The sequence below is a fragment of the Heptranchias perlo genome, unplaced genomic scaffold (assembly GCF_035084215.1).
Source record: "Heptranchias perlo isolate sHepPer1 unplaced genomic scaffold, sHepPer1.hap1 HAP1_SCAFFOLD_73, whole genome shotgun sequence".
Taxonomy (NCBI): Eukaryota; Metazoa; Chordata; class Chondrichthyes; order Hexanchiformes; family Hexanchidae; genus Heptranchias; species Heptranchias perlo.
Genome location: NW_027139761.1, coordinates 572,981 through 710,904, shown reverse-complemented (window position 1 = coordinate 710,904; position 137,924 = coordinate 572,981). Strand labels below are relative to the sequence as shown.

Here is a 137,924-nt window from a genome sequence, read left to right as displayed (position 1 = left end):
CCCGGGACAGTGGGTCCCGGTGACCAGTGTGTTGATGGGGAGGGAGTTAGAGGAGCTCCTAGGACCGCGGGTGTCGGTGATCAGTGTGTGAATGGGGCGGGAGACACATAGAAACATAGAAAATAGGAGCAGGAGTAGGCCTTTCGGGCCTTCGAGCCTGCTCCCCCATTCAATATGATCATGGCTGATCTGAATATCTATTTCAATACCATTTACCCGCTCTCTCTCCATACCCCTTGATGCATTTTCTGTCTAGAAATCTATTTAGCTCCTTCTTAAATCTATTCAGTGACTTGGCCTCAACAACCTTCTCTGGTAGATAATTCCACAGGTTCACCACCCTCACAGGGAATAAATTTCTCCTCATCTCAGTCCTAAATGTCCTACCTCGTATCCGGAGACTGTGACCCCTCGTTTTGGACCCACCAGCCAGGGGAAACATCCTCCCTGCATCCAGTCTGTCTAGCCCTGTCAGAATTTTATGTGTTTCAATGAGATCCCCTCTCATTCTTCTAAACTCGATTGAATACAGGCCGAGTCGACTCATTCTCTCCTCACATGACAATCCTGCCATCCCAGGTGTCAGTCTGGTGAACCTTCGCTGCATTCCCTCTATGGCAAGTATATCCTTTCTTAGGTAAGGAGACCAAAACTACACACTATACTCCAGGTGTGGTCTCACCAAGGCCGTGTATAACTGCATGAAGACATCCTCACTCCAAAACTCAAATCATTTTGCAATGAAGGCCAACATCCCATTTGCCTTCCTAACTGCTTGCTGCACCTGCATGTTTGCTCTCAGTGACTGTTGTACAAGGGCACCCAGGTCTCTTTGTACATCAACATTTCCCAATCTATCACTATTTAAATAATACTCTGCCTTTCTGTTTTTACTCCCTTCACATTTATCCACATTATACTGCACCTGCCATGTATTTGCCCACTCACTCAACTTGTCTAAATCGCCTTGAAGCCTCTTTGCATCCTCCTCACAACTCACGATCCCACCTAGTTTTGTGTCGTTAGCCAACTTGGAAATATTACATTTGGTTCCCTCATCCAAATCATTGATATATATTGTGACTAGCTGGGGTCCAAGCACTGATTCCTGCGGTACCCCACTAGTCACTGTCTGCCACCCCGAAAAGGACCCATATATTCATGCTCACTGTTTCCTGTCTGTGAACCAATTATCAATCCATGCCAATATATTACCACCAATCCCATGTGCTTTCATTTTGGACACTAATCTCTTGTTTCGGACTTTAACAATGGCCTTCTGAAAATCCAAATAAAGCACATCCACTGGTTCTCCCTTATCTGTTCTACCTGTTACATCCTCAAAAAACTCCAGTAGGTTTGTCAAATATGATTTCCCTTTCATAAATCCATGTTGACTTTGTCTAATCCCGTTGACATGTTTTAACTGTGCTGTTGTCACATCCTTTATAATAGAATGTAGCATTTTCCCTAATACTGACGTTAGACTAACTCTCTCCCCCCTTTTCTAAATAGTGGGCTTACATTTGCCACCCTCCAATCAGGAGGAACTGTTCCATAATCTATAAAATTTTGGAAGATGACAACTAATGCATCCATTATTTCCATGGTTACCTCTTTTGGTATTCTGGGATGTAGATTATCAGGCCCTGGAGAGTTATCGGCTTTCAGTCCCATTAATTTCTCCAGCGCTATTTTTTTTTACAAATACTAATTTCCTTTAATTCCTTCTTTTCTTTAGTCGCTTGGTTCCCTAGCATTTCGGGAAAATTATTGGTGTCCTCTTCCGTCAAGTCAGAACGAAAGTACATGTTTAATTACTCTGCCATTTCCTTGCTCCCCATTATAAATTCTCCTGTTTCTGACTGTAAGGGATCGACATTTGTCTTCACTAATCTTTTTATTTTTACATACTGTGATCAATGTGTTAATGAGGCGGGGTGGGGGGGAGGGGAGGTAGAGGAGATCCCAGGACTGTAGGTGTCAGTAATCAGGTTGTTAATGGAGCGGGAGGTAGAGCAGATCCCGGGAATGCAGATGTCAGTGATCAGTGTGTTAATGGACCGGGAGGTAGAGGAGATCCCTGGACTGTAGGTGTCGGTGATCAGTGTGTTAGTGGGTCATGAGTTGGAGGAGAACCCGGGACTGTCGGTGTCGGTGATCAGTGTGTTAATGGGGCGGGAGGTAGAGGAGATCCCGGGACTGTCGGTGACAGTGATCAGTGTGTTAATGGGACGGGAGATAGAGGAGATCATAGAATAATGAAATCTTAGATTCTAACAGCAGAGCTGTAGGCCATTCGGCGTCTTCGTGCCTGTGCCTGTTCATTGACAGAGCCGTCTAATTTAATCCCACAACCCAGCAATTTAGTTGACTTCGACTACATGTCCGATTGCCTTTTCATACATCCTCCACCACCAGTTTCCATCGCCCTTTCAGCTGGTGAAAAAATTCTCCTCTTTTCCCCTCTAGTTCTTTTGCCAATTATTTGAAATCTGTGACCTTTTGCACTGACCCACTTACCACAGGAAACAACTCCTACCGACTTGCTCTATCAAGACCCTTCATCATTTTGAATGCCTTTGTTTTGTCTCCCCTTTAATCTTCTCTGCTCTAGGGACAACAACCCCAGCTTCTCTAGTCTGCACTCCTCTGTACTCTCTCCAAGGCCTTGACATCCTTCCTAAAGTGAAGTGCCAAGAATTGGACACAATACTCCAACTGAGGCATAACCAGTGATTTATAAAGGTTTAGCTTGACTTCCTTGTTTTTTTCTGTATGCCTTTAGTTACAAAGCCAAAAATCCCATATGCTTTCTTAACTGCCTTATCAACTTGGCCTCCCACGTTCAAAGATTTGGAATATCCACCCCCCGGTCCCTTTGCTCTTGCTCCCCCCTCAAAATAGTCCCATTTAGATTATACTGCCTCGCCATGTTGTTACTCCCAAAGTGCATCACTTCACACTCATTAAATTGCATCTTCCATGTGTCTGCCCATTTCACCAGTCTGTCTGTGTCCTCATGATGTATGCTACTATCATCCTCACCATTTACTACGTTGCCAAGTTTTCTATTACCCGCAAACTTGGGAATTGTACGACCGAAACACAAGTGCAGGTTATTTCTATATAACAAGAAAATTAATTTTCCTAATACCGATGCTTGGGGAACCCCACTGCTTCTCTCCAGTCAGATCAATATCCGTTCACTGTTACTGTCTGCACCCTATCCCTTAGCCAATAATGTGCTCAAATAACCACGTCCCTTTAATCCAATGCACTTCTATTTTCCGAATCTGTTCAAAGATTGCAGAATACGAAACTCGGAAATGTCGTTAACAATGTCGAGGATAGTAACAGATTCAGGAGGACATCGACAGACTGGGGAAATGGGCAGACAGATGTCAGCTGAAATTTGACATAGAGAAGTGTGAGGTGATGCATTTTGGTGGGGGCAATGAGGAGAGGCAATATCAACTAATTGGGACAATTTTAAAGTGGGTGCAGGAACGGAGAGATCTGGAACAGTATGTCGGCTAATCTTTGAAGGTGCAAGGACAAGTTGGGAAGTCTGTTTTTAAAAAAACATATGGGACACTGGGCTTTATTAATACAAAATTAAGGAAGTTGCTCCAACACCTAATCTCAATGGTATTATTTTGAGGGGGAACACGAGGCCTGAAACTTTTTTCTTCAACCCCCAAACCTAAATTTCCCAGTACTTATTCTCGGCTTATATCTGCTTTAGACATCCTGCACCACCCTCTTTCCCTGAAATAACCCTTCTTTACCCTCGCAGTTCAGCGACCGCTCTATCCACACAGCAAACCATTCTGATTTCAAATACAGAAACCATCCCCATCAATCCCAGCTTGTTTATAAAGCTGCCAATGAGCTCATTGATTGCTCAGCTGAAGCAGCAATTAGGTAGAGATTGAATGCAATGTGGCCTTAAATGGATGGAACTGACACAAAAAAACAAGATTAAAGAGATAAATAGATAAATTAGAGAATATGGAAGAAAGCTGAGGGGGAGGCTAATTAATGTTTTAGAAATATATTTAAATCGATGAACTATATTCTATTAATATTACAGTCCTAAGGTAACTCCGAATTTCCCAGTACCATTTTTAATATTTAATATTTCAACATTCAGGTCTAGTTAATACAACAGCAACAACAACTTGTATAATACAACGCCGTAAATGTGGGAAAAAAACATCCTGAGGGGCTTCAGGGTGGGGCGAGGAAAAAGATAAGCCAAGGAAGGAGATATTAGTAGGGGTGAACGAAAGATCATTCAAAGAGATGGGTTGAAGGAGATCCACCTTTATGTTCTCAAGATTGGAGGAGAGGGGAGAGGGAAGTGAAAGGATGAAGGCAAACTACATCTACCTGGAAGGAGGGAGTTTGACTAACTCATTCTGATTCATCCCAACCTCGATTGCATGGGGGTGGTTGTATCTATCATCACATCACAGGAGGTGGAAGAAGAGGTCTGCGTTTGGGGCAATTTTCTGTATCTTTTCTTGGACTTTTTTGCTTAGCATTGAAAAGAAAAGATCTAGGAAGAGTTTGAAGAGGGGTAGGGGGAGGAAATAAGACACCACAAGACCTAAAAAGGGAGCGTGAATCATATTTAATCAAAACCCCCATTGCCTGGCCGAAGTTTTGCTGCAAAACCCATCCTGTGTAATACTGAGCCTAGGCTGTTCCAGCTGTCTGAGGTGACGAGATCTCCTCCACCTGTCCACTCCAAACAAGAAGTCGACATCGGCCAATGGAAAAGTGAACCCCACCGAACCCACCGTCCACTAATTCGTCAGCTATCCACCCTCCTTCCCTCATTTCCATAGAACCATATAAAAGATACAGCAGAGAAGGGGACCATTCGGCCCATCCTGTTCGCGCCGGCTCAAAGAAAAACCAGGTGCCCATTTTCATCCCACCTTCCAGCATCCTGTCCTGAGCCCTGCAGCTTACAGCACTTTAGGTCCAGGTCAAGGTACTTTTTAAAGAGTTGAGGGTCCCTGCCTCTCCCACAAATTCGGGCAGCGAATTCCATACGCCCACCACCCTCTGCGTAATTTTTTTTCCTCATGTCCCCTCGAATCCTTCCGCCAATCAGCTTAAATCGATATCCTCAAGTTCCTGAACTCTCCGCTGGGGGAACAGGTACTTCCTGTCCACACTATTTCGATCCTTCATAACTTTGTTCACCACAATCAAGGCTCCCCTCAGCCTCCTCTCCTCCAAGAAAAACAATCCCAGCCCATCCATTCTCTCCTCGTATCTGTAATTTTCAAGATCTGGCAACATTCTTATATTCTTCTCTGCACTCTCTCCAGAGCAATTACGTCCTTCCTGTAATGTGATGACCAGAACTGTGCACAATGCTCCAGCTGTGGCCTTACAGCGTTTATACAGTTCCATCATTATATCCCTGCTTTTGTATTCTATACCCCGGCTAATAACGGAAAGCATTCCGAATGCCTTCTTCACAACCTTATCTACCTGTCCTGCCACCTTCAGGGACCTGAGCACATTCTCTCCAAGGTTTCTCACTTCATCTACACCTCTCAATATATTCCCGTTTACTGCGTATTCCCTTTTACTGTTTGCCCTCCCTAAATGCATTACTTCACACTTCTCCGGGTTGAACTCCATTTGCCACTTTTCTGCCCACTCCACCAAACCATTGTTATCTTCTTGGAGTCTACAGCTATCCACTTCACTATCAACTGCACGGCCAATTATTGTGTCGTCTGCAAATTTGCCAATCATGCCCCCAACATTCAAGACCAAATCATTAATATATAAAACAAAGAGCCAGCGACTCAACACTGAGCCATATGGCACACCACTGGAAACGGATTTCCATTCGCAAAGACATCTATCGAATTTTAGCCGTTGTTTCCTGTTACTGAGCCAAATTGGGATCCAATTCGCCACATTTCCCTGTATCCCATGGGCTTTTATCTTTCTGACCAGTCTCCCACGTGATACCTTGTCAAATGCCTTACTAAAATCCATGTAGACAACATCCACTGCACTACCCTCATCAATCCTCCTTGTCACTTCCTCAAAGAATTCAATCAGTTTCATAAGGCATGACCTTCCCTGAAAAAATCCATGCTGGCTATCCCTGATGAAACCATGCCTTTCCAAGTGACAGTTTATCCTATCTCTCAGCATTGATTCTAATAGTTTGCACACCAGCGAGGTAAGACTGACCGGCCTGTAATTGTTCAGCCTTTCCCTCGTACCCTTTTTAAACAATGGTATTACGTTTGCAGTCTTCCAGTCCTCCAGTACCTCCCCTGTATCGAGTGAGGATTGGAAAATGATCCTCAGAGCATCCGCTATTTTCTCCCTGGCTTCCTTCAATAGCCTAAGAAACAATCCATCCGGCCCTGGTGACTTATCAACTTTCAAGGATTCAAGTCCCTCCAGTACTTCCTCTCTCGTTATGTTTACCTTATCCAATATTTCACACCACTCCTCTTCAACTACTACGTCTGGATCATCCCTTTCCTTTGTGAATACGGAGACTAAATATTCATTTAAAACCCTACCCACATCCTCTGCTTCTACACACAAGTTACCCTTATCATCCCTGATTGGTCCCACCTTTTCCTTAGCTATCCTCTTGTTCTTAATGTAGGGATAAAACATATTTGGGATTTCTTTAATCTTACCAGCTAATATTTTATCTTGCCCTCCCTTTGAGTTCCTTATTTCCTTTTGTACGTCATCCCGATACTTTCCCTACTCCCCTAGGCTTTCTGCATTATTTAGTTTTCTGTGACAGTCATAAGCTTTCTTTTTCTGCTTTATCTTGCCCCGTATACTTCTAGACAATAAGTGGCTCCAAATTTGGCAGTGTCACCCTTTTTCTTTGAGGGGACGTTTCTGAATTGTACCCGTAGAATTCCACTTTTTAGTGCCTCCCTTTGGCTTGCCACTGACTTCTACTCAAGTAGTTGTGTCCAGTCCACTTCTGCCAAATCACCCCTTAGTGATGTAAAATTTGCCTTCCCCCAATTTAAAACGTTTTTGCCTGATTTAACTCAGTCCTTTTCCATAATAATGCTAAAACTAACTGAATTCTGGTCACTATCCCCAATATAGTCACCCACTGTCACTTCACCCACTTGCCCATCTTCATTTCCCAGGATTAAATCTAGAATTGCATCCACTCTTGTTGAGCTTGTCACGTACTGGCTAAAAAAGTTGTCCTGACACCGATCAAGAATTTTGCGCCCTCTGTGCCCCTCACACTGTTTGAATCCCAGTTAATGTTCGGGGAGTTGAAGTCCCCTACTATTATTGCCCTCTTATTTTTGCACTCAGAAATTTGCTTACTTATTTGTTCTTCTATCTCCCTTTCGCTATTCGGGGGTCTATAGTCCGCTCCTAGTGGTGTGACTGCCCCTTTTTTATTTTTTTGCTCAACCCATATGGCCTCGATTAATGATCCATTTAGCATATCATCCCTTCCCACAACTGTAATTGATTTTTTAACCAATAATGCTACCCCCCTCCATTTTAACACCCACTCTATCCGACCTGAAAACTCTATATCCAGGGATACTGAGCTGCCAATTATCCCCCTCTTTAAGCCAGGTTTCCATTATAGCAATGATATCATGCTGCCATGTGTCTATCTGTGCCCTCAGTTCATAGATCCATAGAAAAGAAACAGCACAAAAGTGGGCCATTCGGCCCATTGTGTCCACGCTGGCTCGAAGAACAACGAGGTGCCCATTCTAATCCCAACTTCCAGCACCCAGTCCGTAGCCCTGCAGCTTATTGCACTTTAGGTGCAGGTCCAGGTACTTTAAAAAAGAGCTGAGGGTCCCTGCCTCTACCACCAATTCGGGCAGCGAATTCCATACACCCACCACCCTCTGGGTAAAAACGTTTTTCCTCATGTTCCCTCCAATCCTTCCGCCAATCAGCATAAATCTATGTCCTCCAGTTCTTGAACTCTCCGCTAGGGGAAACAGGTACTTCCTGTCTACTTTATCTCGGCCCCTCATAATTTTGTACACTATTTATATCACCCCATCTGCTTTGTTTGTAATACTCCTTGCATTGAAGTATATGCCCTTTAACCCCGTCAAATTCCTGTGCTGAACACTATTTAACCTTTGCTTCTTTTGCCTTTCTGCGTCGCTAACTACGTCACTAACTGCTTTTCTACTCCCCGTTTCCTGGTCTGAATTTGTCCTATCTGTACCTGCCCTTTGGTACCCAACCCCCTGCGATACTAGTTTAAACCCTCCCCAACAGAACTAGCAAATGCCCCTCGAGGATATTGGTCCCGGTTCTGCTTGGGTGCAACCCGTCTCAGAAGGTGGGATGAATGAGTGAATCCCTTCCCACACACGGAGCAGTTGAACAGTCTCTCCCCAGTGTGAGTGCGTTAGTGTTTCAGCAGATCATTTGTGCTTTTAAAGCCCTTCTCACGGTCAAAACAATTAAAGGTCCCTCCACAGTGTGAACTCGCTGGTGTGACAAAGGTGGGATGACTGAATAAATCTCTTACACATGGAGCAGGTGAACGTCCTCTCCGAAGTGCGAGTGCGTTGGTGTCTCAGCAGTTCGTTTCCACTTTTAAAGCTCTTCTCACAGTCAGAACATTTAATGGGTCTCTCATCAGAGTGAAATCGCTGGTGTGACAGAAGGTGGGATGACCGAGTGAATCTCTTCTTACACACCGAGCAGGAGAACGGCCTCTCCCCAGTTTGAGTGCGCTGATGTCTCCACAGTTTGTTTCTGCTTTTAAAGCTCTTCTCACAACCGGAACATCGAAATGGTCTCTCATCAGAGTGAACTCTCTGGTGTGTCAGCAGGTGGGATGACTGGGTGAATCTCTTCCCACACACGGAGCAGGTGGACAGATTCTCCCCCGTATGAACTCGCTGGTGTGACAGAAGGTGGGATGACCGAGTGAATCACGACTTACACACGGAACAGGTGAACAGTCTCTCCCCAGTGTGAGTGCGTTGCTGTCTCCACAGTTCGTTTCTGCTTTTAAAGCTCTTCTCAGTCAGAACATTTCAAAGGTCTCTCCACAGAGTGAACTAGCTGGTGCATCAGCAGTTCAGATAAAATAGTGAATCCCTTCCCGCACACAGAGCAGGTGAACGGCCTCTCCTCAGTGTAAACAATTTTACAACACCAAGTTATAGTCCAGAGGAGCAGGAGAATGGCCTATCCCCAGTGTGAGCGCGCTGGTGTATCAGGTGGCCGTATGACTGAGTGAATCCCTTCCCACACATGGAGCAGGTGAATGGCCTCACCCCAGTGTGAGTGCGTCGACGAATTTCCAGCTCAGACGGGTAATTGAATCCCTTCCCACAGTCCCCACATTTCCACGGTTTCTTCGTGGTGCGGGTGTCCTTGTGTCTCTCCAGGTTGGACGATCAGTTGAAGCCTCGTCCTCACACAGAACGCGTGTACCGTTTCTCCCCGCTGTGAATGGTGCGGTGATTTTTCAGGCTGTGTCACTGGTTAAAGCTCTTTCCACAGTCAGTGCACTGGAACACTCTCACTCGGGTGTTTGAAATCTTCTCCCAGAGACAGAACAGACGAACATTTCTCCTTCCACATTCAAAGGCCGATGATATTCAGGTCCTGATGAATCGAGTGACTCTGTCAGATCTTGACGTGGTCTTTGGTTTGAGTTTGCCGTCTGCACATCCTCCCCTTCTAATACACTGTAAAATGAATTTACAAAAGTCATCACTGTCAGTACAGGTTAGAAATTCAGTTCAGATCACTCTACTTTCTATGGAATATTCCTTCCTCTATTGTTCCCCCAAAGCTATAAATTCCCGTCCCACACACTCTGCCTCCTCCCTGTGCTGAAATCCAAACCCATTGCATCATCTTTCAGTGATCCTAAACCATAAGTGAAAGGTTGAGAGAGGAATGTGAGTGTGAGAGAGTGCATGTGAGAGAGTGAATGTGAGACAGTGCATGTGAGAGAGTGAATGTGAGAATGAATGTGAGAGAGTGAATGTGAGTACAGCAGTGGGCTCGGTGTGGAGAATGAAGTGGGGCAGGTGGAGCATGTTTCAGTGGGGCAGCAGTGATCATAATCTCATTAGGTTTGGAATATTTATGGAAAAGGAAAAGGAACAAACAAATGTGAAAATACTTAAATGGAGGAGGGCCAATTTCATTGAGTTAAAAAGGGATCTTGTCCAGGTGGATTAGAATCAAAAATTGGCAACAAAACAGTATTTGAACAATGGGAGGCCTTGAAGGAGGAGTTGCTTTGGGTACAGAGTAGACAGATCCCCACGGGGGAGAAAGGAAGGGCATCCAAAGCTAGAGCTCCCTGGATGGCTAAAGAGATAGAGATTAAAATGAAACAGAAAAAGGAGGCTTATGACGAATGTAAGGTTCATAATATAGTAGTGAACCAGGCTGAACAAAGAAAGTACAGAGGAGATCTACAAAAGGGAATAAGGGGTGCAAAGAGAGATCATGAGAATAGATTGGTGGTTAACATAAAAGGGAATCCAAATGTCTTTTATAAACATATAAACAGTAAAAGGGGAGTCAAAGGAAGGGTGGGGTCGATTAGGGACAAAAAAGGAGATCTTCTTGTGGAGGCAGAGGGCATGGCTGAGGCACTAAATGAATACTTTACATCCGTCTTCACCAGAGAAGAGGATGCTGCCATTTTACAGTAAAGGAGGAGGTAGTAGTGATATTGGAGACGATAAAAATAGAGAAAGAGGAGGTACTTAAAAGATTGGCAGTGCTCAAAGTAAAAAAGTCTTTCGGTCCAGATGGGATGCCTCCGAGATTACTGAGGGAAGTAAGGGTGTAGATAGTGGAGGCTCTGACCACAATCTTCCAATCCTCCTTGGATATGGGAGTGGTGTCTGAGGACTGGAGGATTGCAAGTGTTACACCCCTGTTCATAAATGTGGGAGAGGGATCAACCCGGCAATTACAGGCCAGTCAGCCTAACGTCGGTGGTGGGAAACTTCTGGAGACCAGAATCCGGGACAAAATTAATTCTCACTTGGAAGAACGTGAGTTAATAAATGACAGTCAATATAGATTTGTTAAAAGTAAAACCATGTCTGACTAATTTGATTGAGTTCTTCAATGAAATAACGGAGAGGGTTGATGAGGGTAATGACTCGATGTTGTGTACATGGACATTTAAAAGGCAATTGGTAAAATGGCACCGAATGGACCTGTTGGTAAAATTGAAGCCCATGGCAGCATGGATACAAAATTGGCGGAGAGACAGAATGTGGAGATCAGTGGTGATCCATTGTTTTACAGACTGGAAGGAAGTATACAGTGATGTTGAACAGGCGTTGGTATTAGGATCATGACTCTTTTTGAGATATATTAATCACCTCGACATGTAACCAGTGGGCTGCCGCAAGGATCAGTGCTTGGGCCTCAGCTATTTACAATATATATCAATGACTTAGATGACGGAACTGAGTGTAATGTATCCAAGTTTGCTGATGATATCAAGCAAGGTGGGAAAGTAAGCTGTGAGGAGAACACAAAGAGTCTGCAAAGGGATATAGACAGGTTAAGTGAATGGGAAAGTAGGTTGTAGATAGAGTATTATGTGGGGAAATGTGAGGTTATTCTATTTGGTAGGAAGAATAGAAAAACAGAATACTTTTTAAATGGTTAGAAAATATTAAATGTTAGTGTTCAGAGAAATTTGTGTGCCCTCACACAAAAAACACTGAAAGTTAACTTGTTGGTACAGCAAGCAACCAGGATGGCAAATAGAATGTTGGAATTTATTGCAAGGGGGTTGGAGTAGCTCCCTGACGGATCACTATTTGTCCTTTATTTACAGACGCTCTTTGACCGATCACCGTTTCACCTTCATTTACAGACGCTCCCTGAAAGATCAACATTTCTCCTTCATTTACAGACGCTCCCTGGCCCATCACCATTTCTCCTTCATTCAAAGATGCTCCCCGACCGATAATCAGTTTTCCTTCATTTACAGACGCTACCTGATCGATCACTGTTTCTCCTTCATTTACAGACGCTCCCTGACCGATCACATTTTCTCCTTCATTTACAGACACTCCCTGACCGATCACTATTTCTCCTTCATTTACAGACGCTCCCTGACCGAATACTATTTCTCCTTCATTTATAGACGCTCCCTGACCGATCACCATTTCTCCTTCATTTACAGACGCTCCCTGACCAATCACCATTTCTCCTTCATTTACAGACGCTCCCTGACCAATCAGCATTTCTCCTTCATTTACAGACGCTCCCTGACGCATCACCATTTCTCCTTTATGTGCATACGCTCCCTGACCGATCACCATTTCTACTTCATTTACAGACACTCCCTGACCGATCACCATTTCTCCTTCATGCACAGACGCTCGCTGACCGATCACCATTTCTCCTAAATTTACAGACGCTCCCTGACCGATCACAATTTCTCCTTCATTTACAGACACTCCCTGACCGATCACAATTTCTCCTTCATTTACAGACACTCCCTGACCGATCATCATTTCTCCTTCATTTGCAGGATCTCCCTGACCGATCACCATTTATCTTTCATTTACAGACGCTCCCTGACCGATCATCCTTTCTCCTTCATTTACAGACGCTCCCTGACCGATCACCATTTCTCCTTCATTTACAGACGCTCCCTGACCTATCACCATTTCTCCTTCATTTACAGACGCTCCCTGACCGATCACAATTTCTCCTTCATTTACAGACACTCCCTGACCGATCTCCATTGCTCCTTCATTTACAGACACTCCCAGACCGATCATCATTTCTCCTTCATTTGCAGACGCTCCCTGACCGATCACAATTTCTCCTTCATTTACAGACACTCCCTGACCGATCTCCATTTCTACTTTATTTACAGACACTCCCTGACCGATCATCATTTCTCCTTCATTTGCAGACGCTCCCTGACCGATCACCATTTCGCCTTCATTTACAGACGCTCCCTGACCGATCACCATTTCTCCTTCATTTGCAGACGCTCCCTGACCGATCACAATTTCTCCTTCATTTCCAGACGCTCCATGACCGATCATCATTCCTCCTTCATTTACAGACGCTCCCTGATTTGATGAGTCACGAGGTTTGACGTTGACACTGCGCATGCTCGGAGGCCGCGGGCCGTTTGTTGAGTTTCCGGCCTGATCTCAACCGGAGCCCCCGGAGTGTCGAGAGAGAGAGGAGAATGTTCACTGTTTGATATTCGGGCCCGGGGCCGCACTCGGGGTTTGTGAAGCCCCCGCCCCCGCCCCCGGGGTTTATTAACCCGCTCCCCCCGCCCATCTCTCACCTGTTGCGGACACGATCTCTGCCTCAATCCCCGCCCGCCGCGCATGCTCAGCTCACACTGCCCGGGTGATTGACGGTAGCTCCGGACCAATAGGAAGAGCGGAGACGGACTGGAGGACCGAGCGGGCGTTTGGTCCTCCAATCAATGGGAGTGTGTGAGGGGCGGGACTTGCGGCACCGAGTGGGCGGGGCTGAGCCTGGATCTCCCTCATTGGCTGAAACTCTGCCTCATTTTGAAAGCTGATTGGTGTGAAACTCTTGGGGAAAACTGGCCCTTTGTGTTGTGGCGAAAAACAGATGGAACCGGGTGGGTGGAGCAAAGATTTCAACATTGGGAATCAAATGGATTAATTCAGGACAGACAGCAGGGATTATTGGAGGAAATAACACAGTGTAGGGATAAAATGCAATGGATGTTGTGAAGATGGATTGTTAAAAAGTGTTTGATAAGATGCCGGACAGGAGGCTTGTTGATCAGATTAAAGCTCACGGTATTCAAGGGAGTGGGTCAGTGTGGATGGGAAGTTAGATAAAGGGGAGAGTAGTGGTTAATGGATGTTTTTCAGACTGTGGGGATGTAAACAGTGGTGTCCCCCAGGGGCAGTGTTGGGACCATTGCTCTTCTCAATACAGAGAAATGACCTGGGCTTGGGTAGGTCAACATTTCCTGACAACACCAAGATGGGGAGCATTAAGAACTGTGAAGAGGAATGTTAGCAACTTCAGTGTGACATTGGAACATTAGGAACAGGAATAGGCTGTTCAGCCCCTCGAGCCTGTTTCACCATTCAGTGAGATTGGTGTCAGTGACTGTGGGGTTGGATTATATCAGAGTGGGGTGAATTGATGACAGTGATGGTGGGACTGGTTTATATCAGGCAAGAGGAGATTGGTATCAGTGACTGTGGGGTTGGTTAATATCAGACAGGAGGATGTTGGCATCAGTGACTGTGGAGTTGGTTTATATCAGATCGGAGGAGATTTGTGTCAGTGACTGTCGGTTTGGTTTGTATCAGACAGGAGGAGATTGGTGTCAGTGACTGTGGGGTTGGATTATATCAGACAGGAGGATGTTGGCATCAGTGACTGTGGGGTTGATTTATATCAGACAGGAGGAGATTGGTGTCAGTGACTGTGGAATTGGTTTATATCAGACAGGAGGAGATTGGTGTCAGTGACTGTGGAATTGGTTTATATCAGACAGGAGGAGATTGGTGTCAGTGACTGTGGAATTGGTTTATATCAGACAGGGGGAGATTGGTATCAGTGACTGTGAGACTGGTTTATATCCGACAGGAGGAGATTGGTATCAGTGACTGTGCAGTTGGTTTATATCAGACAGGAGGAGATTGGTATCAGTGACTGTGGGGTTGGTTTATATCAGAGAGGGGGAGATTGGTGTCAGTGACTGTGGGGTTGGTATATATCAGACAGGAGGAGATTGGTGTCAGTGACTGTGCAGTTGGTTTATATCAGACAGGAGGAGATTGGTGTCAGTGACTGAGCGGTTGGTTTATATCAGACAGGAGGAGATTGCTATCAGTGACTGTGGAATTGGTATATATCAGACAGGAGGAGATTGCTATCAGTGACTGTGGAATTGGTTTACATCAGACAGGAGGAGATTGGTGTCAGTGACTGTGGAATTGGTTTGTATCAGTGTGGGGGAGATTGGTATCAGTGACTGTGGGATTGGTATACATCAGACAGGAGGAAATTGATGTCTGTGACTGTGTTTTTTTTATCAGACTGGAGGTGATTGGTGTCATTGACTGGGTTCAGGAACTGGAATTAGCCATTCAGCCCCTGAAGCCTACTCCGCCGTTCAATTGGATCAGGACTAATCTGTGTCACAACTCCATTTACTCGCCTTTGCTCCATATCCCTTGCAACCCTCATGCAACACAAATCTATCGATCTCAATATTGAAAATTTCAATCGAGCCCCAGCATCCACAGCCTTTCGGGGAAGTGAGTTTGTCATTTCCACTACCCTTTGTTTGAAAAATTGCCACCTTATTTTGCTCTCAAATGACCTAGCTCTAATTTTAAGATTATCAAGAAGGTGTCAGATGGAGTACAATGTGGGGAAATGTGGAAATTATTCACTTTGGTAGGAAGAATAGAAAAGCAGAATATTTTTTAAAAGTGAGAGTCTAAGAAATGTTGGTGTTCAGAGGGATTTGAGTGTCCTTGTACACAGATCACAGAAAGTTAATATGCAGGTGCAGCAAACAATTAGGAAAACAAATAATATGTTGGCCTTTATTTTAAGTGCTTTGGAGAATAAGAGTAAGGAAGTCTTGCTACAATTATATCGGGCTTTGGTGAGACCACACCTGGAGTACTGTGTACAGTTTTGGTCTCCTTACCCGAGCAATGATAGACTTGCCTTAGAGGGGGTGCAACAAAGGTTCACTGGATTGATTCCTGGGATAAGAGGGTTGTTGTATGAGGAGAGATTGAGTAGAATGGCCCTATATTCTCTGGAGTTTAGAAGAATGCGAGATGATCTCATTGGAACATCTAACATTCTTGGATGGCTTGACAGGGTCGATGCTGAGAGGTTGTTTCCCCTGGCTGTAGAGTCTAGAACTAGGGGGCATAGTCTCAGGATAAGTGATCGGCCAGTTAGGACTGAGATTAGCAAACATTTCTTTAATCAGAGGGTGGTGAATCTTTGGAATTCTCTACCGCAGAGGGCTGTGAATGCTCAGTCGTTGAATATAATCAAGAATGAGATCGAGAGATTTTTGTGCACCGAGGAATCAAGGAATCGGGCAGGAAAGTGTAGTTAAGATAGAAGATCAGCCATGTACTTACTGAATGGCAGAGCAGGCTCGAGGGGCCGTATGGCCCACTCCTGCTCCTATTTCTGATGCCCTCTTGTTGTGGATTCCCCCTCCAGAAGAAATCATTTCTCTGTATCTACCTTATTAAATCCCTTTATTATTTTAAACATCTCGGTGAGATCACATCTCAATGTTTGAAAATCAATGGAATAAAAACTAAGTTTATGCAAACTGTCCTCATAATTTAATCCTTTTAACCCCGGCATCATTCTGGTGAATCTGCACTGTATCTTTCCCAAGGCCGATTGATCTCTGTCTTGGTTCGGTGCCCAGTTCTCCAGGTGGGGTCTGACCAAGGTTCATTACAACTGAAGCAGCACTTCTGTATTCCAACCCCACTCAAGATAAAGGTCAACATTAAATTAGACTTGTTGATTATTGTCAAGATTTGTGAGGAATTTGCAAAGGATTCGAGGGGATCTTAGAGTTGGGATTTTTCTTTATTCTTTCCACTCAAGGAGTGTGATAACAGACTTACTCCTTTGAATTTAGTGCTGGATTATTGGGCCGTGATGTGTTTACTTGTTTGTATTTTGTTAAATACATTTGCAGAGTGGAATTAAATTTAAGCCGAGATTCCCAGGCCTGATGCTCTATTCACACATTGAAGGTGAGAGAGATGCTGTGGGACACACGATAAGTCCAGTTGCTGAAAGTGATTCACAGACTGGGTTTTGTGTTTAGTGATCCCGGGTACATTACTGATACCTTCCCTGGATCCCAAGGCTGGGAGAGACACTCGGGAAGGACCGGGGAACTGGGACCTGGTCATGAGAGTAATTGAAGGTATGAGAACTGAAATAATTTACAGTGAGAAAGGAGAAAAGGCATAATAATCGGTAATTAGAACATCAGTTCGTCTCTTATCTTGAATTCATCAAGTAATTGACCCATTCTGTTTGAAACAAAGTTGATTTATTTGACATTTATCCAGAATATTGAATTTCAGCCCAGTTATAGCGGTTATTAACCTCATCAGAAACAAATCCCAACTGCCAGAATGAAATTCTGCTGCTGAAACCCTCATCCGTGCCTTTGTTTGCTTCTAGACTCGACTATTCCAATGCTCTCCAGGCCCGGCCTTCCACTTTACACCCTCCATAAACTTGAACCCACAATCTCCAGATCAATAATCAGTCGCATTATTCATTGTGTCACTGGCCCTGGCTGTGGAGAACACGGAGCAGCTCAAACTCTCACAGCGCTGCGGTATGAGCAGGTACCGAGTCAGCCTCAGTCATGAGCACTGGAATCCACGAGTCCGGGTGTGTCAAAGGTGCACGGTGAACAATCACCAAAGTGAAACATTTTTGCCGCTTCCCTTCGATACCTCAGCTGGTCAAGTGACAAGACTGTTGCGGAAAATAAGATAAAGTCATCCTCACGTAATTTGTTCAATTCCGGCTCGAAGGAGTACGCATGATTTTGCAATAAGCAGCAATTAGTTCAAGGTCGCTCTCTTAACTTTGCAGGCACCTTACAGATTAACATGTCGCCATGAAAGCACATGACGCCTCTTTTCCTTTCACAAACTTCAGAACTTTCTGTGTCTGCCCAAACAAGGCTGTTTTGCCTCTGCTCGCCAGCAGGGAGTGCTGTTCAGCAGCAATACTTCAAAACACTCAGCTCTCGCTCTCAGGCAAAGGAAGTCTTCGAACAGCAGTGGTCTCCATGAGTCTGAACATCTCAACAGGCACACGGTGAACAATCACCAAAGACAAGAACTTTTATCGCTTCCCTTCGATAGCTCAGCTGGTAGAGCGGAGGACTGTAATGCATTAACCAAAGTAAAGTCATCCTTAGGTCGCTGGTTCAATTCCGGCTCGAAGGAGTGAGTGTGCTTTTGGAATAAGCAGCAATTACCTCAAGGTCGCTCTCTCAACTTTGCAGGCAGCTTGCAGATTAACATGTTGCCACTGAGTCACAGGACACCACTTTTCCTTTCTCGAACCGAAAAGCTTTCTGTTTCGGCCCGAGCATGGCTGTTTCATTCGAGCATTTGCCTCTGCTCACCAGCAGGGAGTGCCTTTGAGCAGCAACACTTCAAATCGCCCTCAATTTCAGGCAAAAAAGATCTTCGATCAGTCAGTCAGTCAGGGCTCACGCTGCTCCCTCAAGCTCGGGCGGCTGTTGCTTTCCGGTGATCTCGTCTTCCTTCCGCAGGCTCGGGCTCTTCTCAACATCATTCATGATTACTGTGGCTTCCCGTTCTGCTGTTCCTCACTTGCTGATGCTCGATACCGCCGATTGGAGCAAAGTACTTAATATATTCAGGGAGCGGCAACCCAAGGCAAGATTTCTCTGCTGGTCGTGGAGCAGCTTGGAGGCGAGTGCGAGGCAGGAACTGTGAAGGGCGATTTACAAACAGCAAACGAGGAATTAGCTCAACTGGTAGAGCGCTCACTTGGCATGTGAGAAGTAGTGGGATCGTTGATTATATTCTCCACTCACCGATTGTCTTGGTGCAATTATACAGAAAGAAGAGTGTTGTCAGTGAGTCCATAGCCCATGTACTTCCTAAACTTCACTGTGTGTTTGGGTACAGAGAGGTCAAGGGGCAGCAAATCTTTTGATGTGCTGCAGTAAGCAAAAGTTCTTGATTTTGCTATGCAGCAAAGATGGAAAGATGAGGTGAGAGATGGAAAAAAAAGTTTCGTAATCCTTGATGTCTTCTTTGAAGATTGAATTCAGGTCTTTCAGATTATGACACTGATGCACTGCTTGCTGCACTAAGAAGGAACTTACCAGGTATGCAGCCAGGCAGTACCAGCAATTACGACAGCTTGCAAGGTATTGAAAGCCATGAAATAATGCAGAGTTTGCAAAAAAAAATTCCAAGCCCGATAGGAGTCGAATTTATAATCTTGTGATTTTTAGTCAAATGCCTTATCCATTGCACCACTGGCCCCAGTTATAGTGAGTAAGTAGCAGTAGGAGACAGTGGGCATGGCAGAGGTACTAAATAAATACTTTGCATCTGTCTTTACCAAGGAAGAAAATGCTGCCAAAGTGTCAGTAAAGGAAGATGTAGTTGAGATACTGGATTGGCTAAAAATTCATAAAGAAGGGGTACTTCAAAGGCTGGCTGTACTTAAAGTAGAAACGTCACCTGGTCCGGATGGGATGCATCCTACGTTGCTGAGAGAAGTAACGGTGGAAATTCCAGAGGGACTGGCCATAATCTTCCAAACATCCCTAGGTATGGGTGTGATGCCAGAGGACTGGAGAATTGCAAATTTTACACCATTGTTCAAGAAGGGTGAAAGATAAAACCCAGCATCTACAGACCAGTCAGTTTAACCTCGGTAGTGGGGAAAGTTCTCGCAACGATAATCCGGGCACAATTAGCAGCCACTTGGACAAGGATTAGGGAAAGCCAGCACGGATTTGTTAACGGCAAATCGCGTTTAACTAACTTGATAGAGTTTTTTGAGAAGGTAACAGGGAGGGTCAATGAAGGCAATGGAGTTGATGTGGAGTGAATTGACTTCCAAAAGGCGTTAGTTAAAGTGCCGCATAATGGGCTTGTCATCAAGATTGAAGCCAATGGAATAAAATGGGCAGTAGCAGCATGGATACAGAATTGGCTAAATAACAGGAAACAGAGTGTAGTGGTGAACGGTTGTTTTTCGGAATGGAGGGAGGTGGGCAGTGGTGTTCCCCAGGGGTCGGTGCTGGGACCACTGCTTTTCTTGATATACATTAATGATTTGGACCTGGGTATACAGAGCACAATTTCCAAATTTGCAGATGATGCAAAACTTGAAAGTGTAGTGAACAGTGAGGATAATAAACTGTGAGGAGGATAGTGATTTACTTCAAGAGGTTCCCAATTCGATTCAGAAATGCAGTGGATCCGTGGCTCTAACGCAGGCGGACACCCTAAATGGGAAGATATGGAGGAAAAATTAAGATAAATTGGATGGTGGCCGGGTATGAGACGGGATATTAAAGATCTTGTGGTGGGATGTGTGATTTGTGCTCGATCTGACCCTGTAAGGAAACACAAACGGGCGGCTAGGAAGTGGCAACCAGCCTCGGGTCCATGGGATCGGATACAGATTGATTATATAGGGCCCTTACCGACTACCTCACCCGTTCAGCAAATCTCGTGGTTGGGGGAGATCCATTCTTAAGGCTCTTCCCACCCGCAATCAGACAGCTGAAACTACCGCTACTAAACTTGTTTATGATGTCTTTACTCAGTGTGGAATTCCTCGGATAGTGGATTCTGATAATGGATCCTCATTTGTCGGGGCTGTGGTAAAAGGTATCCTGGAAATACTCGAGATTGATCAGAAGTTACATGTTACTTATCACCCCAAGCAGCAGGACAAGTGGAAGGTATGAATGGCCCCATCAAAAAGGAATTGGTCAAATCTCTGAATCGGACCTGTTTCAATTGGGACTTGGTCCTTCCCCTTGTCTTGATGCAGATCCGTGCTAGGAATGTGCAAATCTACAGGGTTTGCACGAAGCACGGGCCGTCCAATGCAATTCTGGAAGAATCTTCTTTCACCATTTGCCCCTGATGATCAGACACAGGTGGAAGTGGAAGCAACGCTTTAAAGAGCATCTCCTCGCTGTACAAGTGAGTGTGGGAGCTACTGACGTAACGAACCGTGTCTGTCGGATTGTACGGTGTGATGATAGGTCAGATATTTCTGAAATGGAGCTTGGACAGAAGGTTATGGTCCTGAATCCAAGGCCCATGTTACCCTTTGGTTCCACAAAATGGAAAGGTCGGTTTACAGTCGTTGACAGCCTGGGCCCCTCTTTATATGCTGTCAACATGGGGTAATTGGGCGTCTCATGGAAGCATGTAACGCAAATTAAAACGTTCGGGACACAGAAGGGGAAGTGAGGAAAAAAACAGGAGCATGATTCTTTAGTCTATGGCAGAAGTTCTTTTGTTTTCAGTGTCCTGTCTCTGTAGGAAGTCGGTGTGATGCTGTCTTTTTATAAAAGCCGGTGTCAATGTTTCGATGTTATTGGCTGTCGCTACATTTTTCCCTCATGATTAAAGGATCAACTGCTGTCTCTGTGATAACAAACTGGTGAAATCTTGCAGATTGCTCTGCAGCATTGTTTCACAGAGTAGACCATTTTAAAAGAAATCCGGATTTAGTTGTATTAGGACTTTTGTGCATCTTTTGCAGGCACAAAGACTGAAAAAGTGGAAATATTTTTTCTTTTTCATTTGGCAAAGTTATTAAAAGAAAAGTGTAATTGAAAGCTGTGAGAAGCTGTGTGACACTGGTCAGTGATGTCTGGGTCCGTCTTCTTCCTGATAAGAAATTGACGCCTTCCACAAGCAGCTGTGTCTTTTTTTGGTTTCTGGTATGTGCTTGACTCGGGTTAAATCTGAGCAACATTCAGGAGAAGGACAAAATGTTGGAGTGAGCGCTGAAAACTTTGTTTCTCCTGCAGATGACCGCTGATAAAGAATCTCCGATAGTTAATCCAGCCACGATCCAAGGAGATGGAGAGAAAAGGGACCGTGGTCCAATTCTCTTGTCTGTGGTCTATTGTTGCTCATGGTGGGGACAATATTGTTGGTGTCGGTTGGCCCGCAAAAAGCTTTCATCTTTGAAACTTCTGTCTCTCTCCCATCGAGCCCTATTACGCATGGGGCTGACTGGGTGGAAGAAGTAAATGATCAATGTCGTATCTCTGCGACTGCTTTTACCGATGTGACCCGAAATGAGACTTTGTGTATAATGGCTCGGTGAAATGTTTGGAGAGTCAATGGATGAATTGTGGTCGCAGAATTAAGATCCTTCAGGAATGGAATGCGGGGACAATAATATGTTTACGCCAGGGTGCTTACTGTATAAATTAATCAATGATTCAGGCTTGATGCATTATGAAGGAGGAATGTGCGTCGCAGGTACAGTCTATTAAGCGGTGCAGTGACGATCGTAGGGGCCACTATGATCGGTTACAATATCCATTATGAAGTCGTTCACAAAAAGGCCTCCATGTGGAGTGACAACAGTGGTCTGAGGTAACTGTCTGATAAAGGAACCAGCCTCAGTGTCTTGCTCTCTGTGTGGTGGCATGATACTGAATCCTCTTACACGTAAACCTTTTCAATAAACACTAGAATATTGCCGTGAACATCTGTTTACATTCTTCACATACTCGCACAGGCAATATTGGGAGGTCACATGTAACGCTCCCACCGTCCTGACAGGCTTGTGTGGGACAGCAGGTGAAAGGATGTCGGTTTCTATAAGGGTGAACCCTTTGCCCTGCCTCAATGTGGATCCTAAACCACTCCTGTACCGGGAAGTGGCACAACAGTGTCACTGCATGATGTGAGCCCGCCCAGATCAGGGCAGGTCCTATTGTTCCGATGCTCCACCTGAATCTTACATTGTATCAGGTTATGAATTGAAAAATAGTGCACGTTTCAAATCCATTTTCTTTGCTTGATGTGTCGCGGAAGTAAAATAATTGTTCACAGTACGTGTCCAGTGTCCAAGTCAGGGTAAAACGTGAGCTTCTCGATACCCTAGCGACCGGAGTAGGGCTGGGTGCGGCATCTCTTAATATTATGATTAATGAAGTCCGAGTGAACAAATTACAAACACTGGGTAAAGATGTAAAAGTAAAGGCTCATCCCATTAAAGATGCGATCGGGGCTGAATTTATTTATTTTATTTAATTCGTTCATGGGATGTGGGCGTCGCTGGCGAGGCCGGCATTTATTGCCCATCCCGAATTGCACTTGAGAAGGTGGTGGTGAGCCGCCTTCTTGAACCGCTGCAGTCCGTGTGGTGAAGGTTCTCCCACAGTGCTGTTAGGAAGGGAGTTCCAGGATTTTGACCCAGCGACGATGAAGGAACTGCGATATATTTCCAAGTCGGGATGGTGTGTGACTTGGAGGGGAACGTGCAGGTGGTGTTGTTCCCATGTGCCAGCTGCCCTTGTCCTTCTAGGTGGTAGAGTTCGTGGGTTTGGGAGGTGCTGTCGAAGAAGCTTTGGCGAGTTGCTACAGTGCATCCTGTAGATGGTACACAGCTTGGCTACGTGGCACCGCTGGTGAAGGGAGTGAGTGTTTAGGGTGGTGGATGGGGTGCCAATCAAGCGGGCTGCTTCCTCCTGGATGGTATCGAGCCTCTTCAGCGTTGTTGGAGCTGCACTCATCCTGGCAAGTGGAGAGTATTCCATCACACTCCTGACTTGTTCCTTGTAGATGGTGGAAAGGCTTTGGGGAGTCAGGAGGTGAGTTCCTCGCCGCAGAATACCCATCCTCTGACCTGCTCTTGTAGCCACAGTATTTATCTGGCTGATCCAGTTATGTTTCTGGTCAATGGTGACCCCCAGGATGTTGATGGTGGGGGATTCGGCGATGGTAATGCCGTTAATGTCAAGGGGAGATGGAGATGTTGGAGATGGTCATTGCCTGTCACTTGTCCTGCGCAAATGTTACTTGCAACTTATCTGCCCAAGCCTGGATGTTGTCCAGTTCTTGCTGCATGCGGGCTTGGATTGCTTCATTATCTGAGGTGTTGCGAATGGAACTGAACACTGTGCAATCAGCAGCAAACATCCCCATTTCTGACCTTATGATGGAGGCAAGGTCATTGATGAAGCAGCTGAAGATGGTTGGGCCGAGGACACTGGCCTGAGGAACTCCTGAAGCAATGTCCTAGAGCTGAGATGATTGGACCCCAACAACCACTACCATCTTCCTTTGTGCTCGGTATGACTGCAGCCAGTGGAGGGTTTTCTCCCTGATTCCCATTGACTTCAATTTTACAAGGGCTCCTTTGTGCCACACTTGGTCAATTGCTGCCTTGATGTCAACGGCAGACACTCTCACCTCACCTCTGGAATTCAACTCTTTTGTCTGTCTCTGTTTGGATCAAGGCTGTAATGAGGTCTAGAGCCGAGTAGCACTGGCGGAACACAAACTGAGCATCGGTGAGCAGGTCATTGGTGAGTAAGTGATGCTTCAAAGCACTGTCGACGACACTTTCCAACACTTTGCTGATGATTGAGTGTGGACTGATGGGGCGGCAATTCGCCAGATTGGATTTGTCCTGCTAATTGTGGACAGGAAATAACTAGTTAATTTTCCAAACTGTCTAGTAGATTCCAGTGAAGCAGCTGTACTGTAACAGTTTGGCTAGAGGCGCGGCTCGTTCTGGAGCACAAGTCTTCAGCACTACAGCCGGGATGTTGTCGGGGCCTATGGCCTTTTTTGTCTCCAGTGCACTCAGCCGTTTCTTGATATCACGTGGAGTGAATCGAATTGGCTGAAGACTGGCTTCGGTGAAGGTGGGGATATCGGGAGGAGGCCGAGCTGGATCATCTGCTCCACAATTCTGGCTGCAGATGGTTGCAAACGCTTCAACCTTGTCTTTTGCACTCACATGCTGTTCTCTGCAATCATTGAGGATGGGGATGTTTACAGATCCTCCTCCCCACGGTTAGTTGCTTAATTGTCCACCACCATTCACGACTGGATGTGGCATCACTGCAGAGCATTGATCTGATCCGTTGGTTGTGGAATCGCTTAGCTCTGTCTGAAGCATGTTGTTTCCGCTGTTTAGCATGCATGTAGTCCTGAATTGTAGCTTCACCAGGTTGGCACCTTATTTTTAGGTACGACTGGTGATGTTCCTGGCATGCTCTTCTACACTCCTCATTGAACCAGGGTTGATCCCCTGGCTTGTTGGTAATGGTAGAGTGAGGAATATGCCGGGCCATGAGGTTACAGATTGTGCTGGAATACAATTCTGTTGCTGCTGATGGCCCACAGCGCCTCATTGATGCCCAGTTTTGAGCTGCTGTATCTGTTCTGAATCTATCCCATTTAGCACGGTGGTAGTGCCACACAACACGTTGGATGGTGTCCTCAGTGCGAAGACGGGACTTCACCTCCATGAGGACTGTGCGGTGGTCACTCCTACCAATACTGTCATGGACAGATGGATTTGCCACAGGTAGATTGGTGAGGACGAGGTCAAGTAAGTTTTTCCCTCGTGTTGGTTCGCTCACCACCTGCCACAGGCCCAGTCCGGCAGCTATGTCCTTTAGAACTCGGCCAGCTCAGTCAGTAGTGGTGCTACCGAGCCACTCTTGGTGATGGACATTGAAGTCCCCCAACCAGAGTACATTCTGTGCCCTTGCTACCCTCAGTGCTTCCTCCAAGTCGTGTTCAACATGGAGGAGGACTGATTCATCAGCTGAGGAAGGGCGGTAGGTGGTATTCAGCAGGAGGTTTCCTTGAATGAAGGGGAAATGGTGATGGGTCAGGGAGTTTCTGGAAATGAAGGAGAAATGGTGATCGGCCAGGGAGAATCTGCAAATGAAGCAGAAGTGGTGATAAGACACGGATAGTCTGTAAATGAAGGTGAAATGGTGACGGGTCAGGGAGCGTCCGTAAATGAAAGAGGTATGATGATCAGTCAGGGAGTGTCTGTAAATGAAGGTGAAATGGTGACGGGTCAGGGAGCGTCCGTAAATGAAAGAGGTATGATGATGTGTCAGGGAGTGTCTGTAATTGAAGGACAACTGGTGATGGTTCAGGGAGTGTCTGTAAATGAAGGAGAAATGGTGATCGGTAAGGAATCGTCTGTAAATGAAGAAGAAATGGTGAATGTCAGGACGAGTCTGTAAATGAGGAAGAAAATGTGACGGCTCATAAGAAAATAAGGAATAGGAGCAGGAATCCGCCATAAGCCCCATTGAGCCTGCGCTGCCATTCAATGAGATCAAGGCTGATCTTTGACCTCAACTCCACTTTACTGCCCAATCCCCATATCCCTTGATTCCCTTCGACTCCAAAAATCTATCAATCTCAGCCTTGCATATACTCAACGACTGTGCATTCACAGCCCTCTGAGGTAGAGAATTCCAAAGATTTACAACCCTCCCAGTGATGAAATTCCTCCTCATCTTAGTTTTAAATGGCCGACCCCTTATCCTGAGACAGTGCTAGTACTTCTACACTCTCCAGCCAGGGGAAACATCCTCTCAATATCTACCCTCTCAAGCCCTCTCAGAATCTTGCAAGTTTCAATGAAATCACCTCTCATTCTTCGAACCATAGAAAAGATACATTACAGAAGGGGGCCATTCGGCCCATCGTGTCCACACTGGCTCGAAGAACAACCAGGTGCCCATTCTAATCCAACCTTCCAGTACCCGGTCCGTAGCCCTGCAGCTTACAGCACTTTAGGTGCAGGTCCAGGTACTTTTTAAAAGAGTTGAGGGTCCCTGCCTCTACCACCAATTCAGGCAGCGGATTCCATACACCCACCACCTTCTGGGTAAAAAAAGTTTTTCCTCATGTCCCCTCTAATCCTTCCGCCAATCAGCTTAAATTTATGTCCTCCAGTTCTTGAACTCTCTGCCAGGGGAAACAAGTACTTCCTGTCTCCTCTATCTGGGCCCCTCATAATTTTGTACACGTCAATCAAGTCACCACTCAGCCTCATCTGCTCCAAGGAAAACAACCCCAAGCCATTCAATCTCTCCTCGTAGCTGCAATTTTCAAGCCCTGGCAACATTCTTGTAAATCTTCTCTGCACTCTCTCCAGAGCAATTATGTCCTTCCTGTAATGTGGTGACCAGAACTGCACACAATACTCCAGCTGTGGCCTTACCAGCGTTTTACGCAGTTCCATCATTACATCCCTGCTATTGTTTTCTTTACCTCGGCAAATAACGGAGAGCATTCCGTATGCCTTCTTCACAACCTTATCTACCTGTACTGCCACCTTCAGGGACCTGTGCACATGCACTCCATGGTCTCTCACTTCCTCACCACTCTCAATATATTCCCGTTAACTGCACATTCCCATTTTACTGTTTGCCCTCCCTAAGTGCATTGCCTCACACTTCTCCGAGTTGAACTCCATTTGCCACTTTTCCACCCACTCCACCAACCCATTGATATCTTCCTGGAGTCGACAGCTACCCTCTTAACTATCAATTACACAGCCAATTTTTGTGTGATCTGCAAATTTGCCAAACATGCCCCCAACATTCAAGTCCAAATCATTAAGATAGACCACAAAGAGCGGGGACCCAACACTGAGCCCTGTGGCACGGCATTGGAAACAGATTTCCATTCGCAAAGATATCCATCGACTTTTACCCTTTGTTTCCTGTTACTGAGCCAATTTTGGATCGAATTCGCCACATTTCCCTGTATCCCGTGGGCTTTTACCTTTCTGACCAGTCTGCCATGTGGGACCTTGTCAAATGCCTTACTAAAATCCGTGTAGCCAACACCCACTGCACTACTCTCATCAATCCTCCTTGTCACTTCCTCAAAGAATTTAATCAGATTTGCAAGGCATGACCTTCCCTGCTCAAATCCATGCTGACTATCCCTGATTAAACCATGCCTTTCCAAGTTACAGTTTATCCTATCTCTCAGTATTGAGTCTAATAGTTTGCCCACCACCGAGCTAAGACTGACCGGCCTATAATTATTCGCCCTTTCCCTCGGACCCTTTTTAAAAATGGTCTTACGTTTGCAGTCTTCCAGTCCTCCGGTACCTCCACTGTATCTAGTGAGGATTGGAAAATTATCCTCAGAGCATCCGCTGTTTCCTCCCTGGCTTCCTCCAATAGTCTAGGAAACAATCCATCCGGCCCTGGTGATTTATCAACTTTCAGGGATTCCAGTCCCTCTGGTACTTCCTCTCTTCTTATGTTGACCTTATCCAATATTTCACAACTCTCCTCTTTAACTAGTACATCCGGATCATCCCGTTCTTTGGGAAAACGGAGACAATATATTCATTTAAAACCCGACCCACATCCTCTGCATCTACACACAAGTTACCCTTATCATCCCTGATAGATCCCACCCTCTCATTAGCTATCCTCTTGTTCTCAATGTACTGATAAAATATCTACCATTCTTCTGAACTCCAGAGAGCATAGGCCCATTCTATTCAATCTCTCCTCATAGGACAACTGTCTCATCCCAGGAATCAATCGAGTGAACCTTCGCTGCATATACCCTTCCTTAGATAAGGAGAGCACAACTGTACACAGTACTCCAGATGTGGTCTCACCAAAGCCCTGTACAATTGCAACAAGACTTCCTTATTCTTCTACTCCAACCCCCTTGCAATAAATTCCAACATTCCATTTACCTTCCGAATTGCTTGCTGTACCTGCATGTTATCTTTCGGTGTTTCTTGTACGAGGACACCGAAATCTCTCTGAACACCAACATTTAATAGTTTCTCACCATTTAAAAAATTCTGTTTTTCTATTCTTCCTACCAAAGTGAGTAACCTCACATTTCCCCACATAATACTCTGTCTGTCACCTTCTTGCCCACTCACTTAACCTGTCTATATCCCTTTGCAGACTCTTTGTGTCCTTCTCACAGTTTACTTTCCCACCGAGCTTCATGTCGTCAGCAGACTTGGATACATTACACTCGGTCCCATCATCGAAATCATTGATATATATTGTAAATAGCTGAGGCCCAAGCACTGATCCTTGCAGCACCCCACTAGTTACATCTCTCTGTCATTAATATATATCAAAATACTCATGGTCCTAATACCAATCCCTGCGGAACACCACTGTATACTTCCTTCCAGTCTGTAAAACAATTGTTCACCACTGCTCTCTGCATTCTGTCTCTCCGCCAATTTTGTATCCATGCTGCCATGGGCTTCAATTTTGCCAACAGGTCCATTAGGTGGCACTTTACCAAACGCCTTTTAAATGTCCATATACACAACATCGAGTCACTACCCTCATCAACCCTCTCCGTTATTTCATTGAAGAACTCAATCAAATTAGTCAGACATGATTTTACTTTTAACAAATCTATATTGACTGTCCTTTATTAACCCACGTTCTTCCAAGTGAGAATTAATTTTGTCCCGGATTCTGGTCTCTAGAAGTTTCCCACCACCGACGTTAGGCTGATTGGCCTGTAATTGCCGGGTTTATCCCTCTCCCACATTTATGAACAAGAGTGTGACACTTGCAATCCTCCAGTCCTCGGACACCACTCCCATATCCAAGGAGGATTGGAAGATTGTGGTCAGAGCCTCCGCTATCTACACCCTGACTTCCCTCAGTAATCTAGGAGGCATCCCATCCGGACCGAAAGACTTTTTTACTTTGAGCACTGCCAATCTTTTAAGTACCTCCTCTTTATCTATTTTTATTGTCTCCAATATCACTACTGCCTCCTCCTTTACTGTACAATGGCAGAATCCTCTTCTCTGGTGAAGACGGATGTAAAGTATTCATTTATCGCCTCAGCCATGCCCCCTGCCTCCACAAGAAGATCTCCTTTTTTGTCCCTAATCAACCCCACCATTCCTTTGACTCCCCTTTTACTATTTGTATGTTTATAAAAGACTTTTGGATTCCCTTTTATGTTAACCACCAATCTATTCTCATACTCTCTCTTTGCACCTCTTATTCCCTTTTTTAGATCTCCTCTGTACTTTCTTTGTTCAGCCTGGTTCACTACGATATTATGAACCTTACATTCGTCATAAGCCTCCTTTTTCTGTTTCATTTTAATCTCTATCTCATTAGTCCTCGAGGGAGCTCTAGCTTTGGATGCCCTTCCTTTCTCCCCCGTAGGGATCTGTCTACTCTGTACCTGAACCAACTCTTCCTTCAAGGCCTCCCATTGTTCAATTACTGTTTTGTTGCCAATTTTTTATTCCAATCCACCTGGACAAGATCCATTTTTAACTCACTGGAATTAACCCTCCTCCAGTTAAGCCTTTTCACATTTGTTTGTTCCTTGTCCTTTTCCGTAACTATTCTAAACCGAATGAGATTATGATCACTGCTGCCCCACTGAAACAAGCTCCACCTGCCCCACTTCATTCTCCACACCGAGCCCACTGCTGTACTCACATTTGCTCTCCCGCATTCGCTCTCTCACATTCGCTCTCTCACATTCACTCTCTCACATTCACTCTCTCACATTCACTCTCTCACACTCACTCACATTCGCTCTCTCACATTCACTCTCTCACATTCACTCTCTCACATTCACTCTCTCACATTCACTCTCTCACATTCACTCTCTCACACTCACTCACATTCGCTCTCTCACATTCACTCTCTCACATTCACTCTCTCACATTCACTCTCTCACATTCACTCTCTCACATTCACTCTCTCACACTCACTCACATTCGCTCTCTCACATTCACCCTCTCACATTCACCCTCTCACATTCACCCTCTCACATTCCCTCTCTCACATTCACTCTCACATTCACCCTCTCACATTCACTCTCTCACATTCACCCTCTCACATTCACTCTCTCACATTCACTCTCTCACATTCGCTCTCTCACATTCACTCTCTCACATTCGCTCTCTCACATTCACTCTCTCATATTCACTCTCTCACATTCACTCTCTCACATTCACTCTCTCACATTCGCTCTCTCACATTCACTCTCTCACATTCACTCTCTCACATTCACTCTCTCACATTCACTCTCTCACACACTCTCACATTCACTCTCTCACATTCGCTCTCTCACATTCATTCTCTCACATTCACTCTCACATTCACCCTCTCACATTCACTCTCTCACACTCACTCACATTCGCTCTCTCACATTCACTCTCTCACATTCACTCTCTCACATTCACTCTCACATTCACTCTCTCACACTCACTCACATTCGCTCTCTCACATTCACTCTCTCACATTCACTCTCTCACATTCACTCTCTCACACTCACTCACATTCGCTCTCTCACATTCACTCTCTCACATTCACTCTCTCACATTAACTCTCTCACATTCACTCTCTCACATTCACTCTCTCACATTCATTCTCTCACTTTCACTCTCTCACATTCACTCTCACATTCACTCTCTCACATTCACTCTCTCACACTCACTCACATTCACTCTCTCACATTCACTCTCTCACGCTCTGCACATTCACTTTCTCACATTCACTCTCACACTCACTCTCTCACGCTCTTCATATTCACTCTCTCACGCTCTCTCTCCCTTTCACTCAGGGTTTAAGACCACTGAAAGATGATGCGATGGGTTTGGATTTCAGCACAGGGACGAGTGAGAGTGTGTGGGATGGGGATTTACAGCTTTGGGGGAACAAGAGAGGAAAGAATGTTCCATAGAAACTGGAATTGTCTGTTCCGAATTTTTATCCTGTATTTACAGTGATGACTTTTGTAAACTCCTTTTACAGGGTATGAGAAGGTGAGGATTTGCAGACAGGAAACTCAAACCAAAGATCATGTCAAGATCTGACAGAGTCACTCGATTCATCAGGACCTGAATATCATCGGCCTTTGAATGTGGAAGGAGAAATGTTTGTCTGTTCTGTCTCTGGGAGAAGATTTCAAACTCATTGTGAGTGGAAAAGCACCGAGACACACACACCCGAGTGAGAGTGTTCCAGTGCACTGACTGTGGAAAGAGCTTTAACCAGTTACACAGCCTGAAAAAACATCACATCATTCACAGCGGGGAGAAACTGTACACGTGTTCTGTGTGTGGACGAGGCTTCAACTGATCGTCCAACCTGGAGAGACACAAGGACACCCGGACCACGGAGAAACCGTGGAAATGTGGGGACTGTGGGAAGGGATTCAATTACCCGTCAAATCCTGAAACTCATCGACGCAGTCACACGGGGAAGAGGCCGTTCCCCTGCTCCGTGTGTGGGAAGGAATTCACTCAGTCATACGACCTCCTGATACACCAGCGAGTTCACACTGATAAGAAACCATTTAAATGTTCTGACTCTGAGGAGAGATTTGAAAGCAGAAACGAACTGCTGAGACACCAAAGCACTCACACTGGGGAGAGGCCGTTCATCTGCTCCGTGTGTAAGAAGAGATTCACTCGGTCATCCCACCTTCTGTCACACCAATGTTTTCACAGTGGGGAGAGACCTTTAAATGTTTTGACTGTGAGAGGGCTTTAAAAGCACAAATGATCTGTTGAGACAGCAACGCACTCACACTGGGGAGAGACTGTTCACCTGCTCCCTGTGCGGGAAGGGATTCACTAATTCATCCCACCTTCTGAGACGGGTTGCACTCAAGCAGAACCGGGACCAATATCCTCGCGGGGCTTTTGCTAGGGGCGGGGGGTTAAACTAGTATCGCAGAGGGATGGGTTCCAAAGGGCAGGTACAGATAGGACAAATTCTGACCAGGAAACAGGAAGTGGAAAAGCAGTTATTTATGTCGTTAGTCACTCAGAAAGGCAAAAGAAGCAAAGGTTAAATGGTGTTCAGCACAGGAATTTGACGGGGTTAAAGGGCATATACTTCAATGGAAGGAGTATTACGAACAAAGCGGATGGGGTGATATAAATAGAGTACAAAATTATGTGGGGCCTAAATAGAGTAGACAGGAAGTACCTGTTTCCCCGAGCGGAGAGTTCAAGAACGAGAGGACAGAGATTTCAGCTGATTCGCGGACGGATTAGAGGGGACATCAGGAAAATTCTTTTTTATCCAGAGGGTGGTGGGTGTATGGAATTCGCTACCCGAATTGGTGGTGGAGGCAAGGACCCTCAACTCATTTAAAAAGTACCTGGACCTGCACCTAAAGTGCTGTAAGCTGCAGGGCTATGGACTGGGTGCTGGAAGGTGGGATTAGAATGGGCACCTGGTTGTTCTTCGAGCCGGGATGGACACAATGGGCCGAATGGCCCCCTTATGTTCTGTATCTTTTCTATGGTTCTATTAGCTAAGGGCACAGATAGACACATGGCAGCATGATATCATTGCTATAACGGAAACCTGGCTTAAAGAGGGGGATAATTGACAGCTCTGTATTCCTGGATATAGAGTTTTCAGGCAGGATAGAGTGGGTGATAAAATGGAGGGGGGTAGCATTATTGGTTAAAGAATCAATTACAGTTGTGAGGAGGGATGATATGCTTAATGGATCATTAATCGATGCCATATGGGTTGAGCTAAGAAATAAAAAAGGGGCAGTCACACCACTAGGAGTGTACTATAGACCCCTGAATAAGGAAAGGGAGATAGAAGAACAAATAAGGAGGCGAATTTCTGAGTGCAAAAATAAGAAGGCAATAATAGTAGGGGATTTCAACTACCCTAACATCAACTGGGATTCAAACAGTGTGAGGGGCACAGAGGGCGCAAAATTCTTGATCGGTGTCCAGGAGAACTTATTAGCCAGTACGTGACAAGCCCAACAAGAGGGGATGCAATTCTAGATTTAGTCCTGGGAAATGAAGATGAGCAAGTGGGTGAAGTGACAGTGGGTGACTATATTGGGGATAGTGATCAATTCAGTTAGTTTTAGTATTATTATGGAAAAGGACAGAGTTAAATCAGGAATAAACGTTTTAAATTGGGGGAAGGAAAATTTTACAGCACTAAGAGGTGATTTGGCAGAAGTGGACTGGACACAACTGCTTGAGAAATCAGTTGCAAGCCAGTGGGAGGCACTAAAAAGTGAAATTCTACGGGTACAATGCAGACACGTCCCCTCAAAGAAAAAGGGTGTCACTGCCAAATTTCGAGCCCCCTGGTTGTCGAGAAGTATATGGGGCAAGATAAAGCAGAAAAGGAAAGCTTATGACTGTCACAGAAAACTAAATACCGCAGAAAGCCTAGGGGAGGATGGAAAGTACAGGGATGATGTAATAAAGGAAATAAGGAAAGCAATGGGAGGGCATGAAAAATACTAGCTAGTAAGATTAAAGAAAACCAAAGATGTTTTATCAGTACATTAAGAACAAGAGGATAGCTAAGGAAAAGATGGGACCTATCGGGGATGATAGCAGTAACTTGTGTGTAGAAGCAGAGGATGTGGGTCGGATTTTAAATGAATATTTTGTCTCCGTGTTCACAAAGGAAAGGGATGATCCAGATGTAGTAGTTAAAGAGGAGAGGTATGAAATATTGGATAAGGTAAACATAACGAGAGAGGAAGTACCAGAGGGACTGGAATCCTTGAAAGTTGATAAGTCACCATGGCCAGATGGATTGTTTCCTAGGCTATTGAAGGAAGCCAGGGAGGAAATAGCGGATGCTCTGAGGATCATTTTCCAATCCTCTCTAGATACAGGGGACGTACCGGAGGACTGGAAGACTGCAAACGTAGTACCATTGTTTAAAAAGGGTACGAGGGAAAGGTCAAAAAATTATAGGCCGGTCAGCCTTACCTTGGTGGTAGGCAAACTATTAGAATCAATACTGAGAGATAGGATGAACTGTCACTTGGAAAGGCATGGTTTAATCAGCGATAGTCAGCATGGATTTGTTCAGGGAAGGTCATGCCTTTCAAATCTGATTGAATTCTTTGAGGAAGTGACAAGGAGGATTGATGAGAGTAGTGCAGTGGAAGTTATCTACGTGGATTTTAGTAAGGCACTTGACAAGGTCCCACATGGCAGACTGGTCAGAAAGGTAAAAGCCCATGGGTGGTGTGTGTATGGAATTTGCTGCCCGAATCGGTGGTCGAGTCAGGGCCCCTCAACTCTTTTAAATAGTACCTGGACCTGCACCTAAAGTCCTGTAAGCTGCACGGCTACGGATCGGGTGCTGGAAGGTGGGATTAGAATGGTTGATCTTCGAGCCAGCACGGACATGATGGGCCGAATGGCCCCCTTCTTTGATGTATCTTTTCCATGGTTCTCTGGTTAACTTAAATCCAGTAATAGCAGGTTTTGGTTGTTGTCAGAAATAGTCCCTTCATGGTCGCCAATTGTAGGATTTAAACCACTATTTTCAGGATTATAATCTAATCCAATCTAAGGACTGGTTCCTGACAACAACAAGATCACCACTGGTACTGGTATTATGGTTAAAGGCATATCACAATTAGTACAAAAAAGGTGATACGTAACAAAGAGGAATAGTCACTGTGTTCCTTGAAACCTCGGAAGTCTCCCTCCAAGTGACTGCAGCACCGTGTCTCTCTCTTGCTGTGATCTGTTGAATGAAGAGTTCTCTTCTTCCTTGCCAGAATCTTGCGCGCCTTCCTCCGCTTTTGAGGTCTCTTCTAATCCCCTTTTTCAGTCTATCTGGCAGTTCACTCTCACATTCACATCTCTCACTTTACCATTATTCATGTCTCTCAACCTTCGGAAGTTACATTCCAAGCATAACTCCTGGTACCATCGGTGCCTTGTTGTGACAGACTTAACGGTACCTTATCTTAGAGCATTGCCAGCCTTCACAGAACCGTTTGTATAAACACACTTCTATTCACTACCTTGCGGTGGCTCGAGATAGAGAGGCCGGAGCCTGCGTGACTCCTTGATTTAATTAACCTTCAGTCCCAGTTATCTACATGTCTTTTAGACATTATGCTATTACAGCACATTCCTCCCTTAGTGCCTGTGATTTCCCCACAGTCTGTTACTTCCCACTTTCATGTTGTCAGCATCCTATTAGTTTTAACTGCAAACTTGACTATAATAACCATCATGCATCATTCTCGGCCCACCAGCACTTTCTTATTGAATACACGTTACATGGTTCATACTATATTAAAACACAGTAGTTTACATATATAAATACATAGATACATAATACCTTTCATTCTACTTCTATTGATTCTAATTATACTAAATTATATCTGTTAATGGGTTAATCCTTACACATTGTTCTTGTTCTTCCTGACTCTTAAACACCATTGTACAGGACCCTTCTGTTCCGTGCCGAGAAGCCCTGAAGCAAAGAAGAGAGCGGCTGGGACACATTTCTTACACGCCTCAAGATTAACCCGCATGGCGACTTTGCTGCCAGGGAAGAGAGACGACAAAGACCAAAGTGCCGTTTGTCCCTCTCAGTGTGGCCCTGAAGGACTGTGTCCAGGCTGAAGTTCTGTTCTACCGGACGATCCTCCCCCCAGATTGACCTTTCTGAACTCCAGTCAGGTGATGCTAAACACTCAGGTGGGAAAGACCAAAATCTACAACAAGGTGTTTAAAACAAAGCTGATTTATTTAACGTGTCCAGAATATTAAACTCTAGCCCAGTTATAGGGGTTATTAACATCAGCAGAAACAAACCCCAGCTGTCAGAATGAATATGGTTCAGTCCTGGATGTGATTAACAGCAGAATCCAACCCTGCAGTCATATGGGGAAAACTCTCCAGTGGCTGCAGTCATATCTAGCAAAAAGGAAGATGGTAGTGGTTGTTGGAGGCCAATCATCTCAGCCCCAGGACATTGCTGCAGGAGTTCCTCAGGGCAGTGTCCTAGGCCCAACCATCTTCAGCTGCTTCATCAATGACCTTCCCTCCATCATAAGGTCAGAAATGGGGATGTTCGCTGATGATTGCACGGTGTTCACTTCCATTCGCAACTCCTCAAATAATGAAGCAGTCCGAGCCCGCATGCAGCAAGACCAGGATTTTGACCCAGCGGCGATGAAGGAACGGCGATATATCTCCAAGTAGAGATGGTGTGTGACTTGCAGGGGAAAATGCAGGTGTTGTTGTTCCCATGTAGCTGTTGCTCTTGTCCAGGCTTGGGCTCATAAGTGGCAAGCAACATTCGTGCCAGACAAGTGCCAGGCAATGACCATCTCCAACAAGAGAGAGTCTAACCACCTCCCCTTGATATTCAACGGCATTACCATCGCCGAATCCCCCACCATCTACACATCCTGGGGGTCACCATTGACCAGAGGCTTAACTGGATCAGCCATTTAAATACTGTGGCTACAAGAGCAGGTGAGAGGCTGCGTATTCTGCGGTGAGTGACTCACCTCCTGACTCCCGAAAGCGTTTCCACCACCGACAAGTCACAAGTCAGGAGTGTGATGGAATACTCTCCACTTGCCTGGATGAATGCAGCTCCAACAACACTCAAGAAGCTCGACAGCATCCAGGACAAAGCAGCCCGCTTGATTGGCACCCCATCCACCACCCAAAACATTCACTCTCTTCATTGCAAGTGCACTGTGGCTGCAGTGTGTACCATCCACAGGATGCACTGCAGCAACTCGCCAAGGCTTCTTCGACATCACCACCCATACCCGCGACCTCTACCACCTAGAAGGCCAAGAGCAACAGCGACATGGGAACAACACCTGCACGTTCCCCTTCAAGTCACACACCATCCCGACTTGGAAGTATATCGCCGTTCCTTCATTGCCGCTGGGTCAAAATCCTGGAACTCCCTTCCTAACAGCACTGTGGGAGAACCTTCACCAAACTGCAGCGGTTCAAGAAGGCGGCTCACCACCACCTTCTCAGGGGCAATTAGGGATGGGCAATAAATGCCGACCTCGCCAGCGACGCCCACATTCCATGAACGAATTTTTTAAAATGTGAACTCGGTGGTGTCTCAGCACGTGTGGTGACTGAGTGAATCCCTTCCCACACACGGAGCAGGTGAACAGTCTCTCCACAATGTGCGCGAGTTGATGTGTCAGCAGTTCATTTCTGCTTTTAAAGCTCTTTTCACAGTCACTGCATTAAAAGGTCACTCAATAGTGTGAACAAGTTGATGTCTCAGAAGGTGGGATGAATTAGTGAATCCCTTCCCACACACGGAGCAGGTGAACAGTCTCTCCCCAGTGTGAGTGTTTTGGTGTTTCAGCAGATCATTTGTGCTTTTAAAGCCCTTCACAGTCAGAACATGTAAAATTCTCTCCCCAGGGTGACTACGTTGGTGTGTCAGCTGATTCCTGTTGCTTTTATATCTCTTCCCACAGTCAGAACATTTAAGAGGTCCCTTATCAGTGTGAACTCGTTGGTGTCTCAGAAGGTGGGATGACCGAGTAAATCTCTTACACACAGAGCAGGTGAACGGCCTCTCCCCAGGGTGACTACGTTGGTGTGTCAGCTGATTCCTGTTGCTTTTATATCTCTTCCCACAGTCAGAACATTTAAGAGGCCCCTTATCAGTCTGAACTCGTTGGTGTCTCAGAAGGTGGGATGACCGAGTAAATCTCTTACACACAGAGCAGGTGAACGGCCTCTCCCCTGTGTGAGTGCGTTGGTGTCTCCACAGTTCGTATTTGCTGTTCGAGCTCTTCTCACAGTCAGAATATGTAAAACGTCTCTCCCCAGAGTGAACAAGTTGGTGCATCAGCAGTTTGGATGAAAGAGCGATCCCCTTCCCTCACACAGAGCAGGTGAACGGCCTCTCCCCAGTGTGAGTACGTTGGTGTGTCAGCAGATTCCTTTTGCTTTTAAACCTCTTCCCACAGTCAGAACATTTAAAAGCTCTCTTATCAGAGTGAACTTGCTGGTGTCTCAGCAGATTGGATGACCGAGTAAATCTCTTCTTACACACAGAGCATGGAAATGGCCTCTCCCCAGTGTGAGTGCGTTGATGTGTCAGCAGATTAATTTTGCTTTTAAACCTCTTCTCACAGACAGAACATTTAAAAGGTTTCTCATCGGAGTGAACTCGCTGGTGTATCAGCAGGTTGGACGACTGAGTGAATCTCTTCCCACACACAGAGCAGGAGAACGGTCTCTCCCCAGTGTGAACTTGCTGGTGTCTCAGCACGTTGGATGACCGAGTGAATCCCTTCCCACACACAGAGCAGGTGAATGGCCTCTCCCCAGTGTGAGCGCTTTGATGTCTCAGCAGATTAATTTTACTTTTAAACCTCTTCTCACAGTCAGAACATTTAAAAGGTCTCTCATCGGAGTGAACTCGCTGGTGTATCAGCAGGTTGAATGACTGAGTGAATCTCTTCCCACACACACAGCAGGAGAACGGCCTCTTGCCAGTGTGAACTCGCTGGTGTTTCAGCAGGGTGGAGGACTGAGTGAATCTCTTCCCACACAGAGAGCAGGTGAACGGCCTCTCCCCAGTGTGACTGTTTCGATGAGTTTCCAGCTCTGAAGGGTAATTGAATCCCTTCCCACAGTCCCAACATTTCCACGGTTTCTCCGTGGTGAGGGTGAACTTGTGTCTCTCCAGGTTGGACGATTAATTGAAGCCTCGTCCACACACAGAACACGTGTACCGTTTCTCCACCCTGTCTGATGTTTTTGCAGACTGTGTAACTGGTTAAAGCTCTTTCCACAGTCAGTGCACTGGAACACTCTCACTCGGGTGTGTGTGTCTCGATGCTTTTCCACTCACACTGATGTTTGAAATCTTCTCTCACAGACAGAACAGACAAACATTTCTCCTTCCACATTCAAAGGCCGATGATATTCAGGTCCTGATGACTCGTGTGACTCTGTCAGATCTTGACGTGATCTTTGGTTTGAGTTTCCTTCTGCAAATCCTCCCCTTCAAATACCCTGTAAAAGGAGTTTATAAAAGTTATCACAGTAAGTACAGGATAGAAATTCAGAACAGACAATTCTAGTTTCTATGGAACATTCTTTCCTCTCTTGTTTCCCCAAAGCTGTAAATCCCCGTCCCACACACTCTCCCTCCTCCCTGTGCTGAAATCCAAACCCATTGCATCATCTTTCAATATCCCTAAACCAAGAGTAAAACGGTGGGAGAGCGTGAGAGAGTGAATGTGAGAGAGCGTGAGAGGGTGAATGTGAGAGAGTGAATGTGGGAGAGTGTGAGAAACTGAATGTGAGAGAGTGAATGTGAGAGAGTGAATGTGAGAGAGTGAATGTGAGAGAGTGAATGTGAGAGAGTGAATGTGATTACAGCAGTGGGCTCGGTGTGGAGAATGAAGTGGGGCAGGAGGAGCATGTTTCAGTGGGGCAGCATTAGGTTTAGAACAGTTATGGAAAAGGACAAGGGACAATCAAATGTGAAAATTCTTAACAGGAGGAGGGCTAATTCCAGTGAGTTAAAAAGGGATCTTGTCCAGGTGGATTGGAATCAAAAATTGGCAGGCAGAACATAATTGAATGGGAGGCCTTCAGGGAGGAGTTGGTTTGAGTACAGAGTCGACAGATTCTCACGAGGAGGAATGGAACAGTCTCCAAAGCTGGAACTCCCTGGATGACTAAAGGTATAGAGATCACTATTTCTCCTTCATTTACAAAACTTCCCTGCCCGATCATCAGCTAGCTCTCCTTCATTTACAGACGTTCTTTGACCAATTAGCATTTCTCCATCATTTGCAGACATTCCCTGACCGATCATCAATTCTCCTTCATTTACAGACGCTCCCTGACCGATCACCATTTCTCCTTCATTTACAGACGCTCCCTGACCGATCACCATTTCTCCTTCATTTACAGACACTCCCTGACCGATCACCATTTCTCCATCATTTACAGACGTTCACTGACCGATCACTATTTCTCCTTCATTTACAGATGCTCCGCGACCGATCACCATTTCTTCTTCATTTACAGACGCTCCTCACTCAATACTATTTTTACTTCATTGACAGATGGTCCCTAACCGATCACCATCTTGCCTTCATTTACAGATCCCCCCCTAAACGATCACCAGTTCAACTTCATTTACAGACGCTCCCTGACCGATCACTATTTCTCCTTCATTCAGACAGTCGCTGAACGATCACCAGTTCTACTTCATTTACAGACGCTCTCTGAACGATCACCATTTTTACTTCATTTACAGACAATCCCTGACCAACAACTATTTCTCCTTCATTTACAGACGCACCCTGACCGATCACCATTACTCTTTTATTTACAGACGCTCCCTGACCGATCACCATTTCTCCTTCATTTACAGACGCTCCCTGACCGATCACCATTTCTCCTCTATTTACAGACGCTCCCTGAGAAGTCCCAGTTTACACCGCGAATGCGCGGGCCCGCGGCCTTTTGTTGAGAGTTGGTCCGGAGTGAAACGGGAGAAACCGGAAACCGGCGGGTAGTGAGGGGGGATAATGTTCACTGTTTTATATTCGGGTCTGGGGCCGCACTCGGGGTTTGTGAAGCCTGAGCCTGGGCCTGAGCCCGGACCCGGGCCCCGGGGTTTATTGATCCTCTTGCTCCGATCCTCTCACCTGCACCGAACGCGCTCCTCCCGCAGCCTCCATTGACCGCGCATGCGCAGGACACACTGCCCGATATAAAGTGTCACTACTGCGCCTGCGCTCTGTGCTCCACTGATTCAGATAGGGCACAATCTATACCGCGCGGCATGCTGGGTGATGCAGCCGCCATTGATGATCTTAATATCTGGCCGAAAAGCGAAGACATTGGAAGCAGAGAGAGCGCGTTTGGACAAAGGACAATAAAATAAACTGAAACCGCAGCCCTTCGTGCCATTTAAACCGACAAAAACAAACAGCGTAGACGCCCCCAACTTTGTTGCACTCCAGAACATATTTTGTCGGGACTTTTAATTTCGTTTTATTAAATGTTGCAACTGACGGGTTCAATTAATGTTAATTTTCCAACTGCACCGCAGGACCGCCAGTCTCACCATTAACCCGGTCTTGGTGATTAAGGAGAGTACCGGACCAATTGGAGGAGCGGAAATTTATGGGAATTTCCTGCAACTGGTGGGGTGCCGCAGGGATCAATGCTGGGGGCCTCAACTATTTACAATATATATCAATAACTTTGATAAAGGAACAGAGTATCCTGTGGCCAAATTAGCTGATGATACAAAGATAGGTGGAAAAACAACTTGCGATGAGGATACAAAGTGTCAGCAAAGGGATGTTGACTGGTTAAGCGAATGGGCAAAAATTTGGCAGATGGAATCTTATATGGGAAAATGTGAAGTCATCCACATTGGGAGGAAAAATAAAAAAGCAAAACATTATTTGAATGGAGAAATACTAAAAAAATGCTGTAGAACAGAGGGATCTGGGTGTCCTCGTACATGAAACACCAAAAGTGAACATACAGTTGCAGCAGGTAGCCCGGAAGGCAAACGGAATATTGGCCTTTATTTCTAGGGGGATGAAGTGTAAAAGCAGGGAAGTCATGCTACAACTGTACAGGATGCTGGCGTGACCACATCTGGTGTACAGCATACAGTTCTGCTACCCTTATTTAAGGAATCACATACTTGCATCGGAGACAGTTCAGAGAAAGTTCTGTCTGTTGATTCCAGGTATGGAAGGTTTGTGTTATGTGGAAAGATTGAACAGGTTTGGTCTATACTCATTGGAATTTAGAAGAATGAGAGGAGATCTTATTGAAACATGCAAGATTCTGATGGGACTTGATAGGGTAGTTGCTGAGAGGATGTTACCCCTCATGGGGAAATCTAAAACTAGGGGGCATAGTATAAGAATAAGGGTTCGCCCGTTTTAGACGGAAATTAGGAGGAATTTCTTCTCCCAGAGGGCCGTGAATCTTTGGAATTCTTTACCCCAAAAAGCTGCAGAGGCTGAGTCATTGAATACATTCAAGGCTGAGTTAGACATATTTTTGATCAGCAAGGGAGCTAAAGGATATGGGGAAAGGGCGGGAAAGTGGAGTTGAGGTAAAAATCAGATCAGCCATGATCTCATTGAAAGGCTGAGCAGGCTCGAGGGGCCGAATGACCTATTCCTGCTCCTGTCTCTTATGATCTTATGGTAAATTGACTGGAGGGATGAGCGGACAGTTGATCCTCCAACCAATCGGAGTGTGTGAGGGGTGGGAGTTGCGGCACTGAATGGGCGGGTCTAAGCCCAGTTGTTCGTCATTGTCTGAAGCATCATTTTTAAAAATTAATTTATCTTAAGCTCCAGGAGAAAACTCGACTTTTCTTTTGTTGCTTGAAGTAAATGAACCCAGATGAGGTGGAGCAAACATTTCAACATTTGTTGGAAAAACACATCAATTAAGAACAACCAACATGGATTATTTGAGATAACTCAAGTCCACTGATAAAGGGAATGTAGCGGAGGTTGTGTAGTTGGATTGTGAAAAGGTGTTTGATAAGATGCCGGACTGGAGGCTTGTTGATAAAATTAATACCCACGGTATTAAAATGAATGGGGCAGTGTGGATAGGAAGTTGTGTAAAGGGCAGAAAACAGAGAGTAGTGGTTAATGGATGTTCTTCAGACAGGACAGATGTAAACAGTGGTATCCCCCAGGGTCAGTGTTGAGACCATTGCTCTTCTCATTATAGAGAATGATCTGAGCTTGGGTATGTGGGACACAAGGTGAAAATCTGTAGATGACGCCAAAATTGGCAGCGTGGGGAACTGTGAAGAGGAGTCAGTGACTTCATTGTGACGTCCACAGGTTCGTAAACAGGCAGGTGAAGTTTAATGGAGAGAAATGTGACGTGATACATTTTGAGAGGAAAAAAAATGAGATGAAATGTAAACTAAATGGTCAAAGTTTAAAAGTAGAGGAGCAGAGAGACTTAGGGGAGGAAGGTCCTAACTAATGCATTGTCTTATTAATTAACAAGTCTGAGAGTCAGCAACTTTAATACCTTATTAAGAAATATATGAGCAAATTCTCTTTCCTCTACCGCACCAGAGTAAACATGCAAGTCCCCCGTGCACGCGAGGTGATCCCTTTGGATAGAACCTCAGGCGCCCTGAGCTTGATCTCTGTGTCTCCAGTCACGACTGCCCCTTACATCAGTATCCCCTCACTTTTATACACTGTTGTGACCCATCCCTGTCAGTGGAGCTGGAACTTCCCCAGTCTGTGGTTTACAAGGACACATTGCTTGGTTCCTAGCAGTTATTTTTCTTCAGTAGCATTCTCATGACCCCTGAACTACCTTGCTTACTGTTAATTAGAATCATGGAATCAAAAGAATTTACGGCACAGAAAGAGACCGTTCGGCCCATCGTGTCTGTGCCAGCCGAAAAAGAAATATCCAGCTTAATCCCACTTTCCAGCTCTTGGTCTGTGGCCTTATAGTTGACAGCACTTCAAGTACATACCCACGTACTCTTTAAATGCGATGAGGGTGTCCGCCTCTACCATCCTTTCAGGCAGTGAGTTGCAGACCCCACAACCCTTGGGCGAAAGAATTTCTCCTCAGCTCCCCAATAATCCTCCGACCAATCACTTTAAATCTATGCCCCTGGTTACTATCCTCTCTGTGAAGGGATATGGGTCCTTTCAATCCACACTAGGCCCCTCATAATTTTGTTCACCTCAATTAAATCTCCATTCAGCCTCTTCTGTTCCAAAGAAAACATCCCCAGCCTATCCAATCTTTCCTCTTAGCTAAAATTCTACAGTCCAGGCAACATCCTTGTAAATCTTTCTTGCCTTGTATAAAATGTCTGCTATTTGAAAGTGGTAACATTGATCAAAGTCTGCGTTCCGTTTTCTTGCCATTTCTGTCAGGATTTGGAAAAGATCTGTGACCTGACTCTTTAAATGTTGCCGACCTTTAACTGTAGCTCACAGTGTCTGAAAAGTTACTGTTATCATTGGCCTTTTATATATCTTCTTGTGCTCCATCTCCGTAACAACACGAGCTGATCACAGCAATGTTTTCTTCAAATGGAATCGCAGTGTGAAAAAATGCACAATTTCAGAGCGAAGTAACATATGCAAGATTGGTGGGAGATGCGACTGGAGATAATGGGCCTGGGGCAGTGAGAACATCTCTTGAGCATTAAGATATTCAGTATCCGAAGATGCAGGGAGATGAGGTCGTTGTGTCTATTTATCCAGGTATCTGCAAAATCCATCGTCTCTCAATGCCCAGCATCATTCTTCCCCTCTCCTGCTTTCCAGTTAAGGTTTTTTTCTCGTTAAGTCTCTGTGTTTACTTTGAACATCTATTTCACCGGCATCTGGAGGAGCAGAAGAAGCTGGAGATAAAGTAGTGACAGAAACAGAAGGAGATGGCTCGTGATGGCAGAATCTTGTGTGTGTCAATTGCTACAAGTGAGACATGACAGTCCTGCGTTGCCTTGCACCTTTCCAAGGAGCTGCACTGATTCGGTGCGTGCGTTTTGGAAATGGAAACAGTTACACCAGCAGCTTGTGGTAATATTTCCCCTCACTGTCTATTTCATGTACCTGCCTACCCGCACTTGGTGCTGTCGTTGTCTGAACAAGTCTTTCATGTTCGAACAGTAAATTCCATTTTGTGCGAGCAACTTGTCTGGGGCGAAAGTGACGTGAGTTTCGTGGGGACAAGTCGGAAAGGCAGCGTTGGTCTGTTTGCTTGAATAAAAATTGCAGCAGATTCGCTGGTGGTCCAGTGCTGAGGATTCGGCGCTCTCGCCGCCGCGGCAGCATGTTTGATTCCCGATCAGGGAACTTGACTTTCCTGGTGTTGTTCAAAACAGCACCAACCAAATTCCCCCGACTGAGCATGAAGCTCGCTCCTGATCAACATGAGCAATTTCACCGCTCCTGCCTGAACAGCCAGCAGCCCATCATTCTTCAATTTTACAACCCATAAGAGCGATACACAATGTACTTTCTTGCCTTCTGTAAAATGTCTCCTGTTCGAAAGTCGTGTCGCTCCTCAAAGTCTGCGTGTGGTTTTCTTGCCATTTCTGTCATGATTTGGAAAAGATCTGCTGCCTGACACTTTAAATGTTACCAATCTTTAACTGTAGCTCACAGTGTCCGAACAGTCACTGTTATCATTAGCCTTTTTATGTATCTTACAGATTCTAGAAAGGTCCCTATGGAATGGAAGGTACCAAATGTAACTCCGCTATTCAAGAAAGGAGGGAGATAGAAAACAGGGAACTACAAGCGATTAGCCTGACAATAGTAGGATGGAAAATGCTAGAATCTATAACTCGGGACGTGGTAAAAGGGCACTTCGAAAATCATAATATGGTTAGGCACATGCAACACGGTTCTATGAAAGGGAAATCGTGTTTGACAACTCTATTAGAGGTTTTGAGGGTGTAGATTGCAGGGTAGATAAGGGAGAACCGGTGGATGTAGAATATGTGGATTTTCAAAAGGTAATCGATAAGGTGCCACACAAAAGTTTGTTTACCAAGATTAGGGCTCATGGGTTTGTGGGTAATATATTAACATGGATTGGGGATTTGTTGACGTACAGAAAACAGAAAGTCGGAATAAAGAGGTCATTTTCGGATTGGCAGGTTGTAACTATTGGGATGCCGTGAAGATCAGTGCTTAGGCCTCAGCTATTTACAATCTATATTGATGACTTAGATGAGGGGACCGAGTGTAATGTATCCAAGTTTGTTGACGATACAAAACCAGGTGGGAAAGTAAGCTGTGAGGAGGATGCAAAGAGGATGCAAAGTGATGCGGACAGGTTAAGTGAGTGGGCTAGAAGGTGGCAAATGAAGTATAAGTTGGGGAAATGTGAGGTTATTCACTTTGGTAGGAAGAATACAAAAGCAGAATATCTTTTCAAAGGTGAGAGACTACGAAGTGTTGATATTCAGAGGGATTTGTGTGTCCTTGTACACGGATCACAGAAAGTTAACCTGCAGGTGCGGCCAGCAATTCGGAAAGCAAATGGTATGTTGCCCTTTATTGCGAGGTGGTTTGACTACAAAGATAAGGAAGCCTTGCTGTAATTAGGTAGGGCTTTGGTGAGACCGCATCTGGAGTACTGTGTACAGTTTTGATCTCCTCACCTGCAGAACGATACACTTGCCTTCGAGTGGGTGCAACAAAGGTTCACTGGATTGATTCCTGGGATAAGATGGTTGTCCTGTGAGGAGAGATTGAGTAGAATGGAACTATATTCTCTGCAGTTTACAATAATGAGGTGATCTCATTGAGTCATATAAAATTCTTAGAGGGCTTGACAGGGTAGATGCTAGGACGCTGTTTCCCCTAGCTGGAGAGTCTCGAACTAATGGTCACAATCTCAAGATAAGGGACCGGCCATTTCGTACAGAGATGAGGAATAATTTCTTCACTGAGGGGGTTGTGAACCATTGGAATTCTCTACCCCAGAGGGCTGTGGATGCTGAGCCATTGAACAGATCCAAAACAGAGATGTATAGATTTTTGAACACGAAGGAACTCAAGGGTTATGGAGACAGGTGGAGTCGATGTCGAAGATCAGCAATGACCTGATCAAATTGGCGAAGCAGGCTCGAAGTACTGGATGGCCAACTCTTGCTCCTTTCGCTGATTTTGGTCCGCTGGAAAAGCAGAACTTGCCAGCTGTTTTAAAAGTTTTAGCCTGAACAGGGACTTAAACCTGGACCCTCAGATGACTAACCTAGTTTAACAGTCTGATGCTCTACCGACTGAGCTATCCAGGCTCGTTGTTGGATTAGTTTCCATCATACAGATTCATGGTCGGACTCTGAATTATCCCTGTCGCTGTCGAATTCGGGAGAGTGCCCCTTTTTTTACAATTTTCAGCAACGTGTTGAGGAGAATCCTTGTTTCTGTTGAACATGATGAAAGAAACATGGACAGCGAACTCGTGATTTTGCAATTCTTCTTGATTGTACAAAATGTCTTGTCATTCCTCAGCAGCAATAAAAATAAAACACTTTACCCAATGGCTCCAAAGCTAAACTTGTTCCACACGGGAGCTGGAAAAGGCCTCTCGACCTTTCAGCCGATCAACAATTGAAAGCTGAATAATTTCACCCGTTACACCGTGACACCAGGCAGCAGATTTGCCTCCCGAATTTTCCCGACACGACACTTCAAACCGATGAATACCTGCTACACGGAAAGAAGAATTGTGTTTTTGGTTCTTTCGATTTAAACATCTCGTGCCGGACGCTTTACCATTTCAGTTGTCGCCAATTGCCCCCTCTCCCTCCTATAAACAAATAAACTCTCGTCTGCTATTGCAAGACGGGAGGCCAGAGGAGCCTCAGTGCCCACATGGGGACATGAAGAAGTCGATGCGTTATGGAACCGGTTGTACCTTGAACTCCAGTCAAAATGTTTAGAAGTTTCAACTACTTTAGACGGCGCTGGAGCTCACAACTCCAGCATTTCTCGAGCGTATAATTATTGTAGAAATAACGCGCGCTGACCGATTGCGCCACTGGAGCCGCGCACGGTCTGTGTCACCAGTGCTCCCATCAAACAGCTTCATCCTCGGTCTCTCAATTATCGCTTCGTGATCTTTCCCACACAGAAGCCTCCAACCAAGAGGCGATTCGTTAAACATCCGCAGTGACCGTTAAAAGCCGTGGCATCGGAAGCAAAACCCCAGACGATAAGAACTTTTAATTATATTATTATTATTAACTTAAGGACAATTATTTTCATGCTACTTTGAGGAATTTGGGGAAATTGGGAGCTGAAACTAAGAAACTCTCTCTGGGCTGTCGGTGATTGAAGAGATGGGCGTTATTTCATTTGGAAACCGAGGTTCGGAACTTTCTCATGGAGAAGTGTGACAGAAGATTGTGGTTCGTGGCAGTTGCCGGGGAGATCGAGAGGAGAGGGAGAAAAGTCAAAGTCACAGCTGTGACAGCTCAAGTGCTCTGCTTATCTGTAATATTTAAAAAGTAATGTACAATACAGGACAAACCGATTTAGTATCGGTTATCAAAAATACTAAAAGACACGGGTTCAAAGACGGATTTGTGAAGAGGGAACGGATTTAACCGCCAGACCGAAATCATTCCATATGAATCTGAAGCGTCTTGCGGAAAACGGCAGTGCGAACTGTTGTGTTCGTGTCATGACTTGAAAGACCCTCCATATTACCGACAGTGTCTTTGAACGAGTTGTGCAGCAAAACCATGATTGAAGCCGCTTTGCATTCGTCAAACGTGTAGGTGACGATATTGGGGTTGATAAGGGTCGATTTCAATTATTTGAAATCTCCCCATCTGACCCGAAGATTGACCGCAGAATCGAGTTTTTACTGTAAGTTCTGAATTGAAGGGAAAGTCGCAACAAGCAGGTCGGAGAAATGAAGAGCAGAAAATGTGGATGAAACTTGCACGAGTGAAAATCCCTGCATGTTGGAAGACTCAGTCCCCAGTGGTGGAGAGGATTGGGATTTCAAACTGTCTCACAGCTCACACACACACCATTGGCTCATTTAATCACCTTCAACAACTCGATTACATCATCACTTAATCTTCTATGCACAAGGAAATCCAAACCTTGGCTACGCAACCTGTTCGCATAATTTAAATATTTTAGCCCAGGTGTCATTCTGGTCAATTCTGGTGAATCTGCACTGCACCCCCGCCAAAGCCAATATCTCCTCCCTCAGGCGTGGTGTCCAGAACTGAATGCAGTACTCTAAATGTGGTCTCAGCAGAGTTTATTTAACTGTAACATTTTTTTTATTCGTTCATGGGATGTGGGCGTCACTGGCAAGGCCAGCATTTATTGCCCATCCCTAATTGCCCTTGAGAAGGTGGTGGTGAGCCGCCTTCATGAATCGCTGCAGCCCGTGTGGTGAAGGTTATCCCACAGTGCTGTTAGGAAGGGAGTTCCAGGATTTTGACCTGGAGACGATGAAGGAACGGCGATATATTTCCAAGTCGAGATGGTGTGTGACTTGGAGGGGGACGTGCAGGTGGTGTTGTTCCCATGTGCCTGCTGCCCTTGTCCTTTTAGGAGGCAGAGGTTGCGGGTTTGTGAGGTGCTGTCGAAGAAGCCTTGGCGAGTTGCTGCAGTGCATCCTGTGGATGGTACACACTGCAGCCACAGTGCGCTGGTGGTGAAGGGAGTGAATGTTTAGGGTGGTGGATGGGGTGCCACTCAAGCGGGCTGCTTTGTCCTGGATGGTGTCAAGCTTCTTGAGTGTTGTTGGAGCTGCACTCATCCAGGCAAGTGGAGAGTATTCCATCACACTCCTGACTTGTGCCTTGTAGATGGTTTTGGTGAGTGAGGAGGTCATTCACTCGCCGAAGAATACCCAGCCTCTGACCTGCTCTTGTAGCCACAGTATTTATGTGGATGGTCCAGTTACGTTTCTGGTCAATGGTGACCCCCAGAATGTTGATTGTGTTGGATTCGGCAATGGTAATGCCGTTGAATGTCAAGGAGAGGTGGTTAGACTCTCTCTTGTTGGATATGGTCATTGCCTGGCACTTGTCTGGCGCGAATGTTACTTGCCATTATCAGCCCAAGCCTGCATATTGTTCAAGTCTTGCTGCATGCAGGCACTGACTGCTTCATTATCTGAGGGGTTGCGAATGGAACTGAACACTGTGCAATCATCAGCGAACATCCCCATTTCTCACCTTATGATGGAGGGAAGGTCATTGATGAAGCAGCTGAAGATGGTTGGGACTAGGACACTGCCCTGAGGAACTCCTGCAGCAATGTCCTTGGGCTGAGATTATTGGCCTCCAACAACCACCACCATCTTCCTTTGTGCTACGTATGACTCCAGCCACTGGAGAGTTTTCCCCCTAATTCCCATTGACTTCAATTTTACTTGGGCTCCTTGGTGCCACACTCGGTCAATTGCGAGCTTGATGTCAAAGACAGTCACTCTCACCTCACCTCTGGAATTCAGCTCTTTTGTCCATGTTTGGACCAAGGTTGTAATGTGGTCTAGAGCCGAGTGGTCCTGGCGGAACCCAAACTGAGCATCAGTGAGCAGGTTTTTGGTGAGTAAGTGCCCCTTGATAGCACTGTCGACGACACCTTCCATCACTTTGCTGATGATTGAGAGTAGACTGATGGGGCGGAAATTGGCCGGATTGGATTTGTCCTGCTTTTTGTGGACAGGACATACCTGGGCAATTTTCCACATTGTCGGGTAGATGCCAGTGTTGTAGCTGTACTGGAAGAGCTTGGCTAGAGGCGCGGCTAGTTCTGGAGCACAAGTCTTCAGCACTACAGCCGGGATGTTGTCGGGGCCCATAGCCTTTGCTGCATCCAGTGCACTCAGCCGTTTCTTCATATCACGTGGAGTGAATCGAACTGGCTGAAGACTGGCTTCTGTGATGGTGGGGATATCGGGAGGAGGCCGAGATGGATCATCCACTCGGCGTTTCTTGCTGAAGATGGTTGCAAACCCTTCAGCCTTGTCTTTTGCACTCACGTGCTGGACTCCGCTATCATTGAGGATGGAATTGTTTACAGAGCCTCCTCCTCCCGTTCGTTGTTTAATTGTCCACCACCATTCACGACTGGATGTGGCAGGACTGCACAGCTTGGATCTGTTCCATTGTTTGTGGAATCGCTTAGCTCTGTCTCTATCATGTTGCTTCTGCTGTTCAGCATGCAGATAACTTCCACCCTTTGTATTCCAGCTCCCTTGAGATAAAGGCCCACATTCCATTAGCCTTTTTATTTACTTTTGTACCTGTCCACTGATTTTTAGTGATTGATGTACTTGGACCCCTGAATATCTCTGCTTCCCCACATTTGCTCTTAATGATCTTGCTTAGGTCCAAAGTGGATGACGTCACACTTACCCATCTTGAAAGTTTGAACACGCTGGGTGTCTTATCTATAGAAACGAGAAGGCTGAGGGTGACCTAATATAGTACTTTAAGATTATGCAAGGGTTTGATAGGTCAGATGTAGATAAGGTGTTTGTACTTTGGGGGTAGGGACTCCAAAACCTGGGGCTAATAATATAAGATAGTGTTTAATAAATCCAAAATAACATTCAAGAGAACCATATTTACGCAGAGAGTCGTTAGAATGTGCAACTCGCTCGCACAAGGAGTAGTTAAGGCGAAAAGCATGGATGCATTTAAGGGGAAGCGAAATAATCACATGGAGGAGAAAGGAATATTCGGGTTTGCTCATAGGGTTAGATGAAGAGGGGTTGAAGGAGGCTCGTCTGCAGCATAAACACCAGCATAGTCTAGTTGGGCCGAATTGTCTGTTTCTGTGATGTACATTCTATGTAATTCTATGTAAGCTCCATCTGACACAGTTTTACCAACTCACTTAATCCATCAATTTCCTTTTGCAACTTTATGCTCCCATCTGCACTGCTCACTGTGCCACCAAACTTGGTGTCGTAGACAAACCTGGATATACAGCTCTCTATTCCTTCATCTACCTCATTTATACACATAGTAAAAAGCTGATGCCCTGGTACAGATCCCTGGGGGGACACCACGAATCACATCCTGTCAATTTGAGCGCAGATCCATTATCCCTGCTCTCTGTCTCCTACCTCCTAACCAACTCTCCAGCCATGTCAATAGGTTGCTTTAAATTCCATGCGCTCTCATTGTTGTTAACACTCTCTTATGTGGTACCTTATTGAATGCCACTTGAAGTCAATGTACTTATACCATCCATGGACACTGCATTATCTACCACGTTATTTACATCTTCAAAATGTTCAGCTTGTTTCGTTAGACTTGACTTACCCTTTACAAATCCATGCTGGCTCACTCTGATCAATTCATATTTATCCAAGTGCTCAGTCATTCTTTCCCTAATAACAGATACGGGTAACTTCCCCACAACAGGCATCAGACTAATAGGTTTATAATTTCCTACTTTATCTCTCCTCCCCTTCCTAAATAATGGAGTGACATTGGCATTTTTTCAATCCATGGAACAAATCCTGAATCATGACAGTATGAAAGACCATGACCAAAGCTTGTAAAATTTCCTCACTTACTCCTTTTAATCAATCCCCTGGGATGGTAACCATCGGATCCTAGAGATTTGACTATCTTTAGTCTCATTATTTTCTCCATTACCATTATTTTACTTACACTGAATCGCCTTGATTTATTTTCAGTTTTCCTCGTGTCTATGATATATTATCCTCATCCTTTTCTGCGAGTATTTCGCTGGTCTGCCATTTCCTGATTTTCAATTACAATATCACCGCCATTTGTCTTTAAGGGTTCCACATTACGCTTAGTCACCCTTCTTTCTCTTAATACACGTGTAAAAACCTTGAGACTTGTCCTTAATTTCCCTCACAAGTTTTTCTCGTTTACCCTTTTTTCACCTCTTATGATTTTTTTAGTTTCAGCATCACAATAAACAACACTTCGCTGTGAAATTTGCTGAATTAGTTCTTCAGTGTCAGAGCGAGAATTGTCTGATCCTCTAGTTTATTTAATGTAACAAACAAACACAAGCACAAGTATTCATCCGTGCACCAACGCACTGATGGACACACAAAGATAAACATAGCCAGAAACGCAACCAGTATCTGGATTCACAAGTAAACGGGCAAGCGAAATCGACAAAGATAAAACAGTCTGAACCCCCAACAGAATATGCCGTGTAGGTGAAAAGGATCTCAACTCCCTGCTTCTTTTCTGTACTGATAAATATAGACAAAAATCTCATCTCCGTGCTTTTTTCAGATAATGAATGTCTTAATGCTGAAGAGATCGCTGATCCAAGCCAATTATCCCCAGTCGCAATCTCCTTCCAATCTTTCACGTGTTGCTCAGCTTTGAAATTGTGCATTTTTTCACACTGGGATTTAATTTGAAGGAAACGATGCTGTGATCTGCTAATGTTGTTAAGGAGATGGAGCACAAGAAGATAGATAAAAGGCCAATGATAACAGTGACTGTTCAGACACTGTGAGCTTCAGTTAAAGGTCAGCAACATTTAAAGTGTCAGGTAGCAGATCTTTTCCAAATCTTGACAGAAATGGCAAGAAAACTTAACGCAGATTTTGATCAATATCACAACTTTCAAATAGCGGACATTTTATACAAGGCAAGAAAGATTTACAAGGATGTTGCCTGGGCTGTCGAATTTTAGCTAAGAGGAAAGATTGGACAGGCTGGGGTTGTTTTCTTTGGAACTAAGGAGGCTAAAGGCAGATTTAATTAACCTGTACAAAATTATGAGGGGAATTGATAGTGTAGATTGGAAGGACATATTTCCCTTAACAGAGAGGTTAATAACCAGGGGTATAGATTTAAAGTGATTGGTAGAATGATTCGTGGGGAGCTGAGGAGAAATACTTTCACCCAAGGGTTGTGGTGTCTGGAACACACTGCCTGAAAGGGTGGTGGAGGCGGACACCCTCATCGCATTTAAAGAGTACGTGGGTATATAATCAAAGTGCCATAACATACAAGGTTACAGACCAAGAGCTGGAAAGTGGGATTAAGCTGGATCGCTCTTTTTCGGCAGGAACAGACACGACGGGCCGAATGGCCTCTTTCTGTGCCGTAAATTTATTTGATTCTCTGATTCTAATTAACAGTAAGCAGGCTAGTTTAGGGGTCATAAAAATGCTACTGAAGAAAAGTAACTGATGGGAACCAAGCAATGTGCCCTTGTAAACCACAGATTTGGGAAGTTCCAGCTCCAGTGACAGAGATGGATCACAACAGGGTATAAGTGAGCGGATACTGATGTAAGGGGCAGTCGGGAGTGGAGACACTGGAGATCAAGCTCAGGGTGCCTGAGGTTCCATCCAGCGGGATCATCTCGTGTACACGGGGGATTTGCATGTTTACTCTGGTGCGGTAGAGGAAAGAGAATTTGCTCATATATTTCTTAATAACGTGTTAAAGTTGCGGACTCTCAGACTTGTGAATTAATAAGACAATGCATTAGTTAGAACCTTCCACCCCTAAGTCTCTCTGCTCCTCTACTTTAAAACTTTGACCATTTAGTTTACATTTCATCTCATTTTTCTTCCTCTCAAAATGTATGACGTCACATTTCTCTGCATTAAACTTCACCCGCCTGTTTCCGAACCTGTGGACGTCACAATGACGTCACTGACTCCTCTTCACAGTTCCCCACGCTGCCAATTTTGGCGTCATCTGGAGATTTTCACCTTGTGTCCCACACACCCAAGCTCAGATCATTCTCTATAATGAGAAGAGCAATGGTCCCAACACTGACGCTGGGGGACACCACTGTTTACATCAGTCCTGTCTGAAGAACATCCATTAACCACGACTCTCTGTTTTCTGCCCTTTACACAACTTCCTATCCACACTTCCCCATTCATTTTAATACCGTGAGTATTAATTTTATCAACAAGCCTCCTGTCCGACATCTTATCAAATGCCTTTTCACAATCCATCTATACAACATCCACTACATTCCCTTTAACGGTAGACTCGAGTTATCTCAAATAATCCATGTTGGCTATTCTTAATTAATGTGTTTATCCAACAAATGTTGAAATGTTTGCTCCACCTCATCTGGTTTCATCTGTTTCAAGCGACAACAGAAAGGTCGAGTTTGCTCCTGGAGCTTAAGATAAATTATTTTTTTAAATGATGCTTCAGACAATGGGGACATCTGGGCTTAGAGCCGCCCATTCGGTGCCGCAACTCACGCCATTCACACACTCCGATTGGTTGGAGGACAAACTGTTCTCTCATCCCTCCAGCCAATTTACCATAAGACCATAAGATCATAAGGGATAGGAGCAGGAGTAGGCCATTCGACCCCTCGAGCCTGCTCCGCCATTTAATGAGATCATGGCTGATCTGATGTTTACCTCAACTCCACTTACCCTACCCTTTCCCCATATCCTTTGATTCTCTTGCGAATCAAAAATTTGTCGAACTCAGCCTTGAATGTATTCAATGACTCAGCCTCCACAGCTTTTTGGGGTAAAGAATTCCAAAGATTCACAACCCTCTGGGAGAAGAAATTCCTCCTCATTTCCGTCTTAAACGGGCGACCACTTATTCTGAGACTATGCCTCCTCGTTTTAGATTTCCCCATGAGGGGTAACATCCTCTCAGTATCTACCCTGCCGAGTCCCCTCAGAATCTTGTATGTTTCAATAAGATCTTCTCTCATTCTTCTAAATTCCAATGAGTATAGACCCAACCTGTTCAATCTTTCCTCAAAAGACAGCCCTTCCATACCCGGAATCAACCGAGTGAACCTTCTCTGAACTGCCTCCAATGCAAGTATGCCCTTCCTTAAATAAGGTCACCAGAACTGTACGCAGTACTCCAGATGTGGTCTCACCAGCACCCTGTACAGTTGTAGCATGACTTCCCTGCTATAACACTCCAACCCCCTCGAAATAAAGGCCAATATTCCATTTGCCTTCCGGATTACCTGCTGCACTTGTATGTTGACTTTTTATGTTTCATGTACGAGGACACCCAGATTCCTCTGTACCGCAGCATTTTGTAGTATTTCTCCATTCAAATAATATTTTGCTTTTTTATTTTTCCTCCCAAAGTGCATGACTTCATATTTTCCCACATTATATTCCATCTACCAAATTTTTGCCCATCCGCTTAACCTGTCAATATCTCTTTACAGTCACTTTGTGTCCTTATCGCAACTTGCTTTTCCACCTATCTTTGTATCATCAACAAATTTGCCCACAAGACACTCTGTTCCTTCATCGAAGCCATTATTATACTGTAAAAAGTTGAGGCCCCAGCACTGATCGCTGTGGCACCCCACTCGTTACAGGAAATTCCGATAAATTCCTGCTGCTCCTTTTGGTCCGGATATCTCGTTAATCACCATGGCGGGATTAATGGAGAAACTGACGGTTCTGAGGTGCAGTTGGAAAATAAACATTAATTGAACCCGTCAGTTGCAACAATTAATAAAACGAAATTAATACAAGTTACCGAATAAAATATTTTCTGGAGTTCACCAAAGTGTTGGGGGGGCGGGGGGGGGGGGGGCTTCTATGCTGTGTGTTTGTGCCGGTTTAAATGGCACGAAGGGCTGGGCTTTCAGTTTATTTCATTATCTTTGATCCAAACGCGCTCTCCCTGCTTCAAATGTTTTTGCTTTTCGTACAGATATTAAGATAAGCAATGGCGGCTATATTCCCCGAAATTTAGTAGATTAAGGGCTGATTTGATCGAAGTTTTCAAGATATTAATGAGAACTGATGGGATTGATGGAGAGAAACCATTTCCGCTGGTTGGGGAGTCCAGGATGGGGGGACACGGCCGAAACATTCGAGTCAGGACTTTCAGGATTGAAGTTAGGAAATACTTCTATCAGCAAAAGGAGGTGGAAGTTTGAAAATCTTTTTCGCAAACGGCAGTTGATGCGAGCTCAATTGTTAATTTTAAAGCTGAGATTGAAAGATTTTTGTTTACCAAAGGTATTAAGAGATATGCGGCTAAGGCCCATATATGGAGTTACGTCACAGATCAGCCATGATCTCATTGAATTGTGGAACAGGCTCGAGGTGCCCAAATGGCCCACTCCTGTTCCCAAGTTCCGCATGGTCCAGAATGCAAAAACTTGCTGCATTGGCCGGGAATCGAACCCGGGTTTCCCGCGTGGCAGGCGAGAATTCTACCCCTGAACCACCAATGCTCATAAAGGATGCCTTGCTTGTTTCCATTTGAAATGATCTCTGAACGAACATGCCGTTTGCTGTTGGGATGGCCGAGTGATTGAAGCGTTGGTCTCAAAATTCCAATGGTGTTTTTCTCCCTCGATTTGAATTCTGCTCGCAGCGTCACTGTTTAAAGATCTCTTCAATGCTGAAATAGAAAAATTGGAGTTAGTTGACCGCATTTATTTCTCGCTCAGCATGACAGATATTTCAGCGTGGCCGGTGCTTTTGATTGGGTGCCCAAACTTCTCTTGAAAGAATTCAAGACCCGAGAAGGAATCTCTCCCAATCTGTAACTTAAATTCTGCTAGTTTACAAGAGAATGTTTGAGCGCCAGAGGACAGAATGCAAAGGGTTTGTCCACGCAACACACTGAGACGAAATGAAGACAAGTTTTCTAGAAGTTGTACTGACTGAAGCCGGCAAATTAATTTATCCCAACTCAGGCGATCTCACGGGTACAGAATACAAAAGGTAAAGGATGCTGAATTGGACTGGAACCAAATCCCTGATTTCCCACCGGCAGGCGAAGATACTAACACTGAAATACTAATGCACACACAACTGCAGGCTGCACGTGTAGCGTTGGGTACATGTCCAGAACATGCAGTCTGGCAGAGTTCCCGTGATGACCCTACGCAGTTTGCACTACTGCCGTGCAGTTCCTGTGGGTTACGTAAGGAGTGGGTCAAACATAGCCGTGTAATTCAATGGGGCTTGAAACCACCTCACATCGCCACTGTGAAATGCTCAAATAAATAAGAGCTGTAGTTACCAGGCAGTGTTTACTCCCTCAGAGCATAAAGGATAATCCAGCCCATTGTTCACCTAAAAGATTTCACGACATGAGACTGAATTTATTTTAACCTGTACTTTAAATTCTGCTCAATCACAGAATTTGGACATTTATACTATTTTTCTTTGCATGCATCTCTCTATCTCTGTCTGTGTTTCTTCTTTCTCTCTATTTCCCCTGATGGACTTATCAGGCTTCCTTGAACGGCCAGGTCTGGAAACCCGGGATGGGACAAGGCTGTCGGATCTTCATTCCAGTTGCTTTATTTCGACGGGATGAGCTTTGCTGTTTTTCGTCTCCGCTTTCGGAAAATATAAACCCAGATGGAAATTCCCCTCCTCGGGTCCGGTCACCTCCCGGTAATGGAAATGAACCCGATCTATCACTCGGTCTTAATATCTGTATTCTCATTGCTTAAGAATAAAATTACGGGGCTACAGCTATTCTCAGGACACATTTTAGAAATTAACACATAACAGACTTATTCGGAAACGTGGGATTAAAGGGCAGGTGATAACCTGGGCACATAATTGGCTAAAGGGAAGGAGGCAGAGAGCAGTGGTGAACGGATGTTTTTCTGACTGGAGAGAAATATGCAGTGTGATCCCCCAGGGGTCGGTATTAGGACTATTGCTTTTCTTGTTTTTATAAATGACTTGGATGTGGGAATAGGGAGTACGATTTCGAAGTTTGCGGATGATTCAAAACTTGGCAACGGAGCAAATAGTGAGGAAGATAGCAGCAGATTTCAGGAGGACATAGACAGACTAGTGAAACGAGAAGTCACGTGACAGATTTAACGCAGATCAGTTTGAAGTGATGCACTTTTGGAAGAAGAACAATTGATGGCTGGTTGCAAGAGCAGAGGGACCTGGGGTGCATATTCACAAAACAGGGCAAGTTGATAAGGCGGCTAAGCAAGCGAATGTGGTACTTCGCTTTGTAAATAGGACATTGAATATAGAAACAAGGAAGTCATACTAAACCATTACAAATCATTGGTTAGGCTCAGCTGGAATATATTGTACGGTTCTGGGCACCACACTTTAGAATGAAAAGGCATTGAAGAGGATTCAGAGCAGGTTGACCTGGATAATACCAGGGTTGAGGAACTTCAGTTATGTGGAGAGATTGGAGAAGCTGGAATTATTCCACTTACAGCAGAAAAGGTTAAGGAGTGAATCTAATGGATGTGTTCAAAGTAATGAGGGGTTTTGAAAGATCAAGTAGGTAGGAATTGCTTCCTCTGGCAGGTGGGTCAGTAACCAGAGGCCATAGATTTAAAATAATTGGCAAAAGAACTAGAGGGGAGTTGAGGAGAATTTTAACAGTGAAATTCGGCTTTTCTATTCCCTTATGAATATCGCAGATTATAATGTCCAGGCGGGGTGGGACTGAATGGGGGATAGAGTGCGGAGATTGGAATGGAAGCTCATCAGAATGAATTTGGTCTCATCAGTTTTCGTTATTTTTCCTACCAGTTGCCCGAAGCAGGCGGTGAACCTTCTTCTCGAGAGAGGATAGTCATTTCAGTTCAGAAGGAAAAAGGTATCAAGAAAATCGGGTGACACAGACACGGAATGATCCGAGACTGACAGCAATTCCCATTTAAACTGACACAGACACGGAATGATCCGGGACTTACAGCACATCCCTTTTAAACAGACACAGGTACGGAATGATCCGGACATAAATCATCATTATGGTACATAAGTTTTTCTTACGTTGACCATAAGATTTGCTCCTTTTACAATGACTCCGCTTTTCTCTTTGATCCTTCGCGACCATTCTCATTTCAACACGTTCGTGGAAGGAACTTTTGCTGATTTCAGCAAACAACGCAAAAACCTCTGCCCGCCGTTTCGAGAAGGATGGGACTTTAACCAGACCTGCTGGACATACTGAATGAGGGAAAGAAGACTTAAACACAATAACGACGAGGGTGGGATTCGAACCCACGCGTTCAGAGCACAATGGATTAGCAGTCCATTGCCTTAACCTCTCGGCCACCTCGTCACATGAGGAAACCTGCGAAATCCCTTTTATTCAAAATGAAAATACTGGTTATGTTGCCAATCTGAAATAAAAACAGTGAATGTGGATATCCTCAGCAGGTCAGGCAGAATCTTTAGATATAGAAACAGAGTTAAAGTTTCAGGTCGATGACCATCACATGAGTATTACATCACACTCCTGACTTGCGCCTTGCAGATCGTAGAACAGCTTTGGAGAGTCACGAGGTGAGTCACTCACCGCAGAACATCCAGCCTCTGACCTGCTCTTGCAGCCACAGTATTCGTGTGGCTGGCCCAGTTAAGTTTCTGGTCGATGGTGATCCTCAGGATGTTACTCGGGGGGATTCGGCGATGGTAATGCCATGGTAATGGTAATCTCCCACAGAAGAGATTTACTGGAAAGATTCCAGGGATGAGGGTCTTTAGTTACATGGATAGACTGGAGAAGATGAGGTTGTTCTCCTTCGAACAGAGACGGTTGCGAGCAGATTTGATAGAAGTATTCAAAATCATGAAGAGTGCAGATAGAGAGAAACTGATCCCGTTGGCGGAAGGGTCAAGGACCAGAGCACATAGATCTCAGGTCTTTGGCAAAAGAACCAAAGTTGAAGGATAAAATTTTTTTACACAGCGAGTGGTTATGATGTGGAATGCACCGCCCGAGGGGGTCTTGGAGGCAGATTCAATCATGGCCTTCAAAAGTATTTGAAAGGAAAAAATACAGGGCTACAGTGAAAGGGCGGGGGAGTGGGTCTTGCTGGATTGCTCTTGCAGAGAGACGGCAAGGACTCAATGTGCCGAATGGCCTCTTTCCGTGCTGTAACATTTCTATAATTCTATTCTATTTGTAGGAGGCGATGCAAAACGACCGGAGCGTGACGTCAATCGACCTGCTCATGTCCATTCCCTGATAATAAATCCTAGTGTGAGGGAAAGAAGAAATACATAATTATTGTACATCTTTTTTATCTTATGCTGACCACTAGAGATACTCGGTTTACCAGGGGGCCATTCTGCACTTTGATTGATAATTCACCGAGATCACACCTTACACTCCCAACACCTCCGTGCAAGAAACAGTTCGGGTGCTAATTTGACTTTGCTGATTTGAGCAAACAGATGTTCGCCAGCAATGCGGAAAGGCACTTCTGAGAAAAGAAGGATTTTTGGTGAAGAGAACAAACTGAACAGCACCAGCAAATTCTTACAGCGGTGGAATTCGAAACCTTGTAATTCAGAGATCAAATCTAACATTTTCGAAAACTAAGCCACTGTCCCACATGGCAATCGATTCGTTGCGGCTGAAAGATGTCATAGAGCTGAAACGTTACCTCTGGCTCTTTCTCCACAGGTTCTGCCTGACCTGCTGAGTGTTTTCAGCATTTTCTGGTTTCATTTTTGTGATTTCACAATGGCTGTTTTCCTGAATACACCCAATTTGACCAAAGGACGCAGCTCGCACTTTACTTTCCCCACGCGCTTTAAAGTCTGTCGTTTCCGAACAAAATCCCTTCCACGCCGGACATTCAAAGGACCTTTCGCTCACGGCCAACCTCCTGCAATCGACACTTTTTCGCCACTGCCGCTCTTTGCATTTCTCCTCATTCCTTTTCAATCATACATTTCCACAGACCTGTTAAAATGAAGTGGAACATTTCCGATCTTCCTGCACCGCCCAGATTGCCAAAAGTGCACATTTCAGCCGTCATTCGCAGCGATGTCGCGCCGCCCGTCTCTCCCGCACATCACCTGCTCGGGGAAAAGCGCCAACGACCATGGAAACAATACCCAGTTCTTCAGTTAACATCTCCCGTGTCACAAGATACCCCATGGAAATTTCACGAGAAGTATGCCTCTGTCCTTCCGATTGCCAGCCCTGCTTTCTTCGTTCTTGTCTTTGGAGCAGTCTCGCAGGTGGGAATGTTTCAAGGCACAAATGAACATTGGTGCGAACGGGACATGTGCCCCCGAGTAACAGCGGTCGATGTGGAGCAAACTTAAAGACATAAGAATGTGAAAGTGAGTGTTAGAGTCGGTAAGGCCGCAGTAAAGTCTCAATGAAATAGACCATGATTGTGGAAGGAAAAAAATCTGGAAGAAGCGGCGGGTCTGAATTTTGGATCTTTCAGCAGAGACACATGAGAGAACAAAGACAGGATACAGACAAAGGTGTTGGAGGCAGAAAGAAAAAGAACGAATTAAGAGGAATGAAAAGAGAGTGAAAGAAAGGATGGGATAGAAGGCGATGAAAGAAAGAAAGAAAGAAAGAAAGAAAGAAAGAAAGAAAGAAAGAAAGAAAGAAAGAAAGAAAGACGGGAGAGAGAAAGACAACCGTGCAATACTCACCCGGCAAACGGGCGCTGCTCCCAATCGGCTGCACTTCGCCCCACTGACCCTCGTCCCATTCACAACATCCTACAATATACTGTCAATGCTGTGCAGTGAAACAGAGAGTTTAAAGGTATATAGACACTCACACCGTCCTACAATACACTTTCAATACCTGTGCAGTGAGACAGCGAGTTTCAAGGTATAGAGACACTCACACACCGTCCTACGATACACTTTCAATACCTGTGCAGTGAGACAGCGAGTTTAAAGGTGTAGAGACACTCACACACCGTCCTACGATACACTTTCAATACCTGTGCAGAGAGACAAAGAGTTTAAAGGTACAGAGACATTCACACACCGTCCTACGATACACTTTCAATACATGTGCAGTGAGACAGCGAGTTTAAAGGTATAGAGACACTCACACACCGTCCAACGATACACTTTCAATACCTGTGCAGAGAGACAAAGAGTTTAAAGGTACAGAGACATTCACACACCGTCCTGCGATACACTTTCAATACATGTGCAGTGAGACAGCGAGTTTAAAGGTATGGAGACACTCACCTTTTTGTTCAAAAGTAGCACATCCCAGGAATATTGGAGACCGAGGATCAGTTTCCCTCTCCTGATGTAGCTGAGGCTTGTCAGTCAAGAGTCCCCTCCTCCCAGTATTGGCTGTGGAGGAAGTACAGTGTAGATTTAATGGAATACCTTCAGCCTGACCGAGGTTAGGCTGACTGGCCAGTAATTACACGATCTACCCCTTTCTCCCTTTTTAAACAACGGTACATCTTTAGCAGTCCTCCAATCCTCCGGCATCACATCTGTAACCAGAGATGATTGGAAAATGATGGTCAGAGCATCCGTTATTTCCTTTCTTGCTTCTATTAACAACCTGGGATATATTTCATCCGGGCCTGGGGATTCAGGTGGAATGATTTGGGTACTTTCTATTTTCTGTTTGCAAAAGTTTGCACCGCAGGTCAAGATCACAAGTCTCGGTCAAAATTAGGACCACTTCTGGGTTTAAACCTCAAATCGTGAATTATACCACAGCTCCAACGAGCCCAAAAACAAATAAATTAACGTGTTACAGACACATTCTATGAGAGGTCTGTCTGTACAATGAAAGGGCGTTTTTGATCAGTCATTCTGATATCCGTTTCCTCCTGAAGCTTGAACAAATACAAATTCCACACTCTTATTTTGTCGTTCAATTCCACAAATTATGTGAAAATAATAAATTACGGAAGGCACTGCTGGGAGTTAAACCCAGGATCTCCTATTTACAAGACAGATGCTTTAACCAACTAAGCCACAGCGCCACTTGATATCATTGCTCGCCCATCTCCTCTCACTAATATCTATCAGCGACACGTTACTGTCTGTTTGGGGTTCAGAACGTTTTATCTTTGTCTATTTCGCTTGTCCGTTTACCTGTGCATCCCAATTTCGCCTGCATTTCTCTCTGTGTTCAACTTTGTGTATCCCTCAGTGCGTTGATACACGGATGATAATGTGTGCTTGTGTTTGTTACATTAAATAAATTAGGGGTTCAGACAATTCTCGCTCTGACATTGGACAACTATTGACCCAAACTTTCCAGCGAAGTGTTGTTTATTATGGTGCCGAAACTAAAAAATCGTCAGAGGTCCAAAAAGGGAAAAGGAGATAAACTTGTGAGGGAAAATATTGACAACAATCAAGGTTTTTACACGTATATTAAGAGAAAGAAGGGTGACTAAGAGTAACGTGGGCCCCTTAAAGACAGATGGAGGTGATATTGTAATTGAAAATCAGGAAATGCCAGAGTTGCTAAATATTTACTTTTCATCGGTCTTCACAGAAATGGATGGAGCTAACATACCAGAGACACGAGGAAAACTGAAAATAAATCAAGGGGATTCGTATAAGTAAAATAATGGTAATGGAGAAAATAATGAGACGAAAGATAGACAAATCTCCAGGACCTGATGGTTACCATCCCAGGGGACTAAGAGGAATAGGCGAGGAAATTGTACATGTTTTAGTCATGATCGTTCAAAAGTCTCTTGATTCAGGAATTGTTCCTTTGATTGAAACATTGTCACTCTCACTCCATTATTTAGGATGGGTAGGAGAGATAAAGTTAGAAATTAAAGACCCATTAGTCTGAAGTCTGTTGTGGGGGAGTTACCAGTATCTGTTATTAGGGAAATAATGACTGAACACTTGGATAAATATGATGTCATCAGCGAGAGCCAGCATGGATTTGTAAAGGGTAAGTCAAGTCTAACAAAACTAGTTGAACTTTTTGAAGGTGTATCTAACGTGGTAGATAATGGAGTTTCCTTGGGTGTTATATAATATTCACTTCCAGATGCATTCGATAAGGTACCACATAAGAAGCTGTGAACAACAATGAGAGTGCGTAGAATTTAAGGCAACCTAATGAAATGGGTTCGGAGTTGGTTAGAAGGTGGGAGACAGAGAGCCAGAATAATAAGGTATGTACTCAAATTGGCAGGATGTGATCAGTGCTGGGGCATTAGCTTTTGACTGTATGTATAAATAACGTCGGTGAAGGAATAGGAAGCCGTATCGCCACGTTTGTCGCTAGCATCAAATTAGATATCACAGTGAGTAGCGTTTCTGGGTGTATAAGGTTGTGGTGCAATCGGTCAGCCTGCGGTAATTAGAGGACTCTAGAAATACCCAGGTTATGAATTCGAGTCGCACCTTGGATAGACAAACCTTCTAGTCCGAGCATTTTGACCGGAGTTCAAGGTGCAACTGGCATGTTCCATAAGGCATCTACTTCTTAGTGTTCCTATGTAGGCACTTGTGGGTACTTGAGTTCCTCTGGCCGACCGTCTTGCAATAGCAGGTGCGAGTTTACTTGTTTATAAGGGAAGAGGGGGCGATTAGCGACAGCTGATAAAGCAAAGCGGCCTACACGAAGTCCTTAAATCTGAAGAACCAAACACACAAATCTTCTTTTCGTTGACTGGATATTCGTCGATTGGAAGTTTCGTGTGAGGAAAATTTGGAAGGGAAATCTTCTGCCTTGTGTCACTGTGTAACGGGTGAAACTATTCAGTTTACAGATGTTAATACGCTGAAAGGTCGAGAGGCCTTTTCCAACTCCCGTGTGGGACAAGTTTAGCTTTTGAGCCACTGGGTAAAGTGTTATTTTAATTGGTGCTAACGATTAACAAGACATTTGGCACAAACAAACAGAATTGTAAACTCACGAGTTCACTGTCCATGTTTCTCACATCATGTTCAACAGAAACAAGGAATCCCCTCAACACGTCACTGAGAATTTTCAAAAAGGGATCCTCATCATGGTTCGACGTCAACGAGGGATAATTCCGAGCACAGGAATCTGCATAATGGAAACTTTTCTAATCGCGAGTCCGGGTAGCTCAATCGGAAGAACATCGGACTTTTAAACCCGATAATGATCTGAAGGTTCAAAGTCTGGTCCAGGCTGTAAATTTTGAAACAGCTGGCAAGTTCTGTCTTTGCAGCGGAGCAACAACTGCGGGACAGACGATGCCTGCGATGTGCTGTCAAAGCTTCGGTGGTATCCTGTTTCCCAGGGATGGACAGAAATGCGCTTTCTTCGGCGGCATTCGCTTCTTTCCGCCAGCAACGTGTGATTGGAGAGAGCGGGGTTGGATAGGCGGCCTGAATGTTGTTGCTGTCGTGGCTTCACTCAATCCAGGAGCTGGGGAACATCGAAATCGAAAAACTGATGGATGCAGTGCTGTTTAGAACTGCAGTTATTAACCGACGCAGCGCTGCAGGATTCTTTAATGATCTCTCACAAATCAACTGAAATCTGTCGCAATGTGCAGCTTTGAGAGGGGCTTTCTGCACCGTTAGGGCAGGAAACGGGAGTGAGGGAGAGACACTGTCGGTAACTCTGTAATGCTTGAGTTTTTGTAGAACTGGACAGAGCTTCGATGAGGTGTTGTGTTTTTTTCATATTTAACTACAGAGTGAATTCTTACTTCATTTATATTCACTAATTGTTGGTGGATAACGTTTTCAAAATGTTTCCGCTCGGTTTCGAACCGGAGTTATTGAGTGTGTTCGGCGTGCGTGATAATTACTGCACGACGAAAAGTTCACTGTGTAAATGCATATTGGCATAACTCAGATGATAGCTGCCGTCTACAAATGCTCTCAGTGCGAGAGCCGGGTCAGATTCCCGTTCAGGGAATTAAGTTTTACAAAATAGTTTATTGTATTAATTTCGCAAAACTCATTAAACTCTGTAAAAAAGACGAATACTCGTTCTAATCGCCATTAATCAACCAGCAACATTCTGTTTCAGACTGAAGGAAATCCTAACATTTTTTTAATCATTCATGGGATGTCAGCGTCGGTGGAAAGGCCAGCACTTATTGCCCAATCCTAATTGCCCTTGAGAAGATGGAGGTGATCCGTCTTCTTGAACCGCTGCAGTCCGTGTGGTGAAGGTTCTCCCACGGTGCTGCAATGTTGGGATTTCCAGGATTTTGACACAGCGACGATGAAGGAACGGCGATATATTTCCAAGTAACGATGGTGTGTGACGAGGAGGGGGCGTGCAGGTTGCGGTGTTCATATGTGCCTTCTGCCCTTGTCCTTCCAGGTGGTAGAGGTCGCGGGTTTGGGAGGTGCATCTTGTGGATGGTACACACTGCAGCCACGGTGCGCTGGTGGTGGAGGGAGTGAATGTTTAAGGTGGTGGATGAGGTGCCAATCAAGTGGGCTGCTTTTTCCTGGGTTGTGTCGAGCCTCCTGAGTGTTGTTGGAGCTGCACACATCCAGGCAAGTGGAGAGCATTCCATCACACTCCTGACTTATGCCTTGTAGATGTTAGAAAGGTTTCGGGGAGTCACGAGTCTCCAGTGCAATCACATCTTTCCTGTAATGTGATGACCACAACTGCACGCAGTACTCAAGTTGTGGCCTAACTAATGTTATGTACAGTTCAAGCATAACCTCACTGCTATTACAGTCTATGCCTCGGCTAATTAAGGAAAGTATCCGGTATGCCTTTTAACCACCTTATCTACCTGTCCATCTACCTTCAACGATCTGTGGACATGCACTTCAAACGTCCCTGTGTTCATCTACACCTCTGAGTATCCTCCCAAGCAAGGTAGTTTCAGAGCAACTAATTCTGAAACGTCTTACTTGATAATGCAGGTCGTACAGTCAAAACCATTTGGTAAAGGGAGACTAATATTAGTGACTGAAAATAGTAAGTGCACAAATTGATATTGCTGTACACCAGAATAGAAAACGAGATGGGATGGACAGAAACGGTCTGAAAGATGGCTGATCGGCTATGGGAGGCAGCGGACATTTATACTGGCTGTCCTGCAGCCAGTGGTTTGTTTTTCTCGGGGTATGATTCTCACTTGGGGGATTATATTGATTAATGATACGAGCGGTCCCGGGTTCGAATCCACGACGAACCTGACAACCACAAGGCTTTTTGTGAAAAGTCACCAATTGGCTTCTGATACCTTTTCAGCGTTGCTGTTGGTCGAATTGAATTATATCGAGAGCATTTTTAAGATCCAGAGGAGAGAGTGCGGAACTTTCCAAGGCGAAACGCATGTGAAGTAAATAAATGTCTCAAGCTGATGAGGAGATTGAAGCTCGATGTGAATTTACCTTCAGGCGGCCTCATTGACATTAGATGACAGGATAGAACGCCACATATCCAAGTTAGCCGATAACACCAAGATGGGCAGCATTGTACGTAGTGCAGATGGAAGAACAATATTACAGAGACATTAATATAATAAATGAATGGGCAAAACTGACAAATGGATTTCAATTTAGTCCAGTGTGAGGTCATCCACTTTGGACCTGAGGAGGATATTTCAGAATACTTTCTAAATGATGAAATGCTCGAAACTGTGGCGGTCAAAAGGGACTTGGGGTCCAGCTACATAGTCATTAGAATGTCATGGACAGGTGCAGAAAATAATCAAAAAGGTTAATGTAATGCTGGCCTTTATATTTAGAGGAATAGAATACCAGAGAATAGACATTATGCTACAGCTAATCAAAGCTCTGGTTTGACAACACCTGGAGTACTGTGTTCAGTTCTGGGCACCGCACCTGAGGAAGGATATATTGACTGTGGAGGGAGTGCAGTGTAGATTTACTACAAGGATACCTGGACTCCAAGGGTTAAATTCCAACGAGAGATTACACAAACTAGGGTTGTTTACCCTGGAATTTGGTACGTTAAGGGCTGATTTTATCGAAGTTTTCAAGATATTAAGGGGAATTGTTGTGGTAGTTCGAAAGAAACTATTTCTGCTCGTTGGGTGCCTGGGACGAGGGGACATCGCTTCAACATTACAGTCAGCAATTTCAGGAATGAAGTTGGGAAACACTTCCACAAGCAAAGGGAGGTAGAAGTTTGGAACTCTCTTTCGCAAACAGCAGTTGATGCGAGCTTAATAGTTAATTTTAAACCTGAGATTGATAGGTTTTTTTGAACCAAAGGAATTGAGGGATGTTGCTCAGGCGGTTTTCTGGAGGTCGGTCACAGAACAGCCATAATCTCATTGAATTGCGGAACAGTCTCGAGGTGCAAAATGGCCGACTCCAGTTCCCAAGTTGCTCATTGGTGCAGAATGCAAAACGATTCTGCATTGGCCGGGAATCGAACCCGAGTCCCTCGCTTGGGAGGCGAGAATTCTACCACTGAACCACCAATGCTGGTACATCTGCTATCTGCAAATGTCCACTTAGGTCTCTTCGCTCTCATAGTGAATGAAAGCAGCAATTTGAGTAAAGTTCACTGATGGTCGAGTGTGCGTTGTGACGATATCGAGACAGTCGACAATATTCAGCGCAGTTGATTCTGCAAATTGTTGCTTGATATTACAAGTCGTACATTCAAAACGATTTTGATAAAGACACTCTAATATTGTTGATTTGAAATAATTGGTGTAGAACCTGATATTGCTCGACATGGTATTTGGTACAAGAAAGAGAGATTGGATGGACACAGCGTTCTGAAAGGATGGCGGATCGGGTCGATGGGAGCGGAATTTTACTCCTGGCTGAACATCTCCGTTGCCTTTGGGTCTGATTTTTGCTCAGGGAGTTTCATTGGTTCAAACCGGATGAGCCCCGTTGTGTCCCCATTTTTAATCAAAAATCACCAATTGGTTTCTCACATCTTTTCAGCGGTGCAGAAGGCAGGCTTGACTTATCTCCAGCAGAGCATGTTTGAACACCAGAGGACAGAATGCAAAGGGTTTGTCCACTTAACACACGTAGACGAAATTAAGATAATCTTTCAAGAAGTTTTACAGATTGAAGCCGGCACGTGAATTTATCACAATTCAGGCGATCTTATGTGCGCAGAATGAAAAGGTAAAGAATGCTGCATTGGCCTGGAACCAAACCCCTGGCTTCCCACCGGCAGACGAGGGTTCCACCACTGAACCGCTAATGCACACACAGCTGCAGGTTTCACGTGTAGCGTTGGATGTATGTCTTGAATATGCAGTCTGCAAAGCTCCTGTGCAGCCTGCTTTTACAGCCGCGGGGTACCTGTTGGTTAACGAGCGAATAAGATAAGGCATAGACTTTGAAATTCACTGGGCTTTCGAAACCAACTGACAATCATGGTGCAAAATGCTCAAATAAATAAGAGCTGTAATTACCAGGCAGTGCTTCTCTCAGAGATAAAGAGATAATCCAGCCAAATGTTTACCTATAAGATTTCACGATATGGGATTTAATTTAAGTTGCACCTTAAATTCAGTTTGATCACCGAATGTGGAGATTTATACTATTATTTTCTTTGCGTGCTTCTCTCCATCTCTGTCTGCATTTCTTCTCTCTCTGTGTTTTCCCCTAATGGACTTATCAGGCTTCCTTGAACGGCCAGGTCTGGATAGGATATGGCTGTCGGATCTTCAGTCAAATGTTGTATTTCGATGGGATGATCTTTGCGATTTTCCGTCTCTGTTTTCGGAAAATATAAACCCAGATGGGATTTCCCCTCCTCAGGTCCCGTCACCTGCGGGTAATGGGAATGAGCCTGATCTATCGTTCGGTCTTAATATCTGTATTCTCATTGCTTAAGAATAAGATAACGGGGTTACAGTTATTTTCAGGTCACATTTTAGAAATTAACACATGACAGATTTATTCGAAAACTAGAAGCACGTGGGGTTAAAGGACCAGTGGTAATGCGGGCACGTAATTGGCTGAGGGATAGGAGACAGAGAGTCGTGGTGAACGAATGTTTTTCTGACTGGAGGGAAACATGCAGTGGGATCCCTCAGGGGTCGGTATTAGGACTATTGCTTTTCTAGTTACGTATAAATGACTTGGATGTGGCAATAGGGAGTACAATTTCGAAGTTTGCGGATGTTACAAAACTTGACAAAGTAGTAAATAGTGAGGAAGATAGCAGCAGACTTCAGGAGGACATGGACAGAATGGTGAAATGGGCAGTCACGTGACACATTTAATGCAGATCAGTGTGAAGTGATGCACTTTTGGAAGACGAACATGGAGAGGCAGTATAATCTAAATGGAACAATTTATGGGGGTGGGGGGTGGGGGGGTGGGGGGTGGGGGGGGGGGGGGTGGGGTGGGATGCAAGAACAGAGGGACCTGGGCGTGCATGTTTTGAAATCAGGGCAAGTTGATAAGGCGCTTTACAAAGCATAAAGGATACTTTGCTTTGCAAATAGGGGCATTGAATACAAAAAAAAGGAAGTCATACTAATCCTTACAAATTTGTGTTTAGGCCTCAGCTGGAGTATATTGTACGGTTCTGGGCACCACACTTTAGGATGAAAAGGCATTGAAGAGGATTCAGAGCAGGTTGGCCTGGATGATACCAGGGATGAGGGACTTCAGTTATTTGGAGAGATTGGAGAAGCTGGGATTATTCTCCTTACAGCAGAGATGGTTAACGGGAGACCTAATAGAGATATTCAAAATAATGAGGGGTTTTGAAAGTACAAGTAGGGAGAAACTGTTTCCTCTGGCAAGTGGGTCGGTAACCAATGGTCATAGATTTAAAATAATTGGGAAAAGAACTAGAGCGGAATTGAGGAGAATTTTTTCACACGGAGGGTTTGTTAAGATCAGGAACTCACTTCCTGAAAGGGTGGTGGAAGCAGATTCCACAGGATCATTCAAAAGGCAATTGGACATGTACATGACGAGAACTAATTTGCAGGGAAAAATCTGGGATGTGGGTCTAATTGGACAGTTCTTCGAAAGATCCAGCACAGGTACCACGGCGGAATGGCCTCCTTCTGTGCTGTAAGATTCTGTGATTCTATGATTACCTCCTGAATCATTACAATTGATGCTATTCAGTGTTGAGGAACCAAGAAATTTATTAACGTGATATTCGTCATCTCCATTCCCTTACCAATATCGCAGATTATAATGTCCAGGCGGGGGTGGGACTGAATGGGGGATAGAGTGCGGAGATTGGAATGGAAGCCCAGCAGAATGAACTTGGTCTCATCAGTTTTGTTAATTTTCCTACCAGTTGCCCGAAGCAGGCGGTGAATCTTCTTCTCGAGAGAGGATCGTCATTTCAGTTCAGAAGGAAAAAGGTATCAAGAAAATCGGGTGACACAGGCACGGAATGATCCGGGACTTACAGCACATCCCTTTTAAACAGACACAAACACGGAATAAACTGGGACTTACGGCACATCCCTTTTAAACAGACACAGACACGGAATGATCCGGGATATAAATCACAATTGTGGTCGATTAGTTTCTCTTCCGCTGATCATAAGATCAACTCTTTTTACCAGGACACCGCTGTCCGTTTGATACGTCGCGATCTCCCAATCTCTGCACCTTCGTGGAAGGAACTGTTGCTGATTGCAGCAAACAACCCAAAAAGTTCGGTCTGCCGTTTCGGGAAGCACGGGACTCACAACCACACCTTCTAGATGGAGTGAATGAGAAAAACAAGACTTGAACACAATAACGACGAGTATGGATTCGAACCCACGCGTGCAAAACACAATAGATTAATAATCCGTTGCCTTAACCTCTCGGCCACCGCATCACAAGAGTAGCACTCCGAAAGTCCTTTTATTCAAAATTAAAATACTGGCTAAGTTGCCAATCTGAAATAATAACAGTCGATGCTGGAAATCGTCAGCAGGTCAGACAGAATCTTTGGATACAGAAACAGAGTTAATGTTTCAGTTCGATGATCTTTCGTCTGAGCAGAGTCAGAATAAAAGCGCTTTCATTTTCTTTTTTTGAATGCAACGCCCTGGACTCTGAGGACAAGAAAGTCTGACCATACAATGTGACCTGCCCATGCACCCAAATCGAGAATGTTGAAAATACCCAGTCAGCAGAAAACTTCGGTTGAAGAACAGATTTTGTCACTGCATGCAGCATGCTGGAAGGACCAAAGACTAATGGTGAGAATGGGGAATTGCCAGGATGCCAAGCATTAGGATTCACTCGATATTTTGTCAGAGAGGCCGTTGATGAATTTCAGATGGAAAAGCAACATATTGAAATCCAGTCGGTGTGTGAAAGAAATCGAGTGCTGATGGAAGGGGCTGGGAGTTCAGCAGTGTGGGGCCGTGTGCCGAACCACAGCAGTTAAATCCGATTCTCAATGAGTGAACCCATCCAAAAGATCTGTTTGTTTGGTTGAGGTTTTTTCTTATTCGTTCATGGGATGTGACCGTCGCTGGCGAGGCCGGCATTTATTGCCTATCGCTAATTGCCCTTGAGAAGGTGGTGGTGAGCCGTCTTGTTGAACCGCTGCAGTCCGTGTGGTGAAGGTTCTCCCATAGTGCTGTTCGGTCGTGAGTTCAAGGATTTTGACCCAGTGACGATGAAGGAACGGCGATATAATGTCGATGAAAACATAAATGACAAAGGGAGATTGATAGATTAGGTGAATGGGCAAAATTGTGGCAAATGGAATTCAATGCAGACAAATGTGAGGTCATCCACTTTGGATCAAAAAAGGATAGAACAGGGTACTTTCAAAATGGGAAAATGTTAAAAACAGTGGATGTCCAAAGGGACTTAGGGGTTCAGTTTCATAGTTCATTGAAGTGTCATGAACAGGTGCAGAAAATAGTCAATAAGGCTAATGGAATGCTAGCCTTTATATCGAGAGGACTAGAGTACAAGGGGGCAGAAGCTATGCTGCAGCTATACAAAACCCTGGTTAGACCGCACCTGGAGTACAGTGAGCAGTTCTGGGCACCGCACCTTCGGAAGGACATATTGGCTTTGGAGGGAGTGCAGCGTAGGTTTACTAGAATGATACCCGGACTTCAAGGGTTAAGTTACGAGGAGAGATTACACAAATTGGGGTTGCATTCTCTTGAGTTTCGAAGGATAAGGGGTGATCTGATCGAAGTTTATAAGATATTAAGGGGAACGGATAGGGTGGAGAGAGAGAAATTATTTCCGCTGGTTTGGGATTCTAGGAGTAGGGGGCGCAGTCTAAAAATTAGAGCCAGACCTTTCATGAGCGAGATTAGAAAACATTTCTACACACAAAGGGCGGTAGAAGTTTGGCACTCTCTTCCGCAAACGGCAATTGATACGAGCTCAATTGCTAAATTTAAATGAGCGATCGATAGCTTTTTAGCAACCAAAGGTATTAAGGGATATGGGCCAAAGGCAGGTATATGGAGCTAGATCACAGATCAGCCATGATCTTATCAAATGGCGGAGCAGACACGAGGGGCTGAATGGCCTACTCCTGTTCCTTTGTCCTATGTTCCTATATTTCCAAGTCGGGATGGTGTGTGACTTGGAGGGGAATGTGCCGGTGGTATTGTTCCCATGTGCCTGCTGCCCTTGTCCTGCGAGCTGGTAGAGTTCGTGGGTTTGGGAGGTGCTGTCGAAGAAGCCTTGGCGAGTTGCTGCAGTGCATCCTGTGGATGGGACACACTGCAGCCACTGTGCGCCGGTGGTGAAGGGAGTGAATGTTTAGGGTGGTGGATGGAGTGCCAATCAAGCGGGCTGCTTTGTTCTGGATGGTGTCGAGCACTCATCCAGGCAAGTGGAGAGTGTTCCATCACACTTCTCACTAGCGCCTTTTCGATGGTGGAAAGGCTTAGGGGAGTCAGGAGGTGAGTCACTCGCTGCAGAATATCCAGCGTCTGACCTGCTCTTGTAGCCACAGGATTTATGTGGCTGGTCCAGTTAAGTTTCTGGTCAATTGTGACCCCAAGGATGTTGATGGTTGGGGATTCGGCGATGGTAATGCCGTTGAATGTCAAGGGGACATGGTTAGATTCTCTCTTGTTGGAGACAGCCATTGCCTGGCATTTGTCTGGCGCGAATGTTACATGCCACTTATCAGCCCAAGCCTGGATGTTGTCCAGGTCTTGCTGCATGCGGGCACGGACTGCTTCTTCATCTGAGGGGTTGTGAATGGAACTGAACACTGTGTAATCATCAGCAAACATCCCCATTTATGGCCTGAGGATGGAGGGAAGGTCATTGATGAAGCAGCTGAAGACCATTGGGCCTAGGACACTGCGCTGTACTGTACACTACTTTTTAAAATATTACAGATAAGCAGAGCACTTGAGCAGTCACAGCTGTGACTTTGACTTTTCTCCCTCTCCTCTAGATCTCCCCCGCAACTGCCACTAACCAACCGCAATCTTCTGTCACACTTCTCCACGAGAAATTTCCGTGCCTCAGTTTTCAGATGAAATAACGTCCATCTCTTCAGTCACGGACAGCCCAGAGAGAGTTTCTGAGTTTCAGGTCCCACTTTGCCTCAATCCTCCTTGAGGTACCATGCAAAAATGTCCTTCAGTTAATAATAATACAAATAAAAGTTCTTATCTTTTGGGGTTTTGTTTAGATTCCACGGCTTTTAAAGATCACTGCGGATATTTGACGAAGCGCCTCTTGATTGGCGGCTTCTCATTGACAAAGATCCAGAAGCGATCATTGAGAGGCTGAAAATCAAGCTGTTTGATAAAAGCACTGATACTTCGGTATTTATGTAAGCAGTATGGGTTCTGGAAGTGCTCAGGTTGTGAGTTCAAGTTTCACCTTCAACAATCAAACCTTTCAATCCGGGCATTTTGACCGGAGTTCAAAGTACAACTGGTATGTTCCATGATGCATCTACTTCTTAGTGTTCTCATGTGGGCACTTGTGTTCCTCTGGCCTACCGTCTTGCTTGAGCAGATGCGAGTTTCGTTGTTTTCGAGGGAGAGGGGGATCTCTGCGTCAGCTGTCATGGCAAAGGGGCCGGGATGAGATCTTTAAATCGAAGGAACCAAACATACGATTATTCTTTTCGTTAAGCGGATATTCATCGGTTGCAAATTTCGTGTGGGGAAAATTTGGAAGGGAAATCTGCTGCCTGGTTTCACTGTGTAACGGATGAAATTATTCAGCTTACAGATGTTAATACGCTGAAAGGTCGAGAGGCCTTTTCCAGCTCCCGTGTGGGACAAGTTCAGCTTTTGGGCCACTGGGTAAAGTGTTATTTTAATTCGTGCCAACGAATGACAAGACATTTGGCACAAACAAGAAGGATTTTAAACTCACGAGTTCGCTGTCCATGTTTCTTAAATCATGTTCAATAAAATCAAGGATTCCCCTCAACACGTGACTGAGAATTTTATAATAGGGACCCTCACCCCCGTTCGACGTCTTCGAGGGATGATTCAGAGTCCTCTTATGAATATTTAAGATGGGAACTTAACGACGAGCGAGCCTGGGTAGCTCAGTCGTTAAAGCATTAAACTTTTAAAGCGGGTAGTGATATCAGAGTCCAGTGTTCAAGCGATAAATTTAGAAACAGCTGGTAAGTTCTGCCTTTGTTGCGGAGCAACAGCTCCGGGACAGACGATGCCTGCGATGTGTTGTCAAAGCTTCGGTGGTGTCTTGTTTCCCAGGGATGGGCAGTAATGCGCTGTCTGTAGCGGGAATTGCAGCTTCCCGCCAGCAACGTGTGATTGGAGAGAGCGGGGCCGAAAGAGGTGCTTAATGTTGTTTCTGTCGTGGCCTCAATCAATCCGGGAGCTGGGGAACATCAAACATCGAAAAACTGATGTTTGTTGCCGCGGCCGCAATGCTGTCTTTAACTGTGGTTATTAACCGAAGCTGCACTTCAGGAGCCTTTAATGATCTCTCACAAATCAGCTGAAATTATTCGCAATGTGCAGCTTTGAGAGGGGCTTTCTGCACCGTCAGTGCAGGAAACGTGAGTGAGTGTTAAACACTATCTGTATATGTGTAGTGTTTGAGTTTGGATTGAACTATACAGAGAATTGAAAATATACCTGTTCTGTGAGGTGTGGTATTTTATTCGCATTTAACCACAGACTGAATTATTGCTTTTTTCACACTTATTGAATTTTCGTGGGTCACGTTTTCAAAATGTTTCTGCCCGGTTTCGAACCGGGGACTTTTCGCGTGTTAAGCGAACGTGATAACCACTACACGACAGAAATGCTGTTGCACACGATCGTATAGGAAGCCCTCAGAAGATAGCTGCCGTCTGCAAATGCTCACAGTGTGGGAGACGGGTCCCTTTCCCGTTCAGGGGATTAACTTCTACAAAATAGTTCACTGTATTAATTTCGCAATACTCATTAAACTCTGAAAAAAGACGAATAGTTGTTCAAATCGCCATTAATCAACTAATAACTTTTTGTTTCAGGCTGACGGAAATCCTAACTTTTTTTTTCATGTATTCATTCACCAGGCAGAATATGGAAAGTTCAGAGGGGATGTGAAAGAGGAAATAAGAGGGTCAAAGAGAGAGTATAAGAATAGACTGGAGGCCAATATAAAAGGGAATCCAAAAGTCATCCACAGGCATGTAAACATTAATCGGGCCGTAAGAGCCCTACTCTGATTAATGACCATAAAGGAGATCTACTCATGGAGGCAGAGTGGGTGGCTCAGGGACTAAATGAATACTTTGCATTTGTCTTTACCAAAGATGAAGATGCTGCCAGAGTTACAGTATAGGAAGATATAGTTGAGATACCAGATGGGCGAAACATTGATTAAATAAGAGGTACTTGAAAGGCTATCTGCACTTAAAGTAGATATGTCACCCGATCCGGATGGGATGCATCTTAGGTTGCTGATATAAGTAAGAGGGGAAATTGCAGAGGTACTGGCCATAATCATCCAAATATCCAAATATACGGCAGTGGTGCAGAGGAGCGGAGAATTGCAAATGTTACACCCTTGTTCAAGAAAGAGTGCAAGGGTGAACCCAGCAACAAGAGGCCAGTCAGGTAACATCAGTGTTGGAGAAACTTTTAGAAACCATAATCCGGGACAGAATTCACAATCACTTGGACGAGTGTGGATTGATTAGGGAAAGCCGGCACGGATTAGTTAAAGGCAAAACGAGTTTAACTAAACTGATGGAATATTTTGATGAGACAACAGAGAGGGTAGATGAAGGCAATGCAGTTAATACGGTGTATATGGACTTTAAAAAGGCATTTAATAAAGTGCCCCACTGTAGGCTTATCAGTAAGATTGCGGCCCATGGATAAAGGGGGCAATAGAAACATGGATACAGAATTGGCTAAGGGACAGGAAACAGAAAGTAGTGGTGAGCGGTTGTTTTGTGGACTGGAGGGAGGTGTACAGTGTTGTTCCCCAGGGGTTAGTGATGGGACCACTGCTTTTCTTGATATATATTAATGACTTGGACTTGGGTGTACTGGGCACAACTTCAAAATTTGCAGATGACACAAAATTTGGAATGGCGGTAAACACTGTGAAGGATAGTGATACACCTCAAGAGGCGATAGACAGACTGGCTGCATGGCGGACACATGGCAGATGAAATTTAACGCAGAAACATGCATAGTGATACGTTTCGGTAGGAAGAACGAGGAGAGGCAATATAAACTAGAGGGCACAAATCCAAAAGGGGCACAGGTTCAGAGAGTTCTGGGGGTTTATGTGCACAAATCTTTGAAGGTGGCAGAGCAGGTTGAGAAAGCCGTTAAAAATCATACGGGATCCTGGGCTTTATAAATGGAGGCATAGAGTAAAAAAGCATGGACGTTATGATGAACCTTTATCAAACAATGATTCGGCCACAACTGGAGTATTGTGTCCAGTTCTGTGCACCGCACTTTAGGAAAAATGTGAAGGCCTTCGAGAGGGTGCAGAAGAGATTTACAGGAATGATTCCAGGGATGAGGGACTCTAGTTACTTGGATAGACTGGAGAAGTTGCGTTGTTCTCCTTGGAACAGAGACGGTTGCGAGGAGAATTAATCAAGGTATTCAAAATGATGATGGGTCTAGACAGAATAGATGGAGAGAAACTGATCTCATTGGCAGATGGGTCAAGAAACAGAGGACATAGATTTCAGGTGACTGGCAAAAGAACCAAAGATGAAATGAGGAAAAATTTCTTTACACAGCGAATGGCTAGGACCTGGAATGCACTGCCCGAGGGGGTGGTGGAGGCAGATTCAATCATGGCCTTCAAAAGGGAACTGGATAATTACTTGAAAGGAAAAGAATTGCACGGCTACGGGGAAAGGGTGGGGGAGTGGGACGAGCTGGATTGCTGTTATTTTGAGCCGAATGGCCTCCTTCCGTGCTGCAACCTTTCTCCGAAATCTATGATTTCATGGGATTTGACCGTCGCTGGCAATGCCAGCATTTATTGTGTATCCCTAATTGGCCTTGAGAAGGTGGCGGTGAGCCGTCTTCATGAACCGCTGAAGTCCGTGTCGTGAAGGTTCTCCCACAGTGCAGTTAGGCAGGTAGTTCTAGGATTTTGATCCAGCGCCAAGTGAGCATGATGTGTGACTTGGAGGGGAACGTGCAGGTGGTGTTGTTCCCATGCGCCTGCTGCTCTTGTCCTTCCAGCTGGTAGAGGTCGCGGGTTTGGGTGGTGCTGTCGAAGAAGCCTTGGCGAATTGCATTGCTACAGTGCATCTTGTAGATGGTACACACCGCAGCCACGGTGCGCTGGAGGGAGTGAATGTTAAAGATGGTGGATAGGGTGCCAATTAATCGGGCTGCTTTGTCCTGGATGGTGCCTAGCTTCTTGATTGTTGTTGAAGATGCATTCGTCCAGGCATGTGGAGGGTATTCCATCACACTCCTGACTTGTGCCTTGTAGATAGTAGAAAGAGTTTGGAGAGTCATGAGCTGAGTCACTCGCCGTAGAATGCCCAGCCTCTGACCTGCTATTGTAGCCACAGTATTTAAGTTTTTTTATATATATTCGTTCATGGGATGTGGGCGTCGCTGGCGAAGCCAGCATTTATTGCCCATCCCTAATCACCCTTGAGTGGTGGTGGTGAGCCTCTTTCTTGAACCGCTGCAGTCCGTGTGGTGAAGGTTCTCCCACAGTGCTGTTAGGCAGGGAGTTCCAGTATTTTCACCCAGCAGTGATGAAGGAACGGCGATATATTTCGAGGTCGGGATGTTATGTGACTTGGAGGGGAACGTGCAGGTGGTATTGTTCCCATGTGCCTGCTGCCATTGTCATTATTGGTGGAAAAGGTCGTAGGTTTGGGAGGTGCTGTCGAAGAAGCCTTGGCGAATTGCTGCAGTGCATCCCAAAGATTGTACACACTGCAGCCACTGTGGGTCGGTGGTGAAGGGAGTGAATGTTTAGGGTGGTGGATGGGTGCCAATCAAGCGGGCGGCTTTGTCCTGGATGGTGTCGAGCTTCTTGAGTGTTGTTGGAGCTCCACACATCCAGGCCAGTGGATAGTATTCCATCACACTCCTGACTTGTGCCTTGTATATGGGGAAAGGCTTTGGGGAGTCAGGAGGTGAGTCGCTCGCCGCAGAATACTCAGCCTCTGACCTGCTCTTCTAGCCGCACTATTTATATGGATGGTCCAGTTAAGTTTCTGATCAATGGTGAAACCAGGATGTTGATGATGGGGGATTCGGCGATGTTAATGCCGTTTAATGTCAAGGGGAGGTGGTTCGACTCTCACTTGTTGGAGATGGTCATTGCCTGGCACTTGTCTGGCGCCAATGTTACTTGGCACTTATCAGCCCAAGCCTGGATGTTGTCGAGGTCTTGCTGAATGCGGGCTTGGACTGCTTCATTATTTGAGGGATTGCGAATGGAACTGAACACTGTGCAATCATCAGCGAACGTCACCATTTCTGACCTTATGATGGAAGGAAGGTCATTGATGAAGCAGCTGAAGATGGTTGGGCCTAATGCACTGCCCTGAAGAACTCCTGCAACAATGTCTTGGGGGTAAGATGATTGGCCTCCAACAACCACTCCCATCTTCCTTTGTGCTAGGTATAAATCCAGCCACTCGAGAGTTTTCCCCTGATTCCCATTGTCTTCAATTTTACTAGGGTTCCTTGCTGCCACACTCGGTCAAATGCTGCCTTGATATCAAGGGTCTGTACCTCTCACCTCACCTCTGGAATTCAGCTCTTTTGTCCATGTTTGGACCAAGGCTGTAATGAGGTCTGGAGCTGAGTGGTCCTGGCGGAACCGAAACGAGCATCGGTGAGCAGTTTATTGGTGAGTAAGTGCCGCTTAATAGCATTGTCGACGACACCTTCCATCACTTTGCTGATGATCGAGAGTAGACTAATGGGGCGGTAATTGGCCGGATTGGATTTGTCCTGCTTTTTTGGACAGGACGTACCTGGGCGATTTTCCACATTGTCGGGTAGATGCCAGTGTTTTAGCTGTACTGGAACAGCTTGGCGAGAGGGGCCGCTAGTTCTGGAGCACAAGACTTCAGCACGACAGCCGGGATGTTGTCCGGGCCCATCGCCTTTGCTGTATCCAGTGCACTCCAGCCGTTCCTTGATATCACGTGGAGTGAATCGAGTTGGCTGAAGATTGGCTTCTGTGATTTTGGAGATATCGGAAGGAGGCCCAGATGTATCATCCACACGGCACTTCTGGCCGAAGATGGTTGCAAACGCTTCAGCCTTGTCTTTTGCACTCACGTGCTGGGCTCTGCCATTATTGAGGATGGGGAGGTTTACAGGGCCTACTCCTCCCATGACTTGTTTAATTATCCACCACCATTCACGACTGGATGTGGCAGGACTGCAGAGCTTTGATCTGATCCGTTGGTTGTGGAATCGCTTAGCTCTGTCTATAGCATGTTGCTTCCGCTGTTTAGCTTGCATGTAGTCCTGAGTTGTAGCTTCACCAGGTTGAAACCTCATTATTTGGACGCCTGGTGTGACTCCTGGCATGCTCTTCTACACTCCTCATTGAACCAGGGTTGATCCACTGGCTTGTTGGTAATGGTAGAGTGAGGGATGTGCCGATCCATGAGATTACAGATTGTGCTGCTGCTGATGGCCCACAGCAACTCATGGATGCCCAGTTTTGAGCTGCTGGATCTGTTCTGCATCTATCCCATTTCGCACAATGGTAGTGTCACACAACACGTTAAATGGTATCCTCAGTGCGAAGACGGGACTTCGTCACCATGAGGACTGTGCAGTGGTGTCATGGAACAGATGCATTTTCGACAGGTAGATTGGTGAGGACGAGGTCATGTAAGTTTTTCCCTCGTGTTCGTTCGCTCAACACCCAACGCAGGCCCACCCTCGCAGCTGTGTCCTTCAGGACTCGACCAGCTCGGTCAGTCGTGGACATTGAAGTCTCCCACCCAAAGTACAATCCGTGCCCCTGCTGCCCTCATTGCTTCCTCCAACTGGTGCTCAACATGGAGGATAACTGATATCATCAGCTGAGGGAGGACGGTAGCTGGTAATCAGCAGGAGGTTTCCTTGCCCATGTTTCTCCTTCTGCCATGAGTTTTGATGGGGTCCAGTTTCAATGTTGAGGACTCCCAGGGCCACTCCCTCCTGACTGTATATCACTGTACCGCCACCTCTGGTCGGATCTGTCCTGCCGGTGGGACAGGACATACCCAGGGATGGTGATGGAAGAATCTGGGACGTTGGCTGAAAAGCATGATTCTGTGAGCATGGCTGTGTCAGGCTCTTGCTTGACTCGTCTGTGGGACAGCTCCCCCAATTTTGGCACAAGTCTCCAGATGTTAGTGAGGAGGGCTTTGCAGGGTAGCTGGGCTTGTTTTGACCTTTGTCGTGTCCCGTGCCGAGTGGTCCGTCCGGTTTAATTCTTATTATGACTTTTTTTTCAGCGGGATTTATACAGCTGAGTTGCTTGCTGGGCCATTTCAGAGGGCAATTAAGAATCAACCACATTGCTGTGGGTCTGGAGTCACATGTCGGCCAGACCGGGTCAGGACGGCAGGTTTCCTTCTTTGAAGGATATTCGTGAAGCAGATGTGTTTTCACGACAATCCGGTAGTTTAATAGTAACCCATTACTGATACCAGTATTTTAATTCCAGATTTTATTTAATTAATTGAAATTAAATTCCTCAGCTGCCGTGGCGGGATTTGAACTTATGACTTGGAGATTATTCAGCCAGGCCTGCTGGATTACTATTTCAGTAACATAACCACTCTGCTACCGTACCGTATCTGGACAATAACATATTGATTTCACTCTGTTTATTAATTAGTATTAAAAGACCCGCATTCCCACCGGTCACACGGAGATGGGGCCTATTTTTAATAAACTATTATAGGTGACGTTGGGTCTAAAAAATAAAGGTGAGTAAAAAAGCAAAAAAAAAACAAATAATGCGATTTGGTTCCAGTTTGGTTGTGATGAAGAAATAAAGGTGACGTTGGACCCAGTCTCACCTTTATTCTGCCATTGAAAACAGGCCCATCCGTGTGAGCCGTGCGAATGCGGGATGATGTTCGGGAGCTCGTGGGCCACGGACTCTGCCTCAGGCTGATTGGGACATTCCGTTACTGCGGGTTAAACAGCGCTGCTATAAAAAGGGGGAGTCGGCTTTCTATTATCATTTACTTAGGAGAGTTCGCTTGTTATAATGGAGGGGTTGGGGATGCTCGGTTTGTTATTTGTTGTAATCTGTTCAGCTCAGCCGCCCTCTCTTCTTTTCCCCGCCGATAAATGTTGGTTATCTCCTGAAAACCGCAAAGACTGCGGATTTCCGGGAATTGAAGCCATTGAGTGTGTGCAGAGAGGCTGCTGCTTCGATGCGGGGAATCGGGATGCGCCGCCGTGTTTCTATTCACTGGACAATCTGCCAGGTGGGTGTATTCTTGGTCCGTCTATATTCTGGGCCAGGACTTTCCAGGGTCACCCGCAATCCAGCTGCTCTGCTTCCCTGGACGGTTTCATCTCTCTCCTTGTCCGACAACGCCAGTTGGAAATTCAAACGTTTCCAGTCCGGAGAGTGGAACTGGTGGTGGGATTGGGAGCTTCCAATCCCGCAGAGCAGATTTGATGGTGGGATTTGAGGGTGGGGGGGTGCTGTTCATCAGATACAGAAAGGGCAATAGTTAATCGCCCTTTGACCCAGTATCTGCAGTTCGAATCATTCTACTGTTGCTCCGTTTCTTGGGAGTCACACTGAGGAAGGGCAGAGTGAACGAGCTCCGGCCCCTGCTGTCACTGACCATTTGGATTTGATATTTGATTTCTATCGGAGATGCGGGCAATTTAAATCCAAGCAGCGCGGTGATGAGCTGTAGTTGGTCCACTGGTTTCCATTAGACAGATAATGGGACGGGACGGGATAGAAACTGAAACATGGATGGGGTTTGTCCCCCCCTCCCGGTAACGGTTCCCTTGACCCTCCCCGTGGGGCAACTAACCGCCTTTCATTGACTCTCTTGCAGTCTGCACCAAGGATGGGCGGGTCCTGATCGCGATCTCCAAGGATTTGACGCTGCCTCCTGTAAACCTAACAACCCTCCATCTGAAGGATGGAGACGGAGCTGAGTGCAGTCCAACCGTGGCCTCTGCAGACACTGTGCTCTTTCAGTTCGCAGTCACTGAATGTGGCGCTACTCAGCGGGTAGGTATTGCGGGCTGGGAGCCCCATCGATGGCTCAGTTCGGGACTGATGGTCTTCTGTCTCTTGTAGCTGGACGGGGTGAACATCCTGTATGAAACGGATGTGTTGGGTGAGTTTGAGATCTTGGATGGCGCTTTGGGATCGGTGACCCGGGACAGCCCTTTCAGGTGAGAATAGGAGCACATTCAGCGGGTGGAGACAGTGAGGAGCTGAATTCTGCAGCCGTGTCCGTTCTCTTGCAGGCTCCATGTCCAGTGCAATTACAAGGGAAGCCAGGAATCTGATCTGCAGGTGAAGCCCAGAGTTTACACCCTTTCTCCACCACTGCCTGCCACTGAGGCCGGGATCCTGCTTCTGGAGCTGAGAATAGCGAGAGGTAACGAGTGCTCGCTGATGGCTAGTGTCCAACATCAGGCTCTCTCCAAATAGTGCCCGCCCTTCATCTTTCTCTTTCCAGATGGTGGCTACCGGAGCTGGTATGTGGCCAGTGACTACCCGATCCTGAGTGTGCTCCGGGACCCCGTGTTTGTGGAGGTTCGTGTTCTGAACCGGAACGATCCGTCCCTTGTGCTGGTGCTCAATGACTGCTGGGCGACCCCCACCCCCGAGCCGTATTCGGGGATCCGATGGGACTTCCTGGTGGACAGGTGAGGGAGTGTGGGGATTGGGGAGGGTGCGACATGGGCGGATGTTAATACAGATCGTCACTGGAGTCCGAGTTAATGATGGCGGGGGGGGGGGGGGGGGTGCGGAGAGATAGTCCTTCGAAGTTGATATTTTGTTCCAGACGCTGGTGGAATAGGTTTGATGTAACCGTGTGACTCCCTCTCTGTCTCTGTTCCAGATGCCCCTTTGCTGGTGATAACTACAAAACCCGCCTAATCCCGGTAAACGCTGCTTCCCATTTGCTGTTCCCAACTCACCATAATCGTTTTGTAGTCCGCACGTTCGCTTTCTGGGACCGAGCTTCGGGCCGGGCTCTGACCGGGGAGGTGAGTTTCCTTCAGTGCTTCTTTCCCGGTCACTTGGTATCACTTGTTCCCTGGCTCTTAAGTGAGTCGGTTGACTAGAAGCATTAATCTGCTGACTGTAACCTGTGGGACTGACCATACCGCACTGTCCCTTTGCAGGTTTATTTCCACTGCAGTGCTGAGGTTTGCTACCCTTCCACCGGAGAGAACTGCACGGCTCCCTGCAGCCCCAGTAAGTAACTGTGATCTGACTAGAGACTCCACCCTGATGGGGAGGGGTGGGTGTGGGACATCTGGACATGGGGCTCCCACAGCAAGGGGCCGAACACTGGGCACAGGGTGAATGTCCCGAACCTGGCGGTTCTGGGAACTTGTCCAGTTCCATTCGGTGCAGGTTTCCATTCGAATAGCAATCTAGGGCAGCGGGTCAGTAATTGTGAAGGATGCTCTGATCCTTGAGCTGGGATGAATGAGGTATTTTTGGTTCCTTGCTACTTGCCCGGATGCTGAGCTGCCCTCCTTGCCGACCCCTGAGGAGCAGAATCCTCCCATTTTTGGCATGGGTGTGTTCCACATCCGGTTCGGAATAGTCCACCCTTGGCCTTGGAGAACATTAAACCAGCATCTAACTATCATCATTCTGACACTGGGAATTCAGGGTGGAACCGAACCGTTGTCCCGGGGCCGGACACCTGGCCAATCGTGAGTGTCTCAAAACTGCGGGTCAAAGTAGTGCATCGAACAGTGTCTCCTTCACCAGGAGACCAGACTGGCCATTGTGGCAGCAGCAATTGCGAACTCTGCTCAGTTTGCACGTCCTTCTGAGAATCCGTTTGGTGAGAACCGGATGGAATTATAGCCGGAACTGTAATCTCCAAACTCTGTCCGGTACCCAGGGCCCTGACGTGTTTTGCATGAGGCCATCTGATTCAGGATTTCCAGACAGCTGAAGATTTAATCATTCACCATGAACTCTTGTCTCTTTCTGTCCTTCGCCCCAGAGAGGCGAAGAAGTGCCGATGACCAGTCTGGGGTATTGGTGACCGCTGATGGACCCATCCTTTTCCTGGAAGGTGAGGCGAGATTGGCTGCTCTGATCCACCAGGACGAGAAAGGTAAAGCAGGGAGCTCCACATGTGTCTCGTGATGGAGTAACTGGTGCCCATCTAACCCTGGCTTCTCTCCACAGATACTGCTGTTGATTCCCCCTTCCGTGTTCCTGGATTCGCGGTTGGGGTAGCGCTGCTCTCCGTGGCCCTGTTGGTCGGGACTGTTGCTATATGGAAAATGGAGCAGGGCCGCAGGGTGGGCTCCGAGTGCAGCTCCATGGAACTGTAGATGTCTGTTGGATAATAAAATCCTGTTATAGATGATTGCTGGTCTCGTGTTATCTTCCAAATGCTCGCTGGGTTGTACTCTTTGCAGTGAGTTAACTTGGTGTCTGGTTTGAGAATTGTTTTTGCTGCAGCCAACAATTGCAACCTTCCCCAATTCGGAATGAGATCCGGGTCAAAGCTATGGTGGGTTTGTCGTAAAATGGTGCCGGGAAGGAATTACTCCTTCCCTTGTCTCTAACTCTGCTCCTGTGGGTTGGTTCTGGGCCCATATCTCTGGAATTGCCACTTCCCTGAGGGCATCGATTGACCAGTTTGCCAAGCCGGGAGAATGTTCGGCTCTCTCCTTGCACGACCACTGGCTGCTGGTCTCTCTCCGGCTACAGGAGCAGGAGAATAGACGAGATGATTGCGTGGCTACAGGGATGGTGTAGGAGGGAGGGATTTAAATTCGTGAGACTTTGGGACCGGTTCTGCGGAAGATGGGACGGGTAACACCGGACCGGACCGATGTCCTCATGGGGGCTGTTTGCTGGTGCTTTTGGGGCAGGTTCAAACTAGAATGGCAGGGGGATGGGAACCAGAGCAGGAAGACGGAGGAGAGGGAAACAATGATAGAAACGAAACAGAACGGGAAGAAGCAACAGTGGCAGGCAGAGAAAACATACTGATAAACAAATGGGTCCATAGTGCAAAATAATAAGATGACTAGCAATCTTGAACAGTCTAAAGGTGTTAATGTGCGGATCATTTGCAATAAGGTTGATGAATTTACAGCGCAGATAGGTATTAACGGGTATGATATAGTTGCGATTATGGAGACATTGCTGCATGGTGACTAAGTATGTGAACTGAACATCCAGGTGTATTCAATATTTAGGAAGGACAGGCAAAAATGGAAAGGAGGTGGGGTAGCGTTGTTAGTAAAGGAGGAAATCAATGCAATAGTGAGTAAGGATATTGGCTCGGAAAATCACGATTTGGAATCTATGGATGGAGTTAACACCAAGGGGCAGAAAACGTTGTTAGGAGTTGTCTATTGGCCCCAAACAGTAGTGGAGATGTAGTGGAGGGCATTAAACAGGAAATTAGAGAAACAGGCAAGAAAGGTAAACCATAATCAGACTTAAATTTACATACAGCTTGGTCAAACCAAATTAGCAATAATACAGTGGGGGAGGAATTCCTGGAGTCTAGAAATAAATTATGTACACTCATACATTGAGGAACCAACTAGCGAACAGGCGATCTGAGATTGGGTATTGTGCGATGAGAAAGGATTGATTCACAATCTTGTGCGGGCTCCCTGAGGGAAGAGCGTCCGTTACATGATAGAATTCATCATTAAGATGGAGAGTGAAGTCGTTAAATCCGAAACTAGGGTGCTGAATCCAAATGAAGGAAATTACGAAAGTGAGTTGGCTCGGATAGATTGGAGAACTTGACAAAAAGGGATGACGGTGGATAGGCAATGGCTACTATATAAAGAACATGTGGAGAAATTACAACAATTATTAATTCCTGTCTGACACAAAAATAAAACAGGAAAGGTGGCTCAACCGTGGCTTATAAAAGAAATTAGCCATTAGTTCCAAAGAGGAGACATGTAAAATTGCCAGAAAAAGCTGCAGGCCTGAGGATTGGGAGCAGTTTAGAATTCAGCAAAGGTGGACTCAGAGGGGGAAAAGTAGAGTATGAGTAATCTGGACGGCAACACACAAACTGACTGTAAAAGTTTCTATAAATGTCAAGAGAAAAAGATTAGTGAAGACAAATGTAGGTCCCTTACAGTCAAATGCGGAACAAAGAAATGGGAGAACAACTAAACACATACTTTGGTTCTGTCTTCAAAGGAGGACACAAACAACCTTCCAGAAATGATAGGGGAGTAAGGGTCTACTGAGGGAGAAACCGAAGGAAACCAGGATTAGTTTTAAAGAAAAAGTGCTCGGGAAATTAATGGGGCTAAAGGCTGACAAATCCCCCGGGCCTGATAATCGACATCCCAGAGTACTAAACGAAATGGCCCTGGAAATAATGCATGCATTGGTGATCATCTTCCAAAATTCTACAGACTCGAACAGTTCCTACAGATTGGAGGGTGGCAAATGTTACCCCACTATTGAAAAAACGAGGAAGAAAAAACATGCAATTACTGATCAGTTAGCTTAACATCAGTCGTGGGGAAAATGCTCGAGTCTATTTTAAAAGATGCGATAACAGAACGCTTGGAAGGCATTAACGGGATTGGACAAAGTCAGCATAGGTTTATGAAAGGGAAATTATGCTTAACAAATCTACTAGACTTTTTTGAGGAGGTAACTTGTAGAATAGATAGGGGTGAACCAGTGGATGTGGTGTACTTGGATTTTCAGAAGGCTTCTGATAAGGTCCCACACAAAAGGTTAGTGTGCAAATTTAAAGCACATCGGATAGGGGGAATATACTGGCATGGATTGAGAATTGGTTGACAGACAGGAAAGAGTAGGAATAAATGGGTCTTTTCCCGGGTGGCAGGCAGTGACTAGTGGGGTACCGCAGGGATCAGTGCTTGGGGTCCCAGCTATTCACAATATATATCAATGATTTGGATGAGGGAACGTAATGTAACATTTCCAAGTTAGCAGATGACACAAAGCTGGGGTGGAATGTGAGCTGTGAGGGGGACGCAGAGAGGGTCCAATGTGATTTCGACAAGTTGGGTGAGTGGGCAAGAACATGGCAGATGCAGTATAACGTGGATAAATGAGGTTATCCACTTTGGTTGTAAAAACAGAAATGCAGATTATTATCTGAATTGTGATAGATTGGGAAAATGGGGAGGTGCAACGAGACCTGGGTGTCCTTGTACACCAGTCGCTGAAAGCGAGCATTCAGATGCAGCAAGCAGTTAGGAAGACGAATGGTATGTTGGCGTTCATTGCAAGAGGATTTGAGTACAGGAGCAGGAATGTCTTACTGCAGTTGTACAGGGCCTTGGTGAGACCACATCTGGAGTATTGTGTGCAGTTTTGGTCTCCATATCTGAAGAAGGATGTCCTTGCTATGGAGGGAGTGCAACGAAGGTTTACCAGACTGATTCCTGGGATGGCAGGATGATGTATGACTCGGCCTATATTCACTGGAGTGCAGAAGAATGAGGGGTGATCTTATCGAAAGATATAAAATTCCATCAGCACTAGATGCAGGGAGGATGTTCCCGTTGGTTGGGGAGTCCAGAACCAGGGGTCACAGTCTCAGGATAGGGGGTATGTCATTTAGAACCGAGGTGAGGAGAAATTTCTTCACTGAGGTTGGTGAACCTGTGGAATTCTCTCCCACAGAAGACAGTGGAGGCCAAGTCATTAGACGTGTTCAAGAAGGAGATAGATATATTTCTTAATGCTCAAGGGATCTGGGGAAAAAGCGGGAACAGGGTACTGAGTTAGACATCAGCCATGATCATTTTGAATGGCGGAGCAGGCCAGATGGGCCGAATGATTTACTCTTGCTCTTATTTTCTATGTTTCTAAGAAATTGATAAAGATACAACAGTCTGAACCCCCAACAGAATATGACGTGTAGCATAGATATTAATGAGAGGAAGTGAGAAGAGTTCCCGTGAATTGGCTCCGTGGCTTAGTTGGTTAAAGAACTCTGGTCCTAGATTCAACTCCCCGTGGTGCTTTTGTGGAATTTATGATGTGTAGTGAATTTGACCCGCAAAAACATCGTGCGGTGTTTGTACTTTGTTCAGGGTCCAATACGGAACTTCTCAGAATATCTCTTCAAAATGCCCTTTTATTTTACAGACTGACCTCTCATCGAATGTGAGCGTAACATCTTAATGTCAGGACACGTTCTTGTTTCTGGGCTCGTTGAGGTCGGGTATAATTCTCGATTCGAGGTTCATATTCCGGAGAATCCCCAATTTAGCCTGAGAATTTTTATCTTGAGTTGCGGTTCAGACTTTGCAAAGAGGGAAAAGAAGTCCACAAATCACTCCGCCTCAATCTCAAACGCTTTCGGGAGAAGTTCAGTTCAAACAATCACCACCTTTCAAGGCACGTCAATGACCTACACTTTCATTGAACGAGCTTTGCTTGCAATTGCATTCGACCTTGAAACCGGTCTGGCCTTTCATCTCACTGAAGCAGAGTCTGGCCGCTTTGTATCTGTGAGCATGTCATTGACGAGGTTTGCTTGATATTGTTCTCTTTCAATTTTAAAAATTTTACCAAGCCTCGGAGAAGAAACCGAGAAACTGAGTAGGGAGAGGTTGGATAGACTGAGACTTTTTTCCCTGGAGAGTAGGAGGTTTAGGGGTGAACTGAAAGAAGTCTATAAAATAATGAGGGGCATCGATAAGGCAGATAGTCAAAATCTTTTCCCAAAGGCAGTGGAGTCTATAACGAGGGGGCATAGATTTCTGGTGAGAGGGGAGAGATACAAAAGGGTCCAGAGGGGCAATTTTTTCACTCAAAGGGTGGTAAGTGTCTGGAACGAGCTGCCAGAGGCAGTAGCAGAGGCGGGTACAATTTTGTCTTTTAAAAAGCATTTGGACAGTTACATGGGTAAGATGGTATAGAGGGATATGGGCCGAGTGCGGGCAATTGGGTCTAGCTTAGTTGTATAAACTGGGCGACATGGACATGTTGGGCCGAAGGGCCTGTTTCCATGTTGTAAACTTCTATGATTCTAATCGAATTGTCCCTGCAAGTGAAGAATTGAAGGGATTGGTGCAACAAGCAGATCTGGAAAATGCACAGGTGCGGTCGCTCAGGAATTTCAAATCCACCCTCTCGCCACTCAGCGATCATATTAACTGACCATTACACTGGCCCAGTGTCACCGCGCTGAATTCGAGTATTTCTCCGGCACGTTTCTCTTAACTTCACAGTTGCTGGTTTAAGATTGAAGACCGGCTCGTTGGATTTTCACTCCTGCAAGCTTCAACCAATCATCTTGGAGAAGTAAACTGACAGTAGACAACTGTTATATTGGTGGCTGCAATCTTAAAGTTCAGCTCAGTGAGTTATTGGTTTAGCAGGTGATCTCTTCGTCTTTTTCGGTGGTGCTATCACTTAGCGAGAAAGTTTGATGGTTCGAACCCTTATTTCATTGTCCCGAAGGATTCATCACCTCAAATTTCCAGGGTTTCAATGTGTGTTTGGTCTGCAAGAAAATGTATCGTGATCATAGCCGGCTGAGCAGGGCTGATATTCCACCATTTACCCTGTGGTCGGAGAGCAGGCACATGAATCATATAAAGGAATGGAAATCACAATTCAGAACCCATTTCTTTTATGCGGGTTTATTTTAAATCAGTTAAATCCTGCCTCAAATAGTCGACTCAGGACTGTCACACAAACAGGTTAAATCTTCATAGAATATTTACGACAGTCATTTTTAGACTGGACGCCGCACGGCCACTTTGCTGTCAGTGAAGAGAGACGGGAAAGACCAAAGTGCCGTTTGCCCCTCTCAGTGTGGCCCTGAAGGACTGTGTCCAGGCTGAAGTTCTGTTCCCACCGGATGATCCTCCCCCCAGATTGTACTTTCAAAGCTCCAGTCAGGTGATGCTAAGCACTCACATGGGAAAGACCAAAATCTACAACAAAGTGTTTAAAACAAAGCTGATTTATTTAACAGATATCCAGAATATTAAACTCCAGCCCAGTTATAGGGGTTATTAACATCAGCAGAAACAAACACCAAATATCAGAATGAACATGGTTCAGTCCTGGATATGATTAACAGCAGATGCCGACCCCTGCAGTCACTTGTGAACTCGCTGGTGTCTCAGCACGTGTGATAACTGAGCGAATCCCTTCACACACATGGAATCATAGAAAGTTACAGAACAGAAGGAAGCCATTCGGCCTATCGTGTCAATGCCGGCCGAAAAAGAGCTATCCAACTTAATCCCACTTTCCAACACTTGATCCATAGCCCTGTAGATTACGGCACATCCAAGTACTTTTTAAATGAGTTGAGGATTTCTGCCTCGACCACCGTTTCAAACAGTGAGTTCCAGACCCCTAACACCCTGTCCGCTTCTGTGTATCCTGTTACTTTTTCACTGCTGTCCGGAAGTCGATGAACAACTCCCACCAAAGTCTTGTATTCTATTCTGTTACTAATTTCTACGCAAAGCCTTTCTACTGCGTGCTCACCTTTACTGATACGTCTTCTTTCTAATGCTGTAATAGTATCCCTCCTCAATATCGCTACTCCACCGCCTTTTCCAATCGCCCTATCCTTTCTAAATGGCTTATAACTTGAAATATTTATCTGCCAATCATGCCCAGTTTGTGGTCAGGTCTCAGTGATGAGCACTACGTCATGCACTATAAGCTGAATTTACGCTTCCAATTCACTTCTTTTATTTCTTATGCTACGTACATTAGTGTATAGAACGTTTAATTGGGCATTGGAACTTGTCCTACCCTTATGCCCTGATGTTGTGTTTAACACACTTGGTAAATAAGGTTGGTGAGCTGCAGACACAAGTGGTAACATGGGATTATGTTATAGTGTCAATAATGGAGACCTGGCTCAAACATGCGGAGGAGTGGCCACTTAAATATTCCTGGCTACAACGTATTCAGGAAAGGCAGGGGAAAAAAGGAGGTGGGGGGGTGGCGGGGTGGTGGGGTGTAGAGGGGAGCAGGTACGATTGATCAAATATACTGTTACAGAGGTAGAAAGGGTCGCCATGCTGAAGGGTTCAAAGGCAGAATCTATTTGTTTAGAATTAAGGAATAATTGAGGAGCTATTGCGCTGGTGGATGCATTCTTTAGGCGACCAAATAGTGGGAAGGAGATAGAAGAGCAAATTGCAGAAAGATGCAATAATTTTAAAGTAGTGATAAAAGGGAACTTCATTTATCCGAATATAGACTGGGAAATGGCAGTGTAAAAGTCAAAGGGGGCGAGCAATTCCTGAAATGTGTCCAAGAGAACTTTCCTAATCCGTATGTTTTCAGCCCAACGAGGAAGGAAGCAGTGTTGGATTTATTGAGGGGAAAGAAGTGGGGCAAGTGGAGCATGATTCAGTGGGGGAGCATTTGAAGCAGGTTTAGTGTAGTGCTGGAAAATGCAAGGAAAAATCAAGTATGAAAATACTCAACTGGGAAGAGCGAATTTCAGTGAGTTGAAAAGGGATCGGGTCCAGGTGGATTGGAATCAATGATTGGCAGGGAAAAGAGTAAATGAGCAATGGGAGTCTTTGAGTGAGGAGATAGTTCGGGTACAGACTGGACACATTCTTACTCGGGGAAAGGTTGGGCATGCAAAACTCGAGCTCCCTGGATGACAACAGAGTATTTGAGTCAGCATTCTGAATACCAATGTCCGAACAGGTGTGCCCGCGGTTATCAACCACAACCTCGTCACCTCCACGCTGACAGATAAAAAGCGGCCACATTCTACTTCAGTGAGATGAAATCCGAGAGCGGTTTCAAAATCAATTGCGATTGCAAGTAGAATGCATTCAGAGGACGTGAGATTATTGAGACACCTCCAAACACCCTGCCAGTTTGAACAGCAGCTCAAGATCAAAAGTCGGGGGGTAAAAAAAATGAGGGCTCGTCCGGGATTTGAACCCGAGATCTCTCACATATTTCAAGCAACAAACCCGAAGCGAGAATCATACCCCAAGACCAACGAGCCCGCTTGGGGAAAAAAAAGCAACAAGCAGTAGTTTCTGAGTAACAGCGGCCACTTTCCCCAAATCTCCTTCAAAGTACCGGAAATAAAAATGTGTCCGTACATAAGTGAAGATTTATAAAGGCAATTTCTTCACTGTTGGGTTTTCTTTAGGGCTCCTGACGCTGATAAAGATGATTGGGGACAGTTGATGAGTTAATGGTTGTAAGGGTGCAGATACTCCGGTGCAACGGTGCAGATACTCCAGTGTGAGGGTGCAGATACTCCGGTGTGAGGGTGCAGAGACTCTGCTGCAAAGGTGCAGATGCTCGGATTCAAAGGTGCAGATACTCCGGGGTAAGGGGGCAAATACTCGAATTTAAGGATGCAGATACTCGGATGTGAGGATTTGTTGCCGCGACTGAAATGCGGCTTAGAACTGTTGTTATTATCCAAGGCAGCGCTGCAGGATCCTTTCATGATCTCTCACAAATCAACTGAAACCCATCGGAATGTGAATACAATTTTGCGTTTCAAAAATAAAAGGGAGTGACATTCATTGTGGAAACAGTCTGGTGTCTCTCACTGCAGAAATATCCATGTCAGAGTGAAGCGGCTCTCCTGCAACCTTCGGACCTTGTCTGTCAAGAAGAATTCAGATTTCCGCGAAGCCAATCACAGGTTAAATGGTGGAAGATCGGCCGTGCTCAGCTGGCCATCGAAACCGGACATTTGTTTTGCAGACAAAACAAACATCAGAAACCAGGAAATGCAAGACCATGAAGATAAAAGTGACCCGACCGTCCCTGGGTGGGCTCAAACCACCAACTTTTCGGTTAACAGCCGAACGCGCTAACCGATTGCGCCACAGAGACAGCATACGTGTTTTACTAAACTACTGATTCAACGAGCTAAAAATTCAGGTTGCAGCGATCAATATAACCTCTCTCGAGTGTCAGTTTACTTTTCCAAAATAAAGTGCGTGAAATTTGCACGAGTGAAAAACTGTGCTCCATTATTCCTGAACATTAAACTCAACTTGCCATTAAACACCTGTATGTTGGAAGACTCCGTCCCCTCGTGGTCGAGAGGATTGGTTTATCGAGCTGTGATTCGCCATTCTCCATTCCAGTAATATTCAGGTTTGCTGAAAATGAGATGAGATGAAATGAGCAGGTCCGAAGGTGTCGACAAAGTTGTCTCTTGCACTTACAGTGAAGCGGACTGCAGTTTTCACTCTTAAACCAGTAACGATGATGTTAAGAAAAAGTGTGGCCGAGAAATACCCGATTTCAGCGCGGTGACACTGGGTCAGAGCAAAGTTCAGTTCATGCGATTGCCGAGTGGCGAGAAGGTGGATTTGGAACTCCTGTGCGGCTGCACTGCGAGTTGTCCACATCTGCTTGGAGCGATATTCACTTCAATTCATCACTGACAGGGACAATTTGATTCTAAGTTTCTTTTTCTCTGCTGCTTGGTGAGATTTCAAAAGTTGTAAACGACCCCAAACTCGTCACTTCCACTCTGACAGATGTAACGCGGTCACACTCTTCAATTCAGTGAGATGAAAGCCGGGAGCGATTTCACGGTCGAATGCAATGGCGAACAAAACTCATTCCAAGAAAGTGCAGGTCACTGAGGTGCCTTTAAATTCCTGATTGTTTGCACTGAACTTCTTCCCAAAGCGTTTGAGATTCACGTGGAGCGATTTGGGGACTTCATTTCACTCTTTGCAAAAGTTTCAACCGCAGGTCAAAATCAAATGTCGAGGGCAGAATGAGACGCCTTCATGAAATTTGAGAACCAGAGAAGCAGACTTTAGAGCAAGGTTCTGTTTATTGTGAAAAAGCAGATACAATATTCATTCCGGAACGATCCAGAATCTGATCAGCTCGAAAAGAAACGGTTACCCCGTGATTTGAACACGCAGCCTTCTGGTGACGCAATAAGTCATGAAGATAGAAGCAAGAAGTTGAAAAGTGGGAATTGATAGATTCAGTGAGTGGGCAAAACTGCGGCAAATAGAGTTCAATGTGGGGGAGAGCGAGGTCATCCACTTTAAATCGAAGAAAGATAAATAAGAATGTTGTATAAATGGTGAGAAACTGGGAAGTGTGGAGGAGCAGAGATATTTAGGGGTCCAAGTGCAGAAAGCGCGACCAACTAGCGTACAGGTACAGAAATTAATTAAAATGTCTAATGGACCGTCAGTACGGCCGGTTAACTCAGTTGCTTCGAGTGTGTTATAACGTCTTAATCACGGATTCGATTCTTATAATTTACTTTATTTATTTCGGCTTTCTTTAACTTTTTAAATCGAAGCTTACAAAAAAAATATATAAAGACAGATTCGAGGGGACAGTTTTTTGAATAATATCCATTGTCACTTTGCCCCTGGACCGGAGAAACACGTCTTTCTTTTTATTCGTTTTTTTTTAGCAACTGACCCTGTGGTGCAATGGCTAGTGTATTGGACTTCTATTTGTTTTGTTTGATAAGCCATTCAAAGGTTGTGGATTCGAGTTGCAACGGCGTTGGATTTTAGTTCGGGAGCTGGGAAGTGAAATTTTGCACCAAAACCGCAACAGGATCATTAATGTCCGTCAAGGATGTGAAACTGCCCCCGACACTTCATCTTGCACAAGTGGCTCCAGTCACACCCGAATTCATGATTCTTAAACCACTCCGAGCTGGATTGGCGAAACTCTCTCAAGAAGGAGACTCATCATCTGCTCAGACCGAAAGTCAATCTGCTCGACTTCCGGCTCTGTCAGACTGCATGTTCCTTCAGACAGGTTTCCAACTGGACACATGCATCCTGCTGCCGTGGCAGCATTGGTGCTTCAGGTGTAGAATTCTTGCTTGAGGAAATTCTATTCCTGTAAAACTAGCTCCTGAAGTGTAGGATGGAAAGTATCCTGGCTGAGCGGCCTCTGGCGCTGGTTCAAAGCTCCAGTTAAATCCCACGATTTGAAGATGGATCAAAATCATAGTTTGTGTCTCTAAAACCGCAGCCTCCCTCCTGTAAACAAGTAATACTAAACATCTCATCTGCTCTTGCAACCGCGTAGTCCGGAGGAACCACATGGCAATTCAGATAAGTAGATGCATTTTGGATCACACCAATTGTACCTTCAACTCCGGTCGAAATGTTCACAAGGAAAAGGATTGTTTGATCTTGGTGAGACTCGAATTAAAAACCCCGGCATTTCCCGAGCCTGTAACTCATATAAGGGTCGATTGCGCCGCTCGAGCCCGGTCACTCTGATCACCTGTCCCACTCTGCTGGAAAGAATCTTAAGGTGAGATGTCCTTACCTGTGGAAACGTGTCCTGTGGAGACTTAGTGGTATAATCTGGGCGACATGGACATGTTGGGCCGAAGGGCCTGTTTCCATGTTGTAAGCTTCTGTGATTCTGTGATTCTAATTGGCGGAATGGTCGGGAACCAGAGGACACAGATTTGAGGTGATTGCAAAAGAACAAAAGGCGATATGAGGAAAAACTTAATGACGCAGCGAATAGTTCTGATCTGGAATGCGCTGCTTGAAAGGATGGTGGAAGCAGATTCAATCGTGACTTAAAAAAGGAATTTGAAGGGGAAAAATGTGGAGCACCGGGAAAGGGCCGGGGAATGGGACTAATTGGATTGCTCTTATAAAAAGCCGCCACGGGCTGGATTAGCCGAATATCCTCCTTCTGTGCTGTAACCATTCTATGATTCGATGGACAGAAGCGGTCTGAATGAATGGGCGATCGGTTGTGGGTAGCAGGGAAATTTTCGACTGGTTGTCCGGTTGTGTTACCGACGGCTCCTTGTTCTCGGATTATGGTTTTCATTTTGGGCGTTTCACTGTTTGATATGTGAGCGGTCCCCAGTTCAAATCCCAGAATCCTCCTGTTTCACTATTTCCAGTGAAGATTCACTCATTTCTTTCTCACATCTTTTCAGCGTTGCAGAAAGCAGGATTGTTTTAATTCTCCAGCATGTTTGAGGTCCAGAGGCAAGAATGCAGCTGGTTTGTCGACGCAACACACAAGGAGAGAGTAAAATGTCTCACGGCGGTGTGCAGATTGAAACTGAAGGTGAATTTATCACAATTCAGGCGATCTCAGAGGTGCAGAATAAAAATGCTCCTTAATTGGTCGGGAATACGAACCCTGTTCCCTCGCGTGCTAAGTGCAAATTCTACCAATGAAACAGCAACGTTTGCATGGCATCGGGCTCTCTGTGTCCAGTTGGAAACCTGTTTGAAACAACATATAATTTCACAAATCTCCTCTGAGTACCATGCGCATTCTGATTTACAGCCGTGCATTACTAGCACTCGCTGCTTGTGATGGCCGAGTGGTTAAGCCGTTACATCTAAAACTCGACAGGGTCTTTCGGTGAAACATTGGAATCCTGCTCGCGGCGCTATTGTTTACAGTTTTGTTCAATGCTCAAATAAATATGAACTGGAGATAACGGGCCGCATTTCCTTCTCTCAGACAGATCCTCCACCGCGGCAGAGCCTTTTAATTGGGAGCCCTGTGGTCTCTTGCAAAATTTCAAGGTGCGTGAAGGAAACTTCACAATAATCCACACCTGGAGTATTGTGTCCAATTCTGGGCACCGCACTTTAGGAAGGATGTGAAGGCCACAGAGAGGATGCAGAAAAGATTTACTGGAATGGTTTCAGGGATGAAGGACTTCAGTTACGTGGATAGACTGGAGAAGCTGGGGTTGTTCTGCTTTGGGCGGGAAGGTTGAGAGGAGATTTGATAGAAGTGTTCAAAATCATGACGGGTTTAGATAAAGTAAATAAACAGAAACTGCTCCCGTTGGCGGAAGGGTCGAGAACCAGAGGACACAGATTTACGGTGGTTGACAAAAGAACCAAAGGCGATATGAGGAAAAACGTTTTAAATCAGCGAGTAGTTATAATCTGGAATGCATCTCCTGAAAGAGTAGTGGAAGCAGATTTAATCGTGACTTTCTAAAAGGAATTGGATATTTATTTGAAGGAAAAATATTTGCGGGTCTTTCGGGAAAGAACGGGGGAATGGGACGAACTAGATTGCTCTTAAAGAGAGCAGGGGCAGGCTCAATGGGCCGAATGGCCTCCTTCTGTGCAGTAACGATCCTATGAATGGATCATTCCATCTTTCTCAATCTTCATTTCAAATTCTGCTAACTTGATATTCATGCTTTTTTTTCCATACTTTTTTCTCCCGACCTCTCCCTGTCTCTGTCTCTCTGTTTTCCCCTGATGGACTTCTCAGGCTTCATTGAACGGACAAAGCTCATCGAACCTGCGACACCAGCAGAGAACGGTAAAGATCGAAAGACTGAGACGGTGGGAAAAGTAAAGGACCAACCCAGATGATGAATTCGTAGCCAATGTCCACATATTGATGTCACTTCGTCCTCATAGTGAAATCATCAGTCCTTTGAGCCCAGTATGAAAACAAAGTCTTGCATTTACAAAGCGCTTTTCACGACATCAAGACGTCCCAAAGCGCTTTACAGCCAATGAAGTATTTTTGAAGTGTAGTCACTGTTATACTTGTGGTAGAGTGGATAATCTGCGGATGCCAAGACAGACAACAATGTAGTTTTCGAGCAATTAATTCTGCAAAATCTCACTTGATATTACAACTCGCACATTCGAAACGAATGTGGTAAAGAGATGCTAATATTGTTCATATGAAATAGTAAATGTACGTCTTCACATTGCCGTACATCGGAATAGAAAAAGTGATAGGATGTAGAGAATGGTGGCCGATCGGCTGTGGGTGGCACAGAATTCTGCATTGGTTGCACCCCTCTGTTATCAGTGGCTCGTTGGTCTTGGGGTATGATTCTCGCTTTGAGGATTTGCTGATTTTTATGTGAGAGATCCCGGACGAGCCCTGCGGTGTTACCATTTTTAGATCAAAATCACTCATTGGCTTCTCACGTCTGGTCAGCTGTGCAGTCGGCAGGATTGTCTTAATTTCAGTGCATGGAGGACAGAATGCAGAGGTTCTGTCGACGACAACACACATGGAGAAAGGAAAATGTCACAAGATGGTGTTCAGATTCAAGCTGAATGTAAATGTATCCCAATTCACGTGACCTCATGAATGGAGAATGAAACATGCTCCTTCAGTGGGCGGTGATCGAACCCCGGTCTCCCGCACAGACAGCAAGAATTATATTACTGAAATAACAAAGTCCGCACAGCAGCCGGCGGCATGTGTTCAATTCGAAACCTATCTAAAAGAACATACAGTCTCAGGGTTCTCCTGTCATAACCTTCTTCATTCTCTTCTGCAACCGTGTTGGATTTGTCGCTTGCAGCTGCGAGTAGTTATAATCTGGACTTGCAATGTGATTTTCCAAACCAGCTTCGACGCAACACACGTGGAGAATGGAAAATGTCTCGAAATGGTGCGCAGATTGAAGCTGAGGGCGAATGTCGCACAATTCACGTGATCGTATGAATGGAGAATGAAAATAATCCTAAACGAATCGGAAATCGAACCCCGGTTTCTCACGTGATAAATGAGAATTCTATCACCGAAACAGCAAAGTCAGCACATTAACAAGCTGTAAGTTTCCAGTTGAAAACCTGTCTGAGAGAACAAAGTGTCACAGATCTCGTGTGATAACCCTACGCATTCTGATTTATAGCTGTGCATCATTGAGGTTTCCAGCTGCGATGGCCGAGTGGTTAAGGCGTTGGACTTGAAATCCAATGGGGTTTACCCTGCACAGGTTCGAATCCTGTTCGCAGCGCTATTTTTTAAAGTTTGTTCAGTGTTCAAATTAATATGAACTTGAACGAACGGACCTGGTTCGCTCCCTTTGAGAGGTGCTCCATCGCCAACGACGCTTGAAACTCGGAGCCCAATGATCTCTTGCAAAATTGCAAGACACGTGAAGGAATCTCTCCCAAGCTCCATTCTAAATTCTGCTCGTTCGCAGAACTTGACATTTATACAATTTGTTTCTATGTTTTAATCTCTCCCTGTCTCTGTCTCTTGAATTTGCCTGTTTTCTCCTGATGGACTTCTCAGGCATCGTGAACAGCGAAGAATGATGGAACCTGCAACACCAGCAGAGAAGGGTAAAGATGGAAAGACTGAGACGGTAGGAAAAGAAAAGGTGCAACCCAGCTGATGAATTCGTAATTAATGTCCACACATTTATGTTTCTTCCCCTCACAATGAAAAAATCAGCAATTTGAGTACAGTACACTTATGGTAGAGTGTATAATATGCGGATGTTGAGACCGACAATCGAACCTTTGCCGTGGTGATGAAAGCGCCGAATCCTAAACACTAAACCCCAAGGAAACGTTGAAAATTCTTTGCTGCGAACAAGCAGAGCAACGCAGCCTTTCCTACTTGGCTCTTTGTAATTCAGGTCATTTTCCTGCCAGACAAACTGCTCGCACAAAATGGCATTTTCTGTTCGAAATAATATCGCAACAGAGGTGATGTTCAGGCAATGACATCACCAAGTGCAAGTAGGCATGTACATGAAATGGAAAGTGAGGTAAAATACGACCACAAGCTGCTGATGGACATGTTTCCATTTCCAAAATTCACGCACCGAATGCAGCTCCTGGGAAAGCTGCAAGGTCACGCAGGTCCATCGTGAATCATTTGAAGCAACTGACAGTTTAAAGTGGCATCTCCTGCTGCTTCTGTGGGGAGTGAGAGAGAGGCAATGTCGGTATTTGCGTACAGTTTGATTTTGCACAGAACTGCACAGAGAAACAGCAAATATGCCGGGGCTGTGAGATGTTCTATATTATTTATATTTAGCCACAGGCAGAAGCTGAAAAGAAGGAGAGAAAAGAGGCCTGAGAATAAACACAGAGCTGAATGAATCATGAAAGAGCGAATGAAAAAATAATGTCATCAGTTCCACTTTGTCTCGTGCGCAATCTTGGGAACTCCCCAATGGCCTGGTGGTGAGAATTCGGTACTCTCACCGCCGCGAGGTTCGATTCCAAGTTAGGGAATGAACTTGAAAAAGAGTTATGGACTTATTAAATTAATTACATGAAGCTAATTAAACCCTGTTCGTAGTTGAATCCCTGTTTTAATCACCATGAATCAACCGATAACTTTCTATTTCAGACTGAAAGCAATGTTGACGTGGTTACCGAGAGACTGTCAAAACTTTAATAAGATTTTTATGCTTTGAATGTGATGATTTTTTTTCATTTTAAAGACTGCATCTTAAGAGTGGGATTAAAAACGCAGTGGAGTCGTTGTTAAATTTAACATTAACTGGCAATTGTCGCTGTTTATCACAGGAGCGCCCGAACTGGTTCTCCGATCAAGATGAAAGTAACGCAACGAGGAACATCTGATACAACACGAAAGACATCGGGCTATGACAAAAATCCCCACCGTTTTGCTTTTCCAAAATAAAGGGTGTGACATTTATTCTCTGAACATAGGAACAGTCTGGTCTCGCTCACTACAGAAATCTCCATGTCACAGCGAACCAGCTCTCCTGCAGCTAGTGCGGCCTCCCTTCGGGCCTTTCGGGGGGTTGCCTGTCAAGGAGAATTGTAATTACCGTGAAGCCAATGTTCCATTCCTTTATATGATTCATGTGCCTGATTTCCGACCGCAGGGGAAATGGTAGAATATCAGCCCTGCTCAGCTGGCAATGATTCCGGTACATTTTCTTGATTCCAAAACATGCGTTGAAACCCTGGAACTTTGAGGCGATGAATCCTGAGGATAAAATAAGGGCTCGAACAATCAAACTTTCACGCTAACGGATAACACCGCCGAGAACAGGTGAAGAGATCACCTGCTAAACCAATAATTCACTGGGCTAAACTTTGAGATTGCAGCGACCATTATAACAACTGTCTACAGTCAGTGAAAAATGAATGATTAAAGCTTGTAGGAGTTAAAATCCAACCAGCCAGTCTTCACTCTTAAACCAGCAACTATGAAGTAAAACATGCCGGAGAAATACTCGATTTCAGTGCGGCGACACTGGGCCAGAGTAAAGTTCATTCAATATAATTGCCGAGTGGCTGGAGGGTGGATTTGGAACTCCTGACCGATTGCACCACGCATTTTCCAGATCTGCTTGGATCACCAATCCCTTCAGTTCATCACTTAGAGGGACAATTCGATTCTCGATTTCTTTTCCCTGACGATTGATGAATTTTACAAATTGGAAGCGATCAATATCAAAGCTAAACACGTCACAGACATGCTCACAGACAGAAAGCGGCCACACTCTGCTTCAGTGAGATGAAAGTCAAGAGCGATTTCACGGTCGAATGTAATGGCTGACAAAATTCATTCAACGGAAGTTCAGGTCGTTGAGGTGCCTTTAAAGTCCTGATTGTTTCTATTAAACTTCTTCCCAAAGCGTTTGAGATTCACGTGGGACGATTTGGGGAAGTTATTTCTTTTTATGCAAAAGTTTCAACTGCAGTTCAAGATCAAAATTCGTGGGACCACAGCTGTTCACAAATTGTCGGCGCTGGGACCACTGCTGTTGACAATTTATCAGTTCTGGGACCACTGTTGTTCACAATTTATCGGTTCTGGGACCACTGTTGTTTACAATTGATCAGTGGTGGGACCAGTGTTGTTCACAATTTATCAGTGGAGGGACCACTGTTGTTCAAAATTTACATTCATGATTTGGACACGGGAATCGGAAGTACAATTCCAAAATTAGGGATGACACCTAATTGCGAGCTGCAGTTAATACCAAGGAAAAATGAGAAAAATAAGGACGACATTAACAACTTTGCAGAATGGGCGTGTAAATGGCAAATTAATAACAATATTTGTTGTGCACTTCTTTGCCTTTTTGCCCCCCCACAACTCACTCACACTTCTTCAGATTGAATTGTACGTGCCACTTTTCTATCCACCGTTCCGCTCTATCTATATCTTCCTGCAATCGACAGCTTTCCTCCTCACTATCAACCACAGGACCAATTTTTGTATCATCTGCACATTTCTTAATCATGCCCCCTACATTTAAGTCCAAATCAATGATCTGTACCATGAAAAGCAGGGACCTAGTACGAAGCCGCATGGAACCCCACTCGAAACAGCCTTCCAGTCACAAAAGCACCCGTCGATCACAACTGCTTGCTTCCTGCCACTCAGCCAATTTTGGATTTAACTTGCCAATGTCCCTTGGATGCAATGGACATTTACATTTTTGACCAATCTGCCCTGTGGAACTTTGTCAAAAGCCTCGCTAAAACCCATGTAGACTTCATCAATCGCGCTACCCTCATCGATACTCCTTGATATCTCCTCAAGTAATTCAATTCAAACGACCTTCCCTTAACGAATCCACGCTGACTGTCCTTGATTAATCCGTGCCTTTCGAAATGACGATTAATACTTTCCCTCAGAATTGTGCTCAATAATTTACCCACCATCGAGTTTAGGCTGACTGGCCTGTATTTACTCGATCTATCCCTTTCTCCCTTTTTAAACAATGGTACAACGTTAGCAATCCTCCAATCCTCCAGCACGACAACTTTTGCCAGGGTGGATTGGAAAATGACGGTCAGAGCCTCCGCTATTTCCTTCCTTGCTTCTGTTAACATCCTGGGATATATTTCATCCGGGTCTGGAGATTCAGGTGGAGCGATTTGAAGACTTATTTTTCCTATTTGCAAACGTTTGTACCGCAGGTCAAGATCACAAGTCGAGGTCCAAATTTGGACGAGTTCCGACTTTGAACCTCAAATCGTGAATTATGCCCCCACCACAACGAGCCCAGAAACAAGAACGTGTTCTTAAATTAACGTGTTACAGACACATTCTATGAGAGGTCTGTCTGTGGAATGAAAGGGCGTTTTTGAACAGTGATCTTGCAATCCGTTTCCTCCTGAAACCTGAACAAAGACAAATACCACAGTGTTATTTTGTCGCTTAATTCCACAAATTAGGTAAAATAATAAGCTGCACAAGGCACTGCTGGGAGTTGAACCCAGGATCTCCTGTTTACTAAACAGATGCTTTAACCAATTAAGCCACAGCGCCAATTGATGATGCAACAGCCCCACCTCCTCTCACTAATATCTATCAGCGACACTTCACTATTGGGGGTTCAGGCCGTTTTCTCTCTGTCCATTTCGCTTGTCCGTTTACCTGTGCATTCCGACACTGACTGGATTTCTCGCTGTGTTTATCTTTGTGCATCCATCAGTGCGTTGATACATGGATGATTATGTGTGATTGTATTTGTTACGTTAAATAAATTAGGGCTTCAGACAATTCTCGCTCTGACATTGGAGAACTATTGAGCCGAACTTTACAGCGAAGTGTTGTTGACTGTGGTGCTGAAACTAAAAAATCCCAAGAGAAGCAAAAAGGGAAAAGGAGAAAAACTTGTGAGGGAAAATGAGGATAACTCTCAAGGTTTTTACAAGTATATTAAGAGAAAGAAGGGAGGCTTAGTATAATGTGGGCCGCTTGAAGACAGATGGAGGTGATATTGTAATTGAAAATCAGGAAATGGCAGAGTTGCTAAATTTTTAATTTGCATCGGTCGTCACAGAAAAGGATGAGGCTAACATACCAGAGACACGAGGAAAACTGTTAACAAATCAAGGGGATTCGTATAAGTAAAATAATGGCAATGGAGAAAATAATTAGGCTGAAGATACACAAATCTCCAGGACCTGATGGTCACCATTCCAGGTGATTAAAAGGAACATGTGAGGAAATTTAGTCATGATCGATCAAAACTCTCTTGATTTAGGAATTGTTATTTAACGAAGCGCATCTGATTGGAAGCTTCTGTTTGAGAAAGATCTCGAAGTGATAATTGAGAGACCGAAAATGAAGCTGTTTGGCAGGAGTGCTGATGCCGTCCGTTGTTCGCTGCTCTCGTATTGTACAATTGTTAAGCGTGCGTTACTTATTTACAGCAGTATGGGCTCCAGAAATGACCAGGTTGTGAGTTCGAGCGTCTTCTAAAACAATCAAACCTTTTACACCGAACATTTTGATCGGAGTTCAAGGTACAAATGGTATCTTCCATAACGCATCTTGTTAACAACTAGTCGTTTTTACAATACGCTCTTGTGGGACAAACGTATCGAGGTCAACAATCGACTTCTTAGTTTTCCCATGTGGGCATTTGCGTTCCTCTGGCCTACCGTCTTGTAATAGCAGGTGCCAGTTTAGTTGTTCATAGCGGCAAAGGGGCCGGTACGAGATCTTTAAATCTAAAGAACCAAACAAACAATTCTTCTTTTCTTTCAGCCGATATTCATCGGTTGGAAGTTTCGTGTGGGGAAAATTTGGAAGAGAAATATGCTGCCTGGTTTCAATGTGTGACGGGTGAAATTATTCAGCTTACAGATGTTAATACGCTGAAAGGTCGAGAGGCCTTTTCCAACTCCCGTGTGAGACAAGTTCAGCTTTTGAGCCTCTGGGTAAAGTGCTATTTTAATTGCTGCTAACGAATGACAAGACATTTGGCACAAACAAGAAGAATTGTAAACTCACGAGTTCACTGTTCATGTTTCTTACATCTTGTTCAACAGGAACAAGGATTTTCCTCAACACGTTGCTGAGAATTTTATCAAACGGACCTCTCGATCGTTCGACGACTGCAGGGATAATTCAGAGATCTCCCATGAATATGTACGATGGGAGCTTATGTAGTATCGAGCCTGGGTAGCTCAGTCGGTAGACTATCAGACTTTTAAAGTGTGCAGGGAGCTGAAGGTCCAACGTTCAATTCCCTGTCCAGGCTCCAGATTTCGGAACAGCTGGCAAGCTGTGACTTTGTAGGGGGATCTGAAATGTGTTGTCAAAGTTTCGATCGGATCTTGTTTCCCAGGGATGGGCAGTAATGCGCTGTCTGAGGCGGTTCCCGATCAGGAATTCAACTTTACTGTATTAGTTCACTGTATTAGTTTCGCAAAACTCATTCAACTCTGGAAAAAAGACGAATACTTGTTCAAATCGCCATTGATCAACCAGTAACTTTCTGTTTCCGGCTGAAAGAAATGTTAACTTTTTTATGCGTTAATTCACCAGGCAGAATTTAGGGAGTTCAGAGGGGAAGGAAAAAGGAAATGAGAGGCACAGAGAAATATGACTATTGACTGACGGCCAACATAAAAGGGAATCCAAAAGAATTCGACAGGCATGCATACAGTAAACGGGTAGTCAGAGGAGGGGTGAGGCCGATTAGGCCCGATAAAGGAGATCTGCTCATGGAGGCAGAGGGGATGGCCTTGGTACCAAATGAGTACTTTGCATCTATCTTTACCAAGAAGACAGAGTATCAGCAAAGGAAGTTATCGTTGAGATACTGGATGGTCTAAAAATTGATAAAGAAGAGGCACTTGAACGGCTGGCTGTACTTAAAGTAGATAAACCACCACGTCCGGATGGAATGCATGCTCGGTTGCTGAGGGATGTAAGGGTGGAAATTGCGGCGGTACTGACCATAATCTACCAACATCCTTAGATATGTGGGTGGTGCCAGAGGACTGGAGAATTGCAAAGTTTACACCCTTGTTCAAAAAAGGGTGTACGATTAAACCCAGCAACGATCGGTCAGTCAGTTTAAACTCAGTGGTGGGGAAACGTTTAGAAACGATAACCCGGGACAGAATTAACAGTCACTTGGACGAGGGTGGATTGATTAGGGAAAGGCAGCACGGATTTGTTAAAGGTAAATCGAGCTTAACTGACCTGTTAGAGTTTTTTGATGAGGTAACAGAGAGGATAGATGAGGGCAATTTAGTTGATGTGGTGTATAAGGACTTTCAAAAGGTGTTTGATAAAGTGCCGCATGGTAGGCTTATCATCAAGATTGCGGCCCATGGAATAAAGGGGGCAGTAACAACATGAATGCAGAATTGACGAACAGCAGGAAACAGATTACTGGTGAACTGTTGTTTTTCGAACTGGCGAGAGGTGTACAGTGGCGTTCCCCAGGGATCAGTGCTGGAACCACTGCTTTTCCTGATATATATTAATGACTTGGACTCGAGTGCACAGGGCACAATTTCAAAATTTGCAGATGAAACAAACCTTGGAAGGGTAGTAAACAATGATAAGGATAGTGATGAACTTCAAAGGATATAGACATGCTGGTTGCATGGGTGGAGACGGGGCAGATGAAATTTAACGCAAAAAAAATGCGAAGTGATACATTTCGGTCGGAAAAACGAGGAGAGGCAAAATAAACTCCAGGGCACAAATATAAAAGCGGTAGAGGAACAAAGAGGGATTTATGTGTACAAATCGTTGAATGTGGCAGGGCAGGTTGAGAAAGCGGTTAAAAAGCATACGGGATCTTGGGCTTGAGAAATAGATGTATAGAGTACAAAAGTACAATAGTATAGAAGTCAGGATGAAACTTTACAACACACTGGTTCGAACACAACTGAAATTTTGTGTGGGGTTCTGGACACTGCACTTCAGGAAAGATGTGAAGGCCTTCGAGGGGGTGCAGAAAAAAATACTATCATAATTCCAGGGATGAGGGACTTTACTTACGTGGATAGACCGGAGAATCTGAGGTTGTTCTCCTTGGAACAGAGACGGTTTTGTAGAGATTTGATAGAGGTATTCAAAATCATGAAGGATCTCGGCATGGAAGATGGAGAGAAACTGTTCCCATTGGCGGAAGGGTCAAGAACCAGAGGACATAGATTTAAAGTGATTGGCAAAATAACCAAAGGTTACATGAGGAAAAACTTTTTTACACAGCGAGAGGTTCGGATCTCGAATGCACTGCCCGAGGCTGTGATGGAGGCAGATTCAATCATGGCCTTCAAAGGGGAGCTGGATAAGTACTTGAAAGGAAAAAAAAATGCAGGGCTTCGGGGAAAGGTGGGGGAGTGGTTCTAGCTGGATTGCTCTTGCAGAGATCTCGCACGGACTCGATGGCGCGAATGGCCTCTTTCCGTGCTGTAAGCTTTCTATGATTCAATTCTATGTGTAGGCTGCAATGCAAAAGGAACAGAGCGTGCCAGAAATCGATACGACTCTGAGTATCCTCACAAGCAATGTATTTTAAGAGCAACTAATTCTGAAACGTCTTACTTGATAACTCAAGACGTGCACTCGAAAGCAATTTGGTAAAGGGAGACTAATATTGGTGATTGGAAATAGTTAGTGCACAACTTGATATTGCTGTCCACCCGAACAGAAAACGAGATTGAATGGATCGAAGTGGTCTGAAAGGATGGCCGATCGGCTGTGAGACGCAACCAACTTTTACACTGGCTGCACAGTTAAAGTAACAGCGGCTTGTTGGTCGAGGGGTATGATTCTCGCTTCGGGCGTTTCATTGAGGTCCCGGGTTCAATTCCCGGACGAGCCCGCGTGTGTTTCTCCTTTCAGTGAAAAGTCACCAATTGGTTTCTCACATCTTTTCAGTTTTGCTGTTGGTGGAACTGAATTATGTCCAGAGGATGTTTGATCTCCAGTGGACTGAATGCCGAAGTTTCGTCGACGCAATACACATGAAGCAAATAAGATGTCTCAAGATGATGAGGAGATTGAAACTGAATTTGGATTTTTCCCAATTCAGGCGGATATTAGATGACGGGATAGAAAGCCACATATCCAATTTTGCCGATGACACCAAGTTGGGCAGAATTGTGAGCAGTGCAGATGAAAGCATAAAATTACAGAGAGACATTAATATAATAAATGAATGGGCAAAATTGTGGCAAATCGATATGAATTTCGTCAAGTGTGAGGTCATCCACTTTGGACCTAAAAGGATAAATCAGAGTACTTTCTAAATGGTGAAAAGCTCGAAACAGTGGAGGTCCAGAAAAACTTTGGGGTCCATGAACATACATCATTAAAATGTCATGGACAGGTACAAAAAATAATCAAAAAGGATAATGGAATGTTGGTCTTTATATCCAGAGGACTAGATTCAAGGGGATAGGCATTATGATACAGTGATACAAATCTCTGGTTAGACCACACCTGGAGTATTGCCTTCAGTTCTGGGCAACGCACCTTCGGAAGGATATATTGGCGATGAAGGGAGTGCAGCGTCGATTTACTAGAATGTTACCTGGACTCCACAGTTTAAATTACGCGGAGAGATTACATAAACTCGGGTTTGCCTCGAATTCAGCAGATTAAGTGCTGATTTGATCGAACTTTTCAAAATATTAAGGGGAACTGATGGGGTAAATAGAAAAAAAAAGATTTCCGCCCGTTAGCGTGTCTCGGACTCGGGGAAGCAGCCTAAATATTAGGGTCAGGACTTTCAGGAGTGAAGTTGGGAAACACCTCTGCAAGCAAAGGGAGGTAGAAGTTTGGAACTCTCTTCCGCAAACGGCAGTTGATGCGAGCTCAATTGTTAATTGTAAAACTGAAATTGATAGATTTTTGTTAACCAAAGGCATTAAGGGACATGGGGCTAAGGCGATAATTTGCAGTTAGGTTACATATCAACCAGGATCTCACTGAATTGCGCATAAGGCTCGAGGGGCGAAATAGTATACTTTTGTTCTTCAGTTCCTCATTGTTGCAGAATGATCCTGCATTGTATCGGGAATCGAACCAAGGTCTCCAGCGTGACAAGTAAGAATTCGACCCCAAGCACCATCAATGCGCGCGTTTGTAACAGCAGCATGTGTCCATTTGGAATCCGATCTGAATGAACATGCCGTTTACAGCTGCGGTGGCCGAGTGTTTAAAGCGTTGGACTCAAAATTCAATTGAGGTTTTCCTGCCCAGGTTTGAATTCTGCTCGCAGAGCGACTGTTGAAAGATCCCTTCAGTGCTGAAATAGATTAATTGGAATTAATTGACCGCATTTATCTCTCTCCCAGAATGAGAGATTCTCCAGCTTTTAACTTGTGTCCAATCTTCTCTTGCAAGATTTCAAGACCCAAGAAGGAATCTCTCCCAATCTGTAACATAAATTCTGCTAGTTTGCAAAACCTGACATTTATACTCTTTATTTTCTTTGCCTGCATCTCTCTATCTCTCCATGTCTCCGTCTCTTGTCTCTTTGTATTGTCCACAATGGACTTCTCAGGCTTCCTTGAACGGCGATGGCTGATCTAACCTGCAACAATAGCAGAGAAGGGTAAAGAAAAAAAAGACTGAGGAAGTCGGAAAAGGAAAGGTGCAACCCAGCTTATAAATTCGTAGCTAATGTTTCCACATCCGTGGCTCTTCGTTCTCATGGTGGATGAAAGCAGCAATTTGAGTAAAGTGTACTTATGGTGGAGTGTAAACTATGACGATGCCGAGACAGACGACAATGTCGTTTCAGAGTAATTCATTCTGTAAAGTGTTACTTGATAATACAAGTCGTACATTCAAAACTAATTTGATAAAGAGAGACGAATATTGTTGATCTGAAATAATTAGTTTAGAACCTGATATTGCTCTGCATCGTATATCGTACAAGAAAGCGAGTTTGAATGGCCATGGTGTTCTGAAAGGATGGCGGATCGGCTGCGTGGCAGCGAACTTTTACAGTGGCTGCACGGCTCTGTTACCAGTTGGACTTTGGATCTGATTCTCGCTCAGGGAGTTTCACCGGTTCAAATCCCGGTAAGAGCCCCCTTGCGTCCCCATTTTTCGTCAAAAACCACCAATTGGCTTCTCACATCTTTGAAGCAAGTGCAGAAGGCAGGTTTGATTTATCTCCAGCCGAGCATGTTTGAACACCAGAGGAGAGAATGCAGAGGGTTTGTCCACGAAAGACACGTAGACGAAATGAAGATAATCTTTCAAGAAGTTGTACAGATCGAAGCCGGCACATGAATTTATCCCAATTCAGGCGATTTCATGGGTACAGATACAAAAGGTAAAGGAAGCTGCATTGGCCTGGAACCAAACCCCTGGTTTCCCGTCGGCAGGCGAGGGTTCGACCCTGAACCACCAATCCACACACGGCTGCAGGCTGCACGTGTGGCGTTGGATACAAGTCTGGAACATGCAGTCTGGCAGAGTTCCTGTGATTATCCTGCGCAGTCTCCAACCGCGTGCGACCTGTGGGTGACCAAACGAGTGGGTCAAGCATGGTCTTGAAATTCACTGAGATTCGAAATCACTTCAAACCGCCACTGTAAAATGGTCAAATAAATAAGAGCTGTAGTTACCAGGCAGCGTTTACTTTTTTCAGAAATAATGTAAGAATCCAGCCCTATGTACACGTCTAAGATTTCACGATATGCGACGAATTTCCTTTAAGTTGCCACCTAAATTCTGCTCAATCACAGAATTGGAGATTTATACTATTTTTCTTTGCATGTATCTCTCTATCTCTGTCTGCGTTTCTTCACTTTCGCTGTTGATCCCTAATGGACTTATCAGGCTTCCTTCAAAAGCCAGGTCTGCAAACCCGGGATGGGAAAAGGCTGTCGGTTCTTCGTCCAATTGTTGGATTTCGACGGGTTGAGTTTTGCTATTTTCCGTCTCCGTTTTCGGAAAATATAAACCGAGATGGGATTTCCCCTGCTCGGGTCCCGTCACCTGCGGATAATGGGAATGAACCCGATCTATCATCCGGTCCTAATATCTGTATTCTCATTGTTTAACAATAAAATTACGGGGTTACAGTTATTTTCAGGACACATTTTAGAAATTCAGACTTATTCGAAAACTAGAAGCACCGGTGGTAACGTGGGCAAGTAATAGGCTGGGGGATAGGAGGCAGAGAGTAGTGGTGAACGGATGTTTTTCTGACTGGGGAGAAAAATACAGTGGAATCCCCCAAGGGTCGGTATTAGGACTATTGCTTTTCTTGTTATATATAAATGTCTTGGATGTGGGAATAGGGAATACAATTTCGAAGTTTGCGGATGATACAGAACTTGGCAACGTAGTAAATAGTGAGCATGATAATAGCAGACTTCTGGAGGACATGGACAGACTGGTGAAATGGGCGGTCACGTGACAGATTTAACGCCGATCAGTGTGAAGTGATGCACTTTCAGAAGAAGAACATGGAGAGGCAGTATAATCTAAATGGAACAATTTATGGGGGGTTCCAAGAGCAGAGGAACCTGGGAGTTCATATTTAGAAAACAGGGCAAGTTGATAAGGCGGTTAAGAAAGCATATGGGATACTTCGCTTTGTCAATAGGGGCATTGAATACAAAAAATGGAAATCATACTAATCCTTACAAATCAGTGTTTAGGTCTCATCTGGAGTATATTGTACAGATCTGGGCACCACACTTTAGGATGAAAAGGGATTGAAGAGGATTCAGAGCACGTTGACCTGGATGATACCAGGGATGAGGGACTTCAGTTATTTGGAGAGATTGGAGAAGCTGGGATTATTCTCCTTACAGCAGAGATGGTTAACGGGAGACCTAATAGAGGTATTCAAAATAATGAGGGGTTTTGGAAGAGCAAGTAGGGAGAAACTGTTTCCTCTGGCATGTGGGTTGGTAACCAGAGATCATAGATTTAAAATAATTGGGAAAAGAACTAGAGGGGAATTGAGGAGAATTTTTTTCACACAGAGGGTTGTTAAGATCAGGAACGCACTTCCTGAAAGGATGGTGGAAGCCGATTCCATGGGATCATTCAAAAGGCATTTGGACATAATTGAAGAGGACTAATTTGCAGGGTTATAGGGGAAAAATCTGGGGTGTGGGTCTAATTTGGACAGGTCTTCGAAAAAGCCGACACTGGCACGACGGCCGAATGGCCTCCTTCTGTGATGTAAGATTCTATGATCCTATGATTACCTTCTGAATTATTGCAATTGAAGCTATTCAGTGTTGAGCAACGAAGAGAATTATAACCGTGATATTCTGCTTCTCCATTCCCTTATGTATATCGCAGATTATACTGTCCAGGCGGGGGTGGGTCTGAATGGGGGATAGAGTGCGGAGCTTGGAATGGAAGCCCAGCAGAATGAACTTGGTCTCATCAGTTTTTGTTATTTTTCCGACCAGTTGCCCGAAGCAGGCGGTGAACCTTTTTCTCGAGAGAGGATCGTCATTTCAGTTCAGAAGGAAAAAGGTATCAAGAAAATCGCGTAAAACGCACACAGAATGATCCGGGACTTACAGCACATCCCTTTTAATCAGACACAGACACGAAATGATCCGGACATAAATCATAATTATGGGACGTAAGTTTCTCTTACGCTGACCATAAGATTTACTCATTTTACAATGACACCAATGGACACTCTGATATTTCGCGATCTCACAATCTCACAATCTCAACACCTTCCTGGAAGGAACTGTTGCTGATTTCAGCAAACAATGCAAAACCCCCCGTCTGCCGTTTCGAGAAGGATGGGACTTTCACCAGACCTTCTGGATGCACTGAATGGGAGAAACAAAACTTAAACGCAATAACGACGAGGATGGGATTCGAACCCACGCGTGCAGAGCACAATGGATTAGCAGTCCATCGCCTTAACCTCTCGGCCACCTCGTCGCATGCAGAAATATGCGAAACCCCCTTTATTCAAAATTAAAATTCTGGCTATGTTGCCAATCTGAAATAAAAACTGTCAATGTGTATATCCTCAGCAGGTCAGGCAGAATCTTTCGACATAGAAACAGAGTTAACGTTTCAGGTCGATGCCCATCACATGAGTATTCCAACTCACTCAACTTGCGCCTTGTAAATGGTTGAACGGCTTTTGGGAGTTAGAAGGTGAGTCACTTGGCGCAGAATATCCAGCCTCTGACCTGCTCTTGTCGCCACAATATTTATGTAGCTGGTCCAGTTAAATTTCTGGTTAATGGTGACCACTAGTATGTTGATGGTGGGGGATTCGGCGATGTTACTAACGAATCCCCACAGAAGAGATTTACTGTAATGATTCCAGGGATGAGGGGTATAAGTTTCATGAATAGATTGGAGAAGCTGGGGTTGTTCTGCTTGGAACAGAGACGGTTACGAGGAGATTTAATAAAGGTATTCAAAATCATGAAGGATCTAGACAGAGGAGATAGAGAGAAACTGTTCCAATTGGCGGAAGGTTCAAGGACCAGAGAACATAGATTTAAGGTGTTTGGCAAAAGAACCAAAGGTGACATGAGGAAAAACTTTTCTACACAGCGAGTGTTTCGGATCTGGAACACACCGCCCGAGGGGGTGGTGGAGGCAGATTCAATCATGGTCTTCAATAAAGAACTGGATAAGTATTTGAAACGAAAGAGAATACAGGTCTACAGGGAAAGGGTGGGGGAGTGGGTCTGTCTGGATTGCACTTGCAGAGAGCCGGCACGGACTCGATGTGCCGAATGGCCTCTTTTCGTGCTGTGACCTTTCGATGATTCTATTCTATTTGTGGGAGGCGATGCGAAGCGACCGGAGCGTGACGTAAATCGACCTGCTCATGTACATTCCCTGATAATAAATCCTAATGTGATGCAAAGAAGAAATTCATAATTATGGTGCATATCTTTTATATTATACTGACTATAAGAGGTACTCGGTTCACCAGGGCGCCATTGTGCACATTGGTTGATACTTCACCGAGATCACCCCTTACAATCCCAACACCTCCGTCCAAGAAACAGTTGGGTGGCAATCCAGAATTTGCTGAATTGTGCAAACAGGTTTAAACCAGCAATGCGGAAAAGCACTTCTTATTTAAGAAGGGTTTTTGGTGAGGCGGCCAAAATGAAAAACTCCACAAATTCTGGCAGCAGTAAGATTCGAGCCCACATAATTCAGAGATGGAAGCCAGCATCTGTGACAGCGAAGTTACTCACGCACATGGCAAATCCTTCAGATCTGATGATAAAGGTCATAGAGCTGAAACGTTTCCTCTGGTTCTTTCTCCACAGGCGCTGCCTGACCTGCTCAGCGTTTTCAGCATTTTCTGTTTTCATTTTTGTGATTTCACAATGGCTGTTTTCCTGAAAACACCCATTTTGACCCAAGGACGCAGCTCGCACTTCACTTTCCCCACGCGCTTGAAGTCTGCCGTTTCGGAACAAAATCCCCTCCGCGCCGAGCTTTCAAAGGACCTTTCGCTCACGGCCAACCTCCTGTAATCGACACCTTTTCACCATTGCCGCTCTTTTCATTTCTCCTCATTCCTTTACAATCGGACATTTCCACAGACCTATTAAGATCAAGCGGAACATTTCCGACTTTCCTGCACCGCTCAGATTGCTAAAAGTGCAGCTTTCATCCGTCTTTCGCAGCTATGTCGCGCCGCCCGTCTCTCCCGCAAATCAACTGCTCGGGGAAAAGCGCCAACGACCATGGAAACAAAATCCAGTTCTTCAGTTAACACCCCCCGTGTCACAAGATACCCCATGGAAATTTCACGGAAAAGTATGCGCTCTACTTCCGAATGCCAGCCCTGCTTTCTTTGAGCTTGTCTCTGGAGCAGATCGAAATGTATCGACTGGTTTCAAGGCACAAATGAACATTGGTGCGAACGGGACATGTGCCCCCGAGAAACAGCGGTCGATGCAGTGCAAACTTAAAGGTGTAAGAATGTGAAAGTGAGTGTTAGAGTAGGCAAGGCCGCAGTAAAGTCTCAATGAAATAGACCATGATTGTGGAAGGAAGAAAAAGCTGGAGGCAGCGGCTGGTCTGAATTTTGGATCATCCAACAGAGACACATGAGAGAACAAAAACAGGATACAGACAAAGGTGCTGGCGCAGAAAGAAAAAGCATGAAATAAGAGGAATGAAATGAGAGTGAAAGAAAGAATGGGAGAGAGGGGGGTGAAAGGAAGAAAGAGAGAAAGAAAGATAGAAGGGAGTGACAAAATCAAGCGTGCAATACTCAGCCCGCAAATGGGCGCTGCTCCCAATCGGCTACACTTCGCCCCACAGACCCTCATCCCATTCATACCGTCCTACAATACACTGTCAATGGTGTGCAGTGAAACAGAGTGTTTAAAGGTATAAAGACACTCACACCGTCCTACAATACACTGCCAATGCTGTGCAGTGAAACAGAGAGTTTAAAGGTAGAAAGACACTCACACCATTCTACAATACACTGTCAATGGTGTGCAGTGAAACAGAGTGTTTAAAGGTATAAAGACACTCACACCGTCCTACAATACACTGTCAATGGTGTGCAGTGAAACAGAGTGTTTAAAGGTATAGAGATACTCACCTTTTTTTTTCAAAAGTAGCACATCCCAGGAATAAGAGAGAGCGTGGGTTTGCTCTCCAGGTGTCGCTGAGGCTTGTCAGTCAAGAGTCCCCTCCTCCCAGTATTGGCTGTGGAGGAAGTACAGTGTAGATTTAATGAAATACCTTCAGCCTGACCGAGGTTATTCTGACTGGCCAGTAATTACTCGATCGATCTCTTTCTCCCTTTTAAACAACGGTACATCTTTAGCAGTCCTCCAATCCTTCGGCATCACACCTGTAACCAGGGAGGATTGGAAAACGATGGTCAGAGCCTCCGCTATTTCCTTCCTTGCTTCTATTAACAGCCTGGGATATATTTCGTCAGGGCCCGGGGATTCAGGTGGAGTGATTTGGAAACTTTCACTTTCCAGTTTTCAAATGTTTGCACCGCTGGTCAAGATCACAAGTCTCGGTCAGAATTAGGACTACTTCCGGGTTTAAACTTCAAATCGTGAATTATACCCCGACCCCAACGAGACCAGAAACAAGAACGTGTTACAGACACATTCAATGAGAGGTCTGTCTGAATAATGAAAGTGCGTTTTTGAGCAGTCATCTTGATATCTTTTCCCGCCTGAAACCTGAACAAATCCAAACACCACAGTGTTATTTTGTCGCTTAATTCCACAAATTAGGTGAAAATAATAAGTTGCATAAGGCACTGCTGGGAGTTGAACCCAGGATCCCCTGTTTACTAGACAGATGCTTTAACCAGCTAAGCCACAGCGCCAACTGGTGACAACCTGTCCACACCTCCTCTCAATAACATCTATCAGCGACACGTTACTGTCTGTTCGGGGTTCAGACCGTTTTATTTTGTCGATTTCGCTTGTCCGTTTACCAGTGCATCCCGATACTTCCTGCATTTTTTCGCTGTGTTCATCTTTGTGTATCCATCAGTGCATTGATACACCGATGATTATGTGTGCTTGTGTTTGTTACATTAAATAAATTCGGGGATCAGACAATTCTCTCTGACAGTAAAGAACTATTGAGCCGAACTTTATTGCAAAGTATTATTTCTTGCGGTGCTGAAACTAAAAACCGGAAGAGGAACAATCAGGGAAAAGGAGAAAAACCTGTGAGGGAAAATGAGGACAACAATCAAGATTTTTACCAGTACATGAAGAGAAAGAAGGGTGACTAAGAGTAATGTGGGCCCTTTAAAGACAGACAGAGGTGATATTGTAATTGAATATCAGGAAATAGCAGAATTGCTAAATATTTACTTCACAGAAAAGGATGAGGATAACATACCAGAGACACGAGGACAACTGTAAATAAATCATGGGGATTCAGTACAAGTAAAATAATGGCAATGGAGAAAATAATTAGATTAAAGATAGACAAATCTCCAGGACCTGATCGTTACCACCCGAGGGGACCAAGAGGAATAGGCGAGGAAATTGTACATGTTTTAGTCATGATCGTTCAAAATATCTTGATTCAGGAATTGCTCCTTTGATTGAAACATTGTCAATGTCACTCCATTATTTAGGATGGGTAGCAGAGATGAAGTTGGAAATTATAGACCCATTAGTCTGACGTCCGTGGTGGGGACGTTACCAGTATTCGTTATTAAGGAAGGAATGCCTGAGCACTTGGATAAATATGAAGTAATCAGAGAGAACCAGCATGGATTTATAAAGGGTAAGTCAAGTCCAACAAAGCTAGTTGAACTTTTTGAAGATATATCTAACGTGGTAGATAATGGAGTGTCTATGGATGTTATATAATATTGAATTCCAGAAGGATTCGATAAGGTACCACAGAAGATACTATGAACATAAATGGGAGCGCGTAGAATTTAAAGCAACCTATCGAAACGGGTTGGCAGTTGGTTAGAATAGGGAGGAAGAGACCGGGTGTATAAATGATGTAGACGACGGAATAGACTGCCGCATATTCTGGCGATTTGGAGGAGGGGACCGAGTGTAACTTATCAAAGTTTGCAAATGATACATAGATGGGAGGGAAAGTAGAGAGTGAGGAGGACATAAAAAACGTACAAGGGGAAATCGACAGGCTGGGTGAGTGGGCGGAGATTTGGCAGATGCAATGCAATATTGGAAAATGTGAGGTTATGCACTTTGGCAGGAAAAATCAGAAAGCAAGTTATTATCTTAGTGGCGAGAAACTGGAAAGTACTTCAGTACAAATAGATCTGGGAGTCCTCGTGCTAGAAAGTCAAAAAGTTAGTATGCAGGTGCAGCAGGTAATCAAGAAGGCCAACGGAATGTTGGCTTTTATTGCTAGGGGGATTGAATATAAAAACAGGGAGGTATTGCTGCAGTTATATAAGGTATTGGTGAGACCGCACCTGGAATACTGAATACAGTTTTGGTGTCCATACTTAAGAAAATACATACTTGCTCTCGAGGCGTTACAAATAAGGTTCACTCGGTTAATCCGGGGGATGAGGGGGTGGACATATGAGGAGAGGTTGAGTAGATTGGGACTCAACTCATTGGAGTTCAGAAGAATGAGAGGCGATCTTATTGAAACATATAAGATTGTGAAGGGGCTTGATCAGTGGATGCGGTAAGGATGTTCCCAAGGATGGGTGAAACTAGAACTCGGGGGCATAATCTTAGAATAAGAGGCTGCTCTTTCAAAACTGAGATGAGGAGAAACTTCTTCACTCAGAGGGTAGTAGGTCTGTGGAATTTGCTGCCCCAGGAAGCTGTGGAAGCGACATCATTAAATAAATTTAAAGCAGAAATAGACAGTTTCCTAGAAGTAAAGGGAATTAGGGGTTACGGGGAGCGGGCAGGAAATTGGACATGAATTTAAATTTGATGTTAGGATCAGATCAGCCATGATCTTATTGAATGGCGGAGCAGGCTCGAGGGGCCGATTGGCCTACTCCTGCTCCTATTTCTTATGTTCTTATGTTCTTATATCCACGCTTGTTGCTGACACCAAGTTATGTGTCACAGTGAATATTGTAAATGGAAGCATAAAGTTGCAAAGGGAAACTGAAAGATTAAGTGAGTTGGCAAAATTGGGGCAGATGGAGTTACATAGAATTGCAAAGAATGTACATCACGAAAACAGGCAATTCGGCCCAACGAGATTATGCCGGTGTTTATGCTACAGACAAGCCTCCGCCAACCCCTCTTCATTGAACCGTATGAGCAAACCCTTATATTCCTTTCTCCTCCATGTGTTTATCTAGCTTCGCCTTAAACGAATCCATGCTATTCACCTAAACTACTCCTAGTGGGAGCGAATTGCACATTCTAACCACTCTCTGGGTGAATGTGTTCCTCTTGAATGCCATATTGATTTAAATAGTGAATACCTGATATTCATTGCTCCAATGATTTGGAGTCCCCACCTCCGCAAGTGCAAACACCTTATCTACGTCTAACCTATAAAACCCTTGCATAATTTTAAAGTCCTATATTAGGTTACCCCCGAGTCTTCTCTTTTCTATACAGAAGAGCCCCAGTCTGTTCAAACTTTCAATATGGAGAAGTGTGAGCTCATCTACTTTGGAGCGAAGCAAGATAGATCAGGGTATTTTCTGAATGGTGAGAAGTTAGGAACTGTGGAGGAGCAGGGAGATTTCGGGGTCCAAGTACAGAAATCGCTCAAAGCCAGTGGAATCGCACAAAAAATTATTTAAATGTCTCATGGGATGTTGGCCTTTATTTCAAGGAAGCTGGTATTCAAAGGGGGAGAATGTTACAGATAGAAATCCCTGCTGAGACCCCATTTAAAGTAATGCATTCAGTTCTGGGCACTACATCTCAGGAAGGAAATATTGGCCTTGGAGGGGGTGCAGCGCAGATTCACTAGAATGAACCGGGGCTAAAATGGTTAAATTATGAAAACAGGTTCTGCGGAGGTCGGTCCTCATTTTTTTCTTATGAATCCCGCCCCATCCGTTTACTGTTGACCGGAGCGCGTCTGATACGAAGTCAGTCAGAATCGGATGCGAATCACATCACGGGCACAGCGGCTCTGGGACTGGCGACTGGTTTTACATTGAGTCTTTTTTATGGGATAGGCTGTACATTGTTTGTATAATAATAATAATAAGTTTGATACAATGAATGTTTTTTCCTTATTTCCCATTTCCACCCTCACCAGTTTTATATAGTAAAAGGTAACAATATTTAAGGGATGTAATGTACAGTGTTGGTGGAATCAGTGTAATTTAACTTGATACATTGAAAAATCTTTTGTCTATCCCAGACTCTTACCTCAGGTTTAGACCCTCAGCTCGTTTAAAATCGGTCACTCACTGATATAAATAAACCAGTAACAACCCCGAAACCTCAGCGGGTATATTTGTTCCGATTTCCACTGAAATTCCAATAAGCAAATCCCAGAGGCTGTTTCGGGTTTGACAAACTGTGAAACAGATTGTTTTAAAAGCCGAAAAAAGGGAAAACCTGGTGGTTGAAATCAAGTTTTATACATTATCTCTTTCTTTTTCCGATTTACAATTTCTCTTTGTGTGTTACTGACAGGAGCGGCTATAACGGAGCCCAGTGACTGGGCAATGAGCTGCACTGAGTCATTGGCCTGTGTTACAGACCGGCTCGTCGGACCTGCTCATTTCGTTTCATCTCATTTTCAGGAAACGGGAAATTACTGAACTTGAAGCTGGTGCATAACAGCTCGAAATCTCAATCCACTCCACCACTGGGGACTGAGTCTTCCGAAAACAGGGATTTTCAGTCGTGCATGTTATATCCACTTATTCTGCTCGTCATTTCTCAGATCTGATTGATGCGCCTTTCCCTTCAATTCAGGACTTACAGGAAAACTCGATTTTACAGTCGATTTTCGGGTCATGACGTATGGTGAAATTTCAAATAATTGAAATCGCCCCTTATTAACCCCAATATCGTCACCTGCACGTTTGACAAATGCAATGCGATTTCAATCACGGTTTTTGTGCACAACTCGTTCAAAGATACTGTCGGTAATTGAAGGGTGATTGAAGTCATGACACGAACATAACAGTTCGCACTGCCTTTTTCCCCAAGACGCTTCGGATTCATGTGGAATGATTTCGGTCTGGCGGTTAAATCCGTTCCCTCTTTTACAAATCCCCCTTCAAACCTGTATCCTTTAGTATTTTTGATAACCAATACCAATTCGGTTTGCCCTGTATTGTACAATACTTTCTAAATATTATAGATAAGCAGAGCACTTGAGGTGTCACAGCTGTGACTTTGACTTTTCTCCCTTTCCTCTAGATTTCCCCGGCAACTGCCACTAACCACAATCTTCGACACACTTCTCCATCAGAAAGTTCCGAGCTACGGTTTCAAATGAAATATCGCCCATCTCTTCAATCAACGAGAGTCCAGATAGAGTTTATTCGTTTCATCTCACAGTTTCCTCAAATCCTCCTTAAAGTACCATCAAAAATTGTCCTTAAGTTAACAATAATATCATTAAAAGTTTTTATCGTCTGGGGTTTTGTTTCTGATTCCACGGCTTTTAAAGGTCACTGTGGATATTTAACGAAGTGCATCTTAATTGGAGGCTTCTTGGAGAAATTGGAGAAAGATCACGAAGCGATAATTGAGAGACGGAAAATGAAGCTGTTTGACGGGAGCACTGATAGAACCGATTGTGCGCTGCTCTGATGGCGCAAGCGGTCATCGTGCGGTACTTTTATGAGCTTCAGAAATATCCAGATTGTGAGATTCAGCCTCACCTAGAACAGTCGAACATTTTACTCCGAACATTTTGACCAGAGTTCAAGGCACAATTGGTATGTTCCATCTCGCATCTACTTAGTGTTCCCATTTAGGCACTTGGGTTCATCTGGCCTACCGTCTTGCAATAGCAGGTGCGGGTTTACTTGTTTATAAGGGGAGAGGGGGCTATGGCAAAGGGGCCTGGACGAGATCTTCAAATCAAAATAACCAAAAATACAATTCTTCTTTTCGTTAAACGGATATTCATCGATTGGAAGTTTCGTGTTGGGAAAATTTGGAAGGGAAATATGCTGCCTGGTTTCACTGTGTAACGGGGGAAATTATTCAGCTTACAGATGTTAATACGCTGAAAGTTCGAGAGGCCTTTTCCAACTCCCGTGTGGGACAAGTTCAGCTTTTGAACCGTGGGTAAAGTGTTATTTTAATTGGTGCTAACGAAAGACAAGACATTTGGCACAAACAAGAAGAATTGTAAACTCACGAGTTCACTGTCCATGTTTCTTACATCATGTTCAACAGAAACAAGAATTCTCCTCAACACGTTGCTGAGAATTTTATAACAGGGACCCTCGCCCAAGTTCGACGTCGACAAGGGATAATTCAGACTCCAACTATGAACATTTACGATGGAAACTTAACAACTAGCGAACCTGCACAGCTCAGTAGGTTAAAGCATCAGATTTTTATTAACGTGTAGTGATCTGAGGATCCAGGATTCATGTTTCTGTTCAGGCTGTAAATTTTGAAACAGCTGGCAAGTTCTGTCTTTGCAGCGGAGCAACAACCATGGGACAGACGATGCCTGCGATGTGTTGTCAAAGCTTCCGTGTTATCTTGTTTCCCAGGGATGGGCAGTAATGCGCTGTCTGAAGCGGCAAATGCACCTTCCCGCCAGCAACTTGTGATTGGAGAGAGCGGGGCCGGACAGGCGGACTGAATGTATTTGCTGTCGTGGCCTCACTCAATCCGGGACCTGGGGAATATCGAACATCAATGTGTTTTTGCCGGGTCTGCAATGCTGTTTAGGAATGTAGGTATTAACCGAGGCAACGCTGCAGGATCCTTTAATGATCTCTCACAGATCAACTGAAATCATTCGCAATGTGTAGCTTTGAAGGGACTTTCTGCATCGTCAGGGCATGAAACGGGAGTGAGGCAGCTACACTGTCGGTGTCTGTGTAGTGTTTGAATGTGTGTAGAACTCTACAGAAAATGGACCGGTTCGGTGAGGTTTCTTTTATTCGTTCATGGGATGTGGGCGTCGCTGGCGAGACCGGCATTTATTGCCCATCCCTAACTGCCCTTGAGAAGGTGGTGGTGAGCTGCCTTTTTGAACCGCTAGAATCCGTGTGGTGAAGGTTCTCCCACAGTGCTGTTATGAAGGGATTTCCAGGATTTTGACCCAGCGACGATTAAGGAACGGCGATATATTTCCAAGACGGGATGGTGTGTGACTTGGAGGGGAATGTGCAGGTGCTGCTGTTCCCATGTACCTGCTGCTCTTGCCCTTCTAGGTGGTAGAGTTAGCAGGTTTGGGAGGTGCTGTCGAAGAAGCCTTGGCGAGTTGCTGCAGTGCATCCTGTGGATGGTACACACTGCAGCCACTGTGCGCCGGTGGTGAAGGGAGTGAATGTTTAGGGTGGTGGATGGGGTGCCAATCAAGCGGGCTGCTTTATCTTGGATGGTTTCGAGCTTCTTGAGTGTTGCTGGAGCTGCACTCATCCAAGCAAGTGGAGAGTATTCCATCACACTCCTGACTTGTGCCTTGCAGATAGTGGAAAGGCTTTGGGGAGTCAGGAGGTGAGTCACTCGATGCAGAATACCCAGCCTCTGATCTGCTCTCGTAGCCACAATATTTATATGGCGGGTCCAGTTCAGTTTCTGGTCAATGGTTACCCCCAGGATGTTGATGATGGGGGATTCGGCGATGGCAATGCCTTTGAATGTCAAGGGGAGGTGGTTAGACTCTCTCTTGTTGGAGATGGTCATTGCCTGGCACTTGTCTGGCGCGAATGTTACTTGCCACTTTTGAGCCCAAGCCTGGATGTTGCCCAGGTCTTGCTGCATGCGGGCTCGGACTGCTTCATTATCTGAGGGGTTGCGAATAGAACTGAACAATGTGCAATCATCTGCGAACATCCCCATTTCTGACCTTATGATGGAGGGAAGGTCATTGATGAAGCAGCTGAAGATGGTTGGGCCGAGGACACTGCCTTGAGGAACTCTTGCAGCAATGTTCTGGGGCTGAGATGATTGGCCTCCAACAACCACTACCATCTTCCTTTGTGCCATGTATGACTCCAGCCGCTGGAGAGTTTTCCCGCTGATTCCCATTGACTTCAATTTAACTTGGGCTCCTTGGTGCCACACCCGGTCAAATGCTGCCTTGATGTCAAGGGCAGTCACTGTCACCTCACCTCTGGAATTCAGCTCTTTTGTCCATGTTTGAACCAAGGCTGTAATGAGGTCTGGAGCCGAGTTGGTCCTGGCGGAACCCAAACTGAGCATCGGTGAGCAGGTTATTGGTGAGTAAATGCCGTTTGATAGCACTGTCGACGACACCTTCCATCACTTTGCTAATGATTGAGAGCAGACTGATGGGGTGGCAATTGGCCGGATTGGATTTGTCCTGCTTTTTGTGGACAGGACATACCATGGCAATATTCCACATTCTCGGGTAGATGCCAGTGTTCCGGCTGTACTGGAACAGCTTGGCTAGAGGCGCAGCTAGTTCTGGAGCACAACAGCCGGGATGTTTTCGGGTCCCATAGCCTTTGCTGTGTCCAGTGCCCTCAGCCGTTTCTTGATATCACGTGGAGTGAATCGAATTGGCTGAAGACTGGCTTCTGTGATGGTGGGGATATCGGGAGGAGGCCGAGATGGACCATCCACTCGGCACTTCTGGCACTCACGTGCTGGACTCCGCCATCGTTGAGGATGGGGATGTTTGCAGAGCCTCCTCCTCCCGTTAGTTGTTTAATTTTCCACCACCATTCACGACTGGATGTGGGAGGACTGCCAGAGCTTTGATCGGATCCGTTGTTTGTGGAATCGCTCAGCCCTTTCTATAGCATGTTGCTTCCGCTGTTTAGCATGCATGAAGTCCTGAGTTTTCGCTTCATCAGGTTGGCACCTCATTTTTAGGTACGCCTGGTGCTGGTCCTGGCATGCTCTTCTACATTCCTCATTGAACCAGGGTTGATCCCCTGGCTTGTTGGTAATGGTAGAATGAGGAATATGCCGAGCCATGAGGTGAAAGATTGTGCTGGAATACAATTCTTCTGCTGCTGATGGCCCACAGCACCTCATGGATGCGAGTTTTGAGCTGCTCGATCTGTTCTGAATCTATCCCATTTAGCACGGTGGTAGTGGCACACAACACATTGGATGGTGCCCTCAGTGCGAAGACAGGACTGCATCTCCACGAGGACTGTGCGGTGGTCACTTCCACCAATACTGTCATGGGCAGATGCATTTTCGACAGGTTGATTGGTGAGGACGAGGTCAAGTAATTTTTTCCCTCGTTTTGGCTTCACTCACCACCTGCCGCAGGCCCAGTCTGGCAGCTATGTCCTTCAGGACTCGGCCAGCTCGGTCAGTAGTGGTGCTACCGAGCCACTCTTGGTGATGGACATTGAAGTCCCCCACCCAGAGTACATTCTGTGCCCTTGCTACCCTCAGTGCTTCCTCCAAGTGGTGCTCAACATGGAGGAGGACTGATTCATCAGCTGAGGGAGGGCGTTATGCCGCAATCAGCAGGAGGTTTCCTTGCCCATGTTTGACCTGATGCCATGAGATTGCATGGGTTCCAGAGTCAATGTTGAGGACTCCCATGGCCACTCCCTCGTGACTGCATATCACTGTGCCGCTACCTCTGGTCGGTCTGTCCTGCCGATGGGACAGGACACACCGAGGGATGGTGATGGAAGAGTCTGGGACAATGAGCTGAAAGGTATGATTCTGTGAGTTTGGCTGTGCAGGGCTGCTGCTTGACTAATCTGTGGGACAGCTCTCCAAATTTTGGCTCAATTCCCCAGATGTTCGTGAGGAGGATTTTGCAGGGTCGACTGGGCTTGGTTTGCCTTTGTCCTGTCCGGTGCCTTGTGGTCCGTCCGGTTTTATTCTGATTATGACTTTTTTTAAATCGAGATTTTTACAACTGAGTTGCTTGCTTGGCCATTTGAGCGGGCAATTAAGAATCAACCACATTGCTGTGGGTCTGGCGTCACATGTGGGCCAGACAGGGTAAGGATGGTAGATTTCGTTCCCTGAATGACATTAGTGAAGCAGATGGGTTTTTACGACAATCCGGTAGTTTCATGACCACCATTATTGATATGAGTATTTTAATTCCAGATTTTATTTAATTAATTGAATTTGAATTCTCCAGCTGCTGTGGTGGGAATGGAACTCATGACTTTGTGATTATTGGTATAGGTTTCTGGATTATTCCGTCTCGTAACAGAACCACTATGCTACCGTACCCGTAGGTGTTGCGTTTTATTCATATTTAACCACAGATTGAATTCTTGCTTGTTTCATATTAATTGATTTTTAGTGGATAACACTGCTGTTTGGTTTTGAACCGGGCAATTGTTCGGTTGGATTTAGCGAACGTGATAACCACTACACTACGGAACCTCTACTGTGCAAACAGCTAAAGGAAATGCTCAGAATATAGCGGCCGTCTGCAAATGCTCTCAGTGTGGAAGATGGGTCCGGTTCCCGTCCAGGGAATTAACTTTTACAAAATAGTTTACTATATTAATTACGCAAAACTAATTGAAACTCAGTAAAAAGGCGAATAGTTGTTCAAATCGCCATTAATCAACCAATAACTTTCTGTTTCAGTCTGACGGAAATCCTAACTTTTTTTTAATTCATTCACCAGGCAGAATAAAGAAAGTTCAGAGGGGAAGTGAAAAATGAAACAATAGGTGCAAAGAGAGAGTATGAGAATGGACTGGCGGCCAACATAATAGGGAATCCAAAAGTATACTACAGGCATGTGAACATTAAACGGGTAGTTAGAGCCCTCCTCTGATTAGGGGCCAGAAAGGAGATCTACTCGTGGAGGCAGAGGGAATGGTCGAGGTATTAAATGAGTAATGACATCTATCTTTACCAAGGAAGAAGATGTTTACCAGAGTCTCAGGAAAGGAAGATATAGTTGAGATACAGGATGGGCGAAACATTGATGAAGAAGAGGTATTTGAAAGGCTGGCTGTATTTAAGTAGATAAGTCATCAGGTCCGGATGGGATCGGCCGAGATTGCTGAGGGAAGTAAGGGTGGAAATTGCGGAGGTACTGGCCGTAATCTTCCAAACATCCATAGGTATGGGGGTGGTGTAGAGGACTGGAGAGTTGTAAATGTTACACACTTGTTCAAAAAAGAATGCAAGGATTACCTCAGTAACTATAGGCCAGTCAGTTTAACCTCAGTGGTGGGGAAACATTTACAAACGATAATCCGGGACTGAATTAACAGTCACTTGGACGAGTGTGGATCGATTAGGGAAAGCCGGCATGGATTTGTTAAAGGCAAATCGTGTTCAACTAACCTGATAGAGCTTTTTGATACATTAGCATAGAGGGTAGATGAAGGCAATGCAGTTGATGCAATGTATATGGACGCTTCATAAAATGCCGCACGGTAGGCTTATCAGTAAGATTGCGGCCCATGGATGAAAGGGAACAGTAGAAACATGGAGGCAGAATTTTCCCAATGGATTGATTTATACAAAATATTTTATTGTATTGATTTCGCAAAACTCATTACACTCTGTAATGTTCTAATCGCCATTAATCAACCAGCAACATTCTGTTTCAGACTGAAGGAAATCCTAACATTTTTTTATTCATTGATGGGATGTCGGCGTCGGTGGAAAGGCCAGCACTTATTGCCCTTGAGAAGATGGAGGTGATCCGTCTTCTTGAACCGCTGCAGTCCGTGTGGTGAAGGTTCTCCCACGGTGCTGCAATGTAGGGATTTCCAGGATTTTGACCCAGCGATGATGATGGAACGGCGATATATTTCCAAGTAACGATGGTGTGAGACTTGGAGGGGGCCGTGCAGGTTGCGGAGTTCATATGTGCCTTCTGCCCTTGTCCTTACAGGTGGCAGAGGTCGCGGGTTTTGGAGTTGCTTTTGTGGATGGTACACATTGCAGCCACAGTGCGCTGGTGGTGGAGGGAGTGAATGTTTAAGGTGGTGGATGATGTGCTAATCAAGTGGGCTGCTTTTTCCTGGGTTGTGTCGAGCCTCTTGAGTGTTGCTGGAGCTGCACTCGTCCAGGCAAGTGGAGAGCATTCCATCACACTCCTGACTTATGCCTTGTAGATGTTAGAAAGGTTTCGGGGAGTCACGAGTCTCCAGTGTAATCGCATCTTAACTGTAATGTGATTACCACAACTGCACGCAGTACTCAAGTTGTGGCCTAACTAATGTTTTATACAGTTCTAGCATAATCTCACTGCTATTACAGTCTATGCCTCGGCTAATGAAGGAAAGTATCCTGTATGCCTTTTAACCACCTTATCTACCTGTCCATCTACCTTCAGGGATCTGTGGACATGCACTTCAAGGTCCCTGTGTTCATCTACACCTCTCAGTATCCACCCAAGCAAGGTAGTTTCAGAGCAACTAATTCTGAAACGTCTTACTTGATAATACAGGTCGTACAGTCAAAACCATTTGATAAAGGGAGACTAATATTGGTGACTGGAAATAGTTAGTGTACAAGTTGATGTTGCTGTACACCAGAATAGAAAACGAGATGGGATGGACAGAAGCGGTCTGAAAGATGGCTGATCGGCTGTGGGAGGCAGCGGACATTTATACTGGCTGCACGACGGTAGCTACAGTGCTTTGTTGTTCTCGGGATATGATTATCACTTCGGGGATTTTATTGATTCATGATACGAACGGTCCCGGGTTCGAATCCACGACGACGCTTACAACCACAAGGCTTTTTGTGAAAAGTCACCAATTGGCTTCTGATACCTTTTCAGTGTTGCTGTTGGTCGAATTGAATTATATCGAGAGCATTTTTAAGATCCAGAGGTGAGAGTACGGAAGTTTCCAAGGCGAAACACATGTGAAGTAAATAAATGTCTCAAGCTGATGAGGAGATTGAAGCTCGATGTGAATTTACCTTCAGGCGGCCTCATTGATATTAGATGACAGGATAGAAGGCCACATATCCAAGTTAGCCGATAACACCAAGATGGGCAGCATTGTACGCAGTGCAGATGGAAGAACAATATTACAGAGAGACATTAATAGAATAAATGAATGGGCAAAACTGTGACAAATGGATTTCAATTTAGTCCAGTGTGAGGTCATCCACTTTGGACCTGAGGAGGATATTTCAGAATACTTTCTAAATGATGAAATGCTCGAAACTGTGGAGGTCCAAAGGGACTCAGGGGTCCAGCTACATAGTCATTAGAATGTCATGGACAGGTGCAAAAAATAATCAAAAAGGCGAATGTAATCCTGGCCTTTTTTATTTAGAGGCATAGAATACTAGAGAATAGACATTATGCTACAGCTATTCAAAGCTCTGGTTGGACCACACTTGGAGTACTGTGTTCAGTTCTGGGCACCGCACCTGAGGGAGGATAAATTGGCTGTGGAGGGAGTGCAGTGTAGATTTACTAGAATGATACCTGGGCTCCAAGGGTTAAATTCCGACGAGAGATTACACAAACTCGGGTTGTTTCCCCTGGAATTTGGTAGGTTAAGGGCAGATTTTATCGAAGTTTTCAAGATATTAAGGGGAATTGTTGGGGTAGATAGAGAGAAACTAATTCTGCTCGTTGGGTGCCTGGGACGAGGGGACATAGCATAAACATTAGAGTCAGCAATTTCAGGAGTGAAGTTGGGAAACACTTCCACAAGCAAAGGGAGGTAGAAGTTTGGAACTCTCTTTCGCAAACAGCAGTTGATGCTAGCTTAATTGTTAATTTTAAACCTGAGATTGATAGGTTTTTGTGAACCAGAGGAATTAAGGTATATGATGCTCAGGCGGTTATATGGATGTTGGTCACAGATCAGCCATAATCTTATTCAATTGCAGAACACTCTCGAGGGGTAAAATGGCTGAATCCAGTTCCCAAGTTGCTCATTGGTGCAGAATGCAAAACGATCCTGCATTGGCCGGGAATCGAACCCGAGTCCCTCGCGTGGGAGGCGAGAATTCTACCACTGAACCACCAATGCTGGCACATGTGCTATTTGCAAATGTCCACTTACGTCTCTTCACTCTCATAGTGAATGAAAGTAGCAATTTGAGTAAAGTTGACTTGTGGTCGAGTGTATATTGTGACGATACCGAGACAGACGACAATGTCGTTTCAGAGTAATTCATTCTGTAAAGTGTTACTTGATATTACAAGTCGGACATTCAAAACAAATTTGATAAAGAGAGACTAATATTATTGATATGAAATAATTGGTGTCGAACCTGATATTGCTCTACATCGTACATGGTACAAGAAAGCGAGATTGGATGGACACAGCGTTCTGAAAGGATGGCGGATCGGGAATATGGGAGCGGAATTTTACCCTGGCTGAACATCTCCGTTGCCTTTCGGTCTGATTCTCGCTCAGGGAGTTTCACTGGTTCAAACCGGATGAACCCCGTTGTGTCCCCATTTTTAATCAAAATCACCAATTGGTTTCTCACATCTTTTCAGAGGTGCAGAAGGCAGGTTTGACTTATCTCCAGCAGAGCATGTTTGAGCACCAGAGGGCAGAATGCAAAGGGTTTGTCCACGTAACACACGGAGACGAAATTAAGATAATCTTTCAAGAAGTTTTACAGATTGAAGCCGGCACGTGAATTTATTCCAATTCAGGCGATCTCATGTGTGCAGAATGAAAAGGTAAAGGATGCTGCATTGGGCTGGAACCAAACCCCTGGTTTCCCACCGGCAGACGAGGGTTCCACCACTGAACCGCTAATGCACACACAGCTGCAGGTTGCACGTGTCGCGTTGGATATATGTCTTGAATATGCAGTCTGCAAAGCTCCTGTGCAGCCTGCTTTTACAGCCGCGCGAGCGAACGAGGCAAGGCATGGACTTTAAAATTCACTGGGCGTTCGAAACCAACTCACACTCATAGTACGAAATAAATAAGAGCTAAAATTACCAAGCAGTGCTTCTCTCAGAGATAAAGAGATAGTCCAGTCAAATGTATACCTATAAGATTTCACGATATGGGATTTACTTTAAGCTTCAGCTTAATCATCGAATGTTGAGATTTATACTACTATTTTCTTTGCGTGCTGTCTCTGTCTGCATTTCTTCTCTCTCTCTGTGTTTTCCCCTGATGGACTTATCAGGCTTCCTTGAACGGCCAGGTCTGGATGGATATCGCTGACGGATCTTCAGTCAAATGTTGTATTTCGACGGGATGATCTTTGCGATTTTCTGTCTCCGTTTTCGGAAAATATAAACCCAGATGGGATTTCCACTCCTCACGTCCCGTCACCTGCGGGTACTGGGAATTAACCTGATCTATCACTCGGTCTTAATATCTGTATTCTCATTGCTTAAGAATAAGATAACGGGGTTACAGCTATTTTCAGGTCACATTTTAGATATTAATACATAACAGATTTATTCGAAAACTAGAAGCACGTGGGGTTAAAGGACCAGTGGTAATGCGGGCACGTAATTGGCTCAGGGATAGGAGGCAGACAGTAGTGGTGACCGGATGTTTTTCTGACTGGAGGGAAACATGCAGTGGGATCCCCCAGGGGTCGGTACTCGGACTATTGCTTTTCTTGTTATATATAAATGCCTTGGATGTGGAATAGGGAGTACAATTTCGAAGTTTGTGGATATTACAAAACTTGACAAAGTAGTAAATAGTGAGGAAGATAGTAGCAGAATTCAGGAGGACAAGAACAGAATGGTGAAATGGGAAGTCACGTGATCGATTAAATGCAGATCAGTGTGAAGTGATGCACTTTTTGAAGACGAACATGGAGAGGCAGTATAACCTAAATGGAACAATTTATGGGGGGCGGGGGGGGGCGGGGGGTGCAAGAGCAGAAGAACCTGGGGGTGCATATTCACAAAACAAGGCAAGTTGATGAGGCGGTTTAGTCAGCATAAGGGATACTTTGCTTTGTAAATAGGGGCATTGAGTACAAAAAAAGGAAGTCATACTAATCCTTACAAATCAGTGGTTAAGCCTCAGCTGGAGTGTATGTCCGGTTCTGGGCACCACACTTTAGGATGAAAAGGCATTGAAGGGGATTCAGAGCAGGTTGACCTGGATGATACCAGGGATGAGGGACTTCAGTTATGTGGAGAGATTGGAGAAGCTGGGATTATTCTCCTTACAGCAGAGAAGGTTAATGGGAGACCTAATAGAGATATTCAAAATAATGAGGGGTTTTGAAAGTACAAGGAGGGAGAAACTGTTTCCTCTGGCAAGTGGGTCGGTAACCAGAGGTCACAGATTTAAAATAATTGGGATAAGAACTAGCCCGGAATTGAGGAGAATTTTTTCACACTGAGGATTTTTTAAGATCAGGAACGCACTTCCTGAAAGGGTGGTGTAAGCAGATTCCATAGAATCATTCAAAAGGCAATTGGACATGTAATTGAAGAGGACTAATTTGCAGGGAAAAATCTGGGTGTGGGTCTAATTGGACAGGTCTTCGAAAGATCCAGCACAGGTCCCACGGCGGAATGGTCTCCTTCTGTGCTGTAAGCTTCTATGATTCTATGATTACCTTCTGAATCATTACAATTGATAATATTCAGTGTTGAGGAACGAAGAAAATTATAACCGTGATATTCGGCTTCTCCATTCCCTTATGAATATCGCAGATTATACTGTCCAGGCGGGGGTGGGTCTGAATGGGGGATAGAGTGCGGAGATTGGAATTTAATCCGAGCAGAATGAACTTGGTCTCATCTGGGACCGAGTTTCGGCCCGAGCTCTGACCGGGGAGGTGAGTTTCCTTCAGTGCTTCTTTCGCGGTCACTTGGTATCACTTGTTCCCTGGCTCTTAATTAGTGAGTAGGCCCCCTGTTGGTCGGTTGACTAGAAGCATTAATCTCCTGACTGGTAACTGTGACTGACCGTACCGCACTGTCCCTTTGCAGGTTTATTTCCACTGCAGTGCTGAGGTTTGCTACCCTTCCACCCGAGAGAACTGCACTGCTCCCTGCAGCTCCAGTAAGTACCTGTGATCTGACCAGAAATTAATTCCTGATGGGGAGGGGTGGGTGTGGGACATCTGGACACGGGGCTCCCTCAGCAAGAGGCCGAACACTGAGAACAGGAGGAGTGTCCTGAATCTGGCGGTTCTGGGAACTTGCCCAGTTGCATTCGGTGCAGGTTTCCATTTAGAATGTCAATTTAGGGCAGCAGGTCTGAGCGCATCTTGCACCAGGTCAGTAATTGTGAAGGATGCTCTGATCCTTGAGCTGGAATGAATGAAGTATTTTTGGCTCTTGCTACTTGCCCGGATGCTGAGCTGCCCTACTTGCCGACCGCTGAAGAGCAGAATCCTCCCATTGTTGGCACGGGTGTGTTCCGCATCCGGTTCGGAACAGTCCACCCTTGGCATTGGAGAACGTTTAACCAGCATCTAATTGTCCTCTTTCTGACACTGGGAATTCAGGGTGCAACTGAAAGGATGTCCCGGGGCCGGACACCTGGCCAATTGCGGGTCAAAGTAATGCATCAAATAGTGTCTCCTTCACCAGGAGACCAGACTGGCCATTGTAGCGGCAGCAATTGCAAACTCTGCTCAGTTGGTGCGTCCTTCTGAGAATCGGTTTGGTGAGAACCAGATGCAATTATAGCCGGAATTCTAAACTCTGTCCGGTACCCAGGGCCCTGATGGTTTTTTGCATGAGGCCATCTGATTCAGGATTTGCAGACAACTGAAGATTTAATTATTCACCATCAACTCTTGTCTCTTGTTCTCCTTCGCCCCCAGAGAGGCGAAGAAGCGCCGATAACCGGTCTGGGGCCTTGGTGACCGCTGACGGACCCATCCTTTTCCTGGAAGGTGAGGAGAGATTGGCTGCTCGGATCCGACAGGATGAGAAAGGTAAAGCAGGATGCTCCACCTGTCTCTCGTGATGGAGTGACTGGTGCCCATCTAAACCTGGCTTTTCCCCACAGATGCTGCTGTTGATTCCACCTCCCTTGTTCCCGGATTAGCGGTTGGGGTAGCGCTGCTCTCCGTGGCCCTGTTGGTCGGGACTGTTGCTTTGTGGAAAATGGAGCAGGGCCGCAGGGTGGGCCCCGAGTGCAGCTCCATGGAACTGTAGATGTGTCTGTTGGATAATAAACTCCTGTTATAGACGATTGCTGGTCTCGTTATCTTTCAAATGCTCGCTGGATTGTACTGTTTGCAGTGAGTTAATTTGGTATCTGGTTTGAGAATTGTTTTTGCAGCAAACAATCCCCCCCCCCCCACCCAACGATTCGCATAGAGATCCAGGGCAAAGCTGTGGTGGGTTTGTAGCAAAATGGTGTCGGTCAGGAATGACTGGTTCATTTGCCTCGAACACTGGTCCTGGGCACATGTCGCCGGAATTGGCTCTTCCCTGACGGCATCGATTGACCAATTTGCCAAGCCTGGCGAGTGTTGGGCTCTCCTCGCATGACCACTGGCTGCTGGTCTCTCCGGATATCGAAACAGGAGAATAGACCAGATGAATGTGTGGCTGCAGGGATGGTGTCGGAGGGAGGGATTTAAATTCATGGGACATTGGGACCGTTCTGCAGAAGGTGGGACCTGTACAAGTGGGACGGGTTACATCGGAGCCGGACCAGGACCGATGTCCTCGCAGGGGAGTTTGCTCGTGCTGTTGGGGAAGGTTTAAACTGGAATGGCAGGGGGATGGGAACCTGAGCAGGGAGACAGGAGGGGAAAACAAGGATAGAAACAAGACAAAGGGAGGAAGCAATAGTGGCAGGCGGAGAAAACAAGAGCAAAAAACAAATAGGGCCATAGTGCAAAAAAAATACTAGATAACTAGCAATCTTCAAGACCAGTCTGAAGGCATTGTCTTAATGTGTGGAGCATTTGCAATAAGGTCGATGAATTAACAGCAAAGAGATTAATGGGTATGAACAAGTTATCATTATGGCGACATGGCTGTAGGGTGACCAAGGATAGGAACTGAACATCCAGGGGTAGTCAATATTTAGGAAGGACAGGCAAAAAGGGAAATGATGTGAGGTAGCGTTGTTAGTAAAGGAGGAAATCAACGCAATAGTGAGGAAGGATATTGGCTCAGAAAATCACGATGTGGAATCTGTATGGGTGGAGCTAAAATACCAAGGGGCAGAAAACGGTGGGGGTTGTCTATTGCCCCCCAAACAGGAGTGATGTAGGAGAGGGCATTAAACAGGAAATAGGAGACGCATGCAAGAAGGGTACAACTGTAATCACGCTGACTTAATTTAACATGTAGTTTGGTCAAACCAAATCAGCAATAATACTGTGGGGAAGGAATTCCTGGAGTGCACATGATTTGATTTCTAGACCAATACATTGAGGAACCAACTAGAGAACAGGCGATCCTAGATTGGGTATTGTGCGATGAGAAAGGATTGATTAACAATCTTTTGCGGGCTCCCTTAGAGAAGAGCGACCATAACATGATAGAATTCCTTATTTCAGATGGAGACTGAAGTAGTTGAATCCGAAACTGGGGTCCTGAATCTAAATGAAGGAAATTATGGAAGTGTGAGTTGGCTAGGATGGATTGGGGAACTTCACAAAGGGATGACGGTGGATAGGCAATGGCTAATATTTAAAGAACATGTGCAGGAATTACAACAATTATTGATTCCTGTCTGGCACAAAAATAAAAAAGAAATTAGGGATAGTATTTATCCAAAGAGGAGACATATAAAATTGCTAGAAAAAGCAACAAGCCTGAGGATTGGAAGCAGTTTAAAATTCAGCAAAGGAGGACAGAGATTGACTAAGAGGGAAAAATTAGAGTATGAGAGTAAACGAGCAGGAACATAAAAACTGACTGTAAAAATTTCTCTAAATGTCAAGAGAAAAAGATTAGTGAAGACAATTAAAAACATACTTTGGTTCTGTTCTCAAAGTAGGACACAAACAACCTTCCAGAAATGTGAGGAACCAAGTTTCTACTGAAGGAAACCAGTATTACTTTTAAAGAAAAAATGCTTGGGAAATTAATGGAGTTAAAGGCTGACAAATGCCCAGGGCCTGATAATCTACACCCCAGAGTACCAAACGAAGTGGCCCTGGAAAGAGTGCATGCATTGGTGATCATCTTCCAAAATTCTATACTCTGGAACAGTTCCTACAGATTGGAGGGTTGCAAATGTAACTGCACTTTTTTTTTTAAAAAAAGGAGGGGGAGAAAAAACAGGGAATTAAAGACCAGTTCGCCTAACATCAGTAGTGGGGAAAATGCTCGAGTCTATTTTAAAAGATGTGATAACAGAACAATTGGAAGGCATTATTGGGATTTGATAAAGTCAGCATAGGTTTATGAAAGGGAAATCATGCTTAACAAATCTACTGGAGTTTTTTGAGGATGTAACTAGTAGATTAGATAGGTGAGAACCAGTGGATGTGGTATACATGGATTTTCAGAAGGCCTTTGATATGGTGCCACAGAAGAGGACCGTGTGCAAAAGTAAAGCACATGGGATTCGGGGAATAGACTGGCCTGGATTGAGAATTGGTTGACAGACTGGAAAGAGTGAGAATAAACTGGTCTTTTCCCGGGTGGCAGGCAGTGACGAGTGGGGAACGGCAGGGGTCAGTGCTTGGGACCCCAGCAATTCAAAATATATGTCAATGATTTGGATGAGGGAACGGAACGGAATGTAACATTTCCAAGTTTGCAGACGACGCAAAGCTGGGGTGGAATGCGAGCTGTGAGGAGGATGCAAAGAGGGTCCAATGTGATTTCGACAAGTTGGGTGAGTGGGCAAGAACATGGCAGATGCAGTATAACGTGGATAAATGTGAGGTTATCTACTTTTTTTGTCAAAACAGAAAGGCAGTTTATTATCTGAATGGTGATAGATTGGGAAA

At 45.0% G+C, this 137,924-nt stretch overlaps 1 protein-coding gene and 13 non-coding genes across 14 annotated transcripts; 3 read left to right on the top strand and 11 right to left on the bottom strand.

Annotated features, from left to right (window-relative positions):
• Positions 1 to 17,926: 17,926 nt before the first annotated feature.
• On the top strand, positions 17,927 to 18,020 carry trnay-gua (transfer RNA tyrosine (anticodon GUA)). Its single transcript has 2 exons — positions 17,927 to 17,963; positions 17,985 to 18,020. It is a non-coding gene; the product is annotated as a tRNA-Tyr (tRNA).
• Positions 18,021 to 47,115: 29,095 nt separating this feature from the next.
• On the bottom strand, positions 47,116 to 47,200 carry trnan-guu (transfer RNA asparagine (anticodon GUU)). The gene is given in 2 exon segments: positions 47,116 to 47,150; positions 47,164 to 47,200. It is a non-coding gene; the product is annotated as a tRNA-Asn (tRNA).
• A 9,830-nt stretch (positions 47,201 to 57,030) lies between these two features.
• On the bottom strand, positions 57,031 to 57,101 carry trnag-gcc (transfer RNA glycine (anticodon GCC)). The gene has a single exon. It is a non-coding gene; the product is annotated as a tRNA-Gly (tRNA).
• A 2,752-nt stretch (positions 57,102 to 59,853) lies between these two features.
• Positions 59,854 to 59,935, bottom strand: trnas-gcu (transfer RNA serine (anticodon GCU)). Its single transcript has one exon. It is a non-coding gene; the product is annotated as a tRNA-Ser (tRNA).
• Positions 59,936 to 63,522: 3,587 nt separating this feature from the next.
• trnat-ugu (transfer RNA threonine (anticodon UGU)) lies at positions 63,523 to 63,596 on the bottom strand. Its single transcript has one exon. It is a non-coding gene; the product is annotated as a tRNA-Thr (tRNA).
• A 5,324-nt stretch (positions 63,597 to 68,920) lies between these two features.
• trnag-ccc (transfer RNA glycine (anticodon CCC)) lies at positions 68,921 to 68,991 on the bottom strand. The gene has a single exon. It is a non-coding gene; the product is annotated as a tRNA-Gly (tRNA).
• A 7,675-nt stretch (positions 68,992 to 76,666) lies between these two features.
• On the bottom strand, positions 76,667 to 76,739 carry trnav-aac (transfer RNA valine (anticodon AAC)). The gene has a single exon. It is a non-coding gene; the product is annotated as a tRNA-Val (tRNA).
• Positions 76,740 to 83,146: 6,407 nt separating this feature from the next.
• On the top strand, positions 83,147 to 86,716 carry LOC137318773 (zona pellucida sperm-binding protein 4-like). Its single transcript, XM_067981424.1, has 9 exons — positions 83,147 to 83,380; positions 83,972 to 84,150; positions 84,220 to 84,317; positions 84,393 to 84,526; positions 84,608 to 84,797; positions 84,995 to 85,142; positions 85,281 to 85,353; positions 86,123 to 86,236; positions 86,311 to 86,716. The coding sequence occupies exons 1-9, from the start codon at positions 83,158 to 83,160 to the stop codon at positions 86,457 to 86,459; spliced, it is 1,308 nt and encodes a 435-aa protein (XP_067837525.1). The 5' UTR covers positions 83,147 to 83,157; the 3' UTR covers positions 86,460 to 86,716.
• Positions 86,717 to 94,885: 8,169 nt separating this feature from the next.
• trnan-guu (transfer RNA asparagine (anticodon GUU)) lies at positions 94,886 to 94,959 on the bottom strand. The gene has a single exon. It is a non-coding gene; the product is annotated as a tRNA-Asn (tRNA).
• A 5,804-nt stretch (positions 94,960 to 100,763) lies between these two features.
• On the top strand, positions 100,764 to 100,846 carry trnas-uga (transfer RNA serine (anticodon UGA)). The gene has a single exon. It is a non-coding gene; the product is annotated as a tRNA-Ser (tRNA).
• A 4,188-nt stretch (positions 100,847 to 105,034) lies between these two features.
• Positions 105,035 to 105,108, bottom strand: trnat-agu (transfer RNA threonine (anticodon AGU)). Its single transcript has one exon. It is a non-coding gene; the product is annotated as a tRNA-Thr (tRNA).
• A 9,293-nt stretch (positions 105,109 to 114,401) lies between these two features.
• Positions 114,402 to 114,483, bottom strand: trnas-gcu (transfer RNA serine (anticodon GCU)). Its single transcript has one exon. It is a non-coding gene; the product is annotated as a tRNA-Ser (tRNA).
• A 3,335-nt stretch (positions 114,484 to 117,818) lies between these two features.
• Positions 117,819 to 117,892, bottom strand: trnat-agu (transfer RNA threonine (anticodon AGU)). Its single transcript has one exon. It is a non-coding gene; the product is annotated as a tRNA-Thr (tRNA).
• Positions 117,893 to 131,003: 13,111 nt separating this feature from the next.
• Positions 131,004 to 131,074, bottom strand: trnag-ccc (transfer RNA glycine (anticodon CCC)). The gene has a single exon. It is a non-coding gene; the product is annotated as a tRNA-Gly (tRNA).
• Between the last annotated feature and the right edge of the window lie 6,850 nt (positions 131,075 to 137,924).

Excerpts from the sequence above, each read along its gene's own strand:
- LOC137318773 (XM_067981424.1), top strand. The coding sequence starts at position 83,158 with ATGGAGGGGTTGGGGATGCTCGGTTTGTTATTTGTTGTAATCTGTTCA. Across the intron at positions 83,381-83,971 it reads TTCACTGGACAATCTGCCAG|TCTGCACCAAGGATGGGCGG; the intron begins GTGGGTGTATTC and ends ACTCTCTTGCAG. Across the intron at positions 86,237-86,310 it reads GATCCACCAGGACGAGAAAG|ATACTGCTGTTGATTCCCCC; the intron begins GTAAAGCAGGGA and ends TTCTCTCCACAG.